Raw genomic sequence first — 144,179 nt, 5'->3', positions numbered from 1 at the left:
CCAAGGATCTCCGTCCAGCTGCTGGGAACCCCATAACCCCCCTATAGTAATGATGATACTCAAAAGCCCTGAGTGTATAGCCCAGACTGTGGACCAGACCATGGTCTGTAACTGTCTGACGCGCATGGAAGTCTTGAGAGGTTTCCTGATAATGCACCTCTTCCCTTCCCCATAAGATGAATTGTTATGCCGGCAATGCTGCAGTCAAGAGACCCTCCTGATTTTGGTTCATTCCTTTTCACTTTCAAAGCTTTGTTTCTCTGTGCTCTACTGTTGTCTAGCCATTCTTGGCATTTTGGCAAAAATTGTGCTTGTTCTTTGGCCCTTATTTCCTTTCCTTCCTCCATATCAATCTCTCCTTATTTCCTTTTCCTTTTTCCCTCCACTCTCTTTCTTTTATCCTCTCATCCAACTTAAGGCAGCATCTAGATAATCACAACTGTTGATGACAAAGGTTCGTTAATTATGAAGCTCATGTTGTAATCCCATAGTCCATTAAGAAAACAGTTTGCCACTCGCTCCAAAAAGGCCCAAGAAGTTCTGGAAAATCAAAAGAATAAATACTTGCTGATACATTTCCATTCATCTTGATTGCAGACCTCATGCTACTGCTTCTCATATTGCACGATTTCTTCAGGGCATTTTCTCTGGATTCCTTATTTCCTTTCCTTCCTCCATATCAATCTCTCCATATTTCCTTTTTCTTTTTCCCTCCTCTCTCTTTCTTTTATCCTCCCACTCAACTTAAGGGAGCATCTAGATAATCAAAATTCTTGATGACAAGGGTTCATTGGTTATGAAGCTCATGTAACAGCCAAGGTGGCGCAGTGGTTAGGGTGCAGTACTGCAGGCCACTTCAGCTGACTGTTATCTGCAGTTCAGCGGTTCAAATCTCACCGGCTCAAGGTTGACTCAGCCTTCCATCCTTCCGAGGTGGGTGAAATGAGGACCTAGACTGTGGGGGTGATATGCTGACTCTGTAAACCGCTTAGAGAGGGCTTAAAGCCCTATGAAGCGGTATATAAGTCTAACTGCTGTTGCTATTGGTATTGCTATGTTGGAATACCGTAGTCCATTACTAAAACAGTATGTCACTCACTCCATAAAGGCCCAGTAAGTTCTGGAAAACCAAAAGAATAAATACTTGCTGATTCATTTCCAGTTTGTTCATTTAATCATCTTGATCGCAGTAACACTAGAAGCAGCAGAAATGAGAGACAAGTATATATCAAGATGGAATGGATGGGGAGTTTCAGGCCCTCCCTCATGGAAGTCATTTAAGGGTATCTCAAACTACTCATTCACCTATTGCTTGGATTCTTCAGGGCATTTTCTCTGGATTCCTAGAGCCATTCCTCCAGATTGTTTCTGGCTTCTTCTGGGGATTCGTGACTGAGTTTTTGCAGAGATGATTGTAGCTATACTTGCATATCTGTTATGGATGCAGTAGAACCAGGCTGTCTGGAACTTGCTAAAGATGTTTGAAGCCATCCATCCATCCTTCAATTTCTTTCAGAGCAAGCAGGTTCTACCCAAATGACTCTCTTCTTCGTCTTTCCCATGCTTGTTTTTGATTCCTTAGATTATTTGCGATCCTGGATGCCCTTAATAGATGCCTCAAGCCATTCCTGAGGATCTACATGGGATGCTTTGCGGTCCTCCCTCTTTGAAGCTGTTTACAGATACTTCAAGCCATTTTTGGCATCTTGTTTGTATGTTTCGGGACCTTTTCCAAGTTTTTCAAGGATTCCTAAAGCCATTGTTCAAAAAGTGGTATAGGTTCTTCAGAAAATGCCAAGCTTTCTAAGGATCCTTGAAGCCATTGTAATATATTTTCCACGGTTCCTTCAGAACATTGTTTCTTGAGGTTCTCTATTGATTTTTCAAAGCATCTCTTCCGTAGGCTTTCTCAAGACTCTGACTGGACTTTTGCCACCAGAAAACAAGTAGATAAAAAAGGGGAAACAAAAAGAAGGCCTTCCAGAAGTTGTTTTCCTTTCACTTTCTTTCTCTTCTTATCATTCCTGACTTTTCTTTTCTTTTTTTCATATCAACTCATTTCTTTTCAAGGTTCTTTCCAACCATATAATAATACAGTATCTTCTTTGGCCAGTAGACGGGGTCTCAACTGTTACTTTGGGTACCAAGATCAGGGAGATCTCTAACAGCTGATTATCAAAGTTCAACAAAAAGAAAAAAACATTCTTTTTACAATTTCTTCTAACACTCAAACAATATTGCAGGCAAATCAAAGTCACTTTTAAAAGGCAACAAAATTCCAATTCAGTCTTTCTATAGCGTAAAACTTCATATTCTTCCATCCAAATGTGATTTCTCTTTTGGGTCTTATAATTTATCTCCGTGTATTAAGTTGCCACTTTGGAGACTTTTAAAACTTCTTTTATTTAGGTGGGTCTGTAATTTGAAAAACTTCTCACCCAGTTCCAATCCTCTTTTCACACACCACTCCAGCTCGGTTGCTCCAGCTTTATTCCAGTCATAACGGCTGTCCTTCTTCTCCACCCGTCGGGAGGGCTCCTGGGATCAAGCAGGAGAGCTGCTTTTCTCCCGGAAACAACAAGTAATCCCTCGCTTCTTCGCTACCTCTCCAGGGTGACCATAAAGACCTCCTATCAGAGTAGAATCGGCCGGGATATGTGGAACACCCAAATGTAAGTCCACAATAGTTAAAATTGTTGATGACAAGGGTTCATCCTTCAGTTTCTTTCAGAGCAAGCAGGTTCTACCCAAATCACTCTCTCCTTCGTCTTTCCCATGCTTATTTTTGATTCCTTAGATTATTTGAGATCCTGGATGTCCTTAATAGATGCTTCAAGCCATTCCTGAGGACCTTGATGGGATGCTTCACGGTCCTTCCTCTTTGAAGCTGTTTAGAGATTCTTCAAGCCATTGTTGGCATCTATTTCTTATGTTGTAGGACCTTTTCCAAGTTTTTCAGGGATTGCTGAAGCCATTTTTGAAGAAGTGGTATAGGTTCTTCAGAAAATGCAAAGCTTTCTAAGGATCCTTGAAGCCATTGAAATATATTTTCCACGGTTCCTTCAGAACATTGTTTCTTGAGGTTCTCTATTGATTTTTCAAAGCATCTCTTCCGTAGGCTTTCTCAAGACTCTGACTGGACTTTTGCCACCAGAAAACAAGTAGATAAAAAAGGGGAAACAAAAAGAAGGCCTTCCAGAAGTTGTTTTCCTTTCACTTTCTTTCTCTTCTTATCATTCCTGACTTTTCTTTTCTTTTTTTCATATCAACTCATTTCTTTTCAAGGTTCTTTCCAACCATATAATAATACAGTATCTTCTTTGGCCAGTAGACGGGGTCTCAACTGTTACTTTGGGTACCAAGATCAGGGAGATCTCTAACAGCTGATTATCAAAGTTCAACAAAAAGAAAAAAACATTCTTTTTACAATTTCTTCTAACACTCAAACAATATTGCAGGCAAATCAAAGTCACTTTTAAAAGGCAACAAAATTCCAATTCAGTCTTTTTATAGCGTAAAACTTCATATTCTTCCATCCAAATGTGATTTCTCTTTTGGGTCTTATAATTTATCTCCGTGTATTAAGTTGCCACTTTGGAGACTTTTAAAACTTCTTTTATTTAGGTGGGTCTGTAATTTGAAAAACTTCTCACCCAGTTCCAATCCTCTTTTCACACACCACTCCAGCTCGGTTGCTCCAGCTTTATTCCAGTCATAACGGCTGTCCTTCTTCTCCACCCGTCGGGAGGGCTCCTGGGATCAAGCAGGAGAGCTGCTTTTCTCCCGGAAACAACAAGTAATCCCTCGCTTCTTCGCTACCTCTCCAGGGTGACCATAAAGACCTCCTATCAGAGTAGAATCGGCCGGGATATGTGGAACACCCAAATGTAAGTCCACAATAGTTAAAATTGTTGATGACAAGGGTTCATCCTTCAGTTTCTTTCAGAGCAAGCAGGTTCTACCCAAATCACTCTCTCCTTCGTCTTTCCCATGCTTATTTTTGATTCCTTAGATTATTTGAGATCCTGGATGTCCTTAATAGATGCTTCAAGCCATTCCTGAGGACCTTGATGGGATGCTTCACGGTCCTTCCTCTTTGAAGCTGTTTAGAGATTCTTCAAGCCATTGTTGGCATCTATTTCTTATGTTGTAGGACCTTTTCCAAGTTTTTCAGGGATTGCTGAAGCCATTTTTGAAGAAGTGGTATAGGTTCTTCAGAAAATGCAAAGCTTTCTAAGGATCCTTGAAGCCATTGAAATATATTTTCCACGGTTCCTTCAGAACATTGCTTCTTGAGGTTCTCTATTGATTTTTCAAAGCATCTCTTCCGTAGGCTTTCTCAAGACTCTGACTGGACTTTTGCCACCAAAAAACAAGTAGATAAAAAAGGGGAAACAAAAAGAAGGCCTTCCAGAAGTTGTTTTCCTTTCACTTTCTTTCTCTTCTTATCATTCCTGACTTTTCTTTTCTTTTTTCATATCAACTCATTTCTTTTCAAGGTTCTTTCCAACCATATAATAATACAGTATCTTCTTTGGCCAGTAGACGGGGTCTCAACTGTTACTTTGGGTACCAAGATCAGGGAGATCTCTAACAGCTGATTATCAAAGTTCAACAAAAAGAAAAAAACATTCTTTTTACAATTTCTTCTAACACTCAAACAATATTGCAGGCAAATCAAAGTCACTTTTAAAAGGCAACAAAATTCCAATTCAGTCTTTCTATAGCGTAAAACTTCATATTCTTCCATCCAAATGTGATTTCTCTTTTGGGTCTTATAATTTATCTCCGTGTATTAAGTTGCCACTTTGGAGACTTTTAAAACTTCTTTTATTTAGGTGGGTCTGTAATTTGAAAAACTTCTCACCCAGTTCCAATTCTCTTTTCACACACCACTCCAGCTCGGTTGCTCCAGCTTTATTCCAGTCATAACGGCTGTCCTTCTTCTCCACCCGTCGGGAGGGCTCCTGGGATCAAGCAGGAGAGCTGCTTTTCTCCCGGAAACAACAAGTAATCCCTCGCTTCTTCGCTACCTCTCCAGGGTGACCATAAAGACCTCCTATCAGAGTAGAATCAGCCGGGATATGTGGAACACCCAAATGTAAGTCCACAATAGTTAAAATTGTTGATGACAAGGGTTCATCCTTCAGTTTCTTTCAGAGCAAGCAGGTTCTACCCAAATCACTCTCTCCTTCGTCTTTCCCATGCTTATTTTTGATTCCTTAGATTATTTGAGATCCTGGATGTCCTTAATAGATGCTTCAAGCCATTCCTGAGGACCTTGATGGGATGCTTCACGGTCCTTCCTCTTTGAAGCTGTTTAGAGATTCTTCAAGCCATTGTTGGCATCTATTTCTTATGTTGTAGGACCTTTTCCAAGTTTTTCAGGGATTGCTGAAGCCATTTTTGAAGAAGTGGTATAGGTTCTTCAGAAAATGCAAAGCTTTCTAAGGATCCTTGAAGCCATTGAAATATATTTTCCACGGTTCCTTCAGAACATTGCTTCTTGAGGTTCTCTACTGATTTTTCAAACCTTCTCATCTGGACTTCTGTAGATCCCGAATGCTTTTAATAGAGGCTTCAAGGCATTCCTGAGTATCTAGGAGTGGCGTTTTAGGTCCTTCTTCCTCAAGATTCTTTATAGCTCTTTCAAGCCATTTGTTGGCACCTTGTTTAGATACTTCAGGACCTTCCTCTTCCAGGTTTTTCAAGGATTGTGGAAGACATTTTTCAAGAACTGGTCTAGGTTCTCTAGAAAGGGACAGCCTTTCTAAGGATCCTCGAAGTCATTTTAACATATTCTTCAGATCCTTCAGGACATTACTTCTTCAGGTTTTCTATTGATTCTTCAAGCCATCCCTTTTTTTCCTGGCTTCCACGAGACTCTGACTTGAACTTTTGTAGGATATCTCCTTGTCTGTTTAGGGGGTTTCTCCTATCCGTGGGGGGATTTGCCTTATCACCCCAGCATCTACAGAGTATCCCCTTTAATCTGTTGACCCCTTCAGGATCAACAGTGCTCAAAAAAGAGCCCAAACAAAGGAGTTAGAGTTAGGAGAACTTCCTTCCCTCCACTCTAAGCATGGTGATGTCACCACAGGAAGTCCCCTTCTTCGGGTTTTCTATTGGTTCTGCAAGCCATCCCTTTTTTTTCCGGCTTCCACGAGACTCTGACCTGAACTTTTGAAGATGTTGAAGGCCTATAATAGATGCTTGAAGCCATCCCTCCACATCTAACTCGCACGTTTCTGGCCCTTTTTCCTGGAGATGATTAATTGATTCATCTAGCCAATCATTCACATCCTCCCTGGCTGCCTTAGCACATTCCTCCGGGAGGTTGGTGGCAGATGCTTTAAGCCATTCTGGCAGGGTGTGTTTTGACCGTTCAGAGGAATCCTCTTTTAAAAGTTTGAGAGATTTCTGCAGCCACCTCAGAAGATTTGACCCGGGTTCCTTAGATTTTTTAATTCTGTCTACCGAAGCTTTAAGCCATTGATGGTTCAATTGATGTTCCACCATCTGAGGCTTCATTTTCTCTTGAGCTTCTGTCTCGTCTTCCTTCTGGTCTCCGTGTGTCAATAAGGTGCAGCGGCTTATCCTCTGTAGTTCCTCTCTGGAAAAAAAATCAGAATGTTAGCTGTGAATCTGTGCCAACAACAAAGTATTCTTAGTTAAAATAACGGGAACTTCTTTGATGTCAGGAAACTCTCACTCTGAAAGTTTATGAATATTGTTGGGCACCGGGGGATGGAGATTGAAAAGTCTCCTCTATACCTATCTTCCCATTCCATGAGACTAACTCCTAGATTTGTATATGTGAAAGTATAAGAGCCACAGTTTGTTAATTTCTTTCTAAAGTAAGAAGAATGTCAGATTTTTCCAAGCTTTCTAAGATAAGGAGACCCTAATATGAAATTCTGGAAGAAATAGTTTGTGGTGTCTATCGAAACATTTCTCACCTGCACAGTATTTCTTCGTACGCCTCTTTCTCATCGTTAAGTTCGATATTTTTAAACGTCAGAATCTCTGTTTTGTTTCGCAGCTCTTCACATTCTACAGTCAGTTTTGACATCACTGCTCTCTTTCTGTAAATTATGAGGACCAGAGAGATATTAGCCCTCTTAATTTATTACTTGAATTACTAATTATTATTGTATTCTATTATAACTATTGCTCTTCTCTTACTCAGTCATACATACATACATACATACATACATACATACATACATACATACATACATGAATGGAATACTTCTTTTATCCAGTATATCTGGCCTAAGGGATCTAATAAATAAATCTGAATTTGAAAGAAAAAGTCAAATCGCTATCTAAATATTTCTCACCTATTAAGTTCTTCTTTGAGATCCTTATTTTCACGTAGGAGCTCTGCTTTCTCTGCAGCTTCTTTCTGAGCCTCGCAGCGGAGTCTCTGGTTCTCTTGCCTCAGTTTCTCCAGCTGCCCAAGTTCCTCTGAACTGAGTTTTCTGTAAAATATCAAGAGCAAAGTGTACCTCCCTTAGGTTTTTTTATTTGAATTATAAAACTTGTTTAAAATTAAAACTAATTGAAATAGCTGAGAAAGGAAGAGAAAGTCAGGGTGGCTATCTAAATCTTTTAACCTGCTCAAGTTTTCTCTATAATCCTTGTACTCTTCGGCCAGCTGGTGGTTTTTCTGGATTAGGTCCTGAATTTGGACTCGGAGCTCCTTTTTTTCTGACAGAAGTTTGAATATTTCCATTGTCTTTCTGCAAATTATGAAGACCAGAGAGAAATTAGGCCCTTGGGGTTTTGTTTTTTTTACTTGAATTATCAACCTTTTGATACAATTACAACACATTCCACCCTTTTTTCCCAAGCTTTACTAGAATATAATTTTCCATCACTTGTTTCATAAAATGGCCCGTCCCATTGCCAATGGACAAATGATGAATGTTGTATAAAAAAGTGTGAACTGAATAGGGTTATAAAATGATGTGATGAACTATGCAAAGACTTACGTATAACTCTGGTCCATTACTGTCTTCAAATCTTCTTCCAATTTCTCACTTTTTGTCTGAACAATCTAGAGAAGCCAAAATACATCACAAGTCAGGAATATATTTCCATGCTAGGTTGCTTACCCGATGGGAACGCATCTTTCAACTGATGTTCTGGTCCATGTGCTTTTCTGGACTCCGGGAAACCTGGCAGTTCCGTGAAGGATGAAGAACAAAATGAATTTTAAACGCTTGCTTCATAATTTCCTTCATTTCATGGTCATGAGAAGAATTACATGAATTTGTTTTCCATAAATTCTCTCATGTCAGTGTAAAGAAGATATTTGTTGAAACATCCTCTTTAGGAAAAAAAAGTCTAGGCTGTAGACAAGCATATTTGTGCATATTAAAATCATGCATGTCAAGATGAGCACAAATGTGCAACTCCCGATTTATTGCTGTAGATGTTTAATGCAGGCAATAAAGGCTATTCACACTGGGATAGAAAAAGAAAGATTTAGTGTTAGTTCATTTGTTTAGGAAATGCAAAACACGGTGGTTGAAACAAAATCTGAATCATCTACATTTTATTTCACCGCCATTGGTGTTGTATGTGGCCAAAGAAACTAGCTAATGTGGCAAAGAAGGAACCAACCAAGAATGAGCATGAACTCTGACAATTGCCATTCTTGAATAGAAATTACAAATAAACTAGTTTGTATTGAATAGATGTGTGTGTGTATGGATTTCATCCATATAGTAGAAATATAAAGCGAACATATATACTCTATAAAATATGCTGCACATGCATTATTCACAATTACCAATTGTGAAGAAATCATTTCTTTTCATTTTTCTCATAAATATATTCCAAGGTGAGCTACAAGTATACATTATATACCTCAGCACGTCTCCGTTCTTCGGTGGTAGATGACAGAAGAGGAAGTCTCGATCGTTCTCCCTGCAATGACCAAAGACCCAATTTTTAATGATTTTTGGGAATGGCTGGACGAGTCCCTGCAGTTTTCTTAGCAAGGTTTTTCAGAAGTGATTCGGTGTTGTTTTCTTCCTAGGGCTAAGAGAAGCTAACTGGCTCAGGGTGACCCACTTGTCTTTGCTTCTACAGTGGGGCAAGAAATGTCGGTCTCTGAGTTTGCAGGTTGATGCCTTAACCGTGGCGTAACAGAAACCATAATTAATATTCTGTCTGTCTGTCTCTAACTACCTAATCTGCCTGTCTGTCTTTCTTACATTTCTATACATTCCATCCAGTGGTGGGATTCAAACAATTGAACAACCGGTTCTCTGTCCTCATGACCAGCTGGGTGGGCAGGGCTTGGTGGTCAAGTGTCTAGGTGGGCGTGGCCAACTCAATGTCACTCATGTCGATGGGGGCTTCGCCTTAGCTGTTACAGTGTCATAAGGGTTTACCGGAGAGGCAGTTTCTGTAAGCAGGGCAATAAAGATTAGGCTAGAAACAACACTAGAAAGTTTCCTTCCTGCCTTCCTTACAGGATTAGCCCTGTAAAGCGGAAAAAACCAAAGTAAGATTTCTTCCAACCACCGGTTCTCCGAACTGCTTAGAAAGTTAACCACCGGTTCTCCCGAATACATGTGGACAGGCTGAATCCCACCACTGATTCCATCACACGTTTACTGTGACAGCCTATGAACAAATATTTTCTCTTACCTCTTTTTGGAGACACCTCAGTTTTTTTCTTAATTTCCTCAACCGATCGTTTTCCATGGCAAAATCAGTGATGGAAACTAGAAGGTAAAGAAATAGGTGACAAGGCAGAATAGCTTTGGCATTTTTATTTCAAAAATTGGAATGTAAACTTGAGAGACAATGTCTAGAATAGGACATGATTGGTTAATTACATTTGCTCTCAAATTCCTCTACTCTGATCCTTTAGGACAAGCGTTGGCCATCCCTCCCCAGCAGTTTCCCCTTTCCTTTTTTTCTTTCAACTAAACATTGGGCATTTCTATTCCAATTGATAAGGTCCCATAACCTTAAGCTACTTTTCAATCTCCTATGACTTACAGGGGAAGTTTATGATCTTTTTCATGAAAGCAGATGGATAGACGATTCAACATGTAGGAGACATTCCTGTTCCCCCGGCTATTTCAACCCCTTCAAGTGTTTCTAGAAGCTACAACCTACCTATCTAAACCCCACATAATTCAATTTTCCTATTTATATGTGGCCTATCTGACCTAAAGGCAACACTAGGCAGCTAAATGAAATAAAACATTAACAGATTATAACAGGTAACATCAAAACTAACATTGTTTTAAAAATGTAAATCCTACAATGTAGGGGATGCAGCAGTGATAGGATTCAAAAAATTTAACAACCGGTTTCTGCCCTAATGACCAGCTGGGTAGGTGAGGCTCGGTGGTCATGTGACTGTTTGGGTGTGACCAACTCAATATCACTCAGGTCGATGGGGGCTTCACCTTAGCTGTTACAATGTAATTAGGGTTAACCAGAGAGGCAGTTTCTGTAAGGAGGGCAATAAATATTAGGCTAGAAACAACACCAGAATGTTTCCTTCCTTCCTGCCTTCCTTACAGGATTAGCCCTGTAAAGTGGGGGGAAAAAGGGGAGATTTCTTCCAACAACTGGTTCTCCGAACTGCTCATAAAGTTAACAACCGATTCTCCCGGATAGGGGCGGACTGGCTGAATCCCACCACTGGGATGCAGCCATGGATCTGTGAACTATCTCAAATGATATATATAACTGGCTGTCAATATTCCCCATGAAGAGCCTTTTAATTCAAAGAACGTTTTTCTTTTTCATACCACAACAGACCCAAACAATTCAAAACAATTTCTAGAGGTACATTTTTTTTATTTAGTATGTGGGAAAAGTTCTCACTTTGTTCCCAAATGCCAATCTGCAAAGGTATCCCAACAAGTTACTGCCTCACAGTACATTTTTTGGGAGGTCGCATGACATCACAATTGCATCAACAAAATTTGCAATAGTGATGAGAGCTTCATATGCAAAACAAGCTCAGCTATTGATGTTTGCAGATTTTTTTCTTCAAAGTTTGATCAGAACAGAGGCCGACAAATAGCATAGGTCTTCTTGATACTCTATATTGATTCTATGATTTATCTGCCTTTAAAATGGGGATGGGCAACAGGATTTTACAGACATCCACCAAGGTGTCTGCCCCCTCCCCCCAAATTTCACTAAATACTGAAAGCAAACATGTCATCAAGGCTTGGTGCAAGGTTGGCAATGACATCTCAGCTCTAGAAGTGTAACCTGTGACCCACTGGACCATAATTCCAGAAGTGTGTCCTTACCCGGATCCGCTGGTCCTCCACACGTTAGCACCTCAGCAGCACCTTAGCACTTCACCTCCTCAGCACTTCAGCTCCTCAGCACTTCAGCACCTCCGCACCTCAGCTCCTCAGCACTTCCGTACCTCAGAACCTCAGCACTTCAGCACTTCCGCACTTCAGAACGTCAGCACCTCAGAAGTCAGCACTTCAGCACCTCCGCACTTCAGCACCTCCGCACTTCAGATCTGTAGCACTTCAGCACCTCAGCACATCCGAACCTCCGCACCTCAGCTCCTCAGCACTTCAGTGCCTGAGCACTTCAGCACCTCAGAACCTCAGCACTTCAGCACCTCAGAACCTCCGCACTTCAGAACCTCCGCACTTCAGCACCTTAACTCCTCAACACCTCCGCACTTCAGCACTTCAGCTCCTCAGCACGTCAGCACCTCAGCACTTCAGTACCTCCGCACCTCAGCTCCTCAGCACTTCAGCGCCTAAGCACTTCAGCACCTCAGAACCTCAGCACTTCAGCACTTCCGCAGTTCAGCACTTCAGCACCTCAGAACCTCCGCACTTCAGAACCTCCGCACTTCAGCACCTTAACTCCTCAACACCTCCGCACTTCAGCACCTCAGCACTTCAGCACCTCCGCACTTCGGTTCCTCAGAACTTCAGCACCTCAGCACTTCAGTACCTCCGCACCTCAGTTCCTCAGCACTTCAGTGCCTGAGCACTTCAGTACCTCAGAACCTCAGCACTTCAGCACTTCCGCACTTCAGTACTTCAGTACCTCAGAACCTCCGCACTTCAGAACCTCTGCACTTCAGCACCTTAGCTTCTCAACACTTCCGCAATTCAGCACCTCAGCTCCTCCGCTACTCAGCACCTCAACTACTCAACGCCTCAGCACAAGGATTGGGATCCTGGATATATATATGTGTAGCAGTCAAAGTCATCACAATCAGTGTTTCATGACATGGCCCTTAATATTTTATCTAGCTGTGGATGGGTGCTAGGGGTGAGCCTTATATGGCACACAGGAAATGGGCACCTTTGAATATGAAGGGGGACAAGAGGTGCCCTCATGTCACCAAAATAAGGATATCATAGTTCTAATACCAAAGGCAAATGGCAAACCTTTACTCTAAAATCCACACGGTTCCTCATATATGTGGTGGTCTCATCTGCTTTTTTTGCATTTTTATAAACTTGAAACAGCAGAAACAAGAAAAAAATCCTACATGAAGGTTTTCCTGGGAAAATTGTATCCACCTTTGTATCCCCTTTAGCCGAAGAATTCAATTTAATTCAATATTTTATCATCCCAGTTGTTGAAAAAAAATGAAAGAACATCACCAACTTGCCACAGAGGAAACACTGTAGAAAATACATTTCCCCCCATGTTTAAATTTGCAAGATGAGATCTAATGGAAGAGAATAATCTTTGTAGCTCAGGGTTGAAATGTAGAGTCCTTGGTGCTCTCTGAGCTTGCAGACATTTCATTACCCAACATCATCATCACAGGGACGTACAGTCAGGGGAGGCGGGGCCTCACCAGCATCATGAGGAAAAGAAAAGAATAATTAAAAGGAAAAAGTCTGAGGTAGTTGCTGCCAGAGTCACAGTGGATGACTCTGCTTAGTGCTTAACTGCAGTGGGAGGCGAGAGAACTACGGGCCCCCTTTACTCTAGCTTTATGATCACTTGAGCAGAGTTAAGCAAGGGTTAAAAGACGAAAAATTTCTTATGCAAAGGAGGCACGTGTTCTCTCGCCTCCTGTAGATGGCATTTTTAGAGGCTTTTTTTTTCTTTTCATGAGGGCAGAGTTGAAATCGTCTCTGAAACAGCTGGAAAAGGTGCGTGTGTGGGGAGGGGGGAGGAATTCAAAACGTTTGATTGCATACAAAACAAGTTGCCTTTTCAAACACACACACACACACACACACACACACAGAGCTGGATAAAAGTATATAAGCCCAGCTTCACTGATTACAAGTTTGAAAAGGCAACACGATTCACCTGCAATCAAAGGCTCCGATTGGAAGGCAGCAGGGGAATGAGGGGGCGGGGTATGGCAGAGGAGCTGCTTTCAAGCCTTTGGAAAATATATCCAATCATCATCATCACAGGGACATGCAGTCAGGGGAGGTGGGGCCTCACCAGCATCATGCGGAAAAGGAAAGAAAAATTAAAAGGAAAAAGGCTGAGGTAGTTGCTGCCAGAGTCACAGTGGATGACTCTGCTTAGTGCTTAACTGCAGTGGGAGGTGAGAGAACTACGGGCCTCCTTTACTCTAGCTTTATGATCACTTGAGCAGAGTTAAGCAAGGGTTAAAAGATGAAAAATTTCTTATGCAAAGGAGGCACGTGTTCTCTCGCCTCCTGTAGAGGGCATTTTTAGAGGCTTTTTTTTCTTTTCATGAGGGCAGGCAAAAGCAGAGTTGAAATCCTCTCTGAAACAGCTGGAAAAGCTGCGTGTATGGGGAGGGGGGAGGAATTCAAAAAGTTTGATTGCATGCAGAACCATGTTGCCTTTTCAAACACACACACACACACACACACACACACACACACACACACACACACACAGAGCTGGATAAAAGTATATAAGCCCAGCTTCACTGAAAAGGCAACGTGATTCACCTGCAATCAAAGGCTCCGATCGGAAGGCAGCAGGGGAATGGGGGGGGGGCGGTATGGCAGAGGAACTGCTTTCAAGCCTTTGGAAAATATATCCAATCCAACTTCTGTGTTTGTGTTTGTTTGAGAGTGAGTGAGTGAGAGAGGGATCCAACTTCCATGTGTTTGTGTGTCTGTTTGAGAGAGGGGGGAGGGAGGGAGAGAGGGAGGGAGGAGGGGGAGGGAGAAGAAAAAGAATGGGAAAACTTATTTTGCAAGGGGGGAAAATGCTGTCACTTTAAATCAGAACTGAGCATGCCTGGCTGGCTGTGGAATTCTGGGAGTTGAAGTCCACAAGTCTAAAAAAATTGCTGCCTCACCAGCCATAAAGCTCACCGCACGTCACTGCATCATCACCATCAGTATGAGGGTTTGATCCCTATTCATATACAGTACAGCTAGTTCTTGATTTATAACCATTTGTTTAATGACCATTCAAAGTTACAACAGCAGTGGTAAAAGTGATTTATAATCAATACACTGACAACCATTGCATGATTCCCATGGTCGTGTGATCAAAATTTGGGTGCTGGGCAATTGGCATGTATTTATAGCGGTTGCAGTTCCCCAGGTCATATGATCTCTATTTGCAACTTATTCTTCCAGCTTCTAACAAGCAAAGTCAATGGGGGAAGGCATATTCGCTTGTTAACAACATTGTTACCACTTAAGAACCATGGCAAAAAAGTCATAAAATTGGGTTTGAATCATCTAACAACTGTCTTTCTTAACAATAGAAATTCTAGTCTGAATTATGGTAATAAATTGAGGGCTACTTGTAATTTGCCATGTCAGGGTGGAGGATATAATTTTCTCCTTCCTTAGGATAATCTTTTCTCTTTGGTTGTTTGGTGTTAATCCTTATAAGGGTGTAGGCTACTGGATTGGATTTATTCTAGTCTTTTTGTTTCCTTCTTAGCCTTTTTTATTGTCTCTTTTAGCAGTCAAAGTCATCACAATCTGTGTTTCATGACACAGACTTAATGTTTTGTCTAGCTATGGATAGGTTCTAGGGGTGAACCTCACATGGCTCACAAGAACTGGGCACCTTTGAATATGAAGGGGGACAAGGGGTGCCCCCATGCCACCAAAATAAGGATATCATAGTTCTAATACCCATGGGGAATTTAGGGCAAAGGTTTGCCATTCATAGTTCTGAAAGAATTAGCAGAAACCGAGGATCCGGGCCCAATTCAACAATTCAGCTGTGCTTACGGGTACTTATAACAGCAAAATGTCAGTCTGAAGTCACAAACCTGTTGTCATGGAGATACGTTCTGGCAAACCAAGCCCAAATATCATGTCCTTCATCAAAACACCTCGAGATTTCAGTGTCATGGCAGATACAGTAGAACCTCTGGTCATGAACGCTTCTGACCATGACCAAATCAGGTTCTGATGAAGAAATTCACAAAAGTTTTGAATCTGGTCACGAACACATACTTGGGTGGTGATCAACCATGCCCACTGCCAATTTCCCCTTCCGGGCCATCTTTTTGTAAGCACCAAGCAACAACGTCCTCATGTGGCCGTTGCATTAATTTTGCTTTAATTTTGGTTAGGTTTGGGTCATGACCTAATCAGGTTGCAACCAAAATTATGGAACGAATTATGGTCATGACCAGAGGTTCTTCTGTACCATACACACCCTCCAATCCCCTCTAGTGCACAAATCAACCAATGGCTGTCCACTATGATGTGATACTGGAGTTTGGGCTAGAACACCATTGAAACATTATTTTATTTTATTATTTATTTTAACTGCAGCTAATCTTCCTGTAAGTGAAAGTTGCAGTTTTTTCCAATTTTCCAAATCTTTTTTTATTCATTGCAGTCTTATTATAATTGTCTTCTTTGATTGTTGGACATTTTTCTGTTAACCAAATTCCTAAATATTTCACTTTTTTTGCTATCTGCCCATTATTTCTTCTGATTCTCTTCCTTGTTTTTAGTAAGATTTTCTGGGTATGATCTTTGTTTTGCTCCTGCTGATTTTAAGTCCTGCCCCTTTGCCGAATTCCTCTATTTTTTCCAATTAATTTGGACCCCATTTCTAATGCTTCTTCTAAAATGATACTCCAAAAACGCCTGGACTTTATATTCTTCTTTTTTAATTTTTAGTCCTTTTATTTCTTGTCCCCGTCTAATTTCCGTTAGTTGCCCTTCTAAGGTTAAAATAAATAATAAGGGTAATAGTGGGCATCCTTGTCTTAAGCCTTTCAAAATATTATATTTCTCTGTAACATCTCCATTTATTAGTACTTTTGCCATTTGAATTGAATATATTGATTCTACCATCTTCATAAATTTCCCTCCGAATTGCCGGTTTTTTAATTGTGTAGTAATGAATGGCCAATTCAAGTTGTCAAAGGTCATTTGGACGTCCCAAAAAATCAGTGCAACTTGTTTCCTGGCCTCTGCTTCGTAATATTCTATTGTGTTTATAATTATTCTCATATTATTTTTCAATTGTCGTTTTGGTAGAAATCCATTTTGATCTGCGTGAATAGTTAGTATTTTTTAAAATCATTCCACAATTATAGATGAAATGGGTCTGTAATTTTTTATTTCTTGACAGTCCGAATATTCTTTGGGTATAAGTGCTATGTATGATTCCCTCCATGTTTTTGGTAATTTAGCCTCTGTAAGTGCTTCATTATACAAATCCAGGATTATTGTTTCTATTGTTTCCTGTAAGTTCTTATAGAATTCAACAGGTATTCCATCTGGGCTCGGTGTCTTGTTATTTTTTTTGTATCTTCACTGCCTCTGATAATTCCATCATTGTAATTTTTTCCATTTAACATTTCTCTTTTGGTCTCCTCAATTTTTTTAAAAAAATTCATGTTATTTAAGTATTGTTCAATATTATTTTATGGGTATGTTTTCATGGCTGTATAATATTAAAAGAAAGTTTGTATTATACTGTTTTTTCTTCCCTCCAGTGTTGTATGTTTCCCTTTTCATCTTGTAATTAATGCATTATTCTCTTTTCTTTTTCTTTTTTTTAGTTTGTGGGCTAACCACGCTTGTTTGCGTTGTCAAAAAAAAGTTGTTTAGCTGTTTTAATTTTCTGAATCATTTCTTCTGGTGTCATCAAATTAAGTTTATATTTTCTTGAATCCCTCTTTTCCTTTATTTTGGTTTTTTGTAGATCTTTTTGCAGATCCGCTTCCAATTTTTAAAGTTCTTCCTCTAATAGTTCTTGTTTTTCTTTCTTTTTTTTTCCTTGCCAAATATGCTATTGTCAGTCCTCGAACATATTCCATTGGCTTGAGATTTCTTGATAGGCTATCATTGAGGACTCTTTAACTTTGATGGTTATCTTCCTGAATCATCCAGCTCTCACTGGCATAATTCCTAGTTCCCAAGGATCTCTTTGATTCAGTGAGCTGCTCTCTAGGTTAGGTGTATGTCATATACAATCTTAGTCATCCCTTTTTGTCTTTGGTCTACCATTGTCACTTAAGAACCATGGCAAAAAAAGTCATAAAATTGGGCTTGAATCACCTAACAACTGCCTTCCTTAACAGTAGAAATTCTAGTCTGAGTGTATAGCCCAGACTCTGGACAAGACCATGGTCTGCAACTGTCTGACGGGCATGGAAGTCTCGAGAGGTTTCGTGATAATGCACCTCTTCCCTTCCCCATAGGATGAATTGTTATGTCGGCAATGCTGCAGTCAAGGGACCCTCCTGATTTTGGTTGATTCCTTTTCACTTCCAAAGCTTTGTTTCTCTGTGCTCTACCATTGTCTATCCATTCTTGGCATTTTGGCATAAATTGTGCTTGTTCTTTGGCCCTTATTTCCTTTCCTTCCTCCATATCAATCTCTCCTTATTTCCTTTTCCTTTTTCTCTCCTCTGTCTTTCTTTTATCCTCCCACCCAATTTAAGGCAGCATCTAGATAATCACAACTGTTGATGACAAAGGTTCGTTAATTATGAAGCTCATGTGGTAATACCATAGTCCATTAAGAAAACAGTATGTCACTCAGTCCAAAAAAGCCCATTAAGTTCTTAAAAACCAAAACAATAAATACTTGCTGAGAGGTTTCCAGTTTGTTCATTTTGTCAACTTGATCCCAGATCTCATGCTACTGCTTCTCATATTGCACGATTTCTTCAGGGCATTTTCTCACCAAGATGAAATGGATGGGGAGTTTCAGGCCCTCCCCCATGGAAGTCATTTAAGGCTTTCTCAAGCTACTCATTCACCTTTTGCTTGGATTCTTCAGGGCATTTTCTCTGGATTCCTAGAGCCATTCTTCCACAATTGTTTTTGGCTTCTTCTGGGGATTCTTGACTGAGTTTTTGCAGAGATGATTGTAGCTATACTTGCATATCTGTTTTGGATGCAGTAGAACCAGGCTGTCTGGAACTTGCTAAAGATGTTTGAAGCCATCCATCCATACTTCAGTTTCTTTCCGAGCAAGGAAGTTCTACCCAAATCACTATCTCCTTCGTCTTCCCCATTCTTGTTTTTGATTCCTTAGATTATTTGAGATCCTGGATTCCCTTAATAGATGCTTCAAGCCATTCCTGAGGACCTAGATGGGATGCTTCACGGTCCTTCCTCTTTGAAGCTGTTTACAGATACTTCAAGCCATTTTTGGCATCTTGTTTGTATGTTTCGGGACCTTTTCCAAGTTTTTCAAGGATTCCTGAAGCCATTTTTCAAGAAGTGGTATAGGTTTTTCAGAAAATGCAGAGCTTTCTAAGGATCCTTGAAGCCATCGTAATATATTTTCCATGGTTCCTTCAGAACATTGCTTCGTGATGTTGTCTATTGATTTTTCAAACCATCTCTTCCTTAGGCTTTCTCAAGACTCTGACTGGACTTTTGCCACCAAAAAACAAGTAGATAAAAAAGGGGAAAGAAAAAGACAGCCTTCCCGAAGTTGTTTTCCTTTCACTTTCTTTCTCTTCTTATCACTCTTGACATCTTTTCTTCATATCAACTCATTTTTTTCAAGGTTCTTTCCAACCATATAATATTATAGTATCTTCTTTGGCCAGTAGATGGTGTCTCAACTGTAATTTTCAGTGCCAAGATGAGGGAGAGCTCTAACAGCTGATTATCAATGTTCAACAAAAAGGAGAAAAAAAAATTCTTTTTACAATTTCTTCCAACAATTAAACAATATTGCAGGCAAATCAAAGCCACTTTTAAAAGCAACAAAATTCCAGTTCAGTCTTTCTATATTGTAAAACTTCATATTCTTCCTTTAAAATGTGATTTCTCTTTTGGGTCTATAATTTTTCTCCGTGTATTAACTTGCCACTTTCTGCACTTTGGAGACTTTTAAACCTTCTTTTATTTAGGTGGGTCTCTAATAAAGAAGTTGAAAATCATCTCACCCAGTTCCAATCCTCTCTTCACACACCACTTCAGCTCGGTTGCTCCAGCTTGATTCCAGTCATAATGGCTGTCTCTCTTCTCCACTGGTCGGGAGGGCTCCTGGGATCAAGCAGGAGAGCTGCCTATCCCCCGGAATCAAGTAATCCCTCACTTCTTCGCCACCTCTCCAGGGTGACCCTAAAGACCTCCTATCAGAGTAGAATCAGCCGTGATATGTGGAACACCCAAATGGAAGTCCACAATAATAAAAATTGTTGATGACAAGGGTTCATTGGTTATGAAGCTCACGTTGGAATACCGTAGTCCATTAGTAAAGACTATGCCTGCCCCGAAAATCAGGTGGCAGAGGATTATTACAAGTGAAGCAAACAGTAGAAGAAGAAAAACATGCAGTGGCTGATTATTTAAAAGAAAGTCAAGAACATCTATTAATCGAAGTAAAGAACAAAAATCTACTGAAGGCCCAACAGACGAAACAAGATACAGAAAAGATGTGATAAAATCAAGAATGGAGAGTTGGCAGAACAAAGCACTGCATGGCCAATTTCTGGAAAAAATAAAAGATAAAGTAGACAGTGAACAAACTTGGTTATGGTTAACAACAGGTACATTAAAGAAAGAAACAGAGTCACTAATCCTGGCTGCGCAAGAACAAGCTATCTGCACAAATGCCATTAAGGCCAAAATCGAAAAATCCTCTGATGATGCCAAATGCAGACTTTGCAAAGAAGCTGATGAAACTGTTGATCACATACTCAGCTGCTGTAAAAAAAATCACGCAGACTGATTATAAATTGCGGCATAATTCAGTAGCACAAATGATCCATTGGAATTTGTGCAAAAATTATAATATTAAAACAGCAACAAACTGGTGGGAACATCAGCCTGAAAAAGTCACCAAAAATCAGATAGTCAAGATCTTGTGGGATTTCCGTATACAAACGGACAAAATACTGGCGCATAATACACCAGACATCACACTGGTTGAGAAAAATAAGGTCACAATCATAGACATCGCAATACCAGGTGATAGCAGGGTCGCCGAGAAGGAACAGGAAAAAATCGCAAAATACCAGGACTTAAAAATCGAAATTCAACGACTATGGCACAAACCAGCAGTGGTAATTCCAGTGGTAATTGGGACACTGGGTGCTATTCCAAAAGCACTGGAATTACATTTAAAACAGTTAAAAATTGACAAAATCACCATCAGTCAAATGCAAAAAGCCGCACTGCTTGGATCTGCACGCATATTATGAAAATACATTACGACATCCTAAGCCCCTGAGTGGGGCCCGACTAGTAACCAATGCCAAATCTGGCGAAACAACTCGCCGCTGTGATACAATTGTATCATCATCATCATCGTCATCATCATCATCATCATCATCATCATCATCATCATCATCATCATCATCATCCTTTATGTATAATCCAAAGGGATTGCTAATCTTCCTTACATGGGTACCATTCAATATTCATATCCAATTATATTCATCATAACACTACACATTACATACATTAGTAACATTATCAGTTACTTATTTAAGCTATATCTATTGTCAATAAATTTCACTACGTTTAACTAGTTTTAAATTATATTCTTCCATCTATCAACCTGTATCTTTCCAATAGCAAAACAGTCTTGTTGCAGAAATGAGATCAGACCAACTCTTTGTCAGAGGGAAAGGTTTATTGCGCAAGGTTCAGCAGTGATAGGTCAAGCAAAATCTGAACCCTGAAGGGCAGTTGTTTACAGCCTTTTATACTCTTTAGCCAGCATATCGATCAACCCAAAATACATTGCCTTCCTGTGTCACATACACCTCTTTCCTGTGTCATGTAGGCCTCGTACACAGTCTCCCCTACTGTGGCAGGACATTCATTCAACTTACTCAATTGCCCCCCAAAAGGGAGTATTTGTACCAATATCCTGGTTCCTTTGTTTTAGCTTGGTGAGGCAGACAGAACAATTAATCCTTGTTCTGTTCCACATGGTCAAGTATCCAGCTTTATTTATCTAGTTGTTAATTTCTCTTTTAGTCTCATATCTTCTGCCATTTGTGGTGCCAGTCCTACAATCATCTTCTTGGTCAGCTTTGTATAGACTTCTCTTAGCAACACTTTGCTTATAAAATCTCTCATATAATCTTGATGTCCTCTTTCTGTTTCCTTATTCAGCTTACCTTTGATTATCAGCAGTGTTATCAATGCTTTTACTAATAGAATTTCTCTCTTTAAATCCATAGATTCTTTAGTTTTTTCTTCTTCTGTATCTTGCCCTCTGGAATAGATTTCCTCTCCATTTAATTCCTCTTTCAGTATTCCATTCTTTCCATTTTCATAGACAAACCAATCACCATAAATATCCTCAGGTTTAATCTCTTTATATTCATTTTTCACTTTGATTTTTGGAGTTTCAACCACCCCATTTTGCATTTGATAGACATCCTCAATTTCTTCATCATATTTTATTATATGCTCTAAATATTCCATTTTTTCTCTATTCTTTCATATGTATTTGATAATTTCTGTATTTCTGAAAGTATCTTTTGCAAATTTGAGACGTCTATTTTCTTTTGAGATTGTGCAATTCTAACAAACACAGCTACTCTAGTTTGGAAGGTTAATAAAATTAAAGCATAGATTCACAAAGAATGTTGTCTTCACTTTTCTCTGATTAGAAATATATTTCAAAGGGACATCTGTGTGCTTCCCTTCTTATCACTCTCTGTAGCCAAGCAGTGAAACCTTGAAGTGCCAAGTCAAAACAATCAGTAGAGAAAAGAAAGTGTTCCATTTTCAATACACAAACTCCAATCAAGAAATCCTTCCAGCCTCCGAGCAGCGGTAATACTGTTAAAAATCTAATTTCCTTTTGTATCTTTTTTGTATTTCAAGTTAGAAAAAAGAGCCCCATCTTTAAATGAATTAGAAAAATACCCACAGCAATGAAAGAGGAAAACTTTAGTCCATAGGTTACAGAGAATAAAAGAAAAAATAGAAGAAAACTTAATCCATCCATTTCAAAAGGCTTGCATAAATTCCATCCATGAAGATAGCATTTAAAAAGTAAGATAACCACTGTCCAAAACCATTCCAAATTTAATTCCGCCGCTTGGTTCTTCTATTCTCCAACTTAGATTAATTTTAAGTTTTTATAGGCAGTCTCTTTTTAAAACAGTAAAAGTTCCTCACCAGCTGGAAACACTTTCTCTTTACGTATCATTCCGTTTTGGAGCCGCCCCTACTTCTTCAGCCTTGGCTGGATTTTTTGTTGCCAACTTGAAGAACTTCTCTTGCTTCTTTCAGGGATTTTGCGATATCCCTGAGGTCAGCAAGACGTATTCTTCCTGTTCACCGTCTCTTCGAGACGGTTTAGGTCCGATTGGACCACCCAGCGGCAAAAGTATTGGCTACGGTCTCAGAGCATCAAGACCGCACGTCCATATCGTCACGACGTTGGCTCCTCCCCCCAATGGAAGAATCTTGATGGTGGAAATTATGGACAATAATAAGAAAATACTTTTAATAGCAATTTATGCTCCTAATGACAAGATGAATTCTATAAGAAATTACAGATGAAAATAATTGAATGGGACTATGCTAATATTTGTATCATGGGAGATTTTAATGGAATTATACATCAAAACATGGACTATAAAACATAAAAAACAACAAAAGTAAATAGAAACACTCTTCCAAAATCCTTTTTTAAAATGACTGATGAAATAGACTTAAAAGATGTATGGAGAGAAAGAAATCCCACAAGTAGACAATATACCTTTTACTCAAATAGACATTTATCATGGTCCAGATTAGATATGATATGGATTTCAACAGATTTGATCTGTAACATACAGGAAATTGACATAAGAACAAGTACTTGTGCAGACCACAACCCAATGACAATTAAATGGAAAGGACAAAGGAGAAGATCTAGATGGACGCTAAATAACACTATATTAAAAGAAAAGGACTTTGTACAGAAAATTGAGAAAGAACTGGAACTCTTCTTCAAAGAAAACAGAAAAGAAGACACATCAATGCAGAATAATTGGGATACAATGAAGGCCTACACTGGAAGCTTGATAATAGACTATACAAGGAAAATATAAAGAAAAGATAAGCCTTTAAAATACTAGACAATGATTACAAGAGACTTGAAAAAGAGTTACAGAAAACTCCACAAAAATGACATTAAAATAAAAATGGACACAATTAAACATAAAATGGGGTTAATGGAAAAGGAGGAATTAGCACAAAAAATTAGAGGTGCTAAACAGAATTACTTTGAAAATGCAAACAAACCAGGCAGATGGTTAGCATACAAATTGAAAAAAGAGAGAGAATCAAGAAAAATAATGCAATTAATAGATGATCAAGGGCAAATTTGTTATTGAAATGAAGAGAAGAAAAAATTATACAAGATTACTATGGAAAATTGTATGAACAAGACAATATAGAAGAGGGAGGAGTTAAACGGTACTTGCAGAAAGTGAATTTGCCCCAGGTACCTAAAGAAACTGAAATGATGCCTGAAGGCAATATAACGATGATGGAGTTAACTGAAGCACTTCAAAAGCAAAACAATGGAAAGGCTCCAGGCCCGGATGGACTGCCAGTGGAATTTTATAAGACATTGCAGGAATCGTTGTGTCTTCCATTACTAGAAGTTATGAATGAGATTATGTCAAAGATGAGGATACTCAAATCTTGGTCAGAAGCATGTATTACACTTGTACCAAAAGAAGAGGCCGACCCACTTCAAATTAAGAACTATAGACCTATTTCTCTGCTAAACTCAGACTATAAGATATTTGCTTCAATATTGGCAGAACGACACAAAAAAACTTAAACAACTTTATTCACCCTAATCAAAATGGATTTCTACCAAAGAGACAAATTAAAGATAATATGAGAATAATTCTGGACATTTGGAATACTATGAGGCACATCTTGAAAAACAAATGACTTTGGTGTTTTTAGATGCATAGAAAGCCTTTGACAATGTGAATTGGTAATTTATGTTGTTACAGCTGGAACAGATGGGCTTTGGTAAGAAATTCACCCAAGCCATACAAACTATATACCATAAACAAACCGAAAAGATAATGATAAATGGCGAATTGACAGACTCTATTGAAATAAAGCAAGGGATGAGACACGGTTGTCCACTATCACCTCTGTTGTTCGTCTTAACATTAGAAGTCCTAAATTGAAACGTTGGAGAAGAAAAAGACATATAGGCAGGGGTGGGTTCCTGCCAGTTCTAACCTCTTCTATAGAAGAGGTTCCACAAATCTACCATGCCGTTTAGAACCGGTTCCAGCTCCCTCCCATCCACACATTATCAAGATGAAGAGCGAGAGGAGGAATTCTGGAAGTTGAAGTCCACAAGTCTTAAAGCTGTCAAGTTTGAACACCCTTAGGTTTTTTTCCTAAAGGGTTAGGGGTGCAAGGGTCTTGTAACATGACAGCTTGAAGACTTGCACACTTCAATGCCAGAGTTTCTGAGCCAACATGACTGGAGGAAGAATTCTGGGAGTTGAAGTCCACAAGTCTTAAAGCTGTCAAGTTTGAACAGCCCGGGTTGTTTTTTTTCTAAAGGATTGGGGGTGCAAGGGTCTTGTAACTTGACAGCTTTAAGACGTGCATGTTTCAAATGCCAGTTTCTGAGCCAACATTTTGGTTGCTAAGCAAGAGCGTTGTTAGGTGAGTTTCACCACATTTTTCAAGTTGGCCACTCCCACCCGGTCACATGGCTGGCAAGCCACTCCCACAAAGCAGGCCACACCTACCGAGGAGGTTCTAAAATATTTGAAACCCACCACTGCGTAAAAGGAATGAATATTAAAAAGGAAGAGTATAAATTGCAGGCATTTGCAGATGACCTGGTCTTCATCTTAGAGGACCCGCTAGAAACTGCACCTAAAGGGAGTTATATAACTCTTTCTTGATTATAGTTAATATTTTATTCTGGTCCTTTCATTCTTAACGCTGTTGAAACTACATATAAATTATTTTTCTAAACTGTCCCGTCTCATTGGAATGGGGGATAAATATACTTCTAGTATCTTCATTTTCAGAAGTTCCCAACTCTGCTGTGCTCCCTTTGACCTGAAAGTCAAGTAGTCCTGCATATACTCCTCTACCACTTTTGAAATTGGCTGTCCTGATACTGGTATTTAGTATACATATATGACTATGCTTCAAGTTGTTTTTCTTGAAGCCCTAGATTACATGGTCACTTCCTGCAAACATTCCCATTGTTTATATCTCTTCAACCATCTCTTCTTCATTAGAATTACATCTTAAAAACATTTTGAAATTGCAAAATTATTATATTTGTTTCAGGTACCTCATTCCCTAAATCCAGCTTCTTTCTTACCTTTTCCCTTGCCTTTCCACCTGCTGTCCAAAAGATCATTTACAAAAATAAAGGGGATTTATAGAATACGATGGAATCATAAAATTATAGGGACCTCACATCACTATCTTACTACCACGCCCCACTGTTTTAAAAGGTGAGGGTGGATCTGCTTAGACATTTGCATCACACTGCCTGGAAGTCATAGAACATAGGATATAGAATCAGAAGTCTTTTAGCCCACACCACTGTTCAAGGCAGGAGATTTTATATCATGGGTGTCAAACTCGCCACGTCACATCGCCATCACGTGATGTTTCACGATGCTTCATGGAGCTGGGATGGGTGTGGCCTGCATGAGACACATTCAGCCAATGGGCCGCCAGTTTGACATCCCTGCTATACCATCCCAGTCAAATGGTTGTCCAGCATATTCTTGAAAACCTCCAATGGAGCACCCACAACTTTGAAAGGCAAGATATTTCATTAATTGTTCTGTGAGGAAATTTCTCCTTAGTTCTAGGCTGAATCACTCTTTAACAAGCTTCTACCCATTATTTATCTTGCCTTTTGGTGCTTATCCCCCTTCTTCTGTGACAGCCCCTCAAGTACTGGAAGAGCTATCATGACACTTCCTAATCCTTCTCTTTGATAGGTTAGACACAACTATCTCTCTTAACCGTTCATCATAACGTTTAGCTTCTAGACCCTTTCTGCACTTTCTAGGAACATCTTTTTCGTATCATAGTAACAGGAGTGGACACAGTATTCCAAGTGTAACTTCACTAGTGCAGTATAACGTGCGCCTTGCAACCTCCAAGACCCATATATAATAGGCTCCTCAACCTTGCTCGTACTCTTGCTACCCTGATGCCAAGCCTCCACACTTGTACACATCTCCCCTCCCCCCACTTTTATGGACAGTTCTCTGCCTCTCTGGTTATTTCCTGGACCAGCCGAGGTCGAATATCCTGCGAATTCAAATAGGCAGGCACGCGCCGGAAAAGAGCACTGCTCCTGCAGGGAGTTCCGGTCAACTCGGAAGTTACGCACTCTCTAGGATGTAAATATCGATATTCTGTAGTTTCCGTTTTGGCCTAGTTTCCGGAACGGAGCTGTTGCCGCTAGATCTGCGAGATGACTACTATGTTCGCTGATACTATCCTTATTGTTTTCATTTCGGTCTGCACCGCTTTATTAGCGGAGGGTGAGTGGGGAAAAGGAGGATAGAATCAGTCTCTCTCCAAGTGAGAAGGACGGAGAGCAGGATGGTGGCTACAGTTAGGGTCATCTTCCTTTAACCAATTTTAATTGTATTTGTTGCAACTTCGTACACATTCAATTGGTATTGGTATTCCATGATCATGCTAGACTGGATTTTGCACTTCTGTCCAGAAGCTGGCAGGATAGTTATAGGGGCTCCGAGGTTTTTTTACGTCGAGAGAGAGGAGGTGGATGCTTGCATTGCAGTCGAAAGGGCAGCGGAACGGGGAAGGGAATCAGGAAGTTGCTGGCAACTTCTCAGGTGATTCAGAAAGTGGTGCCCACCTGAATTCCACCTCAGAAACTTGGCTGGCTTACATTGCCAGGGATGATTAAAATGGTCATATTTGAATTCCTTGATCCATTGCTTGAAGCTAAAAAAGTTAGAAATATTATAATAATTCTGTCCAGTCAAAATTGTTACTATTGAAATATCCACATTAATATGCACATGACAAAAGTGCAGAATTAAATGTATTTTTCTAACCTCCATGATACTCTTGTCTAATTTTGTGCTCAGTATTCAAAATCATTGAATCACATCCAGCCCATAACTTTACACCAGAAGACTATTAAATGTAGCATGCCAATTACACCAACAGCTGATATAATGAATAAGAAATCAGCATTGTGCATTTTACAGAAAATAAGCCTCAGAAGCGTCTTCCCAGATTTGTCTAAAACACATGGCCTCACACCATCTGTAAAAGTGTTTCTTTCCCTAAGGGGACAATGTGTCACAATGCATTTTGTTTACAGTACCCTTTGTCAATCAGCCAATCTGTTCAAGATCAAAATATTATCACTGATAAATGTCAATGGAAGCTGGAACAAGACCACTAGGAGGAAGCAGTGAGTTTTGTCTTGGGAGCCATGGGATTTGTGTTTGTAGAGGCCTAATGACCAGATTCAGTAATTCTTATTAGTTCTGTTCTGTAAAATCTCCACAAACACCAAAATAGCAAATCTGTGCATTGGGCAACTCAATCCCCACCCCCACCCCTGCATGCCTGTGAATGACTAAAGTGCCATGGGTATTGATTTTGTAGTTATAAATTGTAGCTATTAGGCAAATCCATGAATAATGAGATTCAACTGTATTATGTAGCCATTATTTGATAGCAACAATAACCCAGTATGAATTCCCCAACACATCTCCAACCTGGAAGTCTGTCAAGATGAATGAGAGATAGAATAGAATAGAATATTTTGGAAGAGACTTTATTAATTTATGCTTAAATATTAATTTGTAGGGGAAAGCTAAATCAAGATTGCAAAAAATAATTCACTTCATATTTATGAAGTGGACTGGACCTTTTCCTCTCCAGCAATTCTGCTTAGCCAGAGAGGAGGGGATGCAGTAGGCTTTTACTTAAAACTAGTTAGGCACCAGAGAAAAATGCTTGGTTATTTCTTATAGTTTTGAGAAAAGTGTTTGGTTGTTTCTCATAGTTTTACAGCAAAAATAACTAGATAATCTCAACCTGAGTGTTGGCATTATTTTATTGATGGTCTCACTTTATTAGCTAGTGGAGCATCTTGGAAAGCCCTTTCTGGCTACTGTATGAAATAATGGTCTGATCTATCACTGCTTCCTTTATTTTGTTATAATCTCAAAAAGTATGCACTAGAAAAGTTGTTTATCTTATTCTGGTTCAAAATAGCACCAAAATAGTAGCTTTATTTTTAAAAGTTGGGGCAGAGAATCTATAAATCATTCCAAATGCTATCTTGAATTTTCAAGATCTGCTTTACAACCCAATTTTGAAATAGTGAGATGGACTAAAAATATTCCAATACAAGTAAAAACTACATACTGAACATATTAATATCAACAAATAACTGGGACCTCTCACCTGAGAAACTGCATCTGTTTCTTCCTCATTTTATTGTATTGTAAATTTAAAATTATTGTGTCATCATAATATAGGTAGGAAAATTAATTGCATGGAACCATAAAATGTTAAGCAGTTGTGAGACTTTCTTCCTACTAAATAATCAAGGTTCTTGCTATGTCAGATATGAATAACTAAAGTTGGTTCAAGGGCCACATCAGGCTTTGGATTGCAGAATGCTAGCTGCAATCCAAAAGTAAGAGACACAGAGTTGAGTTTTAAATTTATGAGAGTCGACTTAGAATGTTTTAAGTGGCTAGGGTTAACCCCAATTAATGCAAAATGCAAAAGAAATGCCTTAGATGTTCTGTCCCACTGATAGAAGCAACTAGTCTGAAGATTTTTGTGTGTTTCTGCCCAGTTGTTATACATCTTTTTCTGTCTTTTGTTTATTTTAGGCATAACATGGGTTCTGGTGTATAGAACAGATAAGTATAAAAGACTGAAAGCAGAAGTGGAGAAACAGAGTAAAAAATGTGAGTATGTTCGCAAATACAGTGGCACTGTGGTTAAAATGCAGTATTGCAGGTGCTTCTGCTGACTGCTGCCTACCAGCAGTTCGAATCTCACCGTATCAAGGATGAGTCAAGCTTCCATCCTTCCGAGGTTGGTAAAATGAGGAGCCAGATTGTTTGGGACAATATGCTGACTCTGTAAATCACTTAGAGACGGCTGTAAAGCACTGTGAAGCAGTATATAAGTCTAAATGCTATTGCTATAGCTTCATTTTTATGTAAGGCTGAGTTACATTCTTTGCTAGGCTGAGTTGTATTTATAAATCTTTGTGGTTGGTTTGTGATCTATATGCAATAACCCTAGCAACCAATGCTCCCCAAGTGAGATATATGTTGCAAAGGAATGTTAAATAAAACAATAGCTAGCAAAGGAGAAAGACTGGCATATAAATTCTGCACTTTTTGAGTTTAACATTTTTATTGAGTTATAAAGTATTGTAAAATACAAAAGTACCGTATTTTTCAGAGTATAAGACGCACTGGAGTATAATGTTTTTTTTTTCTCTCATGCCAATAAAGCTCTGAAAGGACATCTGTGTAAACACTCTGTGTCCTTGGCTATAGCGCTTTGAGGTACAGAATCAGTAAGATCAAAAGGGAAACAGGAGCCAGTGCATAATTTAAAAAACCTCTAGCCTCCGAGCGGCAGTTTTGCTTCCTTTCACTTTCTGATATTATCTTTGGCTTAAGGGAAACAAAGTTCTTAAATAAAATTTAATAACAAGTAGTTGACTTAGAAGAGCCAACGTTGTGACGGTATGGAGGTACTTTGAGACTGACGCCGATACTTTTGCTACTGGGTGGTCCAATCGGAACTAAACCATCCTGAAAAGACGGTGAACAGGAAGACTATGTCTTGCTCATCTCAGGGACCCCGCAAAGTCCCTGAATGATCCAAGAGAAGGTCTTCAAGCTGCTGACAAAAGGCAGCCTAGGCTGATTAAGTCGGGATGGCTCTGGAACGGAAGGAAAACAGAAAGAGAAAGTGTCTATCTGGTGAGAACTTTTTCTGTTTTGAGAAAGATTGCCCCTAAAATTTTTTAAGATAATTAAATCCTTAAGGAGAAGAAATAAGCAGCGAAATTAACCTGCAGTGGATTGTCTTTTAGAGAAGAAGATACCATATTTTTGGAGTATAAGATGCACCAAGGTTTTGAAGAGGCAATTTTTTAAAAAAGTTTTTGCACTCTTTAGACCTCCCAAAAACTGCCCATTTTGCGTTAAAATGGGCCCGTTTTGTTTTTTTTCCAAAAAAAAGGGCTTGAATAGCCTTTAGGAGGCTTGTAGAGTGTTTCTGGGGGCTGGAAAGGCAAAATTGAGCAAAAAACAGCCCGTTTTTTGCTCATTTCTGCCCTCCTCAGCCCCTAGGAGCACTCTGCAAGCCTTCTAGAGGCTATGCACGGCTATTTAGGTGAAGGGTTGTGTGTCGGGAGGCAAAAAAATGCTGTATTCAGCGTATAAGACGCGCACAGATTTTCAGCCTCTTTTTTGAGGGAATAAGGTGCGACTTATACTCTGAAAAATATAGTATATTCTCTGGCATCTCCACATTTATATCTCCATCAATCTATAAAAACTAGATTATCCATCATCTCAAAGAAAGTAGATGAGGCACACATTTATTCACATATTTCCACTTATATCTGTCCATAAACTACTTATAATATCTTTAGATTTTTGGTTTGGGTGCAAAGCAATGAGAAGAAAGATGGTTTCCTAGGGAAGAATTGTTCATGAAAATAACTGGCTGTATTGTCTAATTCCTACAGTGGAAAAAAAGAAGGAAACAATAACAGAATCAGCAGGCCGACAGCAGAAAAAGAAAATAGGTAATGCCAAATGCTGAGGTTTGTGTGTTCTGCAGAGTAGAGAAGAGAAGAGAATTCTTTATTGACCAAGTGTAATCGGACACAAGGAACTTGTCTCTGGTGCATAATAAGTTCACAGTATACACATAAACAGCAAGTAATAGGTCAAAGGTTATAATCATTAATCGTAAGTTACAAACAACAATCATAATATTGATAAATCATAAGAAACCAATAGAAGATAGTAGGAAAAATGAGAAGATGAAAAAAAGACAGTGCTGTGAGAATTAAATGTTCAGCAGAGTGATAGCATGGGGGAGGGGGAAAACTATCTTTATGTCTGGCTGTTTTGGCATGTAATGCTCTGTAGCAACGTCCTGAAAACAGAAGTTGAAACAGTTCATGTCCAGGATGTGAGGAATGTGTAGATAATTTCTCAGTCCTGTTTCTGGTTCATGCAGTATACAGATCCTCAGTGGAAGGCACAAGAGGTGCAATTGTTTGCCAAACAGCTTAACAAACTACCAATTGGCAGAATATCAGGAGTGAGCAGTAAGTGGTATCTAAACAGGATAATAGCAACGGCTACCAAGAGTTGCATGCAGCCCATGAGCTGCCTGTCCATGTTTTTGGTTTATGTTTTTCCCTGTATTAAAACTGAATAAGCAGTGATACTGATTCTGGAATGTAATCATGGAGTTCAATTTATACGTGAAAAATAGTAATGATCTTCCATTTCTAGTTGGAAGTTTTCCTATAACACAGTGTTTATCAGTGCCTACAAAGTTTTGAAGAAAAGGGGACTCCATTGCATTGAGTGTACATAATACAAAGTGTACATTGTATTATATACACTTTTAGGACATGGGTAATTGATCTGAATCTTCAGACTTCCCAATATGCCTCTTTGTTTTATCATAAAGTGCTTTAGATGATACTTGGCTCATTGGAAGTAAGTTTCTGATTTTGTAAATTGATTGTAAAACATTTTAATGCTTTGCAGAGAGGCAAGAAGAGAAACTGAAGAACAACAACAGAGATCTGTCAATGGTGAGTGTTACAAAAAAGTCTGGTCCTGTTTAATAGAATTATGAATGTGGTCGTAAATTGAGGACTATCTGTAAAAGATATGGGTTTAGACTTCTTCCCTCTTGTATAAGTAATCCCAGATTACTTCATCTTTATGGGTAATATGGGATTATTTATACAAGATTGAAGAGTTTCTGGGATACCTTAGTTTAGTTAGCTTGTTTGCTGGGTTATATTATAGGTCATATAATCATTCAGTAAAATCTGGCCCATTTGGTCAAGTTGTTCTTTGTAATCATTCTGGTACCATAGAAAGTACCAGAAACTTAATGACAAGAGTTATATCTCTTCATAACTTCCGTAGGAACACCTCATATCTTGATAGTTTTTATTATATAGAGAGAGTATTGAGTACTTTCAGGTTTTTTCAATGCACCTTTTTAACAACCTATAACTATAACTTTACAAAATTGAAATCAAATTCTAAAAAACTAATATTCTTAATACATTTTCTCTTAATTTTAATCCAACACATAATAAATTGTCAAATGTAAATAACCTTATATTTATAAAGCTACAGTATTTCTTTAGTCAAATTCAATCTAATCCTCAAATCCCAAAATGAAAAGCTGATTTTCAAATTGAGCAGTTTTGGAATAAAAATAATAGCAGCATTTATCACAAGAGGTGAGAAGTAACCAGATTAAGCAATTTCTTTGTGTTTCAATCTTATCTGTTTGGTCTTAAAATACTCAATAGGATTTAGTAATGATGAATATTAATTTACATACTAAGACCAAGAAGCAGATAGTAGATATGCATAATCTACAATAAAAATATAAAGACTGGATATAGTTTTTTGGAATGGAAGAGAAATAATCCATGAATGACTAAGGGAATTTGTCAGAATCCACTGTAGAAATTGGGCATCATTTTAGAATCAAGAGTTAGAAAGGGCCAATGAGATCATGGAATAGTCTGATCTGTTGAGCAGAGGAAGCCAAGGTTCTGAATTAAAGCATCCCGAGACATCTGTGCTGTCTGTGCTTATCCAGTGACGAGAACCTGCGCCTCCTTGAGTACTTGGTCCGTTGGTCAAACTGTTAAAAGGAGGTCAGGACTTATTCTCTCACATTCCAAAAGGGCAAAACAGATTTAAGTTACAAAAATTCAAATTTGGAATGTTAAAAAAGTTAGAAAACAGACCTTAACAGAAGTGTTGGGCAGTTAGTTAGAGTGCTGGTGGGCTCCCCTTCACTAGATAACCTCAAGTAGAGGCTACTCTTCCTGGAATGTTTTACTTTGGATCCTACACTGAACAAAGAATTGCAGTTGATATGCTAAATACAGTCCAAATCTGTGATACTGGGCTTTCTGCCTTTGTGGTTCAGTTTAACTCAAATGTTCAAATTTCTCCAAATGGAATCATCAGATTTTATTTGGGGAAACATTCCTAATGAGATTTAACTATTCTGACTTTTCTGACTTTTAATCTATTCTTTTTAAAAACTTGGAGCAAATAAACATTTGAGGTTCACAAATGCTCAGTTCCCAGGCCAGGACTGGAAACAACCCTGTGCTCAGTTCCGAATTTTTAAAGTATCCTGGATAGATCATTATTACAATATTAGCTGAAAAACAACCAACCCTCAGTACTGTACTATCTAGCCAGTATAATCCTTCTTTAGATTATTACTTTTTAAATAGAAGAGAAACTTTAATTAGACAAAATAGCAAGACTGTTGTCTGGGATTGGATTATATGATCATATGGCAGATTGTTTCATAGCCTGATTTAATGCAGTGGAATTGACTTTTAAAGCCATAAATGACTTGAAAGTAAATTACCTGAATGAGCATGGTACATGGTTGCTGTGGTTTATTTGGTGCCAGGCAATTTTAACATTAACTGTTGCATTTATGTTTCTTTTAAAAGATTTGTATGGCTGCCCATCTTAAAACAACTCTGGGAGGCTCACAACAATAAAACTATAAAAACCATAAACCCACCCCCCTTAAAAAACCAATTTCTCAATCAACTTCCCAGGGTGCCCTAACATTTATCTGCAGACTCTGCCCCTTTTATACCACTGCCTAGTGAAAATCCAGGTTTTAATGACCTTCCAGAAGGCTAAGAGATTGCTTTGTAAATCCATTTCTTCCCTCAGCCTCTCTTTTGCACTTTGGATTCTTATTTATCCAATAGTAATGTTTTCACTTTTTTATTGCAGGTTCGCATGAAGTCCATGTTTGCCATTGGTTTTTGTTTCACTGCTCTGATGGGAATGTTTAATTCCATGTAGGTGATTATTGGTACTGTTTTTATTTTAAAAATGCGGGGTTCTTGGTGCTTTCTGAATTTAGCTGCTTTTTTGCAGACATTTCATTAGGTAACATCAGTGGTAATAGGAAATTGGATTTGCTTTCAGTTTATAGTCTACTGGCTTGCCCTGTCAGTGCTGATGGGGGTGGTCTTGAAGGTTTTTTGGTTGTGCTGTTTACTGTTAGTACAGGTGGGCAGTCTGGAAAAAGGACGCCTATGCAGTGCAGTTCCTTGATTCGGATATAGTTTACTTTTGATAGTTAGTCTTATGATAATCTTGCTTTTAATCTGTGTTCATCTAGGTGTTGATTCCTGGTGGGGAGATGTTTTGGTCTTTTTGTTCCCCTTTTGGCTTCTTTATTATCTCTTTTGCACAGTATATACATATTGTTAATGTCTATATGTCTATTGATGGCCAACAGCAAGAATCCTTGCTATTGTTGACTGAGGTTTTAATCCATTCGGATAAAGACAGGTTTTGTGGTTTCTCCTTGGGGCAATTGCGGGATAGTTACAAAATCCTGGAGAAACACTACTTTGAAAGGGGTCAATCCTATATTGCTCTGTATGGAATTATTATACATGACCTCTGCAATAAGGCAAGAGGTCGGGCCAATTATCCTGCTGATAATTGACATAGCACCTAAGATGCTGTTCTAGAACCGAATTAGCTCGTTCACAAGCTCCATTTGTCTGCAGATGGCGGAGCTTACACCTGGGGCGGAGCCTATTAACTTTAGGAACTCCTTCCAAAAGTGGGAGGTGAATTTGACCCCCCTCCATCTGAGATAATGCATTCAGGGCTCAGTGTAACCTATATACATGTAGGATAAACAATTTAGCCAGCATTTTTGCAAATGGAAGAGCACAAAATGCACTTGCTTGGAGAACAAATCCGTGATCATCCAAATGATAGTATTTCCAATACTCTGGCAGCTCAACAATAAAGTTCATGGATATTTCCTTCTAAGGGGCAGTAGGTCTGGCAACATTTTGGAGTAGTACTTGAGGTTTACCTGGTGCCAGGACAACTAGCAATGTAGGATTCTATGTCTTTTTTCAGAGAGAGCCACCAAAACTCTCTTTTAACCAAATGTAAGGTCTTTATGAAACCAAAATGTCCAGCAGCTTTTGAATCATGGGCCTGTTGGAGGACAACACTTTTTAGACTAGCAGGTACATACAACTTGGCTCCCACCAATGCAATGCCATCCTGCATGGTGCACTCATTGGAGTGGGACTTGAACCATTCATCAGATGCAAGTGCCTCCCTCAGTCAGTTTGTTAGGTCTGTGGGCACATCTAGGTCTGCTTTCCCTTAGCTCCTGGTGACCACTGGGGCTGCTAGTTGTTTGGCAGGAATGACAGGATGAATCACCACTGACCTGGCGCTGTTATACTGGGGCAGCCTGGACAAGGCATTGGCCATAAAATTCTTCCCTCCAGAGAGGTATTTCAGCGTAAAGTTGAACCAATTAAAATGTGCCCAGCAAACTTGTTTGGGTGACAGTTTCTGTGGGGTTTTTAATGCCTCAAGGTTTTTATGATCAGTCCACACCTCAAATAATTGCTTGGTCCCCTCAAGGAAATGCCGCCAGGTTTGTAGGGCCCACCGGACTGCATAAGCTTCTTTCTCCCAAATTGCCCATCTTCTTTCTGTCTCAGTCAATTTCCGGGATGTGTAGGCGCAAGGTTGCAGGTTTCCATCAGCATTCATTTGAAGTAATATTGCCCCTACCACCACGTCACTTGCATCCACTTGGACCACAAACAGTGCATCCATGTCGGGGTATTTTAAAACAGGTTCAGTTGCAAAAAGTCGTTTCAATTTCTCAAAGGCTGCTTGGCATTCCATCATCCACTTCAAGGACTGACTAGGTCTTGGCTTTGCTTTTCCCTTTGATTTTAGGAGATTTTTGTAATTTACACCTAGACAAAGAGAGCTATCTTTCTTCTCTCAAAATAACACTGGCGCAGCCACTCATGGCCTAGCTGGCTGCATGAACCCCATCTTTAGGTTTTTATCAATGAAGTTACGTAGCTCTTCCAATTTGCATGGGGTCATCGAGTAAATCTGTGGCTTTGGAAATTTCATCCCCCGGGAGGATTGCTATGCTGCAATCAATGGAGTGGTGGGGTGGGAGCTTATCGGAAGCCCTTTCACTGAATGCGCTTCTCTCTTTTTTGCCATTTTTTAATTTTTTTAACATACATACATACATACATTCCAAAGTATATCATTACATCTTAACAAACTTTTGAATATTCAATACTATATCAATTCCTCTTACCATCAAGCCTCTTCAATATTTATTTACTCTTCTGCTTTCCATACACCATATTATAGTCTATTTCATCTTCAACTCTTCTCCTCTCCCCGTCTTGTCCTCCCTACCTTTCTTCCCTCTGCCATCTCTCTCTTCTCTACTTCCCCTTGCTCTCTCCTCTCCCGCTTCCCTCTCTCCTACTCTTTCCCTCCCTTCTACTTCTCTCTCCTGTCTCTTCTCTCTATTTATCTCCCTTCCATTTTCTATTTTACATTGTGTATTTCCGCCTTTTAGCAAACCCCATTTAACATCAGTGGCATTAATAATTATATTCCAAAATAAAAGAGAAAAAAACTATTTTCCATATTACTAGTTTTTCTTTTAAAGATATACCTTTATACAAATTCCATTTGTTTCTTCTCCCCCACTCCCCGTAAAAACTTTTTTAGACGAAGTGCAAGATGGATTCAGGTTTCCAGCTTCCTCATAATACTGTTACATATTTATACATCATTAAGTGCCATATTATAGTCTCATATTGTGTGTATGTGTGTGTGCGTATGCGTATTTCCAAGTTCTCCCTCCATTTTTTTTCCTCTCCTCTAGTAACTTTCCCAACTAATATTTTTCCTATTTGTAACCCTACATAATCATTTCACATTCCATAATACATATCAACTGGCCTACTATCTTTATTCACCTTAATTAATCTATCTTTAATTCATTTTTACTTCCAATTCTTTTCTATACCATACACACATATTACATTTCAGTGTTACAGTTAATTGAAGTTCACAATAACCTATTCTTTAGAAACGTTCTCCAACTTCCCCCCTCCCAAATTATTATCTATGTGCGTATTTCTATTCTTCCTCTCATCTACCAATTTTTATTTTCCCTTCCATTTGTTTTTAAAGAATCTTAAATCCCAATCTCTGAACTTCTCCTTTGTCCCAGTCTTTTTTGTGACTTTTTGCTGTACCATTCTTCGCAACCTCTTCAGGATTTCCTTTTGTCTCCTAGGTCTACTTTCCCTTTTTCTTTTCTTATTATATTTCCCCCCTGTAATGAACTCTTATTTCTTTCATCATGCTGCCTGTCTGCTCAATTCTCTTCCTTTCTTTTGTGTTTTTTTTTATTGGGACACGCTCTTCCCTTTTCATTGTGCCGCTATTAAATCCAGTGAGATTCTTATTATTTCCCTCACTCTCTTGCTTTTTCTATACTTTGGCTTTCATTTCTGCTTTTTTCCCAAATATCCAATCGATCATCCTTTCTCAACACAAATGATCCATGCATATTTTTCAACATTTCACATATTTCTTTAAGATCCCACCCCTCCATAATTCCTGGTTTTTAATTTGCTATTTTCCTTCTTCAAATCGTATCCCAATTCTTTACACTTCAAAATTCCCACTTTTTTCTTATCCACCAACTCCAGTCCAGTTCAAATGTTCCTCTTCAAACAAAAAAGGGGAAATATTTCATTGTAAAAGAATGTTGTCAAACAGCCTGTGCCCGATTCAAAGTTCCAAAGTGCTGTTGAAAGAAATGTCCTTCTGGGTTCAGCTCCAAGTGGGGAAAAAGACACTGGAGACATGGAGGCTGCTTGGAAAGATGGTTTATTGTTGGACAGGGCCACGTGTCTTGAGCCCTGAACAGAAAAGGTGTTCACGTGCTTCATTGTTGGTGGAGAAGAAGAGAAGGGCTGAAGGAGGGGCTTGCTAGGCTTTTTATAACCTGTTTAGTCCCACCTCTCTGTTTCCTGTTCCTGTGTAAGAAATGTATTCTGATTGGTTGTCAGAGTCCCATGGGGCCATGCAGGGGCTACTCTCTAGGCTGTGTTTTGAATGCAAGTATGGATGAGTTCTCAGATGCCTTGTGGTCAGTTGAGTAAAGTTCCAACATTATCATGCCTTTACTCCCATCCCCCCTGGGGCTGCAGTGGAGAAGTCTTTATTATGTAAAGTGGACTAGCCTGGCCGTGTCAATGGCCCATTAACAAAGAGAGGATGGGCAGGAAGCTACAGGCAACTATTCTGTCTTTTAAAACATGCTACTTTTCACATCCAGAGAAACATTCTGCCTTTTCAATATTTCCTAGGATATTTCATTTTTCTGGGAGAGGGCTGGATGACAACTTCCCACAATCCTCACCATCAAAATCATCTCTTTCGTTTTCTTTGTTTCTTCCAGATAAGCGTTCTTTCTGGTAAAGATGTAAATGTTAACTCCACAGAGGCACAAAATGCAAATTGTAGCAAGGGGGCAGGGGAGGGGGCTTCTTAAATTGTGTTGAAAGCAAACTTCCTGGTCTTTGGTGTTCTACTCTGGCTACTCTGATTTCATTTCCTTTGTTACTGCCTAGTGATGGTTCTTCTTCTGGTAGGTGCCTCCACTTCTTTGTTTGTTTTTTCCAGTCAGATATCTTAAATCTTAAATGCAGTCTTTAATTTTTAACTCCACAGGAGCACCGAATACAAATTGTAGCAGAGAAGTGGGGTGGGTATTTTTCTTCAATTTTAAGTCATAGGGGTTTTTTCCCTCCCCTCCCCCTTCAGCTCCTTCGTAAGGTTTCCATGGAGTTTGGAGTTCTATCAATTACCTGCTATTAAAGCAAACAATTTTCAGGTTTCAAATTCAACTAGAGAAAAGATCCCCCCCCCCCAGTATTACTGAAATATCCAGTCCTCCTTTTAATTCGGCCTCCTAAGCTAGATAAAAAGTCTGTTCTCTTTGGGTTTTAATGTTTTTAAGCCATCTTTTTCCTTTTCTCTTTGTTTTACCACGCAGTTCCCAATTTCTCCGTTTATGCTATTTATGTTTGAATTCTCTCACAATAACACTCTTATTCTATCAGTGGGTTTTAAATCTTCTCACCCGGTCCTGTCACTTCGACCAGCCATCACTCCTGCACTCGTGTTTAGCCCAGTTGCCTCCAACTTTGTGGCAAACATTTTGCAATGCCTGTCTCCCCCACTGCCAGGTCAGAAAGCTAGTCTCTGGCTTTCGAGGAACCAGTTTCTTCCCTTTTGGCCGTTCGAGACACAGCTCTTTTTTCACCTTCTCTTCAAGAAGGCTCTGGTCTGAAAGACACCCCCCCCCCCCCCGAAAGGTTTGTCAGCCCTGGATTTCACAGGCTCCTCGGGAGCCCACTTTTCCAGTCTGTCTCATTGCAGCGCTACCCAGAGGTCCTCCGAATGCTTCTCTGAGGTCCCTGTATTCCTTTGGGATTTTCTCCCCCTAATTCTTTCATGCGTGAACGCCACCAGTTCTGTTGTGGCTCTGGCTTTGTGGGAAGTCTTCCCCTCCCCCTTATCTGGCTGGGCAGAATGGATGTGTAGCAGGCCCTTCCTCCAGTTCACCTGCGGGCTCCATTTCCGTACCCAAGGTAATCCCAGTATGAGGGGCTATTCCATCCCTACGGTGACGATGAAGCTTAAAGATTCTTGGTAGTCCCCCATCCACATCTCTACCAGTTCAGTTACAAAATGCCCCCCCCCCTTGCAACTGACCCATCCAACTGGCAAAAGGTGATGGGTACTTTCATTGTTCTTAGACCCATTTTCTCCACCACCTGTAGGCTAATAACACACTTGGTGCATCCAGAATCTAAAAGGGCCAGCATCTTCCCCTGGGCGCCGGTTGAGGGTACCCTTAGTGTTGCAGCAGATTGTGGTTAGTAATCTACTTACGAAAGAGCAGGACTTGAGACCACAAAAGTGAAACAGGTTTATTGGATGCATCGAGTTCAGCGTGTTCACACACCAAAATCTGAACTGCCTGGGCTCTGCCCAGGATCCTACTTTTATGCCGTGTTCCACACGGTGCATTCGCAAGGCGTTTCCATACACGAGACAAGCATGACATTTCAAAAAGCAGAAGTTCATTTGGACTGTTACAGCAAAGTACATAGGAGAAATATAAAAAAGAGAAGTTCCTATTTCGTCTTAAGCTGTCAGCAGCTTTCACCTCTGTTCTATCTCTCACCCACATCTGGCTTCCTGTGGCTCCACTTTACAGGGTCTTGCCACACAGTTCAGCCCTATTTGTAATACTTATGAGGAAGTTGGGGAGAAGGTTCACTGCAGCTAAAAGTCAACTTTGGGACTCCAGGGCACTGGAATAAAAGCCAAACTAAAATGAATTTATAAGGTCCATTCTATTAAGACCACCTAACCTGGCCAGCCACTGGTGGGTTTACCTGTGCAACCCATGCTGTATCATTAGTTCTACTGAGATAGTCATGGGGCCCGCATGAGGACTTACCAAGGGGTCATCATTGGAGTTGGTTTCGCTTTCCCATGAAGTGGCCAGGGGTTTCCCTCTCCTCCTGGCATGGTGGAGGACCCTTTCAGGGCTGTTTTGTGGTGTTTCACTGGCTGCTTGTTGGCTTTTTTCCCTCCAGCCAAAGGTGGTTTTGGGCCAGGCTTAGAGTAGCAATCGGCAGCCCCTCCTTCTCATATCTGAAACATGCCATTGATTTGGGCTTGGTTGCTAGCCCTTCTTTTGCTGCTCTAGGGGCCTCTCTTGAAGCAGGAGATGGGTTTTTGCTCCAACAGCTGCCCCCACTGTATTGATTTCTGGCTAGGTCAATTTCCACATCAACAGCCAGCACATAGCAGCTCTGAAGGTCTTGGGGAGCCTCCCTGTTCACACAGCTCTGGTACATGTCATCATTAAGGACATCTCTGTAGCTGTCCATCCGTGTTTCCTGGGACTACCCCTGCATGTGTACAACCAGCTCGCTAAACTCCTGAGTGTATTCTGTCACAGATCTCTATCCTGGGTTAAAGTTTTCGTCCTGGCTCTTGCCTTCCGATTTGCAAGGGGCTCTTCAAAGCATGCCCTCAGGGACGCCATAAACCCATTGTAATCCCTCAGCTGTGGGGAATCATCATTGTGAAGAGTCACCATCCAGTCAGCCATGGTACCTTCCAGTGCTTGCGGCAACACTAGTTCAAGCACGCACATGCACACCAGCCGGCCACTCACAGCCTGGTGGTGATTAGGCCATGGTAGTGGGCCATGGCCCACAGGTTGGAGACCCCTATTCTGGAGTGTTGAGTATTCCTGCTAGCGTTGTCTGCAAATTTGTTGTCTTCATCTAAATTATTGATGAAGATATTGAAGAGTACTGGCCCAAAGACAGCCTTGGAGAATACCCTGCATACTTCCCTCCATGTAGATGCAGTTCCATTAAGTACTACCCAGTGAATGTGATGGGTTAGCCAATTACCAATCCATATGGTAGTGATGCTGTCTAACCCACATTTTTCTGTGTATTTTCTAAAATTATAATTATAACATATTTGTAAATTCCTTGTTCATCCACCTGATTCTGTTCCTTCACATTTCTGTATATTTTCTTTTTGTTTATTTATTTATTTTGCCCAGAATTGTTAAAAAATGCATTTCAAAAAGATGATTAAGCAGAGGTCAGAACCACAAGAAGGAAGTTTTGCTAGACCTCATATCTCACAAGGCACTCAGCGTATTGCAAAGTTGGATCTAACTAATTAACCTTATCCACAATACTGTTCAGAAATGGCACCATGTGATCATGAAAGGATGTCATTATGGGAAACGTGACTCAAAGAATAGAAAGGATTGTCAGGATCTTGTTGAAAAGATGGAATTGTAGAATTATTTCACAACAGCTTTAAAAATCTTGCCCCTTGTGGGAAAAGGTTTGTAGTAAGTGGTGGTGATTTATGTGAAGGAGTAAAAAAACAGCTACCAAAGCTCATTTCAAGGATTATTTTCCTGTTAATCTATTAAAATATCCATTTATAAACTAAGGCTATGGACATGGGAATGTTACTCCTTATTCTGTCCTTGTAATTTTATCGTTTGCCCTAAATGTGATGTTATTTGGTTATTGTGGAACAAAATGTTGCTTATAAACAAAATATTTATCTCTGTATTGAAATTATTCTGCAAATAATATAAATTGCCTTATAACTAAATTCTTTTCGCAGATTTGATGGAAGAGTGGTTGCAAAGCTCCCATTCATACCACTTTCTTACATTCAGGGGTTGTCTCATCGTAATCTTCTGGGTGAAGATTGCACAGATTGTTCCTTCATCTTTCTCTATATTCTCTGCACCATGTCTATTCGGCAGGTAAGGTCTGCTTTGGGTTTTATTTCTGTGGCTGAATAACCATAACAAAACTTCTAGAGAATTAGAAGCAATGATTGGTGTAGTTTGCTACTGATGGGTATGTTATACTTTTTCTAGTAAACATTTTAAAATTTCAACAAAATGGAACACTTGTCTATTATTCTCATTTCTTAGTGTGTATCTAAAGAAACCTAGGTTCTAGCTCTGTTAAGCACTGGGTGACTTTGCACCAATCACTGCTTCTGGATTCTAGACTCTTTATCCTATGTGTCTGTCTGTGAGTGGTAGATTATAGTCTATTACCTTCAAGTTATCATCTCAAACTATCATCATCCAGTGGATCGATTTGGGACAAGAATGGTTGTCATGATGATGATAATCATCATTCTAATCCTGGAATGTTTGTGCCTTTGCTACTGTATGTTATAGCAATAGCAATAGCAGTTAGACATATACCGCTTCATAGAGCTTTCAGCCCTCTAAGCGGTTTACAGAGTCAGCATATCGCCCCCACAATCCGGGTCCTCATTTTACCCACCTCGGAAGGATGGAAGGCTGAGTCAACCCTGAGTCGGTGAGATTTGAACTGCTGAACTAGCAGTCAGCTGAAGTGGCCTGCAATACTGCGCTCTACCCACTGCGCCACCTCAGCTTTTAGTAACTGCCTTTCTTGTTTGTTATTGTAAGGAAACTGTTATAATACATTAGGATTCCACCACCATGTCCGAAAAGCTAGGGATACCATATTTTCACGCTATAAGACACACTCCCCACCCCCAAAAAAGTGGGTGGAAATGTCTGTGTCTTATAAAGTGAATATTACAGTGGGGGGGTGTGTGTCGTGTGGCAGCCAACAGCCTGCCTCCTCTGTTTCTGCTGCCTCCACCAGGGAATGCTGTAGCCTTTGCTGCCAAGCTGCTGATTGGCAGTTGGATCGGCCTCACGGAATACCGCCGATCAGTTGTTCTAGGTGGCAGGAATTGCTGCCGCCTATCGTCACCACTGCCTGTTTGCCACTGCCTATCGCCATTGATTGGCGGCAGTGACCCCCACCGCCTAGAATAGCTGATCGGTGGTATTCTGGGAGGCCAATCCAACCACCAATCAGCAGCTCAGCAGCAAAGGCTCCACCGTTCCCCAGTGGAAGCAGCAGACACGAAGGAAGCAGGCTGTTGGCTGCAAGGATGCTACCAGATGGATGCAGAGGCAGATTTTTTTCTTGTTTTCCTTGTCTAAAGTTAATGTGTGTCTTATCGTCCGGAGCATCTTATAGTGCGAAAATGGTAATTAGATTTATTCTCAGTTCAGAAATGTGTTTTGTTACATTGCTTTGTTAAATGAGGACCCAGATTATTGGGGGCAATATGCTGACTCTTAAACTGCTTAAATAGGGCTGTAAAGCACTGTAAAACGGCATGTAAATCCAAGTGCTATTGCTTTCAAAGCCTACTAATTGTATTGGCACAACTTCAATTCCATACATATATCTTGAAATACTGAAGATACTATATTTTATGCTAATGTAGGGTACGTTACTTGAAAAGACTAACTTGGATAGCAGCAGTTGACAAAATTCAAGTTCTAATTCGATTTGTTTGTTTTTCAAGAAAAATTGAATAGTCAAGATAGTTGACAGTATTAAATGAATCAGAGCAAACAAAAATTCTAAAATATAAAAATAAATACTGTATGATATACACCACACTACACAATACAGATTTGATAATTGAGTGGTGACTTAGAAGGTGGTAACACTTAGCCAGTCTTGGCTGATTTCATGCAAAACAAAGTTAGCTATGATTATATGGAGGATCATTAGGCATTCCTAAATTGAAGTGGTTTCTAAATTGAAATGCTTGGCGGGGGGGCAGGAGAAGGCAATAGCAAATCATTTCTCTAACACTACAAAGAAAATTGAATAGTGCAATAATTGAATAGAAATTATTACATCAGTTGGCTTATTTGTATACTGGAATCTAAATCTTCATTTTATATCCTTTATTTCTTACAGGAGAATATAAGTTCTGAAAATCCCTTAACTGTACTTAACAATTAAATTTTTATTTCTTTATAATCAGAATGGTACAGATTAAGCACACCTACTTTTTCAGTTCGTAAATATGTAAGTGTAAATGAAACTAGCAATTATTTGAGGTTGATTACAATGTTTGCTTATGGTTTTGATATTTGGTAAGGGAAAATGCACTACTCAGTTCTTCTGTCTTTTTTGCTCCTTTATCAGAATATTCAGAAGCTGTTGGGTCTGGCTCCTTCCCGAGCTGCCACCAAGCAGGCTGGAGGATTCCTTGGCCCCCCACCTCAAGCTGGGAAGTTCTCCTGAAATAAGAAAAATAATTTTATCTCTCTTGCCAACAAAAATATTTTAGAAATATTCAGATTTTTCAGAAAAGTTTCTAAAAATATTTGGATACCCAAGATATCCAGTAACATATGTGTTTTATGAATTGAACCAAGTTGAACAAATATCTTAGATTGACTCTCAGTTTCCAGGATGGAGAGAAGGTACTTTCATAAAGATCTTAAAGTCTGGAAAAACTTGTAAGAATACATATTGAAATTAAAGATGGTGCAGGGATTCATATAAAGTTGGGTCTTTTTTAAAGACATGATTCCACACGTATTGATAAACAAAGAAGAATTTCCATTATCCTTCACTATTTAATTTGTCTTCCCTCTTGCTGCAATTTTTCAAATGTTAATTTAGTCCAACATTAACTGGATTTCTCTAAGAATTTATAAAAAAGATTATACATTGTCATTCAGTATTTGATATTAATGGATAATGGAGACGCCATTAAATTATGACAGAAAATTTGCCATGAGACACTTAATCTACATTAATTATTTTTATTTTTATTTATAGAAATAATTACAATTTTTCGTCACAGCATATTTTTGTTGATTTGTTTTTTGTTCCATTGTATTTGTTCTTATCTGGCAATTCACTAGAAAGGTGAATCTGCTACAGATTGGTGAACGTCATTTGCAAATGTGGATATCCCATGCTATTCTAGGTTCATTTATAAAGATACTGAAGAATATTGACTCCTGGAAATTGCATTCATTATTTCCCTCTAGGGTAGTACAGAGTTATTGATGAGTACCTTTTGGGTATAATTGTTCATCCAGATGAAAATCCATTAGATTGCAGTTCCCCCTAGCCCATATTTAATTAACTTGTGACAAAAATATCAAACTATCAAACTACAATCAAGATACACTGCATCCACATTTGGTCTATCAAAATATTCATTTCAGTTTTTAAATGATATGATTAATGTTGCTACTCTAGAAATAGTAGCATTCTTCTCTGGTTGCTTGCAGACTGGCTACTTGACAATATTTCCTAATAGCTTTCCTATTACAGATGTTTAGGAGAAGCATGGAGGTTACAGATTGCCTATTTTTTGCCTTAGAAGTTGCCCTTAAATCACTCACTCTAGTGACATGTTCATATTAGCTGCAGCTCCCAGGTTGCCAAAAAATTATTGAGTTGTTTATTCTGTTCTGTGTCATTGCTTACATAATATACCTGTTATCTAAGCATATAATCACACTTCTTCCCTAATGTAAGTATAACTCTACTAATCACACTTCTTCCCTCTGGTAATATTTTCTTTTATCCTTATTGTATTTCTATTTAATTTATTTAGCAGCCCATCACACTTTGGCTTACCTAATTAAAACAACTCCAGAAAAGTAACCACAGGGCCAACAAGGAAGCCATAGAGCCCACTTATCACCACCCATTACTCAGTTGCCTGGGGGAACAGCTAGGTTTCCAATGCCTTGTGCAAGGCTAACAGGATTGGGACAATCCAGAGGATGCTGTTCCATAGGGCAAATGCCACTGAGAAGGCACATTTTTTTTTTGCTCAAACAATTACATTGCTTAATAGAGGGGTCCTGGAACATACCTTTTCAAGTAGCTTTAGTGTTGCACAAGCTTTGTTCCTGTATTTTTTCTACTCGACTTTGCTAATGCTAGACAGTCCATAGAGCAAATGATTAGCCTCTTACATATTTGCCAAGAGCCCATCTCTTGATTGTAAAACTATTTCAGCTGCTTACCAAGAAGAAAATGTAAAAAGAGGAGGGGAAAGGATGCCTTGATAAGTTATTTTTATGCTGCATATGCAGGCAAGCCTACAGAAATAGAAGAAATACATTTTTAAAAAATGTATCCCTACAGTGTTCCCCCACACACATACAATATTGTCTTAGACGTTTTATTACCACATACCAAACTGCTTTGTCTGCAGTTTGTAGAGTCTGAAGTCTAACACAGGAAGGATTTTATTGGTCTATTTTTGATATATTGCATACATTTAAAAAACGTATCCCTACAGTGTTCCCCCACACACATACAATATTGTCTTAGACGTTTTATTACCACATACCAAACTGCTTTGTCTGCAGTTTGTAGAGTCTGAAGTCTAACACAGAAAGGATTTTATTGATTTATTTTTGATATATTGCAGATAGTGATAGTGATTCAGTAAAAATGTTGACCTTAGGCTAGTTGCAAATGTCAGAAGTTTCTTCTAAATTAATATTCTAGACAAAGACAATTTGGGAATATAAACTGCCTCATTATAATGGGAATTGGATGAATTCCACTACTAAATGCCACTACTACTAGTTGTTCAAAACAAATTTGAGACATCTGTGATTCCACGGTACTAGCTCCATTTAATAGCTGTGCTGATATTTCTGGATTGGTTATACTTTAAGCATTTTGTTAGAGGAAACACTGGAGTTTGGAGGGGAAATGTCCTGCTTTCCTGTTTAGATTTAGATTTAGATTTAAAGTTTATTTATATGCCGCCCTTTTCCCTGGGGGGACTCAGGGCGGCTTACAACTTAAAAGGGGGGAGGGGGAGACAAACTTTTAACATATAAGACAAATACATAATTAAGAACACAACATTCATACTATTCGGGCGAGTTGTAGTCTTAACCCCAGGCCTGACGGGATAGCCAAGTTCTGAGGGCTGTGCGGAAGGTCTGGAGGGTGGTGAGGGTACGAATTTCCACGGGGAGATCGTTCCACAGGGTCGGAGCTGCCACCGAGAAGGCTCTCCTCCGCGTAGTTGCCAGTCGACATTGACCGGCAGATGGAACTCGGAGGAGGCCTAACCGGTGAGATCTAATAGGTCGTGTGGAGGTAATTGGCAGTAGGCAGTCTCTCAAGTATCCAGATCCACTACCATGGAGGGCTTTATGGGTGGCAAGTAGCACCTTGAAGCGTACCCGGAGATCGACAGGTAGCCAGTGCAACTCGCGGAGGATAGGTGTTATGTGGGTGAAGCGAGGTGCACCCACAATCGCTCGTGCGGCCGCATTCTGGACTAGCTGTTCTTGCAAGAGCAAGTGTAATCATAGTTAAGGCTCAGAAAAATAATGTATGCCAAAATATAAATACAGAATAAAGTACGTGGAAAGAATATCTGGGACATTTTTCCTCAAAAACACATTTGGACACTTTTCCTTTTACCTTGCTATCCTATCCCCTGGTGATTACAGTATTTATAATATAATATATAAAATAATGAAAGAAATAGTGATTTTGCAGAGCTAGAGAAGCCATAGAGAATTCTGAGGCCAAATTGACAAGGCAGGGCAAAATTTATGACTGACTAAATATTTAACCCGAATTCCTCTCCCTGTTCTCTCTCTTCACGGAGGGGGCGACAACTCTGTCCTCGGTGCAGGCACTCTTAAAAGTCAAACGCATACTTGTTGCTTCAGCAAATATGCACCGGGACGACGAGACTCCTAGCTGTAGGCTGTTCCACCGAGGGTTTCATATAACCAGCCAATAGAGTGGGAGGTGGAGTCAATGTGCAATCCCAAATGTGAGGCAATATCTGAACTCCGGACGCCCTTTGCTTTTTGCCCCCTTTATAAGGTGGGGCTTTCCTACAAGAGGGGGTGGAGTTGTAGAAAGGAGTGAGAAGGCTCTTTCCGCATCAAAGGGCGATTGTCGGCGCGCAAATACAGTAACTGAAATGTGAGTATGAGCGATACTAAAGAGGCGAGGGTGTCTTAGGGATAATTCCACTCAGTTTGCAGGAGGCCCCTGACAGAGGGCTCCTGCTTTCCTGTTCATCGCAGACAGGGCGGTCTCCAAGTCGAAGTGAAGAGACAGTCGGGAGTGGGTTGCATTGTTTTTTTTGCAATAGGGAGATTATTCCTACTGATTATGGTTGCATCTGCACATACGCTGGTACAGAGCAATCCAGCATTTCCCTGTCCATATGTGGGTTTTTTCTTCTTCATTTGAACTGCTCCGCGCGCAGGAAGGCGGTTCTGCTCTACGATTAGAAAAAAGGGAAACTTCCCTCCCCCTCCCTTGCTGGGAAAAGTAGATAAGAAAGGGACGCGCTTTGTTTTCAGGTTGCTAGTTTTGGAGCGAGTTTTTTTTTTTGACGGTAGATCCGAGCGGGTGCTGTGCAAAACAACACACTTTATTCCAGTTGTCAGAGTTATTCCCATTTCCCGAGATGTGGTTTTAGGCCTGAGGTTTATAAGGCGGGGCCTGTTTCATCTCCTCCTCCTGATTTTTAAAGCTGCTTTCTAAACCGCGATAATGTTATATTGCCGTCGTGGCCTCCGTATCCTAGCAGTATGTGCAATTTACTGCAATTTACTGGTTCTTAAATTGTTGATCCATTAGCTGCGGGGGAGGGGGGAGAAGGGAGGGAGGGAGAGAGAACAGGTAGCCCTCAATTTAGGACCACAATAGACCCCCAAATTGATGTTGGTAAATGAGAATGTTAAGTGAGTTTTGCCCCATTTTACAACTTTCCTTGCCAGGTTTGTTAAGTGAATCACTGCAGTAGTTGTTGGTCACATGGTTTTTTAGTGACGCTGGCTTCCCCATGGAATTTGCTTGACAGAAGGTCGCAAAAGGGGATCTAGTGACTCTGGGACACTTGCAACCGTCATAAATGTGAGTCAGTTGCCTAGCATCTACCATGGGGATGTTGTAAGAGTTGTAAGTGTGAAAAACTGTCCTTTTTTCAGTGATGTAACTTTCAACAGTCACTAAATTGACCGTTGTAAATTGAGGACTATCTGTAATCTAAGAATAATTCAAGAAATTATTACACCAAGCTTTGCATGTTTCTATCACAAAATTTATTTTTGTGTATCAAGTGAGTGCGTAAATTGGATGCATAAATCAGCTATAAGTACACTAGTGGTATTAAATAATGTAATTAATTATGCCCCAGAATGGATTATACAACCTATAATGCTTTATACAATGTCTCTGGTATAGAAATGAGTGCCCACAATTATTGAATTTGATAATAAAAATATTTGCCTTGTTTTGTAAACTATTTTGAAAGCTTTTCTGAAACATAATATCAATTTATAGAATTAGAAGGGAGCCTGGAAGTCATCTAGGCAATTCCCAGTGCCCAATTTAATAATTGAATTAAATAAAACACAAATGGCTGATCTTGAAAAACTTAGGGAAAGCTATCCTTGTACGGGAGACAACCTCAGGGAATCCAGAGTAATAGCCTACACTGGGAATCCGTGAGGGCCACTTAGGCATACTAGTTAAGGTGCTGAACTAGAAACTGGGAGCTGACAAGTTAGGCAGGAAACTAGCTGGATGTCTTTGGGCTAGTTCCCCTCTCAGCCCAACTTGGCTCATACAGTTGTGGTGAGGAAAAGGAGGTGGGAACATTATGTATGCCAACTTGAGTTTTAGAAAATAAAGATGGGACATAAAACTAATAATAATATTGAAATCCAGTGGTAAACTACTCTATTTTTGTAAGAAACCTAATATCCATATGGGTTTGATTCTAAAGAATTTGTACTTTACATAAGATACCTTGTCACAGAGCCTCCATATATTACATCTTCTGCAGCTTTGCCTCAGACCTCAGATGCTTCTTAGTTCCAGTTTATTGTTTCTTCCACGCGGCTTTTCTCGTTTACTCCATTCCACTGCAATGAGCACCATTACTACTGGTACATTTATACTGCAGCAACCTCTCAACTACCGAGACGGTACCCGTCACCAGCCTGTGGATGGGGATCACAGTGAGGAGATCTATGAACCGGCAACTGGTAAGCATCTGTTATAATGGTGATATTGAAGTCTTGGGGAGTTAATGTTATACAGCTATGTAATGTTCACCTCTTATCACACTCATAGGAATAGCTGACTTGGAAGTTATATAAATGACATTTAAATCCTCTTAGAAAATTAGATAATAATCAATACAAGAAAAAATATATTGTTTTTTTGAATATTTTTATGGATGCTTTTTTATGGCAGGATTTATTCACCTGCTGATAGAAGAAAATTTTTGAGGATTCTTATTCAATATGTATAAGTAAAGTAATTGATACAAAATGTATGTTTATATAGGAATACACTTTTAGATCATTGTGATTGTTTTTAGAAAATAATTTTTTTCAAAGAATTTTTTATTTGTTTATTCTCTTACATACCATTTTAAGTATACATTCACATAATTGTTATTCTTCTTTACATTTATCATTCTTATACGTTTATTATTCCATTTAATAGGTTATAATGTACAGTTTGGGTTGCTTTATTTGCCATCCCTTCCTCCTTTTGTAACACCAACTTATTTTCCCTTTCTTTTCTCCCTCCCTCCCTGCTCTAGTTTCTTCCTTCCTCCTCTCCTCCTTTCTTCTTCCCTTCCCTTTCTCCTACTGCTTCCTCTCCCCCCCATCCTCTCTCTTTCTCTTCCTTCCATCCTCCTCTCCTTACCTCTTTCTTTGCCCCCCCCCGTCTTCCTTCCTTTCTCGCCTCCTCTCTCCCTTTCTTTTTCTATTGTTGGTGTATATTTCAAATCTCAGATTATGTTTCCTTGGGATGGTATTTTCACCAACCCAAATATAATTTAGTATCATTTCTTATTCCCTTACTTTCGCTAGTCTACCCTAGTTATGTTCCCCACCCCTTTATATCTCGCTCTTGAATATATACTTATATATTATTTCTTTTCTGTTTTCCCCTCCCTTTTCCATTTAATAGTTTGTCATCTGGGTACTTGATCTTCTCCCTATTTTCTTTTCTAGCTTGCTTTCTCTAGCCAATCATAAAATCTTCCCCATGTCTTGAAGTACTCCGATTTCTCTTTATCCTTTATTTTCATTGTCAACCTATTCATCTCTGCACAATCTAGTATCTTTTTTATTATCTCTTCGACAGTTGGTAGTTTATTTAATTTCCAATTTAGGGCAAATACTTGCTGCTGTAATTGCATGTATAATCAAATAATTATCATCTTTCTTGAATTTCTCTGGGATAATACCTAGTAGAAATATCTCTAGTCTAAATTCAATTTCTTCTTGTAACATTTTCTTTAACCATATTCTTATTTTAGTCCAATATTTCCTGGCTTCTGCACATGTCCACCACATATGATAGTATGAACCTATTGCTTGTTGACACTTCCAACATTTTGCTGACTTCTCTTTAAACATCTTTGCTAGTTGCTAGTGCCATCTGTAAAACATTTTGTTTAAGTTTTCTTTGTAAGCTGTTGACATGGTTAATTTATAATTCCTTTCTCATAGTTGTTGCCACTTTTCTAGCTCAATCATGTGACCAAATTTTTTTGCCCAAGTTAACATTGTGTCTTTAACCACTTCTTCTAGCATAGTTCTTAATAGGTCGCTATATAGTTCCTTGATTATTCTTTCTTCCATTTCCATAAGTATCTTGTCCAACTCCGAACTTCCTAAGTTAAAACCATACTCTCTTTTATCTTTTTCATATCTTGATTGCATTTGCAATTGTGAAAACCATCCTATATGTTTTTCTAATTCTTGTTTTTATTTTAGTTCCCCCCTTTTGGTTAAGATATCTTTGTATCTAATAATATTTTTCATACTGGTAATATTTGGATGTGTCAATGCTTCCATTGTTGAAAACCATATTGGTATTTCTAAATAATGTTTCCCTTTCACTCTTTCCCATATTGTTAATAATCCATTCCTTACATAATGTCTTTGAGAATAGCCATGTGCCCTACTTTTATCATACCACAAAAAGCATGCCAACTCCAATGTCAATAATCTTGTATTTCTCAATAAAATCCATTCTTTCATGCAAGCTAGTCCTGCTGCTTGATAGTACAATTCCCAGTTTTGTAAAAACATTACATTTACTAAAATGGCAATTCTGGTGACTCTCATTTAAAAAAGACATAGAAAGTTATGTAGCAAGCTGTCCCATTTGTGCTGCCACAAAGCACAGGCAGAGGAAAAAACCCAGTCTACTGAAGCCAGTGGCTGACCCTTCAGCACCATTGAGACAGATCTCCATGGATTTCATTGTAGAATTATCTGAGAGTTCTGGAAACACAGTGATCTTGGTTGTCACAGAGTTTTTTTCAAAGCAGATTTACTTCATCCCATGCCAAAGGATCCCTATGGCCAAGATTTTTTGGTCCACATATACTGCTTGCGTGGGGCCCCATGATGTATTATTTCAGAAAGAGGGGTCCAATTCACATCCAAGTTCTGGAAAGCCTTTTTGGACCTACTCAGAACCAGACAAGGACTTCGTTCTAGTAATCATCTGTAAAAAAAACCCAACAACAACAGGGCCATGGAACGAAAAAACTCAGTTCTGGAACAGTACCTGCATTGCTTTATTTAATATCAGCAAGACAACTGGACCAAGCTATTGCCTTTTCCAGAAGTGACCTGTAATAATGCAGTTCACACTAGTACAGGTTTTACCCCATTCAGAGTGGCCACAGGGCAAGAATTTAATGCCATGCCTGAGTTACCCTCACGTGAATCAGAAATCGCCTCCTTGAAACATTTGCAAACCATTTGGCCAGTGGTCCGCAGAGCCTTGGATGAAGCCAAGGCTGCCTATAAAGCACAAGAGGACAAGAAACAAGTAGAATCTGAAGCTTATAAAGTGGGAGACAAATTTTACCTTTCCACAAAGTTTCTAAAATTTTTGCAGCAGGCTAAAAAGCTGGGCCCTAAATACATTGGGCCTTTCCCCATCGTTCATATTATTAACCCTGTCACGGTGGAATTGCAACTCCTTAAGTCATTATGGCAAGTCCACCCCATTTTCCATTGTAGCTTGCTGAAGCCTGAAGTCACTTCTGACCTTCGTTCATCTACTACCCCTGTTCCACTGTGCTGTGAGTTTCAGTTTCCTGCATTGCTGTACTGTGGGAGGGATTTTGTTTGCACTGCTTTAAATTGCTGTTTTTTAAGTGGGAAAATTTAGTTCCTGCCTATCTCAAGCCTTTTAATAAAAGCTCCTTTTGAAACAACTTCAGTTTCAAGAGTCTTGTTTTCTTGGGAAGATTGGAGAGGCAAGACCTTACAAAATATATAATTACCAAATTTGTTGATAACATAACTCTAGAAGAGGCAGCAAACACAAAGGCAATATCAAGATTCAGGAGAATCTTGACAAATTGGAATGATGGTAGCTAAATCTATTTCAACAGGAATGAGTTCTATATTTGGGTACAAAAAAATCGAAGACATGAAAATAGGATGAGAGAGGTTATTTGGGACACATTACAGTGACATGCAAAAAGATGCAGATATCCTGATGGATTATAAGAAGAATGTGAATCAATAGTGTGGCAATTCTACAAAATAGAATTATTCAGGCATGTGATATAAAAGCAATCCATGTTACACTGCATCTGGAATACTGTATCTTCTGGGCATGGCAGGCCTGCAGACAGGCATACAGAAATGGGCTGTCCTGAATAATCTGTTTAAAAACCTAAAAAAAAGAAATGTAAACATGGACAGAATTGCACAGGAACAAAAAGTGAATGGAGAAAAAGACTGGACTTGGAGAGAAGAGGAAACTGGAATTCAAGCATTTATTTGGATGCAAAGTTTATCTGCTGGGATTTTGTTTTCCTTTTCAAATTTTATACATTTGTCATTTTTTTAATATATCTGTGGATTACAAATTATATCAAGAGGCCAAAATCAACATTGCCACAGAAGGGACCAAAAAGAGAACTCAGAACTCCCCAAACCTCTGATAGTGTTAACAATTAACCAGTGGAATGGCTTGACATTAGAGGTATGGGTGCCATATCACTCGAGGTTTTTGTGAGATTGGATAGCTATTTGTCCTAAATAAAATAGGTTCCTTCACCTCTCTTATTCTATTACTCTAGAAGATTAACATCTAAAGATCGAAATTTCAGTTTAAATTTTATTTTTTAAAAAAATCTAAATTTTGGGATTTATGAAAATAAACTTCTAGAATTTTTTTTTAAAAAACCCTTTAATGAGGTGGCCCACTATTCCAACTTAGAGACAGCACAGCTGAGAAGTGACCTTGCTGTCAGGCAGTGTTCCAGCTGAAAGACAACCTGCAGCCCAACTGAGAGCCTGACAGCTGAGCAGAGGTGCAAATGGAGGCCACTTAGCAGAGGTGAGATGGAGCTAGGTGGCAGCAGACCAGTGGTTGAGAGCAACATGATGGCCTCTGAGCAGCAGCTGTGCAAAGCTAAGTGGCAGAGGAGTGGAGTACCCAGAACAGTGACTGAGAGCAGCGCAGTGGATCAGCAGTGGCTGAGAGCAGCATGGCATACCAATTGAGCAGTGGTGGAGCAGATCTGATGGCAGACTGGGGTGCCCACAGCAGCAGTTTAGAGCAGTGCGGCTGACCAACAACAGCTCAGAGCAGCATGGCATTGCAGCTGAGAAGCAGCTAAGCACCCAGAGAAGCACATCATACCTGAAAACCCCAGCAGTGGTCAGGCAACTGACAGGAAAAAGATAAATACATAACACTAGTGGACAGAGAAGAAAGGGATAAACTTTCAAGGTAGGATGTGTAAGAACACCCCTGTTAGGACATGTTAAGCTCTTACATACCTACCTTGAAAGTTTATCCCTTCTCTGTCAAACTTGTATCATCATGGCAGTGTCACATGACGTATTGGGACTTTTTCCCTCTTCGCTAAACCGGATTGGGGTGTAGCCAGCGTGTGACGCATCAGGCCCATGGGCTGGGAGTTTGACAGCCCTTTCCTAGAAAAAAGCCTGAGATTACCAACATAAAAGAAGTGCATAACATTTCATAAAGGGCCAAGAGCTATTGTAAATTCTTAACAATACTGAAGTTTTCTTAAAATGAGCAGCCAACCTCGTCTTCCAGCTCCACTGCACATGTGGGATGAGCCCACCCATGATGAACAGTGAACAGAAAGGGTGGGGAGCCCCTATCCCCAAGAGGCAGCCAGACTCTGCAGCCCATGCAGCACAGGTTCATCCAAGTGCTGTGACCACCAGGCCGACCATCCAAGCAACAGATGGAAGCAGTGAGGGAGACACGTCCCAGCTGTAGCAGGCCTGGGCAAGCAAAGACAGATGGGATCACAGTGAGGCAGCCCATCTGGTTGCCGTCACTGCCACGCCATGGCCCCTGCCATCTCTGCCTACATGATAGGCTCAAGATCCAGTTGGATCTTGACAGACTTGAAGAATGGGCAGTATCCAACAACATGAAATTTAATCTGGAGAAAAGCAAGGTTTGACACTTAGGCAGGAGAAAACCAAAGTTGCAAGTACTGAGTAGTTCAGTGTTGGTGAATCTTTTCGACAGTGCCAAAGTGACAGCGCGTGCACACGGGGGGGAGCGTCGGAAACCGGAAGAGCAGCTCCATGGTGCGCGTGCATGCACATGCCAGGAAGCTGAGGTTCTGGTTGCTGGCGCACATGAAGACCAGCTGGCCAGCATGTATGTGTGCAAAGGAAATGAGAAGCTCAGCTTCCCAGTGTGCACATGGACGCCGGGGAGCTGCTCTTCTGGTTTCCGGCACTTCCGCGCACACGTAGACCAGCTGACCAGCATGCATGGGCATACTGGAACTGGAAGAGCAACGGGCGACAGCTGTTGTGTCTGGGAAGATGGCTCTGTGTGCCACTTCCAGCACATGTGCCATAGGTTCGCTATCATGGGATTAGGTGAAACCTGGCTCAAAAACAGTAACTGAGAGGAAGCCTGGAGTCCTTGTGGACAATCATTTAAATATGAGCCAGCATTATGCGGCAGGAACCAAATAAGATAATACAATCCTTGGTTGTATAAACAAAGCGATAGAATTAAAATCACATAAGGTATTAGTACTGATTTATAAAGTCATAGTAAGGCCACACCTGGAATACTGCATCCAGTTTTGGTCACCATATTACAAAAAAGATTTTGAGACTTTGGAAAAAGTGCAGAGAAAAGCAACTAAGATGATTAAAGGTCTGGAGACTAAAACATATAAAGAGCAGATAGAGTTGCAGGATTTGGGTTTGGCTAGCTAGTCTATTGAAAAGAAAGATTAGGGGTGACATGATAGTATTCCAATATTTGAAGGGCTGCCACTAAGGGTCAACTTCTTTTCCAAAACACAAGATAAGAAACAATGGATGGAAACTTTTGGGACCTTTTGTCCACATATTGTTCAGGCATCACATTATATCCAAAATTCTTTGCCCACTGAATCTACGTTTTACATGTTCATTTTCTAAGTTCATTTTCAATAACATTCTATAAATCTTAGCAATAATATGTTCATCGTTATCTCATAATGAACGTTCCAATTAATTTTTAACAAAATCAAAACCATAGCACTTTTTATCGAATGTAAACCTTTCTTTCAGTTGCTGGTAAGTAAACCAATGGCAAGTATAACCTCCTGATTCAAGTTCTTCCCTTGGCTTTAATATGGGTCATCAGAATTGAAAGATAAAATTTTATCATACATCAGCCAAACTGGCTTCACCACCATTTCTTTTCTAAAAAAGGCTTCCTGTGGCGACACCTAGAGAGGCAACTTTATAGAGTGTCTTGTTTTATATTTATTCCAAACTCTTAGTGTGGCACCTGTAACAAAATGGTTATTACAATCAACATTAGCTTTACTTTTGTCATACCATAAGTAGCTGTGCCATCCAAACCTTAGTGCATGTCCCTCTAATTCAAATAACCTTTTGTTTTGTAAACTCATCCATTCTTTTGCTCAGGTCAAGCAACACGCATCAAAATACAATTTCATATCTGGTAGGCCCAGCCACCCTCTTTCCTTGGCATTTTGCAATAGCTTATATCTAATTCTTGTTTTTTTTCCCTTGCCACATAAACTTAGAAATATCCTTCCGCCATCGTTTAAAGCGATAAAGCAAAAAAAATTGGAGTATGATTCACACTCTAATACAGATAGAAAATCCTGAAAATGCAGATAGAAATGAAACCAGAATTTTTCCTTTTGGGACTAATGGAAAAAGAACTGTGGAAAAAAATTGGCACTTTGTTAATATACATATTGACAGCAGCAAGATTATTATATGTACAAAAATGGGAAAACACCTTCATACCAACCATGAGAATGGTTGTGGAAGTTGATGGATTTGGCTGAAATGGCAAAACTGACTAAAAGACAAGAATATAAATACTTTTGTTTCCACATGGAAACCACTTCTGAATTTCGTGCTTGATGTGGAAAAGAATGTAACGTTGACTTTGGGTTTTTACAGATTAAACAGATAGATCTTTATAGAAATTACTTGTTAATATGGAAAAACAAAAAGTTGTGACTTGAAGTTTTATTTTACTGCATCAGAGAGTCGGAAGTCAATTCTTTTTCTTTTCTTTTTCCTATTCTTTCCCACTTCCCTTTACTCTTCCCCTCCTTCCTTAAATATTATTTTATAATACTTAATAATTTAATTAAAATGTGGATTTGTTAAAATTGTGGCAAAAGGTGCTGTAATATTGAATTGCTATTTATTATCAAGTCATTTTCACTTCTTAATAAGTAGCTTAATAGATAGTATTAATAAGCATTGCCAAGTAAGCATTGTTGATAGATTTTGGCAAACTGAACCGCCTTTTTTCTTCTTCAGGCAGAGTAATTGGGAACTTACCCTTCTCTGGTGAGAAGGAGGTAGATCTGGCTGTAAAGAGTGGACATGCTGCTTTCAAAATATGGAGTCAGAAATCAGGCATGGAACGGAGCAGCATTCTGCTGGAGGCAGCCCGAATTATCCGGGTATGTGATATAAAAGCAATAATGTAAGGTTGTGTTGGCAAGTTTATTAGTATTGGGGGTACCCCGACTTTATGGAACCTGGAAAATATCAAGTGGATAGGATAAATGTTGATTCCCAGGAATCTGGGTGATTTTAGTCAAGATTGATGTTTTGTCACTTTTGACATGGAAGAAAAATATGTAAGCCTCAGGCTGCATACAGATCATAGATTGATTTAAAGAAACAGGTCAAATCCTATCTCCACATTATCTGTTAATTTCAGTACTCTAGTTTTTCCTTAAGCAACTGTACATTATAAGAAATGAAGAGTTCAGATAGAAAATCTGCTGTTTTGTAAAGTTCAGAAACCTACAATTTAAAGAACAATGTTTGCATGTCTGAGAATCCATAAACAATTCATTAAAAGTCTCTTGTTGTAAGGTTCTGCCTCTCCCTCCTGCTCAAGAAAGCAGGGACTCTCAAAACTTTAGCATTTCAAAAGGAAATGTATTGAAAGGAAGTGAATGGAAGACAATGCACTGAGTTCTCCTCAGGCAATTCCGTTAGGATAAAGTGGTTAACTCCTTTCAGTTTGATTTTTAACAGATTAAGAGTTGGAAGGATGGGAAATGACTTTGTAGACCATTTTAGTCCAACAACACACACACACATCCCTCAAGCAGGAGGTCCTACACCAGTGATGGGCAACCTTTTTGGCGTGGTGTGTCAAAAATCGGCAAAAAATCGAGCATAACTCGCATTGTGTGTCACTTCGACAAAAACATAATTTTGCGCAATTTATAGTTTAAACTACAAAAATGTATAATGGCGCTCACAGTTCCCATTGGCACTCCGCTGTTCCCTGCTGTGGTGCGGTCGTAACCGACAGTCCCAGGAGTAGACTCTCTGTGCCGGCCTGACTGGAGAGAGGCGCGCACTGTTCCCGCGTTCCTCTCCTGCGGGTCCTCCATCGCCGCGCTGATGACGTGTGTGCGCACGGCACGCACGCCTTACCAGCAGCCCCTGCGCTCAGAAAGGGGCGGCGGTGATACAGTAAGTGAGTATGGGCGGGGGAGATCACACGTTCCCCCCCGTTCCTCCAGCACAGATTCTTTCATCCTCGGCGGCCATGCAGGAGCCGAGGATGAATTGCATCCTGTGCGTGTCACCCCAAATGGCTACGCGTGTCAGCACTGACACTCGTGTCATAGGTTCGCCATCACTGTCCTACACTGTTTCTGACAAATAGCAGTCCAATCTCTTCTTGAAAGTCTCAAGTGATAAAGCTCCCACAACTTCCAAAGGCAAGCTGTTCCATTGGTTGATTGTTCTCACTGTTAGAAAGTTCCTTCTTATTTCTAGGTCAAATCTCTCCTTGGTCAGTTTCTATCCATTATTCCTTGTCTGGCCTTTAGGTGCTTTAGAAAATAGCTTGACCCCTTACTCTCTCTGGCAGCCCTTCAGATATTGGAACACTGATATCATGTCTCTCCTGGTCCTTCTCTTTATTAGACTAGCCATGCTCAATTTCTGTAACCGTTCTTCATATGTTTTAGTTTCCAGGCCCCTAATCAACTTGGTTGCTCTCCTCTGCACTTTTTCTAGAGTGGTAACCAAAAATTGATGCAGTACTCTGGGTGTGGTCTTACTAGGGCTTTATAGAGTGGTATTAGTAACTCACTTGATCTTGATTGTATCCCTCTATTAATGTAATTTAGGATTGCATTGGTTTTTTTGGCTGCTGCTGCACACTGCTGGCTCGTATTTAGCTGGTTGTTCACTAAGACTCCAAGATCCCTCTCACAGTCACTGCTATTAAGCCTGGTTTCACCCAGTTTATATGTTTACTTTTGGTTTTTCTTACCTAAGTGTAGGACTTTACTTTTCTCTACATTGAATTTCATTTTGTTAGATAGGGCCGAGTGTTTAAGTCTCAAGATTCTTCTAGATCTTGAGCCTATCTTCTAGGGTGTTAGCTATTCCTGCCAGCTTAGTATCATCTGCAAATTTGGTAAGTTCCCCTTCTATTCACTTATCTAAGTCATATATGAAGATATTGAAGAGTACTGGGCCTAAGACGGAACCTCATGGTATCCCACTGCTCACTTCTCTTCCTGCAGACTTAGACCCATTAAGGACTACTTGTTGAATACAATTTGTCAGCCAGTTGCAAATCCATCTGGTGATGAAGCGGTCTATCCCACTTTTTTCTAACTTATGAAGAAATAGGTTGTGGTCTACTTTGTTGAATGCCTTGTGGAAGTCTAAGTATATTATGTCTACAGTATTTTGCTGGTGGTCTAATTTAGTCACTATGTTGAAGAATGAAGTAAGATTGGTTTGGGATGATCTGTTTTTAACAAACCCATGCTGGCTGGTAGTTATTACTTTACTCATTTCTAGGTGGTGGCAGATCTATTTTTTATTATCTTTTCTAGTATCTTCCTGGATATTGATATTAGACTGGTTGTTCTGTAGTTCTGTAGTTTTGTTTTTCCCTCTTTTTGAAGATGTTGAATGAGTCAATCCACAGGTGCGAAGATGTTGTGGAAACTGGTCATCCTGAGAAAGAGATAAGGAGTGTGTTTCTTCTGTGAGGCTTCCAAACTGAGAAAAAAACAGATGGTCCTTCCCCCTTGCACATCCCTCAAGGTAAACCAAAACACAGGACAGAATAGGTGACAGAGTAAAAGTTATAAACTAGGGAATTACAGGATACATAGGAAAACAGGATGAGAGCAATAAGTGAGTAAAAGAATCCGGGTCTCCCCGCTTGAATGGCAGTATCAGGATAGCGATCTGACATCTGGTGTCTCTGATCCTGGAGATAGCATGTACTCATGCTCTATTAACCATTGGTACATTGCCTTATCTTCTGGTAATGAATCCTGAAGTATCATTTCATTTTTCCCACACTTTCATTATTTCATTATTAAAGGTAAATGGATACTCTAAGTTCATTTATTGTGAGAAAGAAAAATGGCTTATTTCTGTACTCTTTTCACAACATTCATAATTCTATAAATTTTTATAATGACTTCCCTTTCTTGCCTTTTTTCTAAATTAAATAGCTCCTAATACAGAAACTCCCACTCACTAAATTTGTTTGTCCTTTTCTGCATCTCTTCCAGAAATATCTTGGATATAGAATAGAATAGAACTGGAAGGGACCTTGGAGGTCTTCTAGTCCAGCCCCCTGTTCAAGCAGGAAACCTTGTACCATTTCGGACAAATGGCTTTCCAGTCTTTTTTTAAAAACCTCCAGTGATGAAACACTTACCACTTCTGAAGACAAGCTGTTCCACTTGTTAATTGTCCTCATTGTTAGGAAGTTTCTCCTTAATTCCAGATTGCTTCTCTCCTTGATTAGTTTCCATCCATTATTTCTTATCCTGCCTTCTAGCTATGATCTATATATGACTAGAATTTTCACATAATTTTTCTTGCTAAACTATAAATTTATAATTATAAATTGCTAAAGAATAGACAAAGTATTCCCTAATATAATGCACTGGCTACCAATTTGCTTCTGGGTTCAATTCAAGGTGTTGGTCATCACCTATAAAGCTCTACATGGCCTAGGATCAGATATCTGCAGAACCAGCTTCACTCAATCTCATTGGTCTGTTTCATTTCATCAGGCAAGGAAGGTATGCTACAAACCTGTCAGTCAAAGAATTTTGACTGCTGAAGGTCTAGGAATTGAGCCTTCTCTACCATGGCTCCTCTTAGTGGAACATCCTGCTCCCAGAGTAAGGAAATCTTGGGGAAAGATGGGGTCAAAGCTGCAGCCTGGTTGGGGGGTGGGGTGGCATACAACTCTGTGACTGGCTAGTCCCTGTAATAAACCAAACATTAAATGACCATTTTAGGGATTCCCTCCCGCCCCCTTGATGGTTAATTGTCATTATTCTACAATTTAAAAAATGCTATTTTAATTTTTTTATTTTCATGTTAATTTTCTACATTGTTTGACTTATCAGTTATATTATATTATATACTATCCAGATCCCCTTTTTGAGGGGGATGGGCAGTTTAGAAATACAAAACATAAACAAACAAACAAATAAAATACTGATTAGTAAGATATTTATGTCTGGTCTGGTTGGCATGACAGTTAAGTGGATTGAAATTATAACCACAGAGTACTCATCAATGGTTGCCCATCAAATTCTATTGTTACTCAACTGGGATCACATAAAAATAAGAGTCACTCTGAATCCTCTGTTCTTAAACATTTTGATTTATGATTTGGAAGAAGAGGTAGAGGTAATTCTCCAGTTTTGCAGTTTATATCAAATTGGGTGGGATAACCCTAGAAGACTGAAATCAGATTTAAAATAGGTTGATAGGTTGGAGACATGAACTAACAGCAACAGAATGAAATGTAACGGAAGAAAGTATACAATTCTTTACTATGAAATGTGAATGTATATGTATAGGATGAGCAATACCTGGCTTTGTAATTGCATTTATAAGAAAGCAGACTGGAGTTGGTTGCAAACAGAATAATAGCGACCAATAGGATGTGGCTGCAAAAAAAGCAAATGCAAACTTAAGCTTTATGAACAGAAGTATAATTTCTAAATCATTATAATATTATTCCATTCTGCTTTGCTTAGTCAAACATACAATAAGCTCAAGTAATATGTCAGGTTCAGGTCACCACATATTAAAATGAATTCAGAGATACTGAAACAGGTTCTGGGAAGGCCAATAAAGATGATCAACACTAGAAACTAAGCCAAATTAAAAGAGATTGAAGAAAAAAAATATTTAGCCTTCAGAAAACATGATTGAGGCAGGAAGAGAGAAGTCTACCAATTCCTGAATGAATGTCACAAAAAGAATGCCAAGATTTGTGTAGTAGTTTGCCATTGCAAACTGTGGTACAAGAACTTTAAATTAAAGGAAGATTGATTCTAAATGAAAGTTTTAAAACACTTCCTAAAAGCAAAAGTAACTTGAAATTGAAGCTAATTACCAGGACAAAGTGAATATGTTCAGGATGTGTGGACCATATATCTGGCATTTTTAACTTGATTTCCTGCATAGAGCAAGGAGTTTTTGACCCCTCTTTCAAACCAGCAGTCCTCTCTGTCCAGAATATGGGTTTGTCCATTTGCAGATGGACTGCATTTGAAAATGGAATAGTGAAGAGGTGCACAAATACAAATTAGGAGATATAGGAAGCGAACCCAGGATAACCAATGCTCATAGTATGGAGAACAAAAAGGAAGAGCTTGAAATTCAAATACATGATGGCAAATATAATATAATATTATAATATTATAACTATTATTGAAACTTTGTGGGATAGAACCCATGATTAGAACACATAAGTAAAAGGGTATCAACTGTTGAAAAGAAACAGACCTAACAAAAGGGAGGTGGTTGAATTTTATGCCAGGAAGTACTACACTTCCACAGAAATACACAATACTAGGGAGGAAAGTCTTGAATGTATTGGGGTAATTACTAGAGGAAAAAGAAATAATGCAAAATTGAATTTGTGTCTGTCACTGGGACCAAACCTTTCTTCCAAGCTTTAACAGTCATGCTGGAGCTTCAGATAATTTCTTCAGATAATTTCTCTACTGGAATACGTGCTTTGGGCCGTTCTGAGACATGTATATGTTGTGCCTTCCTATTGGCTGATTGGGCAACCGAACCCATTGGTAGTCTCACATTGCAATGAACAAAGATACACATTTAATTTCACAGCAGCTAAGATCATTGGCCATGCAGGAAGGCACAAAGACAGCCAGGGAAGTGATTGAAGCCTGGGAAATGGGCCCCTTGTCAGTTAACAGGAGTGCTGAATGAACCAGCTTATCAAATACTTAGGCACCAAGGACTTAGCAGCACAAAGAAATGACAGCCAATTGCCAGCCATCAACACACCAATCAGCCAATAGGAAGGCACCACATAAACACGACTCACAGAACCATCCAAGCACATATTCCAGTTAGAATAGGGGTATCAAACTCAATTTCATGGAAGGCCAGATCAGCATTATGGTCACTCTCAAAGGGCCAGGTGGGTGTGGCTGGTTGGCCGTGTGACTTGGTGGGCATAGCAACTCGACCTGGCTTGCTCAATGTTGCTCATGTTGAGGGGGACCTGTGATGGGCCAGACAAGGCTGAAAGGGATGATCCAGCGCCACAAACAGGAGACAGAGCATTGGTGCTTGCATACAGTTGGGTAGAGTGTTGTATACAAAATTATGTACTATTTATATCACATCTCTCTTCAGACCCAAAGGCATTATACCTTTATAACAAGATCTAAACAAAAATTTATTAATAAAATTTATGGGACTTTTCGCCAAGTCACAATTTACAATTTATAACCAAGTTACTTTTACTAATTGGTGTTGTCATTTCATTATTGTCGTAGTTAATTATATGTTAATAAATAAACATTGAATGATAATCTAAAACAATCTACAAAATACTAAAATCCCTACTTATTAATTACCAAAAATTAACTAACTTGTTATCATCAACTTTCATTATCAACCTGTATCTTTCCAATGGCAAAACAGTCTTGTCTCTCTTGCCAGTTGTTGTGTCAATTCTCTTTTCAGCTCCTTTATAAAGTTTTTATAAACTTCTCTCTGCACTTTATTGCTTAAAAGATCTCTCAAATAGTCTCGTTGCCCTTGAATTGTTATTAGCATTAGCTTGTCTTTGGTTGTTAAACTTATTTCTGAAAAGGTTTCTCTTCTTAACTCCATCATTATCACCTTTTTTTTTCTCCTGTATCTTGAAATCTGGGATAAAGCTCAAAATTGTCAAATTCACTTTTCCATCTTCCCTTCTTCCCACTTTCACCCATATTTGCTCCATTAATAAGTTCATCTATTGTCTTGTCTTTATCTTCTATATTTTCATTCTCTTCTTTAATTTTTGGGGCTCCAACCCCATCGTCTTTTGCTGTGAGAAACTATAGTCTATCCAACTTCTTCTCAAATCTCCCAAATCCTTCCAAAATATTTTGAATTCCAGCCAGGATGTTTTGAAATTTTAAGGTTTCCTCATCTGGATATTGATCCATCCCCCCCAAAAAAAATGAAGGAGAAAAAAAGAAAAAGCCTGATAGCCACTGCCACTCTAGCCTTCCAAGCGTCTTTTGTGTACATATATATAATTATTTTAAGTTAATTTAAGCACAAGTTCTTTTATACTCTTCAAAGGAGAAGGGTTCTATCTTTTTCTTTCCTTTCCTTCTCTTGCCAAAATATTTTCCAAGAGCACCTGCAAAAAATTCATGCTCTTGACAAATTATATAAGCAAGTTGCAAACCCTTCAGTTACAAAGTCATTAAGATCAAAAAGGAATGAACAAAGGATACATTGTTTCAAAGAGAGAACTCCAGACTCTGGCTTCCTAATGGCAGATTCAAATTTTTCATACTTTTCTCAATCTTATAGAAAACAAAACTTTAGTTGTCTTTGGTGGAATTTAATAATAAATAGTAAGAAGAATTTGTTAAAATAAAAAAGAGAGTTTTAATTTAAGCCAAAAAATAAGGTGATAAAAAATAGAGGGGGAAAAATCAATCCGTTCACTTCAAGTGGAGAAACAAGAAACACTTCAATCCACAAAATATCATTACAAGAAAAAACAAAAACAAAAACTTTCCAAGGCAGTCCAATAAGGATTAAATTTGCCGCTTTATTCTTTTACTTAAATTTATCTTTTAAAAAAAGTTTCTTTGGGCAATCTTTCTCAGAATAAAAAAAAACCTCATCCGATGGACTCTCTTTCACTTCCTTCCTTCCGGAGCTGTCTCCGACTTCATCAGCCTGGGGGCTGCCTGTTTGCTGCCGGCTTGAAGCGCTTCCCTTGGGTCAATCAGGGAATTTGCAATGTCCCTGAGACCGGCAAGGCTTTGTCTTCCTGTTCACTGTCTCTACGGGACTGTTTAGGTCCTGCTGGACCGTCCAGTGGCAATAGTGTCAACGGCAGTATCGGACTGTCGAGACTGCATGATGTATTGTCGCGACGTTGGCTCCTCCTCCGTAATCCCCTCATTTTTTTTAAGGTGGGCAGCATATCATGTCATTCTATTGTGAAACTGTCATTCAAGCGGGGAGGGGGCCCTGGATTCTTTTACTCACTTATTGCTCTCATCCTGTTTTCCTATGTATCTTGTAATTCCCTAGTTTATAACTTTTATCCTGTCACCTATTCTGCCCTGTGTTTTGATTTACCTTGAGGGATGTACAAGGGGGGAGGACCATCTGTTTTCTCTCATTTGGAAGCCTCACAGAAGAAGCTCACAGGAATGACTCTATTTCTCAGGATGACCCATTTCCACAACTTCTTCGCACCTGTGGATTGGCTCATTCAACATCAAACTGAGAGGAGGGGTTTCTAATCACTTTATCCTAACAGAATTACCTGAGGGGAACTCAGACCCTGCTTTGCATTGTCATGCATTTATTTCCTTTCAATAAAAGTTTCCTTTTGAAATGCTAAAGTTTTGAGAGACCATGCTTTCTTGAATAGGGGGAAAAGGCAGGACCATACACCAGATCTCTAAATATCAGGCATACTAAAATATTTAATTAGCTACAAAGAGAAAAAGTCATTTGAAAAGTATTTTGGTCATCTGAGAAAGATTTCCTTTCCGTTCTTAAATAAATTGCAAAATTAAAATCCCAAATAAATACAATAACTATTAATTCCTGGTTCCATAATCAGTGTGTCTTTATTTGGACTAGATGCTAGAAACCTGGTCTATTTGGAATGCACAGGACATGCTCGGTCATGGCATATTGCAAGAATGGGCAAATTGTGAGTCAGGAATTGTAACTGTCTCCTGATCAGTTTCCAAGCTGTAAGAAGCTTTCCAATGTCTGGGGGGATATTAATGAAAATTTTGTTGGATTTGAGAAGTTTGTACAGAGAAAGGATCTCCAGAGGTTTCCTTTCCCTATCCCTATTTTGCCATGTTGACTGAAAACTGTTCCATTAAATTTCAGCAGACTTAAAGCAGTGCTAGGGAAATGTCTCATGAAGCGTGCAGCTTGTCTACTCCTGATATTTGGTTATAGCACACTAACATTTAATTGCATATGCTTTTCTGTAATTTTGCCAGAGCTTTGAATACAAGCTATTTTCATGTTTCAAGATTCATTGAAAAAGAATTATTCACCTTGATCCAGCAGATCATAGTTTCCAAATGTAACAAAATGTATTTCATTTATATTCTGTTTCATTTGTAAAATGCATGCACTTGTAAATCAAATATCCTATTGCTCAGCTTTTTTTAGAATTTTCTTTTGAAGCTTTGTACATATTGTATAAAGGCTATTCAGGATTTATTCTTTTTATTTTTAATTTTATTGTATATGTTTTGATTCAAATTATACTTTTTTAGTATGCTTTATTGTAAATTGTCCAGAGAGCTTCAGTTATTATATGTTTTAAACATTTTAATAGATGCATAAAAATAGAAAACTTATTGCTACTGCTTAGCATGTTCTATGCCATGTATTGGATTCCAGGAAAGAAGAGAAGAAATTGCCACCCTAGAAACAATCAACAATGGGAAATCCATCTTTGAAGCGCTCATAGACATTGATATATCTTGGCAAAGCCTGCAGTTTTATGCTGGTCTAGCTTGTTCTTTAACAGGTAGCTGTTACATGTTCTGTTTGTTCATTCTGTCTCTTTTTTCATTTATTATTCCTTAGTCTAAAATCTCCTTAAATAAAACCAATTAATACAATTTTATAGCAATAGCAGTTAGACTTATATACCGCTTCATAGGGCTTTCAGCCCTCTCTAAGCGGTTTACAGAATCAGCATATTGCCCCCACAGTCTGGGTCCTCATTTCACCCACCTCAGAAGGATGGAAGGCTGAGTCAACCTTGAGCCGGTGAGATTAGAACCGCTGAACTGCAGATAACAGCCAGCTGAAGTGGCCTGCAGTACTGCACCCTAACCACCTCGGCTCAGTTTATAAGTACTTAATATTTAAGAATTAATATGAGATACTTCCAAGGGCAAAATCTTAGAGCAAAGGTTACCTTATTTGAGCTGTAGTTGATGTAGACTAGCAGAATTTTTCTTGAATGTTTTGGTACTTATTTCCAGATTAGTGGGGTATGGGAGACTAGCTATTTAGATTATTCATCTTAATTTGCATAGAATAATTTGAAATTGCTCAAAATGAATCTTGTGTTATTTTTGCCATTCCACAATCATTGAGAAAGGTAATATGTAGCACATGTCTACTACAAGAAATGACTTGTTGAAAGAAGTAAAAATAGCTATGCTTCTGCCCTCTTCGATGATTTGATTTGATGATTTGCTGGAATTCCATGCAGGTTAGTGAATTAGAAAGACCGGTTGCCCAATCTACATTTTCTGGAGCATTCAGTTTCTGTATTTATTATAGGAAGGAAAAGTCTTTTCTTCAATAATTAGAATATAAGTTCATCCTTCCTCTACTACTTTTCTGGATATAAAGCCTTTTTAATTACTCTGCTTCTCATTCTTGAGAATTGGTTTATATTTCTTATACCCAGATCTCTTCATCTCTTCTGTTTAGGTCAACATGTCCAGCTCCCTGAGGGATCCTTTGCTTATATCAGAAGAGAACCTCTTGGAGTTTGTGCTGGGATAGGGGCTTGGAACTACCCTTTTCAGATTGCCTGCTGGAAATCAGCCCCTGCTTTGGCTTGTGGTAAAATAAATTATTTTTTGATAAATGAATGAGTTTCATTCACACCAGAAAAGACGCCTAGAGCGTGGTTGGAGGGCCAGCCGGTCTGAATCTGATCGAACACTAGTAAGAATTCATATTAAATCCTACTTAGTGGCAATAAAAGTGGCAAAACGGCAAAATTTTTCCACTCTTAGCGCGTCCGCAGATAACTGCCCAGCCGCCCTGTTTAGGGTGACCCACTCCTTACTTAACCAAGGAACTGAGAAAGACCCCTTGCAGGATAGGGCTGAAGAATTTGTTCAGTATCTGCAGGATAAAATCACTCAGATCCGGACAGGCTTGGACTCTGACTGGGTAGGTTCAGGTGAGTCGATGGGGATGAATCTGGTGGAGACCATCTGGGGTGAATTTGACCCTGTGACCCCCGAGGGCATGGACAGGATTATGGGGAGATTCAGTGCTGCCACTTGTGTGCTGGACCCGTGTCCCTCTTGGTTAGTCTCGGCTTCACGGGAGATGACACAAGGCTGGCTCCAGGCAATTACCAACGCTTCATTGAGAGAGGGGTTCTTTCCCCCTGCCTTGAAGGAGGCGGTGGTGAGGCCCCTCCTTAAGAAGCCTTCCCTGGACCCAACTTCTTTAGCCATCTATCATCCGGTCTCCAACCTTCGCGTTGTAGCAAAGGTTGTTGAGAGTGCGGTATCACGTCAGCTTCCCCAGTTCCTGGATAAAGCTGCCTACCTGGATCTGTTTCAGTCGGGTTTCAGGCCCGGGTACAGCACGGAAACGGCATTGGTCGCGTTGGTCGATGATCTCTGGCGGGCCTGGGACCGGGGTTGCTCCTCTGTCCTGGTCCTATTAGACCTCTCAGCGGCTTTCGATACCATCAACCATGGTATCCTACTGTGACAACTCAGGGGGTTGGGAGTGGGGGGCACTGTTTTACGGTGGTTCTCCTACCTGTCGGATCGGTTGCAGTTTGTGTTGACTGGAGGGCAGGGATCAACCACGAGGCGCGTCACTTGTGGGTGCCCCAGGGGTTGGTTCTCTCACCCCTCCTGTTCAACATATATATGAAACCACTGGGTGAGATCATCCGTGGTTTTGGAGTACCGTATCATCAATATGCTGATGATACCCAGCTTTTCATCTCTACCCCAAACCACCCAAACGATGACCTCGACGTGATGTCCTGATGCCTGGAGGCTGTGTGGATCTGGATGGGGAGGAACAGGCTCAAGCTCAATCCCTCCAAGACTGAGTGGCTGTGGTTTCCATCATCCCGATTTGTGCATCTTGTTCCATCTTTGACAATAGGGGGAGAAATTCTAGCCCCCTCAGAGAGGGCCCGCAATCTGGGTGTCCTCCTGAATACGCGGCTTAGTTTAGAAGAACACCTGACAGCCGTAACCGGGGGTGCTTTTATCAGGTTTGCCTGGTACGTCAGTTGCGCCCCTTCCTGGATCGGGATGCTCTGTGCACAGTCACTCATGCCCTCGTCCTTTCTCGCCTGGACTACTGTAACGCTCTCTACATGGGGCTGCTCTTGAAAAGCACCCAGAGGCTTCAACTGGTACAGAATGCGGCTGCACAGGTTATCATGGGGGCACCTAGGTGCTCCTATGTTACACACCTTTTAGGCAGCCTGCACTGGTTGCCGGTTGTCTTCCGGGTGCGATTCAAGGTGCTAATTATGATCTTTAAAGCGCTCCATGGCTTAGGCCCAGGATACCTGCGAGACCACCTACTGCCACCAGTAGCCTCCCACCATCCAGTGCAATCCCACAGAGTTGGCCTCCTCAGGGTGCCGTTGGCCAGACAGTGTCAGCTAATGACCCCCAGGGGGAGAGCCTTCTCTGTAGAAGCGCCTTCCCTCTGGAATGAGCTGCCCCCGGAGCTTTGTATAATCCCCGACCTCCGGTTCTTCCGACGCATCCTAAAATGTTGGCTTTTCCAGAAAGCCAGCCTGGCCTGAACAAACTAAAATAAATTATTGACCATTGTTAATTTGAATTTGAATTTTTTTTAAAAAATGTTATTGTCAATTCTAATTGGGTTTGTTTGGGATATTCTATTTAAGTTTTTTTAACTTTTGTATTATGTGTTTCTTTTAATGTTGTACGCCGCCCTGAGTCCTTGGGAGAAGGGCAGCATATAAATCTAATAAACCAAACCAAACAGAAACTAGTAGTCAGGGATTGCCTTTCTAGGAGTTCATTGTTACCATTTGAGATGTGATAATGGGGAATAAAGTTCCAATGGACTGTTATTAGAACTTAATAACACTTAAATGATAGTAGAAGAGACCACTTTATAGATATTGGCATTGATTTAGCTTAAAACCATACGTGGGATGGATATAATGATCCAGATGCCTGTGTGACATTGTCTTAGTTGGGCTGAAATATTTTTTCTTCAGTATTGCTCTTTCATTTGATTGCAGATGAAACTATTTTTAGACAGAAAATGATTCTTTTTATTCTTGTGAATTTGGCTATCTAGGTAATGCCATGGTCTTCAAGCCTTCTCCTTTCACCCCCATCTCTATTGTGCTGCTGGCAGAGATCTACACTGAGGCTGGTGTCCCTAAGGGACTTTTCAATGTGGTGCAGGGTGGAGCTGCCACAGGACAATTCCTGTGCCAACACCCAGATGTGGCCAAAGTCTCATTCACCGGGAGTGTGCCCACAGGTGTTAAGGTATACATACATACATACATACATACATACATACATACATACATACATACATACATTAATTATATGAATGAACATATACCTGTTCATTGTGTAATTTATATATTTGCCAGTTGCCAAATCTACAGGTATTCCATTGAAATCACAAAGTCTTCTTTGGAAATGTGAAGATCACTTCTTAGTCCAGATTCTACTTCTGAATTGCATGTTGGTGAAAAATTATCCAGTAATTCTTACTCAATGTATTTATACATTATTTTTTTCTGTGCTGAAGCATCTGGCAGTATTTTATAGTCAAAATAGCAATAAAATACATAATTAACAACAGTTCAAATAAAACATATTCATTATAGTTAGAAGAAGAAAAAACATTCTTATTATTCATATCAAAAAAGCTTCAATAATGGCCCATTGCTACTCTAATAGTATAGCTTCAACAAATTCTAGCTGAGGCTCTTTGCACCTACTAAGAAAGATATATTTTATATTTATATTATATTTATATTATAATTGCCTGTGTTAGCTGCTATATCTTGTTCTGTTTTTCCCCCCAATAGATTATGGAAATGGCAGCCAAAGGGATCAAACCTGTTACTTTAGAGTTAGGAGGAAAGTCTCCCCTCATTATCTTCTCTGACTGTGCATTGGATAATGCTGTGAAAGGAGCCCTCATGGCTAATTTCCTTACCCAGGGTGAGGTAAGGAAAGGCAAATTTTATCTAACAGGGAAGAAGCTGTGGATCTGACTAAATCATTTTTAAAAGTCCAGTTAAGTTCCATTGTTTGATTTGACTTATTGATATTTGTTACGGATTGCTGTTCCAAAGAGATATTAAATCAATGCAGAAATGTCAGGTACCGTATTTTTCGGAGTATAAGACACACCAAGATTTTGAAGAGGTAAATTTTTTAAAAAAAGTTTTTGCCTTCCCCAGCCCCCAGAGCACTCTGCAGGTTTCCCAAACCCTCTGAAAAATGAGGCATGCGGGGAGTTTGGGAGGCCTGCAAAATGTTTCTGGGAGCCAGGGAGGGCAAAAATGCAATGTGTGGGGGCTTGATCTTCCTAAAGGGTAAGGCTTTTATCAATCTCAAATCCGCTTTTCTCTACCTCTCCCCACAGCAGGGCAGAACTAAACATATCTCTGCACTTTATTTTTTTTCCCCTCTGACCGGCAACCGCGCAGAGCCGCTTGGCCCAAGGAGTGGCAGTCGGCTCGCTTCTTCTCTACAGCGAGGAAAGAAAGACACGTGGGGGCTGCTGAACAGCTGCCGCTGCACTGGACTGGGAACGTCCCATTGGGCAAGGAAGGGTGGGGATCCCTTCCATTTGGATTAACAGTTCCTCATGGTGGTGCCTGAGCAGCAAAAGGGAAGCCCAAAGAAGATGACTCGGCAAGTCTGCCTCCTTCAAAAACCGGACTTGTTCACAGCCCTCTTCACAATCCTGCTTTCTTAGTCTCGGGGCAAAAGCAGGTGCCAGACTCCCAGCTACCATATCTTTACTGCATGACAGATCCAAGCAGATTGGTGGTGGTGGTGGAGGAAGAGAAGAGGAACAGTCTTCTCCCACAAAGCCTTTTCTCAGGACGCTAGAAGTTAAAAACCTGGAATGGGATACAATCAAGCTCCTGAGATCGCTTCACTACCACCCAAAAACGCTGTTACCACAATCTCTGCCAGCTGGAATTGCCAAGAAGGAGCAGGTGAAGTGGGCTCTGCAGAGATCGCTATAACAGCATTTTTGGGTGGCAACGCAGCGATCCAAAGCTAAAGCCTTTGAATCAAGCTTGATTGTACCCCATTCCAGATTTTTAACTTCCCAGTCTAGCATCCTGAGAAATCTAGCGTCTCTGAGGCACCTCTCATTTGCAGGAGGAGGAGGTGGGTGGCATATACAAAAGTGTCTGAGTAACCGGGAAAGAAAGCCATGTTTTTTGGGCGGCAGTTTTCGGGGGGTTGCAAGTGCGGCCTTCTTTCCCAGTTACTCAGAGGCTTTAGTATATGCCGTCCTCCTTATTTTCCAATCTAGTGTCCTGAGAAAAGCCATTTTTGCAATCAGGGAAGAAAAAAAGCATTTTATGTGACAGGCGATTTCAAACTGCAGGGATCACCAGGCAGCCTGGAACCGCCCGCACCTGAAACACTCTTTTTCTTCCCCGATTGCAAAAACAGGATGTGCATTCCTCCTGGCTAGATCCATCTCCCAGGCCAGGAGCCAAGCTGGCAAGCCAGCAATCACCTGGCTGCCTCTGATCTGCCTGCCCTGTGTCCATGCCCAACTCCTGCGCCCTCACCTGACCACGCTGCCCTCTCGCTTTTCTCCCTGCCTTCCCCAGTTGAGAGTGCTGGCCAGGAAAAAAGAGAGGGCGAGTCTGCAGAGGAGGAGGGCGCGCGGCTCTGCAATGTGCACTGGGGAACTGGGAAGGAAAGCATTTTGAGGTGGCAGTGCGTAGTGGAATCGCCTGCCACCTGAAACGTGATGTATTTTTTTTGCTTCCGCATGCGCCCTTTTTGGAATTGGGGAGGGAATTGTGGTGCTGCCGCCCAAAAGTGCTTTCGTTGAAAAGGCTTTGAGTCAATTCCCCGGGCTGCTTCGGGAATCAGGATCCATGTGGAAGTGAGGAATTCCCCCCCCCCCGGCCTGGAACCACCTGAAAATGTGATGTGCGGAGCGGATGGGTGGAGCTACATTCAGAGTATAAGACGCACCCAGATTTTCACCCTCTTTTTGGGGGGGGAAAGGTGCGTCTTATACTCTGAAAAATATGGTAATTCTCAACTTATGATCAGTTATTTAATGACTGTTTGCAGGCATGACAGACTTTGAATGGGTGCTTAGCTGACCATAAAGCACTTTTGACCATTGTAAAATGTTGCATCACAACTGCTGTCATCATATGACCGTATTTCAAGTGCTTGGCAATTTGTCCACATGTATGACCAGTTACAAAATGTCCTGTAATCACTATTTGAAATCTTCTCTGTCAGCTTCCCTAGAAAAACATTGGAGAAGCTGTCAGGAAAGATTGTGAGGGAATGTTGGATTTGAGGCCTGTTCCTCCAGCACGCTGAGGGATTTCTCCTCCTCTGTGCAGTTAAAAGAAATCCACCAGATCTCAAATCTGATGAAAATGCTAACAAATGTCAGCATTCTCCCCCCTCCAATCTTCAGAGGAAAAACATTAGTGAACACCAGCATTCTGAGCCATTCAGAACAATGGTATTTGCTAGCATTTTCACCAGATTTTAGGTCTATTCTTCCAGAATGCTGAAGGCTTTCCCCTCTAAGAAGTGAAATATATCAGCCCACTGGAGAAACGGGCCTCAGCTCTAGTGGAACAATAGCAAACAGCATAGTTTTTGTGGGTATTCTCCCTGGTGGGACGGGAGAGGGCCTGGGTGCGGTGGACGACCTGTGCCCTCTTCCTGCCCCACCACACCTGCAGGCCTTCTCCCTGGCATTCCACTTAACAACCTATGTGGGTCACTTAACAACTTTATTCAGTGACTTAACCCAATGGTGGTCTGTAAGTTGGTAGTTACAGATTAATTCTGAGCCTGTCAATTCTGAAAGTGGGCTCTTTCTTAAACCTTTCTCTATGCCTCAGGTTTGCTGCAATGGTACTCGGGTGTATGTACAACGATCAGCCCTGGAGGCCTTCACCAAAGAAGTTGTGAAACAGACTCAGAACATCAAAATTGGTAACCCCCTGCTGCAAGATACAAGGATGGGAGCACTTATTAACAAGGCACACCTGGAGAAGGTCTTGAGTTTTGTTAAACAAGCAAAGGAGCAGGTGAGCATTATGTTTACTGAGCTTTATCCTGAGGGATTGGGCTACTGAAAATGCTTCACTCATTTGCCACATGAGGTGCTAGAACATCATACAGCCATCATATGTGCAAAATTGAGTATTCAAGGTAGAACAAAGGTGCTTTTATGTGTCTGAAACGTTTATGGCTATTCATTGAAAAATCTGATCTGGATGCATATGTTTAACAAACTATAATTGGGTGGCTAAAAATAATGAGCACAGTATTTTATTCTACTTGGAACGACACTGGAGACAGTAGAGGGAGAATTGTTTTGGAACAATTAGAGGGCTTCTTTACCCACCCTTTGTTTTGCCTTTGCCACTGGACTTGTTGTACTAACTGACCGCAAGAAAATCAATGGTGACATAAGCTGGAGAAAGGCGGAACGATGGTAGGAACAACGGGACCAGCACCAACAATGCAGAGTATGCAATTGATGCTCCAGATGATACAAGAGACATTGACAAAAAACCAAGAAGTGACGACTACAAATGATGAAGAAATGAAAAATGAAATAGGGGAATTGAAAGGAAATATCAAAAACATGGATGACAAAATTGAAAGGATACAGAATGCCTTAGCAATCAACGAACAGAAAATCCAGAACATTGAAACAAAAATAGAACAAACAGATCAGAAGATGGAAAAAATGGAGCTGAAATATAGATAAGTCAATAAAGAATTAGAGTTATCAATAATCGGCCTTGAAAACAAAAAAGCTTCATTTTATCTAAGATTCCAAAACATACCGGAAGAGAAGGAGGAAGACCTAAAAGGAAAAATGATCAAAATCTCACCGAAATTCTACAGAGAAAAGAACAAGAGTTGAGAGGGGACATCGATGAAGCTTACCATGTGCATACTAATTATGCCAGAAGACATAGGCTCCCAAGTGAAAAAAAACAACTAGAGACGAAGTGTACAAAAAAACCAGAGAACGGACGATTACATTACAGGGAAAAGAGTTGATCACGCTTAAACAGATTCCACAGAGAATTCGTGAACAACATGGACAATACCAATTTTTAACAAATCAGTTAAATAAAAGCAGAATAATGTACAGATGGTTGGCACCAGAAGGGGTACTGGTATCTTGGCAAGGAAAAAGATATAAGATAGAGAATATAGAAGAAGCGCAGGAATTCTATGAAAAATACTGCACATGGGAAGAAGAAAAAGGAAGTAAAGGGGACTTAGAAAGTAGAAGTCAAGAGGAAGAAACATCAGAAGACAAGGAAAGAAACAGGAAAGAAGAACAGGCAAGAAAGAGAGAGCAGAAAGGGACAGTGCGAGAGGGAAAAGTCAGATACAAACCAGAAGCAACAAAAAACACCCCATCTAAAGATGGACCAGGAAATAACAATTATCTCGATAAACTTGAATGGACTGAACGCACCAAAAAAAAAAAGTGCAGATGTTTTAAACTTAAGAAACTGAAGGCGGATATAATTTGTATACAGGAAGTGCATATTAAAAGGGAACATAAGAATTTACTGGAAAACAAAAAATTAGGGAAATTATATACAGCACTGACAGATAAAAAAAAAGAGAGATAGCAACCTATATAAAGGAAAAAGTAAACTCCAAAGCAGTCTACTCTGATGAAGAAGGCAGGATGCTAATGATTGAATTAAAGACAACAGAAAAACCAATATTATTATTAGTCATATATGCAACAAATAAGAAACGAGGAATTCTATAGGAAACTACACAACAAAATAAACAAATTAGAATATGAAAATATTTGCTTAATTGGGGATTATAATGCAGTAGTGGATAAAAAAAATGGACTATGAAAGCAAAAATAAAAATAAAACAAAAAAAATACATTACCCAAACCCTTTTTTGGGATGGCAATGGAATATAAACTACATGATATTTGGAGAGAAAGGCACAAAACAAGAAAGCAATATACTTTTTATTCGAATCCCCACCAGTCCCTATCAAGAATTGACATGGCCTGGATTTCATCTGGTCTATGTAATCAATTAGACGAAATAGATATAGAAGCAAATGAGTGGGCAGATCATAATCCAATAAAATTAAGATGGAAAGGTCAAAGAAGAAAAAGATGATGATGAACTCAAATATTGTAAATGAAATAGAATACACTCAAATGCTGGAGAAAGAATTAAAACTTTTTAAAAAAATAAATAAAAAGGAAGACACCTCAATTCAAAATCTCTGGGACACTATGAAAGCAGACACAAGGCCTCACGATTGCCTACATGGCGAGAAGAACTAGAAAACAAAAAGAGCAACAAGAATGTATGCAAAAAGAACTTATGGAAGCCAAACCTGAACTACAGAAAGACCCAAAGAATAAAATTAAAAAAGAAAAAAGAGAGATGATAAAACATAAGATCAACTTAATAACTCAAAAGGAATTAGCACAGAAAATTAAAGCAGCTAGACAAAATTACTTTGAACAAGCCAACAAACTTGGAAAATGGCTGGCATACAGATTGAAGAATGAAAGAGAAAAAAGGATGATATACCAATTAAAAGATGATGAGGGAAGAATTCAATACAAAGCGGAAGAAAAGAAGCATATTATTCATAAATACTTTGCAAAACTATACACGCAAGATAGTATGGAGGAAATCAAGATAAAAATTATTTAAACACAGAAAAGATAACACCAATTTCAAAAGAACAAAGGGAGGCGATATACAGGCCAATAACGTTAGCCGAAGTGGAATTAGTCCTGAAAACCCAGAAAAATAATAAAACCCCAGGACCAGATGGAATATCGGTTGAGCTATACAAATATAATCAAATAATATTGGAAGAACTAGGAGTGAGAATGTTTAACAAAGTTTTAGGAAAAGCCAAGATGCCTGAATCATGGATGGAAGCAATAACATTGCTAATCCCGAAAGAAGAAACCAATCTACAAGGAATCCAAAACTACAGACCAATTTCATTACTAAATTCCGATTATAAAATATTTGCAGCAATTATGGCAGGAAGAATTAAACAGGTTTTAAATGAACGAATACACCCGGACCAAAATAGTTTTTTACCTCACAAACACTTTAAAAATAATATGAGAGTCATCCTAGACATAATAGAATATTACGAGGTGCATCCAGAAAAACAAATGGTACTGATTTTCCTTGATGCACAAAAAGCATTCGACAGCGTAATTTGGAAATTTATAATAACAGACAGGATGAAATTCAGAGGAAAATTTACAAAAATGATAGAAAAACTTTACAACAGTCAGACAGCCAAAGTTCTGATGAACGGAGAACTAATAGAGAAAATTGAAATAAAAAAGGGAGTCAGACAGGGATGCCCCCTCTCTCCTTAGCTGTTTATATTAACCCTGGAAATTTTATTAAATGAAATTAGGAAGGACCAGGGAATAAAAAGTTTGAGACTCAAAAACGAAGAATATAAGGCCCAACCCTATGCCGATGACTTAGTATTTGTTCTAGAGGATCCATTAGAATCCAGTCTGAAATTAATTTAAAAATTAGAATATGGCCAAGTGGCAGGATTAAAAATCAATAAAGGCAAAACAAAAATGATAATCAAGAATATGACAAAAAAGCAAGAAGAACTGGAATTAGCAACTAGAATGCAAATAACTAAGAAAGTGAAATACTTGGGGATCTGGGTGTCGGCAAAATGTTCCACAATTAAGGACGATAATTATAATAAACTAGTGACACAAATAAAGAAAGATTTAGAAAGTTGGAAAAATATTCAGCTATCACTAATGAGATGTATAGCCACAGTCAAAATGAATATTTTACCAAAAATCTTATTCTTGTTGCAAGCCGCACCTATTAACCCGGATAAAACTTTCTTTCAAGAATTAAACAAAATAACCGCTAGGTTCATTTGGCAAGGATGAAAAGCGAGGATTAAATTAAAGTCAATGCAAGATAGCAAGGAGAGGGGAGGTTTAGCATTATCAAATTGGGAATTATACACATTAGCAATAAAAATAACATGGGTGAAAGATTGGATAGAGCTAAAGAATAAAAGAATTTTGACCTTAAAAGGCCATGATTTGCAAGCAGATTGGCATACATTTCTATGGGATGATAAAAATAAAATTCACAAATACTTTCAAAAACATTTAATCAGAAGAGCGTTATTGCAAAAATGGCTTAAAATCAAAAAAATCCACTATGTGAAAATCCCGAATTGGCTATCACCGACAGAAAGGACGATTCATTCAAATTTTATAGATATGAATAAAATGCTAAGATACAAACACATAATTGATGGACAGGGAAATTTAAAAACAATTGAAAAATTGGCAGAACAAAACATGAAAATTGAATGGCTAATCTACTTGCAAATCAAAACTAAACACAATAATAATACTAAAATATATGACATCAAAACGGAACCACACAAATTGGATAAAATAATTCACAGCTCAGATAAAAAGATGATAGGGGGAATATATAAATTTCTCCTGAAGCATAAAATGGAAGAGGAAATTGTGAAATAATAAATGACAAAATGGGCACAGAACTTTGGCTATAATATTGAATTGGATAAATGGGAAAAATTTTGGGGAACAAACTTAAAAATGACACTATCAGTTGCATACAAGGAAAACCAGTACAAAATATTTTACAGATGGCACTTGGCACCAACAAGGTTAGCTAAAATCTCAACAAATACCTCCCCAAAATGCTGGAAATATGAATCAATATATGGAACATACTACCACATATGGTGGACCTGTGAGGAGGCTAAAATTTTTTGGAAAAGGATCAAAAAGTGGCTAGAGGTAATAACAGGTGTTAAAATAGAATGGAAACCTGAAGTTTTTTTATTAAGAATAATGACTGCAAAATATAAAAAAGAAATTCAGTATTTAATATTACACATAATTATGGCGGCGAGGATTGCCTTTGCCCAGAAATGGAAAAAGAAATTAATTCCAAGCAAAGATGAAATAATAAGAAAGGTTATGGACTGTGCTGAAATGGACAAATTAACAAAAGAAATCCAGGGAAAAGAAGAAACAGAATATTACCAGATAAGGGATAAATAGTATAGATGGATGGAGGAAAGAAACAAGGATCAATGAAGGAAGACAACAAAGTCCAAAAATAGTAGTTAAGGAGAATTAACACATATGTATATATGTATCCAAGTGGTTTAAATTTACTTGAGGTAATCAGCCAATATAGCAGACAGATGAGTAAGATAAGAGGGTTAAGAATGGTGAAATGCAAATGAAATATAATAGAAGGGGAAACAATATAAGGTGGGTGATATCAATTAGGAATTGCTATTAGAAAGAACAGGAAGCTCCTGTTCGTATTGTATTGTGTAAATGTGGTATATACCTAAGTTTTGTTTGTGTGTATTTTACATGTTTGTAAATAAAATTTAGAATTTTTTTTTAAAATAATAATGAGCACAAACCACATCTGGAATAAAATTTGGCATGCTTAATGGTAGATCTTATATTAGTGTTTTTATCTCTTATTGCGGAAGAACTCAGATTTGAGCAGCATTTACCATAGAGAAAACATTTTATAGTCAGGTGGTGTGCCTCATCAACCTATATTCAACAAATTTAAGACAGTAATGTTAAATAAGCATTAAATAAGCAGATTAACTTACACTGTAGGGCTGCAACTCATGTGGCTGATAAAGTCATGGTATTACCTGAATGAGCAGTGGAACCTTTTTTGGCTTTAGGTGATTTTAAGGGACAAAATAAGTCTCAACTCTTTATTCCCATTCAATACTGCAAAATAAATAAATAAATGCCCCCTCTATATCCCCTGTAGTCCAAAATAGCAGCCTGGGTACCCTTCAAAGAAAAAAATGATTGGGGGGGGGGAGACTTTGCCTTGATTTCCGTGGAATTAATGCAGTGTGCGTGAAGAATGCCTATCCCCTCCCATCATGAAGGACATGCTGAATCACTTGTCCAAGGGCAAGTTGTTCACCAAATTGGACTTAAGAGAAGCCTATTACCACGTAAGAATCCAAGAAGATGATGAATGGAAAACTGCAGTCAACTGCCTGTTTGGAAGCTTCCAATTTAAGGTCATGCCGTTCAGCTTGCAGGGAGCCCCCACAGCATCATGCAACTAATCAGTGAAGTGCCGCATGAGCACCTCTACAAAGGGGTCCTTGTTTACCTAGATGACATTCTCATATTTAGTGAGACCCTTGAAGAACACATAAAGCTGGTACGGCAAGTACTGAAGAAACTCCTTGCCACCAAACTTTATGTGAAACTGTCAAAATGTGAATTGCACAAAACCTCCCTCGATTATCTAGGCTATTGGATATCCAGTGGAGGGGTGGAAATGGACCAGGGGAAAGTAAGAGCTGTGCTCAACTGGCAACCCCCACACACCCACAGACAACTTCAGAGCTTCCTGGGGTTTGCCAACTTCTACAGGCAATTTATCCCAGCTTTTGTGGGTCACTCTGCCCCTAACAGAACTGTTGAAAATGGGGTTCTTGCTGGTGAAGCAAAAGCCAAGCCAACCACTCGCTTGGACAGTGGACTGTCAAAAAGCCTTTGAGAAGTTAAAAAAGCTCTTTGTCCAAGAGCCAATGTTGCAACACCCGGATCCAAAGCAACAATTCATAATACAGGCAAACGGAAGCAATGTAACTGTGGCAGCAGTGCTTTTTCAAAAGGATCCAAAAGGACAACTTCTGCCTTGTATCCCCAAAACTCACGGACTCTGAGAGGTGATGGGCAATTTGGGAGAAAGAAGCCTACTCAGCCTGCTGGGCCCTGCTCTCATGGAGACATTTTCTAGAAGGGGGGCTAATGCCTTTCAAGATCTGGACTGATCATAAAAACCTTGAAGTTCTGAAAAAAACCTGAAAATTGTCTCCCAAGCAGGTCCGCTGGACACAGTACTTCAGACAATTCAAATTTGAACTGAAGTACATACTGCCAGGAAAAAACCTGTTAGCTGATACCTTGTCAAGAAAGCCGCAATTTGACAACTGGCAGGAGGAAGTAGTCCATGCCATCATCCTCATGCACAACTAGCAGTGCAAGTCACCACCAGAGGCCAAGGCAGGTGGCCTCCAGACCTCAGCCAGGACAAGCTTACAGCCACACTGTGCTGCCATGAAAACGAGACCAGGAAAAACCCCTGGGCTCCTTCAGCAAGTAGCAAGCCTCAGTAGACCTTGGGAAGAAATCGCAATGGACTTTATAGTTGAGATCCCAGAAAGTGGGGGGAACACTATAATCTGGACAGTAATTGATTTATTTTACAAACAAGCACATTTCACTGCTTGCTCTGGACTGCCTTCAGCAAAGAAGTTAGCTGAGCTATTCATCAACCACATCTACTGCCTGCACGGAGTATCCCAGGGAATCATCTCTGACCAGTTTACGGCAAAATTCTGGAAGGAGTTCCTGAGATCCATTAGGTCCACACAAGGACTTAGCTCGGCTTTTCATCCGAGTTGAAACGGAGCTGCAGAATGAGCAAACACAGTAGTGGAACAATATAGCCATTGCTATGTGGATTACCAACAAGAAAATTGGTCCGACCTGTTGCCGTTTGCAGAAGTGGCTTACAATAATGCAGTGCATAGCAGCACTGGATTGACTCCTTTCCAAGTTACCAGTGGCATGGAATTTGTCCCCATGCCCAAACTACCCAGAGAACTCTTAAATGTCTTTAACAGAGTGGATGGATTCTCTGAAAAAGGGGTGGGAGAATACCAAGAAAGTGCTAGCAGAAGCTGCAGAAGAATATAAGAAGCAGGCAAACACCACTCGCTTCAACCCCCTTCCATGTGGGAGATAACGTTTTCCTGTCAACCAAATACATATGGTTGAGGCTGCCTAGCAAAAAACCTATGTTTTGGGGGCCATTCCCAATAGTGAAAGTAATTAACCCAGTGACAGTTCAGCTTAGCTTTCCCCACATCTTAGGGAAAATACATCCCATTTTTCATTGCAGCCTGCTAAAACCAGCCCTTGGCTCTAGGTTAAGACCTCAGACCCAGCCACCTCCTCCTCCTATAGCGGTGCAAGGAGAGACCCATTACAAAGTGAAGAAAATTTTAGATTATAGGCTGTATAGGGGCTGTTTGCAATATTTAGTTCGTTAGAAAGGGTACCCTTTGTCTGAAGCTACCTAGGTTAAGAGTTGGGATGTTAAAGCAGACAGGTTAGTTAAGCAGTTCCATGACAAATTTCCTGACAAGCCAAAGGGTCTCCCTGGGGGGCGGGTTAGTTGGATAATCTTAACCCCCTGCATTACTCTTGTTACAGGATACATCATTTTTCAGCTAAGGGGGGGGGGGGGTGTCAGCCTGTCAGACCTGGAAGCCATCTTTTATCTTTGGGACTGCCACATTTTCTACTGGGGATTATATAGAGAGTGGGTGATGTATAGCCATAATAACATTCTTTCTCAGAATCATCTGTCCCTGCATCTCCGATAAGGTGATTGGGAGGTATCTCCTGTTTTGGATGGTGCCTGATTGGATCATGTGATGGGCATGTGGGCAGGAACTTGAACTTTCTTTTGGGTGGGGAAAACCTGGAAATGTTCAGGTTCTGATTTTCCCAGATGTGCCAATATGACATCTCTAATAAAATAGAACTTTGAAGAAACTCAAGCCTAAGAGTCTTCTTTCGTTAGGGATGTTACTTGGAACCCTGACATAAGAAATGCAACTTAACTATCAGCCATTGCTTCCCTATAACCACCCCTTGCAGACACTTTATGAAATCAATGTATAATGCAGTGATGGCGAACCTTTTCGGCACTGAGTGCCCAAACTGGAATGCACGCCTGAGCATCGGAAACCCAAAGACTAGCTGGCCAGCTCACGCATGCCTGTTTTTTGACCATTTTTCAGGCCGTTTTCCAGGCCATTTTTGAGACTCACATGGTCCCTAAGAGTAATGTGCAAAAAGACAGAGCTCATTTAATCACAAAACTGAAAATACACTTTGTTCCTTGTCTATTTTTACCTCTCTAGCATATATGCTGCTTTTTAAAATAAATTTGTAGGGAAGAGCTGACAATACTTAAGTAAGTGCTTCTCAACTTTAGCAAGTTTAAGATGGATAAACTCCCAGAACTCCCCAACTAGCAAGCTCTGGGCACTGTACAAAATGGCTAAGGAATTCCAGGTTATTTTAAAGTTGTTAAGGTTGAAAAGCACTGACTTAGAATAATATAGAAGGCAATCTGCTGAGTATCCTGATCATACATATTTTGAAGTAGCTTTATTCTATTGTAGTAAAAATGAGAAAATGAAACATGTCAGTCACATGCTTCTTCCATTGGTGAAATGTCAAACCAATCTATTTGGATTTCAAACATTTATACGACATTATGTGATAGGAGAAGATTCATTTCTATTATTGCCAAGAGTGATATTGCACCAAGAGAAAGAATCTTCTGTCCAATATAGTGTTTTATTACATACACTCAAGTTTTGGTACCTTCCTGCATAGGTTGGCAAAGTTTTGCTAATTATATGTAAAATGCATTGTGGTTTTCTGCCATTATCTTCTGTTACGCTTTTTAGGGTGCAGAAGTCCTGTGTGGAGGGAATGCCTTTGTGCCAGATGATCCCAGTCTGAAAAATGGCTTTTATATGTCTCCTTGTGTCTTAGGTATGGATACTATATTATTAATGCCATTGGCACTACTTTTTAACCATAGTCAAAACTTTGATCTTACTAGACTAAACTAAAGGGGTAAGGTGAAAACAAGATAATAACATGGTGCTAAACAGTGATTAAATTAAAATGAGAAAGTGACTAAATTAGTGGATCAGAGAAATGCTGTTGGTATAGTTTACTTGGATTTCAGTAAAGCATTTGACAAATTCCACAGCCTACTTTACTTACTTACCTTGCTTATTAAATTTATTGGCCACCCATCTTACCACAGGGTAACTCTTAGCATTTCTTTTATCTATATATAATTTTTAATGATTTTTTTCTTTAACATTCATAAGTGATTGGTGAACAGTGTATTATCTGGGTCAACATACTTTACATACAATTCTGATAATATTACCATTTAAATATACATAATCATATTTTTCCAACTTCTAACATTTGTGTATATAATTATAATATGTTCTATTATATTTCAGTATGCATAATACTATTTTCCCAATTTCTATGTTCTACTTGTTTTTCCAACACTTAATAGAATAACCACCATGTTAAAAATATTCTATATCTATCCATCATCTCTTGCCCTTTTTAGAATTTCAACTCATTAACTTTTTGGTGAATCTGTCCTGCTTCTCCTCTGGTATCTTGTAACATCTTTTATCATGTTTATTTAAATATTTCCTCTGCCATAGCATCTGACTCTTGCTGTTGAATCTCTAGATTCACCCATCTAGCACCCATCTGCAGTTCCCCTATTTTTAGATCTTTCTCTTTATTCTCTTTTATCTTTTGAATTTTCAAAAAATATTTTATTTTTTCGTGTTAGAGATTATTGATGTCTCTTCCATCTCTTTGTCTGCTTGTATCATTTTTGGAATTATCACCTCTATTCTTTCCTCAGCTCTTTCTGGTATCTCCTGTATTTTCTGAGTTTTTTGTTTATTTGCTATTGCTATTTGCTAGGGTTTTCCTAATCTCACAGTATCTTGCATCAATTCCATCATCTCCCTATGATTCTTTGTTATATTTTCCTTAATACATTGAAACATCAATAATATTTACTTATAGATTACATTTGTTTTCCCCTGCTGAGACATTTTGTGCTGATATACTACACTAATCACTGCTCAATATTCCACCAAAATTTTAATATCCCAGTTGTCCAGAAACACCAAAAACACCAGTATTAATAAAATGTACACAGACCTGGAGCTGTTGCTCAAAATCCCTTAAATTTATAGTCCTTAAAATTTTCCAATTTGCACCCTCCTATGTTTTCCAAGTTTTTAAGCCTTATTTCATTTTTCTTCTTTCTTCTTTCACCTCGTAGAATGTTCTGTCAAATGATCTTAATAATCCAGATTGTCCCACCAAATTTCCACAAATGTCTTTAGTCCACAAAGTTAGATATTCAGTTTCATGGATGTTTCTTGTTAATTGTAATCCACCTTGCCTTAAAAATCTTCAAACAGCACACTAATACTTTTAAGCAGCCAAAACTCCAGTAGATATGAAACCAAAATAAAAAGGCCTTCTAGGTGTTTACCTTTCACTATTGCAAATAGTGTTATTGCAAAGTGCAAATCACCAGGGCCAGATGGTTCTGAAGGAGCTGGCAGACATGATCTTGAAAACACTGAACAAAATTTTTCAAACTCCTAGAACACCAGGAAACTACTGCTGCAATCTTAAAGAGCTGGTGTGGTTCCAATCTTCCAAAAACAAAACGTGTGAGTGGGGGAATGGATCTGGAAGCTACAGACCAATCAGCTTGACGTCAGTACCTGGGAAAATCCTGGAAAGTTAACCGAGCACCTAGGAATGAACACAGATATTACTGGAAACCAACATGGCTTTGTTAAAAACAGATCATACCAGACAAACCTTATTGCCACCTTTTAAAAAGTGACTAAATTAGAGGATTGTGGAAATGCTGTGGATATAGTTTATTTAGATTTCAGGAAGGCATTTGACAAAGAAGCCACAATTTATATCCACCAGATAGATTCACAACTGGCTGACCAACCACACTCATTAGACACTTGCTGAAACTACATCTATCTACATGGACACTTGCTGAAACTACATCTACATGGAGTGAAATATGCAGTGGCATACCTCAAGGTTCTGTCTTGGGCCCAGTGCTGTTCAATATCTTCATAAATGACCTAGTTGAAGGGGCACTCATCCAATTTGCAGGCAATAAGCTGGGGGGAATTGCTAACATTTCAGAAGTTACTCATGATTCAGTTGATAGAACTGAGCATAGGGCCTTAGCCAACAGGATGCAGTTCAGTTCCGTATGAGTATGCTGCAACTGCCCAAAAAAAGCCTATGAGGTCCTGGGCTGTATCAACAGAGGGATAACATCAAGATCATGATAAGTGATAGTACTGTTCTGTACTGCATTAGTGAGTCCACACTTGAAATGCTGCATCCAATTCTATTCACCACATTACAAAAAAAGATGCTGAGTCCCTAGAAAGATTTCAGAGAAGAGCAATGAAGATATAAAGGAGTCTGGAAGCTAAACTGCATTAGGAATGGTTAAGGTAACTAGGTAGGTCTAGCCCAACGAAGAGAAAGATTAGGAGTGACATGATAATTGTCTTGGTACTTCAGAAGCAGTCACAGGAAGAAGGGGGTCAAATTATTCTCCAAAGCACCTGAGGGCAGGATAAGAAGGAAAGGGTGAAGCTTGTTAAAGAGAGATCCAGTTTTCCAATTGCATTGAGGAGCATACTACCCAATATGTTTTAGACATTAAAAACAGACTTCATGATCAGATGCTTAAAACTGAAACTGAAACTCTAAAGTGGGACTTGGAATTAACTATTTACAGATGTGCTCTGGCCCTTTATTTAATTTAAAAGTTTATCTCAGATCTTACAAATGGAACTTTAAAAAGTAATCTAAAATTCTACTTAGTTCTTAGTAGCTGAAGTAGTGCTTCTCATTTCATGTAGATTCAGATTGACTGATTTCTTAATATTGTATGATCATACCTGTGTTGCTTTCAGGAAACTGTAAGGACACCATGACATGTGTAAAAGAGGAGATTTTTGGGCCAGTCATGTCTATTCTACCCTTTGACACAGAAGAAGAGGTCTTAGAGAGAGCCAACAATACCCGTTTTGGCCTGGCAGGAGGTGTCTTCACCAGGTACCATCAAGAAAGGGAATATATTTCAGAAGTGGGAGATGGCTATGGCAAGTTGAGCTGCCTATGCATAAGGCAATTATGACAGCTGTGAGGCTGGAAGCAGACAATCAGCTTGGAGCATGGCAAAAAGCTGTTTGCTGCATAGTTCTTCCATTTGATATAAACTGAGTGTTATCCTTACTTTCTGATGCCTCACTAAAATAGCAGACATCCTTAGCCATGTCCCAGAGTTAATAAATGATGGACAAAGTACTAGGGAAATAAGAGTGAATTTAAATTATTCTGCTTTACAGAGATATCCAGCGTGCCCACAGAGTAGCAGCTGGTCTCCAGGCTGGTATGTGCTTCATCAACAACTATAATGTCAGTCCTGTGGAGCTTCCCTTTGGAGGATACAAGATGTCAGGTATTTCACTCAGCAACTTTGCTGTAATATTTTGGCTGTTGACAGCTGCTTATATGATACTTGGCAAAAGTTGAAGAATTACCCTAAATTGGATTGTAAACTAAATTTCACAATTTCATTGTACACAATTAAAGCAGCAGAACTTTATTACCCAGTTTACAGTAGCAGTGATAGCTAGATTTGCCATTGACTTGTTGCTTTCTCATGATAATTTCACCTTCTTTCTGAAAACTTTTTATTTCAAAAAGAAGTTGAATTTACTTAAAACAAGATACGGGACCTACCTACTTATGTAAACCTATTTTAGGAAGAAGGATGCAAATCCATTTAGTAAGGATAACTTCTACATACAGGCTGTAAAGAAACTTCTCTTAAGTAGAAAAATGTATACATGGCATTTTTAATTAAAACAGATAAGAAAAACTGGTATTAAATTAATGTGTGATTTGTAAACTATAGACTCTTAGCTGCTGAGTGGGTGAGGTAAAATGCTTGATTTATATTTGAAGTATTTGTCATTTATAATTAGGAATCTAATGAATCAGTTTTGCTCACTTCTAGAATGAGACTATTAAGTTTGTTTCAACAGATTCCTCATTCTCTGATGCATTGTTTGCAAATTTTTAGAGCAGATGGTTACAGTTTTATAAATTTATCTGTCTTTTCAGGGTTTGGACGAGAGAATGGCAAAGCAGCAATTGAATACTATTCCCAGCTGAAGACAATCTTTGTGGAAATGGGAAATGTAGAATCAGTGTTCTAATGCCTCTGGTATAGTTGCTTCTGGTTAGCATACTATTGAGATGCTATGTACAACAGAAGCTGGAAATGATCTTTGCAGCATTTGATTACATCATTGTTTCCCTACAACTACTTTGAATTCCATTGTTTTTTTTCCTTTCTTCTCTTGAAAGTACATAATGGAGAAAAAGAAGAATCACTGGCTATAAGATTTTTTGCAACCAGTCCCAAATAATTGCTTGACACCTCTTGCCAAGTTTTCTGACCTAAGCACAGTAGAGCAGAGTCTCAGCATCATATGACAAGTGTCCTTATGATAACTTATATTTCCCAATCTATTGATCTCAGTTGTCACTACCCAGAAACAGTAACTAAACATCGCTGCACAAAGGAGGTTGATTGTATTCCTACTGTCTACTCTAGGTAGGCAGTTTTATATAATGCAGTTTGAGCAAATAAAGGTTCCGATACTGAGCACTGAATGCATAAAATTACATGAGATACACAAATATTCTAGCCGTTCTCAATGTGTGGGATGGGTTATGCCTTAAGGGATAGGAGGATTTGATAGGAAATTAATTAAGCCCCTTTAACACAGAAGCATTTTGTTAAAATAGAATTACAAAGAGGTGATTCTACCTTTCAGAAATGACTGGAAAATCAATCCTTCAAAGCTAGGTTTCTCTTTACTGGGACAAAATCTGTACTGTCTCAATAAAAACAAGATTTTGTGTTATATATTCTTTTCTCTCTGGTTATGCAAAAATAGGACTATTGATTCCAGGAGAATGCAAATGACATTTTTTTCCAGATTTATAAAAATAAAAAACGGTTGAAGGAGATGGTCAGAAGTCAGAATTTTTTTCCTAAGTGAGAGACAGTTTCATAATTCCCTTAAAATGTTTAATATATGGATTGATTTAAGCATTGCCATTAGAAGCAAAACCTGCTAATTTCTGAATAATTAACTACTATTTTGATATTAGTAGAACTGTAGTAAAGGAGATTGTATACCTTCAAAGCACCATGTCAGCCTCTGCTTTGCTTCCTTACTATTGGCTGCATAAGAAACAGGGAAGGTGGGGGCATGGTGTTTGGGATGGGAATAAATGATATAGGAGTGAATGGAAAAGGGAGTTTTATTCTTACCATCTTCTGCGCATGCTGGTAGTCGGTGTTTGGACTTGGCCAAGGCCAACTGTCCTGCATACCAACCTGATGATGCCTTTTGGAGATGCACCCTACATGATACCTAAGGGAGTTGCAGATTGGACACTGGGGTGGGGTCGTTGGAGGGAGGAGCTGGGTTGTCATTTGATATGTATTTGTTCACGCCTTCCTGGCTCAGATCTTGCTTTACTTTCACTGCTATCTTTTCATAACCAGTAAAAGTATTTTAATTCTATGAACAATGGAGTTGAGATTCTCCTTTCTTGGATATTGAAGGAGGCATGCTTGACATTAAGCAAGATCACACCTCACACCCATCTCGGAGTTAAAAGCTTCCGTGGGGGGAGCACCCAAATGCCTAACCCTTGCAACAAGCAGGAGAAGACGATGGCAAAGGTCACAACCAGCCGAAAACCAGAGGATGACTGGCAGGCAGCTGAAAGAGAGAATCTCATGATGACCTATGCTTTACACCTCCTTCAGGAGGCTTGGGAACGATGATGCATCCATGTAAGTCTTGCTGAAAGAGAGAGTGGATTAGCCGAGCAGGCGGAGGGCAGAGCAGAAGACCTGGTTAGCCCTGAAACAGAACAGCTACCGGAGCTGAGCAAGAGGGAGGGGCCACAGCAGCAGCAACAGTTCAAGCTCCCCAAGAAGGAGGGAAATCCCCCAAAGGCACCAAATGCCTCAGATACCTGCACTTGGAGTGAAGTACAGAGAAGATCCCAAAGAACTTGATTTTTTTTTTTACTGCAAGTTTGGGATTACATGCAAGAGTATGTGGAGGATTTCTTATCGCAAGTTGCCAAAGAGAGAAGTGTTACATGGCTTTGGGAGGCAAAGTGGCCGCCTGGATGGTAGCCTTGCTTAATGATAATTCTCCCCTGCTGAGGGATTACAAGGGGTTTATGACTGCCCTGAGGAAACGTTTTGATGACCCTCTCCTAAATCTAAAGGTGAAAAGCAGGATGAAACCCTTAACCCAGGAAGTGAGGCCTGAGGCTGAGTACACACAGGAGTTTCGTGAGCTGTTTGTGCATACATGGGGGCCGTCTGGGGAGGCACCAAAAGCAGGACAGGAGGTGCATTGGGAGCCCAACTGCTATGCTAGACATAGCCCATAACTGACCCCGGCTGGTAGGGAGGAACCTAGCTGGCAACTAGAGAGATGCTGTGAAATTGCCCTGGAAGGCGTGGAACGTGCTGATGTCCTTCCTCCAAGCCAGGAGGAGAAGGAACCCTCCTCTTCTGCGGGAGAAAGTGAAACTGATTCAGATGATGACCACTCAGTGAGCCCCTGATCGGGCCCCATGACTATCCCAGTAGAATTAAAAGTGCCATCAACTGGAGCCCAGGGGAAGATGCTGGCCCTTTTAGACTCTGGATGCGCCCGATGTGTAATGAGCCTGGAGGTGATGGAGAAAATGGGTTTAAGACTGAGGACATTGAAAGTGCCCATTGCCTTTTGCCAGCTGGATGGGTCAATCGCTGGAGGTGCCCCTGCCCATTTTATAACAACCAATAGAAATGTGGATGGGGGATCACCAAGAAACCTTGAGTTTCATTGTGGCACCTGGGATGAATCGGCCCCTCATACTGGGATTACCGTGGCTACAGAAATGGAACCCTTACATGAACTGGAGGAAAGGGTGGTTGTGCATTCGTTCTGCTAAACCCACTGAGGGGAAGGGGAGGATGTCCCACATAGCCAATGCTGAAATGAACCTAGCTGCCGCAGTGCAGGAAAAGATTGAAGGAGAAGAGAAAATCCCCAAAGAATATTGGGACCTCAGGGAGATTTTCAGTGAAAGGGCCTCCAACAAACTACCCCCCCCACTGCACCACTGATTGCAGTATTGAAATCCTCCCAGAGGAAAAACTTCCTAAGCCCCAGATTTATTTGATGACCCCATATAAGATGGCGGAATTATGAAAGTTCATTGACAAAAATTTAAAAAGGGGGTTCATACAACAGGCTAGGCCATGGGTGGCTGCACCCATGTTGTTCAGGGAAAAGAGAGATGATTCCTTTCGTTTATGCATGAACTATAAAAATCTAAATGCGATTTGCATGGAAAACATTTACCACTTGCCACTCATGAAGGACATGTTGGCCCAGTTGGGTAAAGGGAAATTTTTCACGAAGTTGGACCTAAGGGAAGCATACTACAGAGTCAGAATAAAGGAGGGAGATGAGTGGAAAACTGCTTTCAACTGCCCTTTGGCATGCTTCCAGTTTAGAGTACTCCTGTTTGGACTGCAGGGGGCGCCAGCAGTCTTCATGCAATTAATAAATGAAGTCTTCCATTAGCACCTGTGCGAAGGGGTGTTGGTTTACCTGGACGATATCCTTATCTACACGGAAACACATGATGAACACATGACTTTGGTATGCTTGGTTCTCAAAAAACTCTGGGCCACTGAACTTTATGCCAAATTGTCTTTATGTGTGAATTTCACCAGGAGAGGATCGATTATTTGGGGTACCATATCTCCCACGAAGGTATCGAGATGGACCCAGCAAAAGTCCAGGCTGTCACTGAGTGAGCACCTCCTCAGACCCGAAGCAACTTCAAAGTTTTTTGGGATTTGCAAATTTCTATCGTCAATTTATCCTCTCGTTCGCAAGCATTGCACTGCCAATTACAAATCTCCTAAAATCAAAGGAAGAGGTTAAACTTAGGCCAGGTAAGCCTCTGAATTGGACTATGCAATGTCAAGCAGCTTTCAAGAAATTGCTATTATATGCGCAAGCTGTGGTGGTAGTTACCCCAAAGAAAACCCTCCTCCTCACAGGACCCCTTGGCTGGCTGTGGCGGGGCTGGAAGGGTGGGCACGAGTGGGGAGACCCTCAAGCAAGCAGATGAACTTTGCCAAAGCACAGCAAAAGTGTGTGGAGCAGGCAAGTTGACTGGCTGATGGGTGCTGGGCATGCCTCAGTTGCTGAAGTAAAGCTCAGGGCAGCGGGAAAGGGGGGCTGGCCCCACTGAAGTTCGCACGCGAGGGTGCTCTGGCTTTCTCCAAGCCCAGCACCAAAAAGGGCCAAAAGAAGTGCCCACAAGATCCAGCAAGAGATGAGATCCAGCCACTTCTCCATCCCCCGTCATCGCCCTTAACTTCTCAGGCCGGGCAAGGAATGACTTGAAAGGGAGGAGAGAGGGGCGGGCCCAGCTAGTGGTGGGATCAGACAGTTTGCCAAACTGCAGAAATTTACTGGTTCTACAGGGACCCACAGCAGAGGGGTCAAAGAGCCACACAAGGCGCCAGAACCGCAGGTTGCCGACCCCTGGCCTAAGGAAACTACATGTTTAGTCTAATGAAGAGAAAGGTCAGAACATAGAATAACAGGAATGGGAGAGATATTGGAGGTCTTCTAGTCCAATCCCCTGCTTGAGCAGAAGACACTATCATGTCAGACAAATAGTCACCCAATTTCTTCTTAAAAACCTCCAATGGTGGAGCACTATCTAGAAGCAAGCCATTCCTCTGTTTAATAGTTCTTCTGTCAAAAACGTCTCCTTAATTTTAGATTGGATTTCTCTCTAATAATCTTCCAGCCATTACTCCTTGTCCTGCCTCATGTGCTTTGGAGAATAAGTTGACCCCCCCCCCTTCTCCATGACAGCCCCTCAAGTACTGAAAGACTGCTATCATGTCACCCCTGGACTTAGACATACCTATTTCTTGCAATTGATCATTGTACAGTTTTGCCTCCAAACCCTTATCATGTTTGTTTATCTTCTCTGCATGCTTCCAGGATTCCAGCATTTTTTTTAATATTGTGGTGATTAGAACTGGACATAATATTTCAAATGTGATCTTATCAGTGGTATTATCATTTCACATGATCTTGAAACTATTGCTCTATTGATGCAACATAGAATGGCATTGGCTTTTTTGGCAGTTGCAGCAAGATACTTAAGTGGATTTCCACTAGAACACTTAGATTTTCCTCACAGTCACTAATGTTGAGCCAGGTACCACTTATTCTCTACCTGTACACTTTGTTTTTCTTGCCCAAGACTTTACTTTTCTCACCATTGAATTGCATTTTGTTGGATAGGACCCAATGGTCAAGTCTGTCAAGATCATTCTAAATCATGAATCTATTTTCCAAGGTTTTAGCAATTTAAAGAGATCCCTTTCTATCCCCTCAACGCGCTCTACATGGGGCAGACCTTGAAGAATGTTCGGAGACTTCAGCTTGTCCAGAATGCAGCCGCACGAGCAATTGTGGGTGCGCCTCAATACACCCATGTTACACCTATCCTCCGCGAGCTGCACTGGCTGCCTATTGGTCTCCGGATACACTTCAAGGTGCTAGTCGTCACTTATAAAGCCCTACATGGTATTGGACCTGGGTACTTGAGAGACCGCCTCCTGCCGATTACCTCCCTAATACCCATTAGATCCCACAGACTAGGCCTCCGAATTCCATCTGCCAGCCAATGCCGACTGTCAACCACTCGGAGGAGGGCCTTCTCTGTGGTTGCTCCGGCCCTCTGGAACGATCTCCCCATGGAGATTCGGACCCTCACCACCCTTCAGGCTTTCCGTATAGCCGTTAAGACCTGGCTGTTCCAGCAGGCCTGGGGCTGCTGAGTTCCATCCCCTCTTGAATTGGAGTGTTTGTTGAGACCTTTTAAACCGTTTTTGTATTGTTGTTTGTTTTTGTTCTTTCCTTTTGTATGGTTGCCCCTTCCCTCCAGGTTTGTTAGCCGCCCTGAGTCCCCCGGGAATAGGGCGGCATACAAGTTGAATAAACCTCAAACCTCTTCCAGATCATTTATCAAGATATTGAAGACCATTGGGCCTAAGATAGAACCTTGAGGTATGCCACTGCATACCTCCCTCTATTTAGATGTTCTGTTGAGGACTACATGTTCATTGTAGTTGCGAATCCATCTGGTGGTGATGCTGTCTATCCCATATTTTTCTATCTTATCAAGAAATAGGTTGTGGTCTTCTTTGTCAAATGCCTTACTGAAATCTAAGTAAACTATGTCCACAGCATTTCCATGAGCCTCTAATTTAGTCACTTTGTCATGTTTTATCTGGCATGAGCAGTTTTTAACAAAGCCATGCTTATTTCTAGGTGCAATTATCTTTCCCGGAATTTTTCCAGGTATTGATGTCAGGCTGATTGGTCTATAGTTTCCTGAATCCGAGATCATGTCTTTCAGCTCCTTCAGAACTCTGGAATATCCTAATGATTTGCACTTATCTAGACTGGATAGGTGTTCTCTTATTTTCTTGCTCGTTTTGACTTGTATTCCTATTCTCTTTTCTACAGTACTGCTTCTGATAGGTTGGATTATTATTTTTTCATTTGTATAAAGATAGATGCAAAGAATGAATTAAGCAGTTCCACTGTTCCAATATTTGAGAGGCTGCCACAAAGAGAAGGGGGTCAATTTATTTTCCAAAGCACCAGAGGGCAGGACAAAAACAATGGATGGAAACTGATCAAGAAGAGAAGCAATCTGGAATTTAGGAAAAATTTCCTAACAGTGAGGACAATTAACCAGTGGAACAGCTTGCCATCAGAAATTGTGGGTGCTTCATCACTGGAGGTGATGAAGATTTTAAGAAGAGACTAGACAGTCACTTGTCTGAAATGACATAGGTTCTCCTGCTGGAGCAGGGGACTGGACTAGAAGGCCTCCAAGATTCTTTCCAGCTCTATTCTGATTGACCTCCTTGCCATTTTCTCCTATTAGTTGATCAAATGTTTTCTTGACTTTTTCTTGTTTTTTATTTGTTAAAGAAACTTCCTTATGCTTAAGGGTGGCATAATAGCTGTTTTCTAATACAGGAAGAGCTGTCACAGGGAAGAGGGTATCAATTTATTATCTATAGCACCTGAGGGCAGGACAAGAAGTAATGTGGAAGCTCATTAAAGAGAGATTAACCTGGAACTAAGGAGAATTTTTCTGAAGATGAGAACAATTAATCAGTGGAATGGCTTACTTCCTAGAGGTGTAAGTGCTGGAGGTTTTCAAGAAAAAAATGGACAATTATTTGTCTGAGATGGCATAATGTCTCCTGCCTTGGCAAGGGGTTGGACTAGAAGATCTCCAAGGTCCCTTCCACCCCTATGATTCTGTGAATCTGAGACAAAATATTGAAGCTGAACCATGAGAGTGTCACTGAATAGAAGAGATTTCCATATATATGCCACTCAAGAAATCTGTTAAAAGTACCTTTTTTGGGGGAGGAACCAACGTCGCGACAATACGGACTTGCAGTCTCGATACTCCGAGACCGCAGCCGATACTTTTGCCACTGGGTGGTCCAATCGTACCTAAACTGTCCCGAAGAGACGGTGAACAGGAAGAATATGTCATGCTGACCTCAGGGACGTCGCAAAGTCCCTGATCGATGCAAGAGAAGTTCTTCAAGCCGGCGACAAAAAATCCAGCCAAGGCTGACAAAGTCAGGGCGGCTCTAAAACGGAAGCATGCGGAAAGAGAAAGTGTTTCCAGCTGGTGAGGAACTTTTACTGTCTCAAAAAGACAGCCTATAAAAAACTTAAAATTTATTTTAATTGGAGAACAGAAGAATCAAGCGGCGGAATTAAATTTGGAATGGTTTTGGACAGTGGTTATCTTACTTTTTAAATGCTATCTTCATGGATGGAAATTATGCAAGCCTTTTAAAACAAATGGATTAAGTTTTCTTCTTCTATTTTTTCTTTTATTATTCTCTGTAACCTATGGCCTAAAATTTTCCTCTTTCATTAATGTGGGTGTTCTTCTAACCCATTTAAAAATTGGACTCTTTTTTCTAACTTGAAATACAAAAAAGATACAAAGATACAAAAGAAATAAGGAAATAAGGAAATTTACAACAATAACACAGCTACTCGAAGGCTGGGAGGTTTGTCTATTGGAGTTAGTATATTAGAAATGAAACACTTTTTTTTCTTCACTGATTGCTTTGGCTTGACATTGCAAGGTCTCACTGCTTGGCTACAGAGAGTGATAAGAAGGGAAGCACACAGATGTCCCTTTGAAGTATATCTTTAACCAGAGTAACAGGCCTTAGCTGAGAGCTTATGGCTGGCTTTAGCAGGCTGTTATGGAATACTGGATGCACTTTCCCTAGTAAGCATGGGAGTCTAAGCTGAACAGTTATCACGTTCACTATTGGGAATGGCCCTATGAACTTTGGACCCAGTTTCTTACTTAGTAAGAAGATTTTAGATACTTTGTTGACAACTATACTTTTTCTCCAATGTGGAAAGGAGGCTGAGGGGAGCGTTTGTCAACTTGCTTTTTATACCGCTTCTACTAAAGCTAGCTTTGTATTTCCCCACCCTTGTCTCAACAAATCCACTCGTTCAAGAATATGGAGGAGGGTGGTTCCCTAGGTAACTCAGGCATGGGGACAAACTCCATGCCACTGGTGATCTGGAAAGGGGTCAGCCCAGTGCTACTTGATATTGCATGTAACACCTCAGGTACTGTGTTCCCTTGTTCCACCACCCCATTTGTGCTCGGATGAAATGCCGAGCTGAGCCCCTAGTGTGGACCCTATTGCCTGGAGGAATTCCCTCCAGACATTTGTGGTAAATTGGACCCCACTGTCAGAGATAATTCTGTGGGGCACCCCATGTAATCTCTATGTTTGTTTTATGAACATTCTAGCTAATTTCTTGGCTAAGGGTAGCCCCGAGCAGACTGTAAAGTGGGCTTGCTTTGAAAATAAGTCAATCACAATCCAAATGACTGTGTTCCCCCCACTTTCTGGGAGCGCAAGTATAAAATCCATAGCAATTTCTTGCCAGGGTCAGCTGGGGTCTGCCACTTGCTGGAGGAGGTTGGGGGGGCTTCCTTGGCTGCTTTTAATGGAACGCAAGTGGCACAGCTCTTTACATAGTCCTTCACGACTGCTTTCATCTTTGGCCACCAGAACTGCTTCCTGGTTAAGTGTAGAGTTTTTAAGTATCCAAAATGTCCACCAAACTTGGAGTCATGGCTGCGCTGCATGATCTGGAGTCTCAGGCTGCTGGGGATGTACAACTTTGTCCCTCTCCAGGCTAGTCTATCTTTGAGGGTGAAAGCGTCTTTGTTGTCATTGAGCCACTGGACTGCTGGAAGTGCTTCCCTCAAGGTCATTGGATCCCCTCCAGGGTTATTTCAGTGCCTGGCTTGGCCTTCGGTGGTGGCTTGAGCCACTGGCTGGGAGGGAGGGTGGACACTCTGGAGACCTGGCAGCTTAGGAGGATAGAGATGGGTGAAATATTCAGACTGAATGGTGAAGACACAGATGCTGATAGAGACATAGATCCAAGAGAGGAGTATGGAAGGCAAGCTAAAAAATGAATAAGAATTGAAGTATTAAAACAGGCAAGAGATGATGAATAGAAAGGAATTTGTTTCTTTTTTTTCTAATATGATAGCCTGATTAAAAACCAGAAGAGTGCTAGAAATAAGAATACACACCTTTATATAAAGCAATAGTTAGATGGAAAAAATGGAGGTTGAAAGGTGGTACTATTGGGTGCCATAAGAGGTTGATTGGTACTAGAATGGCATACTGAGACTTTGAATAACCAAATAATGAAGGACTATGTCTTGATATAAACGTGTATTAACACTAGGATTAATAATGGTGGTCTGATTAGAAGCTAGAATAGAAATAGAAATGAAAAATAGGCGGAATATTAGCAGATATAATTTTTATATAATAGAATATAAGTAACAACTAGATGGAAAGATTAGAGGTTGAAAGATGGTATTACTATGTATATCATTGGAATTAAAAAGGAACATTGAAATATTGAACATAAATGAAGGGGTCAGAGTTGGCTTTACTTGAAACGTACTGACATGAAGCTCCTAATAAATAACTGGATTTCTTTTGAAGCTTGGCTCAAAGCTCATGATTTAATTAAGGCATCAGTCAGAACCGTGACTGTTGAGGCTTTCAGATTTGGGTTTTCCCAGATGTGCCAATATGACATCTCTAATAAATTCATGCCTTGAGGAAGATGCCTGTCTCAGAGTTTTGATTTTGTTGGGAGTGATACTTGGAACCCTGACACCCTACACTTGGTTAAGAGGCAATTTTGGTGGACTTCCTTGAAGAAAGACATTGAAAGCTATGTGGCCAGCTGTCCAGTTTGTGCTGTGGCAGAGAGACCTCTGGGGAAACCCACTTTTACAGATGGTGGCTAACCCCCAAGCACCATGGAAATAAATATATATGGACTTTATTGTGGAATTGCCTGGAAGTTGGGAGAACATTGTTATTTGGGTTGTTACTTTTTTTTTTCAGACCAGGTGCACTTTGTTCCATGCCCCAAAATTTCCTTTGCAAAGATGTTAGCTAAACTCTTCATACAACATGTATATAGGTTGCACAGTGAACCTGAGCCAACCAATAGAAGAGTGCAATTTACATCACAGTTTTTGTGGGAATTTTTGAAGCTGTAGGGAACTGCCCAGGTTTTAATCTCCTCCCATCACCCCCAAACTAATGGGGCTTGTGAGAGAACTAATGCAGTACTGGAACAGTACCTCAGGTACTACATTAATTACCAACAGGACAATTGGGTTACCTTTTTGCCTTTTGCAGAGGTAGCATATAACAATTCTGTGCATAATATTTATTCTGGAAGAACCACAAGAAACTGGACCCAAATTAATAAAAAAATAGAATAATATGATGAAGTTGCAGGATTGAAAATAAATAAAGAGAAAACCAAGATACTAGTCAAAAATCTTACAGATAAACAGAAAAAAGAATTGATGAAGAAGACAGATATTCAGATAGTTTAGAAAGTAAAATACTTAGGAATCCAATTAACAGCAAGATGTGCAACTATTAAAGAAGATAATAATACTAAGCTAATGCAACATTCAAACTAAATCTAGAGAGGTGGAAAACCTCGCAATTATCAATGGTAGGAAAAATAGCTACAATAAAATTGAATATTTTCCCAAGATTATTGTTTTTGTTCCAAACAATTCCGATAAAGTTAAAAAAAAATACTGTGAGAAGCTAAACAAAATGATGTTAAAATATATTTGGCAAGGGAAAAGAGCAAGAATAAGATTGAAAATATTACAAGACTCTAAAAACAAAGGGAGACTGGGAGCTATATTACAAGGTCGCTGTACTTACATGGATGAAAGAATGGATAAATTTGAGGCATAAAAGATTATTAATCGTGGAGAGACATGATCTTAAATGGGGGTGACGTGTCCAGATATGTTAGAAATGCTTTGTTGTTAGTAGGGGGGGGGGTCAAAGAAAAACATATGAAAATACCAGTCTGGCTCTCTACGATGGAGGCACTGTTACATCTGAATGTTGTTGACTTGGAAAAAATTACAAGATCTAAAGACATTTTGAATGAAAAAGGGGAACTTAAAACTAAGCAAGAATTGAAAAATCAAAGGATTGATTTAAGCACGGTGGCCACACGTGCAAATACTATCAAGGTATGAGAGAGATGTAAACATGTTTGGTTTTTTAAAAGAACCAACAGAATTAGATCAGATACTATTAGGGACAAGTGAAAAGTTAATTTAAAAAAATTATAACTATCTATTGAGTATTGAAATGGAAGAAGAACAAGTGAAAGAAACAATGATAGTGTGGGCCAAAAACTTCAAATATACTATAGAGCTAAATAAATGGTAGAAACTATGGGATAGAAATTACAAATTAACAATGTCAACTACCTATAAGGAAAATTTATATAAAAAGTTTTATAGGTGGCATTTACCACCAACAAGAATGGCAAAGATGTTTAAAACATGTTCACCAAATGTTGGAAATGCAATCAGATACCGAGTTTGTACTGTCGTATGTGAGGCAAACAAATATTGGACAAAAGTACATACGTGGTTAGAAAAAACGGTAAATCAACATATAGATTTTAAACCAGAAATATTCTTGTTGGGTATTTTACCAGAAAAGTACAATAAAGTGAATGCATATTTAATTTTACATGTGTTTACATGTGTGAGACTTGTTTTTGCACAACAGTGTAAACTTTCAATTCTCTTATTCTGTTACTTCCTTTATATGCCAAAGACTAAATGTTTATATGTTTAGTTGGCAGGGGGTTTTCAGGTGATAGTATGACAACCCACTAGAGTTATATTTGACTAAGAGGTTAGCCTTATCAAACTAGCCACCCCAATTCATTTCCAATATGGGCAGGTTTTAGTAATAACACAAAAGCCTAAAATGTGACATCATTAAGTAAAAGCTCAATGGAATTTATGTAAAGTTATTTAGTGTGAAATATTATCTTAAGAAACCCTTTGTTCTTCCCAATTCAAGTTAGAAATATATGCACACGTGTTAGATGAAAGGGGTTATATGTTGACTTATAAGGGTCAGATCTCCAGTATTTGATAGATTTCAGTTGATAGACTCATTTTTTTAAGCATAAGTCATACCCATTACAGTTACATTGAATAATATAAAGCCAATAGCAAGATTTTATGGTATATGTCTAGGGAAGTCTGCTAGGATGCCACTGTTCAGATTTCAAATAAGAAAGAGGAGGCTTGTTAATAGCAGTAGACTTATATACCGCTTCATAGGCCTTTCAGGCCTCTCTAAGCGGTTTACAGAGAGTCAGCATATTGCCCCCAACAATCTGGGTCCTCATTTTACCCACCTCGGAAGGATGGAAGGCTGAGTCAACCCTGAGCCGGTGAGATTTGAACCGCTGACCTGCTGATCTAGCAGTAGCCTGCAGTGCTGCATTTAACCACTGCGCCACCTTGGCTCTAGAATGCTATTAACAATGAGAGTTATATTTCAGGCAGACTTTCTTGATTGTGTTATGTGGAAAAAATGTTGGTTGACCCCTTGCTAGGACAAGTTGGTGAGTTAGTTAAAAAAGATGCAGTTTAGTGATAAGAAATGTAATCTAACTTAGCAGGGAAAATTAAATGTATAGATATAGAACAGATACCTGACTCAACAGTAGTAACTTTGAGAAGGTAGATCAGTGGTTCCCAACCTTTTTTTGGCCATGCCCCACCTAAGCATCTCTAAAATCCTGATTACACACACACACACACACACACACAGAGACGGTGACATATAATTCTTACTTTACTCAAAAAGTGAACTCTATTCACGCAGAGGAAGCCTAAAAGGGCATTAATTTGTTTTAAACAAAGTTCAAATTTCCCCCATTAAAAATCAAATTGCCCCCCCCCCCCCTGTGGGGCATGGGCCCCATGTTGGGAACCACTGATCTAGATGTCCTAGTACACACCACTTAAGCATGAGTCACCAATGTACTGCAGCTGCCCAAAAAGCCAATGCTGTCCTAGGCTACATCAACAGATGGACAGCATTAAGATCACGAGAAGTTATAGTACTGCTTTATACCACACTAGAGAGGCCACACTTGGAATACTGTGTTCAGTTCTGATCACCATGATACGAAAAATATGTTGTAACCCTAGAAAGTGTGCAGAGAAGAGCAACAAAAATGATACAGTGTTTGAAAGCTAAATCATACGATGAATAGTTGAGATAGGTAGCTATGACTAGTGTATCAGAGGATTAGGAGTGATATGATACCTGTTTTCTGGTACTTGAGGGACTATCACAGAGGAGAGGGGACTGACATTCTCCAAGGATCTGAGGGTAGGCAAGACGTAATGAGTGGAAGCTTGTCAGAGATCCAATTTGGAACTAAGAAGAAATTTCTTGACAGAACAATTAATCAATGAAATAGCTTTCCTCCTGGAGTTTTGGGTGCTCCATTAGTGGAGGTTTTCAAGAATAGACTGGAGTGAAGATGGACAACTAGCAGTCCAGGAGAAGGCTCCTTGAAAGAGAGTTTTCTCCAGATGGAAGCTTTTTCAATTTACTAACAAAGGAACTGTAATATGATTCACCTTGGTAAGGAAGAGTCCTAGAATCATCCCACAATATCCTCCATACAGGAGCAATCTCCTGGAAGACTCAGGGTGCTGTGCTTCAGAATAGTTGGTAAGCCATTAAGCTGGGAAATTGGATTGCAATCACTTTGTTGAAAAAGTAGCTGTCTGGAACTGGTTTTTCAAATGGACATTAAGTTGTACCTTTCACTTCTTCAACACTTCATTGAATGATTATCTTTTTTGAGTTAAAAGGGGCTCTTTTTAATCACAGCTGTTACTCCTTTTGAAGATTTGTGCCATTTTGGAGATATTGTTATTGCTGAATGACAAGGAAGAGAGCTGCTGTGAAAAGCTAAAGGTAATGCTCTCCCTGTCAGTCATGTCTGACTCTAGGGCACAATGCTCATCTCCGTTTCTTGTCTGAAGGAGCCAGCATTATCCGAAGACTACTTTCATGGTCATGTGGCCAGCATGGTTATATGACAAAGGCACATAGAATGCTGTTACCTTCCCAACGAAGTGTTACCTATTAATCTATTTGCATTTGCATGTTTTTGAACTGCTAGGCAGGCAGGAACTCACCCTGTTGCATGGAGCTCAAGTCTCAAACCCAGTGTTGTGTTCCATTGGTTGCCAGCAGAGATAGCTGCAGAGTCAGATGTGGAGGAGGTAGAGGGAGACCCTGGGCCAGCTTTGGAGCCTTTGGAAGGCTTTGATAAGGAAACAGCATCCCCCAGGTGGAGAGGCAGCTGTCTTCAGGGCCTGAGCTGAGTGAGGGGGAGGAACAGATGTGGCCCATCCCAGATGCATGTATGGACAGAGAGGGGAGGGGTTTCTAACTGCTTTATCCTAACTGAATTGCACCGGAATCTTCAGATCCTGCTTCCTTTGTCCTGCAATCCCTTTCTTTCAATAAAAGGTTCCTTTTGAAAGGCTAATTGCTTCAAGAGTTGTACTTTCTTGAATGGAGAGGATGGGCAGGCCCTTACAAGGGATTTAGGAGTGGCCAGTTGTTGCAGACAAACATTAATTTCTAACCAATTTGGATTTCTTTGATAAACCCAGGTTTGTTAGGACTAATTACATTTGATATTTTGTTCATCCCTATGAATAAAGACTGTTACTGCCCTGTTTTAAAAAGGGGTTGTAAGTAAACATCTTATCACTACTTGCGAATGCTGGGTCAGAACATCCAGGCTGTCAGCTCTCCAGCTGACAAACTCAGCATCTTTAACCACTAAGCCATCATTGCTGCAGATGAGTTAAAATAAGTAAGCTTGGAGTATTTTTTAAAAAAAAAACTTTGATGGAGAAACATAAGGATCTAGAAAGTTGTGATTTTATTTTGTCATTTTTATGAATGTATCACTTTTACTTGGTGTTGGAAGGTGTATCACTCTTATTTGGTTTAGACCAGGGGTGTCAAACTGGATTTGAGGGCCTGATCAGCATTGGGAGGAAGAGACAGGATGGATGCCTTCTGCAGCATCCTGCCAGCCAAAATGAGGCACGGGGGATGAATGTGGGCCATCCTGCGCCCTGTTTTGGCTGCCAGAGGCTCTGCGGACTAGTCCTTTGCTATTTCCAGGCTGCCCCTATGGGCCAGATTTAAGCACCACGCAGGCCGCATCCAGCCTTGAGTTTGACACCCCTGCTTTAGACTTGTTGATGTCTGAAATCTTTCAACTTTAATGAATTTTGATTGGCCAGGAAATACCAGTTGATTTATAAAAGCCTGTTCTTTGACCACAAGAGGAAGCTAAAGAATAGAAGATGAAAATGAAGAACTATAGAAATCTTTAGAAAACCAAGCTATATTTGAAAAGTGATTAAATAAAACAATTCACTTTACAAATTATGATCTAAAGGTGTTACAAAAGAGGAATAAATTACTCAAGTAATTGGAAGAAAGATGAGTATCCCAGAGATGCAATTATGTATAGAAAGCTACCAAACTACTGTTGCTATTCCGCAAGTATTTGACAATGAAAAGGATTTAACTGAAATTTTGGAATATAAATCTGAAACTAATAATGCGTAGTATAATAACAATTTAAATACAAATCTTCCAGTTCAATGGAAAGAAAAGTTCTAAGTAAATCTACAATCCTCAGAACAAGTTTGGGACTACATGGATGCTAACAAGATTGAAATCTTCTGAGAAAAAGAAAAGTTTATATTTATTTGACAGATATTCCAAAGAAGAAGATGGTTTTATTCTATCAGGCAAAATTCGAGGTAGGGATTTAAACTTAATGAGTTAAATGGAGTTAGGATAGATTTTTACCAGTTTGATATATGTAATTGAAAGAAAGCTCCAGTGTATGATTTTTTGTTTATAAAGTGGGATTTAAAATGTTTTTTCTTATATATCATGCTTGAGAAATTCCTAATGTATGTAAAATATTATTGAAAGTGAATTTAAAAGTATGTACTGTAGATTAACAGGAAGTTTCAAAAAATATGTATTAGAATTGTTGACTTTAGAATTTGTTTTAAATAAAATTTTAGTTTCAAAAGAGAGATAAAAAGTTTTGTCTTTAAAGGCGAAAAACTTTGTGATACATCATGTGATATCACATCGAGGCTTTAAGGCTAAAGAATTTGAAATAGTATCGTGAATTTTGTTAATATAATCTATTGTAAGTTTATAGTCTATAAACATTAATAAATGTAAATAGAAATATATATTTTCTCACAACAAAGATAAAAGTAGAAATGCCAAAATTGACTCAAAGAAAAGAACACATCTAATTTTGTTTCCACTTGGAAACCACTTCTGGATTTTGTGCTTGAGATGGTAAAAATGAAACTTTAATTTGGGTTTTGCTGATTAGATATGTTTATTGTTATGGAAATGGCTAATATGTATTACAGTGTATAATAAAAAAAATAAGGCTGTAATGTTATTATTTTCTATTGTGATAAAAAGAGTTGGAATTCTTCCATTCCTCACCATTCAATCAGACCTGAGAAAGCTTCTTGGATCAGAAGTGAAACATTTTCAAGGAAAACAACAACGAAAAGTCCAGTTGCCTTTTGAAAAAGCACCTTTGGGACAACCATGACTTTGATGATTGAGAATCTCCTTAGAATCTAGACATACCTCCACATACCTGGTGTGTTTAATGGCCACAGGGACCACTGGTAGGTTTTATAGATAGAGAGGTATGCAAAAGATTTTGGGAGCAAAAATCAAATATGTGACTGAGAGGCTTTCTAAAATAATTAAGACCATAGATTATTATTCCTTTCTCCTCTTTCATGTGGTGAAAAATGATACAACAAAGAGCCTGCAAACAATGTCAAAGAACTTTGCATGAAAACCAAACAGATAAAAGCACAGTTGATGTTTTCATCTGTATCCAATGGAAGATCAACATCCAATGTGGGAGTGAAGGACTCTGAAAGGAAAGTTTGTTCAGTTATTTGTGCTTTGAAATTAATTGGCTCAAGGGATGGTGCCATCGAGAGAATTTTGGATTACGTACATGAAGAGCTTCAGCAGGGGATAAGCTACATTTTATAAGAATCAGGAAGAATGTGTTTGGAAAACAACTGGCAAAGTTCAGAGTGAGGAGAAGATCATTTGAGTCTATAGACTTTGTGGTCTTCAGTCTATTTTTCCATATCTAGCAATAGAAAAGAATAAATTATCTTTGGCAATCCATTGCTAATCTGATTCATTTTAAAGTAATTTTCCCAAATTTACTCAGTTCTCATTCTCCTTAATGTGCATTGCAGGATTACAAATTACACTTATGTTTCACATTTCCCAAATTCCTTAAAGATCAAGTGCGAGAGGTGTTTGAAATAGTTGCGTCCTAATTTTTATTTTTAATATTACGTTTATCCTAGAAGCAAAAAAGATATATCATTTTATATACTATGATAGCAGTATATAGTGAACAATGGCTAATATTGTGAGGCTGTGAGGAGTTAATAAAATTGGGAAGACATCACTTTTATTCCTTGCTCAGTCACAGAATCTACATTGTCCCATTGTGAGAAAGAAAACAGTTCTTTAGGATTAAAGACCACGCCTACCCAGGTTTCATGGCTCTCCGTGTTTTCTGTGGGAAATAGGCCTCTCTCTCTTCCTCTCATTTCTGTTTTTCTCTTTTTCCTCTCCCTTTCTCTTCTTTCTTTTCTTTTCTTTCTTCCTTTCTTTCCTTCCCTTTCCCTCTTTCTTTCTCATTAAACATGATAGCAAATCCAAAATAAAGTTATTAATTGTGGGACATTGCTTTGCTCCAATCTTTTCATAGTGAACTCTAAGTTGATAGAAGCTGGTAAGATTGCACTAACAGCAATAGCACATATATTTTGATTTCTTTTGAATTTGACAATATACTACATTATCCAAAATTATAAATAATCTTATTTTCAGATGCATTTTTCCCATCTTTGTGATTTTTTCATAAAAAATCAGACCTGCTTCCAATTTGTGCCTTCTGGCAAACTGGTTTTCTTGGCAAGAGATCTAGTTTGCCATTGCTTTCATCACAGGTCTGAGAAAGTTTCTTTCTTTCTTTCTCTTCCTTTCTTTCTCTTCCTTTCTCTCCCCATTCTCTCTAATGTTTCCCTCTTTTCCTCCTCTCATTCTCTCCCTCCAGCTCTTTCATTTCTATCCCCTTCTCTCTCTGATTTGTTTCCCTCTTTTCCTTCTTTCTCTCCCTCCAGTTCGCTTTCATTTCTCTCTCCCTCTACCCCTTCTCTCTCTCTGATGTGTTTTCCTCTTTTCCCTCTCTCATTGTCTCCCTCCAGCTCTTTCATTTCTCTTTTTTTCCCTTCCTCTTTTCTCACTCTCATCTTTTTCTTGCACGCACACTCGCATGCAAGCAAAACACTCTCCTGCGCTGGGATCATAGCGGCCGGAACAGCGACTCCTCTTCCCGCTGGGGAGCAGCAGCAACCAGCACTGGATGCAGGGAGGGAAGAGCTCCAGTTCTCCTGTGTAACGCAGGAGAGCCCTGCTGCCCCCTCATTCCCCTCCTTCCTGAGCCAACACGAAGGGGACCGCGCTGCACAGCCAGCTACTCACCTCATTGTGCACCGGTCGGTAGCCGGAGGACGAGTCGCTGTCCCACCGCCGTGAGGGCCCAGGAGGGTATTTTGTTTGCATGCGTGCATAAGGAAAGGATGAAAGCAAGAAAATGACTGGAGCTCTTCCTGGCGCTGAGTTGTCTGTGAAGGACGTGGAATCGTAAATAGCAGCCGAGAGGCTCGTGCCTTCTCGGGGCGGAGAGGAGATCGTGCAACTGGGTCAGCAGGGAGCCGCAGGTCAAAGAGCTGCATTGCATACAGCTCTCAGGCCGCAGGTTGCCGACACCTGCTTTAGGGGGGGACTGAGATGGGTTGGACAAACCTTTCTAGGCTCTGCCTTTATAACTCAATAGCCGATAACCCGGAGTTGCCCGGGTGCTTGTTTGTCTGACAGGGAGCCATTGGGAGGGCCCTTTCTTTCCCTACTCCCATGCCCACCATCCCTGCCCTCTCCCTTCCCCTCTCCCATGCGTTCCTCTCCTCCCCTCCTTCTATGATCCTGGCACTTTGCCCCAAATCCACAAGGGGGCGCCTTCTGCCAAGAGAAGGGAACATCAGGCGGTTCCCCATTATCACTCACTCTTCTTAACAGCTCAGGGATTCCAGAGTTATACTGGAACACACAGACATTGAGGGAGGGAGGGAGACTTACCCTCACAGTATTGGAAGGGGCTTTTCTTCCCTCTACTCCCTTGACCATTATCCATGCCCTCTCCCTTCCCCCACTCATGCGCTCCTCTTTCCTGCCGTCTACGAAACTGTCACAAAGTCATCTGTGTAGCACGTTTGGTTAAAATTGTTTGAGTCATACCAGAGTTATGCTGGAACACACACATACACACCCCAAGGGTGTGTTTTTTTCCCCAGAAAGTCATCTGTGTACCAAGTTTTTTTAAATTGCTTAAGACGTTCCCGAGTTATGCTGGAACTCACACACGCACACCCCGATGGGTGTTAGAGGTGTCTTACCGCCACAATATTTTTTTCCAGAGGGTAAGTCGTTTGTCTACCAAGCTTGGTTGAAATTGCTTGAGGCATTCCAGAGTTATGGTTGAACGCACACACACTCATACACACACACACACAGATGAGTGTTAAGGGTGTCTTACCCCCACAGTATTTTTTTCCAGAGTAAGTCATCTGTGTAGCAAGTTTGGTTAAAATTGATGGAGGTGTTCCAGAATTGTGTTGGAACACAGACACACCCCAGGTGTTTCTTACTCCCACAGTATTTATTTCCAGAGGGCAAGTCATCTGTGTACCAAGTTTGGTTGAAATTGCTCAAGGCGTTCCAGAATTGTGTTGGAACACAGACACACCCCAGGTGTATCTTACTCCCACAGTATTTATTTCCAGAGGGCAAGTCATCTGTGTACCAAGTTTGGTTGAAATTGCTCAAGGCGTTCCAGAGTTATACTGGAACACACACCCACACCCTGAGAGATGTCTTACCCACACAGTATTTTTTTTCCAGAGGGTAAGTAATTTGTGTACCAAATTTGGTTGAAATTGCTTGAGTCGTTCCAGAGTTGAACATGATAGATAGATAGATAGATAGATAGATAGATAGATAGATAGATAGATAGATAGATAGATAGATAGATAGATAGATGATAGATAGATAGATAGATGATAGATAGATATATACATACATACTCTTTTTTATTATATATACGTGTGTGTGTGTCTCTGTATAAAGACAGACTACCAAGAAGATAGATAAAAGATAAAGAAAAACTAGAGAAATAACAGTATTCTATACAGTAAGCATAAAGTATTTACTGTTTAAATTATGTAAACAACTGCCTAATTTATTTGTGTTATTTGCTTTTTTGATCGTCTCAAAAAGATTTTCCCACACTGAGGTGATTTCAGTCTGTACATTTTAAAATGTACAAGGAGATGCCTGGCAGGTTGTGGTGCTTGAAAAAAACCCAGGCTGTAGTCAGTAGTTGAGGACAGAAAGCAGATGTAGGAATGCTCAGTAAAACAAGAGATATATTTCATACTTCTGTCATATTTGGTTAGCACTTATTTTTAATTTTCAGTTTAATACACAATATGAAGAGTTATAGTATTTTCTGTTGGGACTCCAGAAAGCAGTACTTGTGTGTTCTGGGTAAAATAAACTGAATCAGAGTCTTGGTTCATTTCTCCTTGTTTTTGATCTCAGGCTGTTTACAGCTACACATCTGTTCCGAAGGCAATCAGTTTTTTGCATGTTCTTTCCGTTCATTATCTATTTCTATCCACACCCAGTAGAGCAGATTGCCTTTGTTTTGATGACTAAATGTTTTTAGCAACTAGAACTTCCGCAAAATCTCTGAAAAACCAACAGCCAACATGCTTTTTTTTTGTTTAATGGTGTGTGTGGTTTTTGCTTGGCAACAGGTCTTGCTATTGTGTGAATTTATTTCATTTGATCTATTTCTTGTCCTTAAACAGGAATTTGACTTTTCTTTCAGTGAACAGACTAGCCGATACCCTGTACACAGAGCTTCCTTTTTTCATTCACTCTGGAGTAAATAATGTGAAAGGCTTTGTAGCTTTGTAGGGACACATAACTAAGGCGGAATACCAACAAATAGCCCGAAATGGTAAAGATGAGGTCAGGAAAACTAAGGCTCAGAATGAACTAAACTTGCAACAAATGTCAAATGTATATTTAAACAGTTTCTTTCAACATATAAAAAAAAAAGTCAAGGAAACAATCAGTCCACTAATGAGGGAAGGAGGCAAGGAAGTAAAGGGCAGTAGAAAGAGCATGGATCTTCTTAATTCATTCTTTGCATGTGTCTTCACGCAAAAAGATAATACAGGCCAATTTACAAAAAACATAACCCTAAAATACAGACTAGGAATACAAATTAAAGTAAGAAAATGGTAAGAGAACACCTGCCTACTCTAGAGGAGTTCAACCACTGATGAATTACATCCCAGAGTTCTGTATAATTTTGTATTAATTTTGTTTTGCCTCTATTTTTAAAACATTTGATGAATTTATTAAGCAATTAATATTAGAGATGAAATTTAGATGCACGTTTATTTCAGTGAGCAAGTAAATGTGTTAAGCCGTTTATAAATGACATACTTATCTTTCTTAAGAACACAAATGAAGATTGTAGCAAATGGAGGTAAATCCAATTCCAAGATATTCAGTCAATAAAAGAATTAAAGAAAATACTTTTATTCAAACCAGGGCAGAGATATCTGAAAGCCAAAGACTCAGGAAAACCAAATGCTAAAATTCCAATCAGAAATGGCTTCACTTTGTTTTGTCTTTTGCATTTATTTTACAAGAATGGGAGCATCTCTTCACTGAATACTCTTGGTTGTTTAAATTAGAAAAACTGTACTGAATAGGAAAGAATTGTTTCTTTAATTCAGCACAATAGTTCTCATCTTAACTGGAGCCAACTACTTTCATATAATCTGGTTAACTTAAGTAAAATGAAAATGTCAGTAAATCTCATAATTGACGAATTGACATTTGGGCCATTTTGGATCCCATTGCTATTGCCACACACTTTTCAGTTTCAATAAAGTCAAACCCATATTAGCCTTACCAGAGGCCTAGACTTGCTAATTTGCAGATATAGGCATGGAAAAATATATTGACAAAAAGGAGCTAAAGATGCTAAGGGAGAGTCAGGTAAACTTGTTTTCTACTGCAAATTGTACCCACTGTAAAATATATAATATATATTGTACAGTAAATTAAACACCTTACTAATTCTGAGTAAAAATGAACAACCAGCCTCTCTCAGAATCTTTTAACACAAATATATAGCAATGTTCTGCAGATTTATGTATTTGGTTTCTGATTGTACAATCAGCCAATTGCTCCCCAATGGATTTCAGTTGGAATTGCAAATTTATAAATTCAAAATGCAAGTTTCACTGGATGCAATAAATATTCATTTCACATTTATATGTTAGTTCACTAAAAATAATTCTGAAGACACTTTTGGATATCCTTTCTTAAAGAACATTAGTAAATACGACATTTCCCAGGTGTTTATGTTCATTTTCTGATTCATTGGTATCTGCAAGCCTCTTTTGATTTAAGATTTTATTTGTAAGTTAGAAAAATAAGAATAAAAGGAAAGATCTAAAACAGGCTTTGATTTTTTTAAAAAACTTCCACACTTTCCTATGATGCCCCCCCAATGCTATTATTTCCTAGTTTCCACATGATTATATTTCTCAACTTATGTTAAACAGGAAACCCTCCATTCAATTATCATCCCCCTCTCCCCTTTTGAAGTCTTCATTATATTCACTTCTAGTGAAAAAACACAGTGTGGTTATTCTTATGAACTCCGCCTGGAATCAGCAAAATTCATCATTCCACTCCTAAGAAGGAAAAGATAACATATAAGCAAAACCAAAAAGAGCAAGACTTAGTCTACAACGCTACATGTAGCTCTCTAATCATGAAGCCTATTAATAGAAAAAGTGGGACTCACCTAAGTTTTATTTGAAAGTGTAGCTTTCAGCACCTCCACGGCCAAATCCTTAAAAAAAAACACTAATGTAAGCATTAAAGATTTTAATGGCACTTCTCCATTTTTCAGTCCAAGACAAGTGCTTGTCCTTCATTTTGAGATAAGGTATTTGGAGACCTAAGGTTTCTGTGTTACCTGATGAACCAGAAAAAAAAATCAGAAAAAAAATGCTAAATGCTAGCTAAGATCTTTTAGCTTCTGTTTCTTTCTTCTATACCAGGTCTGCCAAACCCGCGGCCTGCAGGCCAGATGTGTCACGCACTGGCTATGCCCATGCCCAGATTAGCGAAGGGGGGGAAAGTTGTGATACATCATGTGATGATACCGTGACAACGCAAGTTTGACACCCCTGTTCTATACCGTTCAGATATAGAGAAAAATATTTTTTTGTTTTGGGTAGGGTTATCTATAACCTGCTCTCTTCTGTAGTGATGACTTAAGAATGTATTTAAATAGACTGACGCTTCCGGTTAAATAAGACTATAACATTTATAGTTGGCAGCAAAAATGTAACAATATCCTTAACAAATGGAAGACTTCTATGACATTGTCTTAGTGAACATGCACTGAAGATAATCTGACACCTCACATTGGAAAAATCCTACTCTGCAGAAATTTGCCATACCTTTGGTGAAATTTCCTATTAGAAACATATAGAAACATGTTGGGGAATATTATTCCCCCAATCTGTTGTAAAACATGGATTGTTATCAAAACAAGCTTTCTGTTTGGCAAGCTTAATCCTAATCTAAGATGAATAGAATACATCAGTGTTGTTAATATTTGTCTGTTTTTCAAGAACTTCAGCCAAGTAGTTGAGAAAAATATGTTTAGTATAGCAAGATTTCCAGCGTCATACCAAACCACAATTCACATTTTAACTGAACAGGGAAATAAGGGGGAAAATTACTGGGCCTTATAGGATTTGGTAGCGTTCCCTTTCCAAGGTCATTAAGTTGATTCCAATTCTTAAGAAGAAAAACAGACATACTAGAATTTTGTCCCTTCCAGCTAATCTCTCTGATTTTTCATCTCTTTAAATCTCTTAAAAAGCCTTAAAATATCAGAGGTAATTGGGCAAAGGGCGGGAATGCAAAAGATTTACAGATCTTTCCCAGACTTCAGTTATGCTACTGACCCAGGGGGAATTTAGAACAGCTGCTGGCCTAGTTTAATATTTTTTTTCCCATGGTTTAGAAAAGAAAAATTAAGAAGTTAAAAAATAGTGACCATGAAAACTGCCAGACAGGGCTTTTGAACTGCTAGAAAGCTGGAGCATTTTACAATACAACATAGGATTGCCCAGTATATAATTTAATAGCTAGTTTTTACATAAAATCCCTTATATTTTATTTATGCTATTTTTATTTGGATTTATTTATGCTATTTTTTAAATCGCAAAAGTATTCCATCTAACCAAGATTTTTTATATTTCAATCCTAATGCCGTACACAGAATTTCGGAATGAATCATCTCTCAGATATGTTACAGTGACAATGCTTCAAATGTTATGGTTGAGTTCTCAATTCAAAATTTGTTTAGAAAAACATTATGTAAGGAAACATTTGTTACAAAATATATGTAGAAATGCACATGAAATAATATACGTATTGTTAAGCAGACTTTAACAAAACATTGAAAGTAAATGAGTCAATGGCAAAGAACAAATGTACTGTTATAAACTCATTTGTGGAAATTCTACTTGACTGGCCTTCTGATCCTTACAGGGCGGGGCATAACCTTTTCCTAGGGGGTCACAGCAACACTTGTAATAACAACACAAATAATTCATACACCATTCGAAAGCCCATCAAAAACTGAGTTTATTGACACGATTTAATAGTCAGTATGACCACCATTAGCCCTTCGAACAGCATTCAAACGAGGTGGATAAGAACACAACAAATCTTCAAACAGTTCCGTTCGATTTTCCAGATTTTTCAACACAGTTTCCAAATTCATTCTCAAAGTTTCAACCGAAACAAATTTAACATTTAATAGCTCATTCAATTCAGTTTTTTATGGGCTTTAAAATGAGGTGTCGCGGAAGTTGTAAACTGCTGTCGATCTTGCTGTGACCCCCTAGGAAAAGGTTATGCCCCGCCCTCTGGAAAATCGAACGGAACTGTTTGAAGATTTGTTGTGTTCTTATCCACCTCGTTTGAATGCTGTTCGAAGGGCTAATGGTGGTCATACTGACTATTAAATCGTGTCAATAAACTCAGTTTTTGATGGGCTTTCGAATGGTGTATGAATTATTTGTGTTGTTATTACAAGTGTTGCTGTGACCCCCTAGGAAAAGGTTATGCCCCGCCCTGTACTTCAGATGAGGCACACCAACAGTGAGACATTAGAATGATGCCAGATATAAATACTATGCATTTATTAATTTTTATGTATTTATTAATTTTTATGGTGTCCATCTCATTATCATACAACTTTGGGTGGCTATCTATAATAGGTGTGTGTGTGTGTGTGTGTGTGTGTGTGTGTGTGTAGATAGATAGGTAGGTTAGGTAGGTCGGTAGGTAGTTTATAGAATAAACTTGCTCTTACCTTTGGGTCCAAACAATGCAGCATAGCAGGGGTAGTTGCAATAAGGTTTCCCCTCATGCTGAAGAAATAAGAGAAATATCTCAAAGGCAACATAAACAAAATTATATATGATGGAGTCTATTTACATTTTTGTTCCATTACTTTCTCCTTCTGAGAACGGAGGCAGACACAAAGTCTTGTAGCTGCCAGTTTATTTCTCCCCAAAGTTAAGTAAGCAGGTACTAGGTACTTTGCAGTGGAAACAGATTAACATTAAGAGCTATAGGCCTGCTTTTGTCCCCATAGTTCCCTCTCACTTGGACAGACATCTCAAGTATGATATCTGTTGTCCAGCTTTTCTGCACAGATTTCCCCCCCCCCAAGCATCATTGGAGAACATGTCCATTTACAGAAGAACATATTCCCAAAAGTGGTATAGGAAAAGCCTATGCAGCATTCTTTTTGTCCTTTATATGGTTTGATAGCTAAAGATAAAAACAGGTAAACATTGAAAAGAACAGGAAAACAGTTACTAAAAGAACTAAGCTATGAGACAGTACAAAACTGTTCTTCAAGCCAAGAACATGCGTGTCTTCATGTAGTCCACTTACCTCTGCATGGCCACCTGCACTTAAGGTCTTCTTGCATTTTTCACACTTCAAACATGGCCGGTGCCAATCTTTCCCAAGGGAGGTGACTTTTTCAGCTATGATAATATTGGGGGGGGGGGAGAGGAAAGGAGAGATATTACTGTGGCGCAGAGGTGGGTTCCTACCAGTTCGCACCTATTCGGTAGAACCGGTTCATCAAATCTACCGAACCGGTTAGAAGAGGTTCCACCAGTGGACCAGAAAGCAGGCCACACCTACAGAAGAGTTTCCAAATTTTTTTAAAACCCACCACTGGTCCTTGGATATGATTATTCTACACTATCATGCTCATATTTATAAAACTCAGTTGCCTCTATGAAAGGTAAGGATGACTACTGCATTTGTGGTGCAATCAGAACATTGCATGTGTTGAAGTTGTTTTAACGCAAACCAAAGATTCCTTTTAAAAAACAAGTTTACATCATATTCTTATGCATGCCAGTGCTGTGTGTGAGGTAATTTAAGGTGGTTCTGACAAGTGTCGTCGGCATCTTCATATCCGGTCACATAGGTGGCAAGCCACTCCCACAAAGGAGGCCACACCCACAGAGTAGGTTCGAACAATTTTTGAAACCCACCACTGCTGTGGCTACTTTATCAAACACACAATATGCTTGCTTTTGAGCTGTTGCCTTCTATCATTGCTTTATTATCAGTCAGTGAATGCAGTCACCACCCCTTCTGCAGAAAGAACATTTTTAAAAATCCTTTTCTCATAGCCTCAATCCATCTTCTATTTCTGTAAATAACAAAACAAGTTATTTAGTTGCTAGCAAGATGATTGAGTATGTCCTGAAAGATGGAGCATACTGAGTGGGAGTTGTCTGGAAAGAATGAGTTAATAATAATCAAAACTCAGCTGGATGTTACATAGTGAGTAGGTAAAGAAAAAAAATATAGTTGGTGCTAGTTGGGAAATAATTCTGACTACTATAGAGAAGATGAATCTGAAGTAAGGCCTAGTGGTGAAACTCAAAAATTAGAATATCGTGCAAAAGTTCATTTATTTCAGTAATGCAACTTAAAAGGTGAAACTAATATATGAGATAAGACTCATTACATGCAAAGCAAGATAGTTCAAGCTGTGATTTGTCATAATTGTGATGATTATGGCATACAGCTCATGAAAACCCCAAATCCACCATCTCAGAAAATTAGAGTATTACATACAATCAATAAAACAAGGATTGGATATAGAACAATATATGACCTCTGAAAAATATAAGCATGCATATGTACTCAGTACTTGGTTTGGGCCCCTTTTGCAGCAATTACTGCCTCAATGCTGCGTGGCATGGAAGCTATCAGCCTGTGGCACTGCTGAGGTGTTATGGAAGACCAGGATGCTTCAATAGCGGCCTTCAGCTCTTCTGCATTGTTCGGTCTCATGTCTCTCATCTTTTTCTTGGCAATGTCCCATAGATTCTCTATGGGGTTCAGGTCAGACGAGTTTGCTGGCCAATCAAGCACAATAATCCAACTGTCATTGAACCAGGTTTTGGTGCTTTTGGCAGGGGGGGGGGGCAGCTGGAAAATGAAGTCAGCATCCCCATAAATCTTGTCTGCAAAAGGAAGCATGAAGTGCTCCAAAATCTCCTGGTAGACGGCTGCATTGACCCTGGTCTTAATGAAGCACAGTGGTCCAAAGTCCTCTTTTCTGATGAGAGCAACTTTTGCCAAAAGCACCAAAAACTGGTTCAATGACCGTGGGATTACTGTGCTTGATTGGCCTCTCCATTCTTTCTCCATACTCTGGGTCCTTGGTTTCCAAATGAAATGCAAAAGTTGCTCTCCTCAGAAAAGAGGACTTTGGACCACTTCATACTTTATACTTTTCAGAGGTCCTATATTGCTCTATGTACAATCGTTTTATTGATTGCATGTAATATTCTAATTTTCTGAGATGGTGGATTTGGGGTTTTCATGAGCTGTACGCCATAATCACCACAATTATGACAAATCATGGCTTGAACTATCTTGCTTTGCATGTAATGAGTCTTATCTCATATATTAGTTTCACCCTTTAAGTTGCATTACTGAAATAAATGAACTTTTGCACGATATTCTAATTTTTCGAGTTTCACCTATATAATCATAGAAGGACCATGCTCCAGAAAGAAAAAGACATTCTGAGATGTCTTGACCTTTAGAAGTGTTTGGAGAAGAAAAAAAATTATATGACATGAAAAAAGGGAGCAAGGTCAGAGAACAGATCACTTAACAGGTTATTTTCTGGAAGGTGCAACATCAATTGGATGACCAATTTATATATTTTGTGTGAAAGGAAATTCTGGAAGTGCTTAAACCATCCATGTAGAAAAACACTTTGGTTAGATTCTTTGAACAGTGTCTTTTAAAAATCTTGTTTATAATTCAGTTCTTCTTTTATTGCAGTAACATGACAACAGTTGCCATAGAGAAAATTGCTGGGTAAGACAAGGAAATGACTAAGTTGTTTATCTCAATTTTATCCAAGACTCTCCCAGTAATAAAAACAAAACAAAGGTAAAGCAAAACCTAGATTTTTAAAAATAATAAATACCCCAAAATTACTGCAGGAGAATCCCTGCTGGAATCTTGTATTTTAAAAAGAGATTTAAAAAAGGGTGGGGGTGAGAAAGGGAAAGGGAATGATACTGGTTTTTGAATTTTGAATGATTTAAGGATCATTTGAACGGTGGGAAAATGTCTCCTTTGGTTTTTCTGCAAATGCCTCAGGATTACAACCACTTTCTAGGATTCAAATATTCTCATTGCTTGAATATTAAGATAATTTTATTTCTAAACTATACGTACTATTGTGTGGACTAGACTGTTAATCTACTTCCATACTGCGGATGGAAGATTCTGAAAGCTGCCAAAGCATTGTTTATCTATTCCAAGCTAGTTTAAGACATGAACAACAACTTTGCTCTGAACAATGAAAAACATTTATATGTACTTTCACAGATTTCTAAAATATGCTTTCATAGGTGTCTGAACAGTTGTTTGACAGGCATTCATTTTCCTACGTATATTGAGAACTGATCATAGAATCATAGCACTGGAAGAAACCTTGGAAGTCTTCTACTCCAACTTCCTGCCCAAAGCAAGAGACCTTATTTCATCCTGGACAAATGACTGCCCAATATTTTCTTGAACAGAGGTCCCAAATCCTCGGACAGTGGACAGGGCCGTGGCCTGTTAGGAACTGGACTGCTGAAACAGCAGGCGAGCACACAAAGCTTCATTTGCGTATGCACAGGATTTAGGTTGCACGTGTGAAACCATTCTCTCCTTCTACCACTGAAGCTGCTGCCACCACAGGTCCGTGGAATCAAAAAGGTTGGGGGGGGGGCCTCTGTTCTTGAAGACTTCAAGCAATGGCACACCCACAGCTCTGGAAGGTAAACTCTTTCATAGATTATTTGTTCTTACTGTCAGGACATTTCTCCTTAGTTCCATATATATATACTATGTATGCTTTCAATTGAATCTGCACTGTACAGCAGACAGCTTAACACGGTAACATGAGCCCAGTTCAGCAAAATACTTTTGGATCATAATGGTACACTAGCACAACCATTTGATGATCCAAATAACAGTAATATTTATATAGCCTTGAATGTCTGGAAAAAGAATTAGATTATTTTTGTAGATTATTAATAATTAGATTATTTCTTTTCTTTACATATGGGTACTTCTGCATTTTACCATACTGCAGATCTGTTTAAATTTTCTTACAAAGATTAAACAAAATACTTAACAATAAAAATGTCCAGCTTTTTCCATTGTGACAAGGGTGGTCTTTAAAACTTTCTATGCCTAGTATTTTAAAAGAAAACAATTAGGTAGTATGGACTGAACTAAATCAGTTCAGGAAGGCACTGCAGCCATTAGTCATGGCCTACAGTGTCCAGGGAGAATTGCCCATTCTATGTTTGCTATTAACTTCATTTGGGAACCCTTTGGGTTCATTTTAAGCATTTTATTTACTTTTATTTTATCTTCTTCAGTTGCATGTATTCCTCCCACTTAATTATGTTTACATATTTTTATAACAAGAATTGTATTGCTGAATGTTTACTTAAGATAAACATAACATATAACTAAGAGGTTGAAATCAAAAGCTATTGTGGACAAAAGGTAGCATTAGTTTACTGTTCTATGACAGCAAATAAGTTTGAACAGCTATTACTCATTTCTGTTCAAAAGGCCCCATTATGTGCAAAGGAAAACAAACAGCAACTTTTCTAAGAAGTGCTGTGGCAGAAGATAGACAGACAGACAGACAATATTTTATGGGCTTTGACATATTCAAAGCTAACTCTCTTACGTTCTAAAACTGTACTTGGCACTAAAGAAATACACCAGGATAAAATCTCAAGGTTCCTCATATCATATTAAATTGTATCACCAATTTGATATTGCAATGTCTTCCAAGATGCATGCTGTAGCTCTGAATAATGTACAGTAAAAACAGGTTGCAACAAACTCATTGGATTCCCTCACATAACACCCATGAAATATTGCCATGGACCTGTACAAACTTGATGCGTTGCTTGGCTTGGACAGCATGCTAAGGCTAAGTAAGATTTGTAAATAATTTACTATCTAGTGTGTACAGATTGCATTTAACTCTGAAGAATAATCTACAAACAATAAAAATCTAGATTAATACAGTGTCAAGCCATATATCATAAATATCACAGATTTGCCTAAGGCATGAACTGAGCCACACACATATACACTTTTCAATTTGAAAAGCTGGATAAATTATTTACCTTGATCTTTTTATATTTCTGGTTGCCTACTTTACAGTATTGCATTGTGTATGTAAACTAATTAAGTAATTAATTCTTGGTGTTTAGAACAGTGTTTCTCAACCTTGGCTGTGCTGGCTGGGGGATTCTGGGAGTTGAAGTCCCCAGGACTTAAAGTCGCCAAGGTTGAGAAACACTGGTTTAGAATCTAGGATATTCCATCTATTATGAAATCTACAAGATTCACTTCCTTATTCTAAATTGTTGGCATGAAAAGTCTCTGAACTTTAATATTATATCCCCGTTAAAATACTTGTTTCTCCCTTCTCCTACTGGTAAAAATTAAAGACACTAGGAATTTATAATTCATGTGATAGCAATTGGCAACTAGCATTTCTTATTTCTTGTCTTTTTGTCTTTCTCAGGCCTAACTTTCCTGCACATAGGTTCCACAAGTATATGTTCTCCAAGAGATGTCTCCGAGAACAGTTGATTGTGCTATTTTAATATTGTTTCTTATTGGCTTCAAGCAAATTTTATATCATTTAGCCACTCTATCAGAAATACTGGAAAATATATTTATAAAGTGGTAGTCAAGCATTAACCACGATATACTTCATTTTTTTATAACAGGTATATAGCTCCAACTGGACTTTAGATCCAATCAAAGGCACTTTCCAACCCTCAAATATGGCTTTTTAGATAGCCTGAAATTTATTTTTATAACCCTCTACGATATCCCAAAGTCTGGCACTTTTCACATTAATTGAGACAACAACTCTCATGATGCTCAGCCAGCAAGACAACACTGAGACTTCTTTTAGGTCTTTTAGGAGAATCTAGAAACACACAAAGCAGTTTAAAATAAATTGAGTACCATTCTCTTACTCCACACTTCCTCTCTCCTCCTGCAACAGGCTATAATCTCCACCCCTCCCATTTTTTCATTTGACACTCTCGTTTCCGCTTTAAGGTATGAGAAGCTTTATATTAAAATATATTTTATTCTTTATACTGTTTCCATTTTCTATTAAAATATTAAGAGATTCCACAATGGTCTGAGAATCAGTGTCTCCACTAAATACCGTAACTGAGAGTCAAGCTGAAACTAAATTAATCAAGTAAAAATAGCAAACGGAAAATATTTTACCCAAATTTCCTCAAGCCTCCAAATTACCCAGACCGAATCCACATATCAAAGGATAAGGTCTACAAACACAATTAGAGTTAATTAAATTAGGTCTCCCAACAGAACTGCATATTCCCAAGAATAAACATCATAGATATACCTACACACACACACACACTCAAGTGTCACCCTAGAATCAGCACTTCCACACCCAGGACAAGCTCCCTATTAGACTGGGTTGCTGTGCCCCATTTCTCTGGACTTCCCCTAAAGGCAAACGGTTTGCTTTTAGGAATAAATATTTCTTCTTTCCTCACAACTGTCTGGATCTCATTTTTATTTATTCTTGTGCAACCTCCGCTGGAGTTGGAACATCAAATTATTATTCTAAGAAAGGAAAGACATTTTTTAAAGTTCTAGAAGTGCAAAGTATGGAATCTAGGACTGGTATACTAAAATCGTTTAGTGGCGCGTGCAAATGTGTGAGACAATAATTCTCAATGCACTGAGATGCACCAAAAAGTTAGGATCAGATTACAACAACAACAAAAAAACTATAGAGAAATCGAGAAAAACATAGTAAAAGTTAAAGCCGGTGCCCTTTTCCTAATCGAAATTGCGTCTCCCAAATTCTCTATGCTGTACAGAAGACCTCGAGCTCAGATACTACAGCGAGCTCCCAGGATCTGGGGCGCTCTTCTAGCGCGCCAAATTCTCTCTACTTCGAGATTAGCCATTACCAGCCCCGGGAATCTCTGTTCTGAATCAGCCTTGATTCAGACGCAACGCCTGCTGCGGGGAAGACCTTATATTTTAGTCTCTCAGATGCTTTTCGGAATTGGTTCCGATAGTTGGTCCCTTCTTTGCTTTCTCCATCCCGGCTGCATCTGTCCTGAAGTGAGGAAGGGGCAGTAGTTCTCCCTTACCGAAATAGACCTCCTTCTGACAACTAGGACACTTGGGCATGGCGTCGGCGAAGGCGCAATCGATCCGCAGTGCAACAAGGCAGCAAGTGAGGCTTCCGGCAGAAAATATCTCGCTTTATCGCCTCCGGCCACGCCCGCGAGGGCAGTAGAACTGGAAGGGAGGACCGCGCTTTCGGAGCAGCAGCAATCTGCAGTTTTAGACGCGACCGTCAAAATTAAGGCCCGGGAGGGTAGATGGCATGGTGGAGATGCTTTAGGAAAGGAAGGCCTCCTAAAGCGGAGGGAAGGAAAGTTCTTGGAAAACAGCAGAAGCTTTCAAAGGATCGTAGCTTCAATTCAGTTGCAGTTAGGAACTTTTAAAAAAGAATACATTTGAAAGAGAATTAAATGGATCAAACTATTGCTTAGTTATATCATAATTGTTAGGTTTATTATTATAATTGTTTTCCCAATTACTGTATTTTGCACCGTTACCAAGAAAATTCTTTTTAAATCAAAGAATACAAAAATTGCAAGGGATCTTGAACATCTAGTCAAACCTGCTCAGTAAAGAAATCTACTACAACAGCATAGTAAGCAAAATGTGTATCCTCTAGGAAATATTTGCAGTGAAGGAGATTCCACCACTTTCTGAAGTACTGAACTGCGCTTATTGTTTTTTCTAATATGAAATCAAAACTCTGTTTTCTTGTATTTTATCTAACACTTCCTGATTGATTGATTGATTGATTGATTGATTGGCTGTTTCAACCTGCCAACTCTGGCATACAATTGTCCAATATCCAACTAGGATTTAAAGCAATACAAATCAAATTTAAATACAAAAGCTAATATTTGAATAGCATAAAATCAATAGCAATAGCAGTTAGACTTATATACCGCTTCATAGGGCTTTCAGCCCTCTCTAAGCGGTTTACAGAGTCAGCATATCGCCCCCAACAACAATCCGGGTCCTCATTTTACCCACCTCAGAAGGATGGAAGGCTGAGTCAACCCTGAGCCGGTGAGATTTGAACAGCCGAACTGCAGAACTGCAGTCAGCTGAAGTAGCCTGCAGTGCTGCATTTAACCACTGCGCCACCTCGGCCTATGCGCCTATGTCAAACAACATATTCAACAGAATTCACTAATTTTCTGAAGATTAGAAGGAGGAGGCTATTCAAATATTGTGAGAAATACTATTTCATATCAGGTGAGCAGCAGCTGAGTAACCAGACTTCCATGGTCCCTGAAGATGGCAGGGACTGACTGAGGTGGAGCCTGTCCTACTAGAACTTTTTTAAATGGTAGATGTTACTGAGATACTGCAGATACCCAAACACTGAACTATAGGATTTTAAAGGTGACAATTGGCATATTGAACTGCACTGAAAAACTAATATAGCTCTTGGAACAAAGTTTTTACATGAATGTACTTAAGCTGTTGCATTCTGGATGCTCTTATTTGTTTTTTGAAAAAGATTTATCGTATTTTTCAGACTATAAGACGCACCTAAATTTACAGGAGGAAACCAAGAAGAAAATAGTTTTGGGCCTCCGTGTGTCGCGTTTTCGCCATCGCCGGTCCCCAGAAGCCCTCTGCAGTGCTCCGCACATCCCATTTGGGGGTTCTCAAGACCTCTGCACATCGTGTTTTTGCCCTCCCAGGCCCCCAGAAGCACTCTGCAGTGCTTCACCTGGTCCGTTTTCTCCAAAAACAAGAGTATTTTTTGCCAAAAATGGGCCTGTTTTTGTGCTCCCAAGCCCTCAGTGTGTCGTGTTTTCACCTTCCCAGGCTCCCAGAAGCACTCAGCAATGTTTCCACATGGCCCGTTTTTGGCTTGCAGAGTGCTTCTGGGGGCTGGAGAGGGCAGAAATGTGACATGCAGAGAGCTTGGGAGCCCCAAAATGGGCCCATTTTTGGCGAAAATTGGATGTGCAAAGCACTGCAGAGTGCTTCTGGGGGCCTGAGAGAGTGAAAACGCGACGTGGAGGGTTTGGGAGGCCAAAAATGATTGTATTTAGTCTATAAGACTCACCTATATTTTCACCCACTTTTGGGGGCTGGGGGAAGGTGCATCTTATTTGATTTGATTTTTGATTTTTACTTTATTTGTATGCCGCCCTTTTCCCTGAAAGGGACTCAGGGCGGCTCACAATTCAAGGGAGGGGAAAACAACAAAATTACAAAATATAAAGACATACACAGTTAAGAAACACAACAATCATACCATTCGGAGTGGGGCTGCAAGTCTTTAGTCCCAGGCCTGTCGGAACAGCCAGGTTTTAAGGGCTATGCGGAAGGCCTGGAGGGTGGTGAGGGTACGAATCTCCACAGGGAGTTCGTTCCACAGAGTCGGAGCAGCCACAGAGAAGGCCCTCCTCCGGGTAGTCGCCAATCGACATTGGGCGGCTGATGGAATTCGGAGGAGGCCTAGTCTGTGGGATCTTATTGGTCTAGTGGAGGTAATTGGCAGTAGGCAGTCTCTCAAGTACCCAGATCCAATACCATGAAGGGCTTTGTAGGTGACAACTAGCACCTTGAAGCGGATCCGGAGACCAACAGGCAGCCACTGCAGCTCGCAGAGGATAGGTGTAACGTGGGTGAATCGAGGCGCACCCACGATCGCTCGCGCGGCTGCATTCTGGACAAGCTGAAGTCGCCGAATACTCTTCAAGGGCAGCCCCATGTAGAGCACATTGCAGTACTCCAGCTTAGAGGTCACAAGGGCACGACTGACTGTTGTGAGAGCCTCCTGGTTCAGGTAGGGACGCAACTGGTGCACCAGGCGAACCTGGGCAAATGCCCCCCTGGTCACAGCTGACAAATGGTGTTCAAGAGTCAGCTGTGGGTCCAGGAGGACTCCCAAGTTGCGAACCCTATCTGAGGGGCGTACTATTTGACCCCCCAGCCTGAGAGATGGAACACTTGGCCAATTAGTAGGAGGGAAGCACAACAGCCACTCGGTCTTATCTGGATTGAGTACAAGCTTATTAACCCCCATCCAGTCCCTAACAGCCTCGAGGCCCTGGCTCATCACGTCCATCGCTTCATTGAGTTGGCACGGGGCGGACAGATACAGCTGTGTATCGTCCGCATATTGGTGGTATTTTATCCCGTGCCGTTGAATGATCTCACCCAGCGGTTTCATGTAGATATTAAAAAGGAGGGGGGACAGGACCGAACCCTGTGGCACCCCATACAATAGGGGCCTAGGGGTCGATCTCTGCCCTCCAACTAACACCGACTGCGACCTGTCCGAGAGGTAAGAGAAGAACCACCGTAAGACAGTGCCTCCCACCCCCACCTCCCGCAGTCGTCGCAGAAGGATACCATGGTCGATGGTATCGAAAGCCGCAGAGAGATCAAGGAGTACCAGGATGGAGGCATGACCTCCATCCCTGGCTCTCCAAAGATCATCGAACAATGCGACCAAAGCGGTTTCCGTGCTATAGCCAGGCCTGAACCGGAAGGGATCCAGATAACTAGTTTCCTCCAAGGACCGCTGGAGCTGAAAGGCCACCACCTTCTCGACAACCTTCCCCACAAAGGGGAGGTTGGAGACTGGACGATAGTTGTTTAGGACGGCTGGATCCAAAGATGGTTTCTTCAGGAGGGGTCTCACCACCGCCGCCTTTAATGCGGGGGGAAATACCCCCTCTCGAAGGGAGGCGGCAACAACCGCCTGGATCCAGCCCCGTGTCACCTCCCTGCTGTTAACAACCAGCCAGGAGGGGCACGGGTCCAGTACACATGTGGAGGCACTTACAGCTCTCATGGCCTTGTCCACGTCCTCAGGGGTAACAGCTTGAAACTCAATCCAGTGATGTCCTACTAGATTATCCCTTGGTGCCTCAGCTGGTTCTGCGGGATTGGAGTCCAGGTCCGTCCGAAACCGAGCAACTTTGTCCACGAGGAATTGGACGTAGTCCTCAGCTCTGCTCTGCAAAGGATCGCTCGTATCCCTCCTATTTAGGAGGGAACGGGTTATCCTGAACAAGGCGGCTGGGCGCGACTCAGCGGAAGCAATCAGAGAGGCAATGTATGATTTTTTTGATGTCCTAATTGCCCGGATGTAAACTCTGATGCTGGATGTTAAAAGTGCTCGGTCCGACTCGGATTTTCTGGATCTCCATCGGTGCTCTAGGCGTCTCCTTCGGTGCTTCATCTCCCGGAGTTCCTCAGTAAACCAAGGAGCCCTCCTGGATCCACTGCCTCGGAGCGGCCGTAAAGGCGCAATCCGGTTAAGAGCTTCTGTCGCTGCTGAATTCCAAGCAGCAGCCAGAGTTTCCGCCGGACTGCGGGTGAGAGTATCAGGAATGACCCCAAGCTCCGTCTGAAAACCCGACGGGTCCATAAGTCGCCTGGGGTGGAACCACCTGGTCGGTTCCTCCTCCCTACAGTGGGGGTTTGGTCTCCAAAAGTCAAGCCTCAGTAGGTAGTGGTCTGACCATGACAGGGGTAAGATCTCACTACCCCTCAGACCAAGATCACAAGTCCACTGCTCCGAGAGAAATACGAGGTCGAGCATGTGACCCGCTGAGTGAGTTGGGCCCCGAATTACTTGGGTCAAGCCCATGGCTGTCATGGAAGCCATGAACTCCTGCGCTCCATCAGAGTGTTCACTGAGCAAATTGAAATCCCCCAGAACCATAAGCCTGGGGAACTCAATTGCCAGCTCGGCTACCGACTCGAGGAGCGAGGGGAGGGCTGCTGCAACGCTGTTGGGAGGCAGGTACGTTAACAGCAAGCCCACTTGACCCTTGGGGTCCAACTTCACCAGCAGGGACTCACACCCAACAAGCTCCGGAGCAGGGATCCTACGAGGTACTAGAGACTCTCGGATAACAATGGCCACACCCCCACCCCTTTTCTGAGCTCGTGGCTGATGGAGCACCTGAAAACCCTCTGGGCACATCTCTACGAGGGGGACTCCTCCCTCCGGGCCCAGCCAGGTTTCAGTAATACATGCCAGGTCTGCCCTCTCGTCTAAAATTAAGTCCCGAACGAGAGGAGCCTTATGAACTACAGACCTGGCATTTAGCAACAACAGCCTGAGACCAGGGTCCTGATTACTCGTGCCATCTGGCCTTGGAGTGGGACTCATAGGGCCGGAAGGAGGGATCTCTGTAACGTAGCGAGCCCTCCTTCCCCGGTAATGGCCAGCCCTAAAGTCCCCGCCATATCTGCCCCTCCCTGTTAAGACCGTAATGCTCCGGCCCACTCCCGTGTCCGTAGTTCCACCAACCACCCCTATGGCTCCCGCGTTCCTCGACAGGCCCTCCGAATCAAACACACTCATTCGTTCACCCAAGCAGTCCCCACGTAGTAATTAAAAACACAGAATACAATAATAATAGGTTAATAAAAAGTGGGATCATTCACTCAATCACATGCATATCCCATACACTCACCATACCAGTTAAAAATTGCGCAACTGTGTAAAGTTCGTACAAGGCTTGTACTAAGATAAGAGAGGAGGTCTTAATGTTCTTAGCCTTCTCCTCCGCAAAGTCCAGTAAAGAGGGCAAGGTCCAAAGGTATGAAGTAATTGAAAGATTACTCTTATACTCTGAAACATATGGTACATGTTTCTCCAACTTCGGAGACATAACTCTCAGTGGCCAAAAACCAATAATAAAAATTAGAATGCAACTGTTGTCCCCAATTCAGGTCTGAGCCTGGTGCCGAAGCCAATGATGGACGCCAGACACGAGGTGCAGGTTTTCTGATTGCTTTTTATTGGAGTACTCCAAGGAAAAAGAGCTCCTGGCCAAAAGGCCAAGAACCCAGAACAAAGGATTAAGAAGCTTTATACATTTTCACTAAAGGAGAAGACGGGACAAGGTGAAATAATAAGAAATATCCTCTAATAAAGATTTTAGCAATAATTCTATAATTTGTTCTATTGGTCTATAGCTGTTCCATTTCTAAGCCTTGGCTAATTAATGCTCCAGGAGTTATCTAATAGACATTTCATTTGCTGCAGACCATCTCCATTGCTAACTTTTGGCTAAGGTGTGCAAGTTGTCTAATCCTTGTTATTTTTATCAACTTTCTAACTACCCATAATTGCAACAGGCTTTACGCATGCATACTTCCTGTTGATAAGCATTCTTTGTTCTTGCCACACACACACCCTCCCCCACTTACAGTCTTCCTGATTTACTTTCAAGTGTGTGCCATGACCTTGCTTTAGCAGCCAGCCCATCACAACAATACCACAAATAAGAAGCCAGGCACCCAATCCAATTGCAGCACATTCATCGAGCTATATAGTCTTGTAATATAGTCTTGCTATATTACAATATGGGGGGGGGGGGCGCAGCTCTTAATGAAGGTCAAGTTGGTGGGGCCTGCTGGATCTCAAGGGGAAGGGTATTCCATAGAGCTGGAATGCTATAGAAAAGACCTTCCTAGGTCTCAAAAGTGGCAACATTTAATGGAAGGGGCCTGGAACATGCTCCTTTTATCCAATCGTGAGATGAACAGATAACTATAATGTGTTTTAATAGTTCGAAGTCTTTTACATGAGCTAAGGTATGAGCAACAGCGAGTAATGCACGAGTAATTGTTACATTTGTGTTGTAACAAAAAAGGCAACAGTAAAAATATTGGGCTTTCTGTCTGGATGGTCTCTTGTGACGAGCCGATGGACAGAGAATGGGAGCAGTTAGCTTTCTCCCATAATTGGGGCATACCAGGGGTTGTGACACTAAATATATACCTACCTCCCTGGCTCAAGCTGATATAGGAGGAGGACCTGTGGCTCAATGGTTAAGACATCTGCCTAAGATGTAATACAGCACAGGTTCGAATCCCAGTAAGGGTATGGCTAGCTGACGAGAGCTAAATAGCTTGAAATAGATCTATGCTAGTCTCCCTTTATTTATTTACCAGCACAAATACAACACAAAATGTAACAAAGGCAACAGTAAAAATATTGGGTTTCTGTCTGGATGGTCCCTTGTGACGAGCCGATGGACAGAGAATGGAAGTAGTGAACTTCCTCCCATATTTGGGCATACCGGGGGTTGTAACTCTATCTCTATCTCTATCTCTATCTCTATCTATATCTATATCTATATCTATCTATATATACATAAATATATACATATACACACACACACACATACATACATACATGTCTCCATGGATGCAATTGTGCAAGCATTTTTTTTCCTCTTTAAAAGAATTTTTGGATTTCTCCTCATCAAATCTTTAAGACTGAAAGAGTTAGAGTTGAAATATATTGTCAATCGCCATACTGTTAGATTGATAGGCAATTATGGACTATTTTGATTATATCCTCCTTAGAAAGAATATGCTACTGTATGGTTAAGAAAAAGATCAAACTTCATTCCATGGAAACCCAACAAAGTTCATAGGGAGGGTTTCTTTCTACGATGGGCTTCTTGGGTCAACAGTGAATATCAGTTATCAAAAATGTAGGTAGAAAATTAAGCAGGCAGTAGGCAATTACAAAAAGGGAAGCCAACTTTCTGAATTCTGTTGTTTGCACTTAGTGACTTATAGACTAATGTTCTGAAAACCTGACCTAAATTACTATATATTTTAAATAGCTGTAAAGCTACGCTGAAAAAGTTGTTCTCAAGGTATTGTGATAAATTCAATAAAAAGAAGGGAATTCTTGATGAACTTAAGGAGAAATGAGAGTATTAAATAGTAAATGGACAAATAAAATTATCTATCAAAGAGAATATTTGCACCTCAGGGTTGAAATGAGATGTTCTCTCTTACTCTTTCTTCTTCCTCTCTTCTCTCTTTGTCTCTCCCATCCTCTTTCTTTTTGTCTCTCTTCTCTTTCTCCCCTTTCCCATTCTTCCATCACTTTCTCTCTCCTTCTCTCTCCTCTTTGTCTCTTTCTGTCTCTCTCACTCTCTTTCTCTTTGTCTCTCTTCCTCTATCCTTCTTTCCCACTCTTCTGTCACTTTCTCTCTCCTTCTCTGTCTCTTTCTGTTTCTCTTCCCTCTTTTTTCTTCCTCTCTTCCACTCTTTTATCACTTTCTCTCTACCACCCAACCTGTCCCCATACTTATCTTCGACTGATCACGTTTGCAATAATTTACCTTTTCTAAATAGGCGCAGTTCCCTTACCGGATCCCTCACTCACTCAAACACACACACACACACACACACACACACACACACACACACACACACACACACAACCATTTTTCTCCATTCCAATTCGGATCCTATAAATCAATTGCTCTGTGAAACATCTGTGAAAAAAATTCAGGTGCTCAGGTATGAAAATGTGCCGCTCAAACACTATACTTTTCAGCACACACTGAAAAAAAATTAGAGGGAACATTGGTCGTCATTGGTTAACCCCTGGTCTCTTTCCAACAGAGTCAGAGTTTCCTCCTCTCATTTAGGTGAGGAGGTGAATTCCACAACCTCTGAGCTCTTCAGGGCTGTCTCCTTCATGCGGGGCTACTGTCTCGTGGCTTTTCTTCCTAGTGCTTGGTCCCCTTTCCTGGCAGGGCAGTTAGCTTGGCATTCTGCTGCTCTTTTCTGCATTTGAAGCAGGTGGTGTAACGCATCGGTTGGACTTCGATTTTCGCTGCCTCTCTCTTCATCTCCAGATACTCTTCCACACTTTGCTGGTGTGGTATTTGTTTTGGGTTTGATTGATCTCTACTTATTCAACTAGCACGCACCAGTTCTGGCAACGGGCTGGGGCTCCTCTTGAGTAGCTCTGAGCATTTGGAGGTAAAGGTAATTCACTGTTATAAATCTATAAAAGACTCTAATGCTAACAATTTCAATTGCGAGAAGGTACTGTGAAGAAATGGAAGCTATATGAAATGAAGGCAAAACCTGGAAGAAAAGCAGGCCCATGGGCTGCATGTGGTCCACCAAAACCAAGCCGAGGTGGCGCAGTGGTTAGAGTGCAGCACTGCAGGCTACTTCAGCTGACTGCAGTTCTGCAGTTCGGCTGTTCAAATCTCACCGGCTCAAGATTGACTCAGCCTTCCATCCTTCCGAGGTGGGTAAAATGAGGACCCGGATTGTTGGGGGCAATAGGCTGACTCTAACCGCTTAGAGAGGGCTGAAAGCCCTATGAAGCAGTATATAAGTCTAACTGCTATTGCTATTGCTATTGCTAAAAAGCCTTTAAAAACTTGCCACTGCCAAACCTTGTTACCACCCTGAAAATCACACTGCCAAGTACCCTCCAGGCCTCGCTGCTGCTACCAGTTTCAGCACTGCTGTTGCTCCACTAGCTGCCAAATGATCAGTGTACCAGATATTCCTTTGTGGTCTGTGAATATTTTTAATTTATCAGTGTAAGACCTTTCCCTTCTAAAATTGTGCAGGCCAGATGTACAGGGAAAAGAAAAAAAATGAAATTCAGTTCAATTCAATTTTTTTTAAAATAACACCATATATTTCTTTCCAGTACTTTTGAGGCTTTTTCACATAAGCAAAAATGTTTCATCGGTATCATTTATCTTAACCCCTTTCTTCAGATTATTCTTCTGATTGTCTATAAATATATCAACCATGGTAGATTTGCCTTCCCCAAAGGATCAAGTAGGATAAACTTAGCCAATCCACAGGTGTGAAGATGTTTATTGTAATGGCCTTCTTGAGAAAGAGATAAGGAGACTTCCCAGGATCTTCCGCTTTCAGCAAACTTAAACAATCCACATGGGTCTCCCTCCTTATTACATTTCAAAGAAGGTGAGAATGCTGCAGGGTGCTTAGACGCCAGGGAAAAAGTTATAAAATTGCAGCCAAAAAAGCTAATAGAATCCTATCTTTATTTTCTTTTGCCAGTTTTTCTACTTCAATTAGCAAATCTTTATATTTTGTGATTTTCTAAAGTTCTTTATCTTCTTTTTTTGCTGTCTACACTACCTACACTTTTTTGTCGTTCTTAGCAACAATTGCTAAGTCTACTGTTGTGTGTAAAATGTTTGTCTGTTTGAATTGTAAACAATTCTAAAGTTTCCAGAGCACTTTAACTTCTTCATTTTCTATAACTTTGCCTATTTTGTGCTCTTACCAGTTCTTGCTTGCAGGCAAATGTTATTTCTTGCAGATCTTCCAACGTATCATTGTTGCTACTTGGTCATGCTGTTGTTTATGCAGTCTTTTTGCAAGGTGGTCTATTGTTTCTTCAGCTTCTTTGCAAAGATGGTAGTTGCTGTCTGTTACTGTCTTTTCAATTCTGGCTTTGTATATATTTGTTCTTAAAGCTTGGTCTTGTGCAGCCAGAATTAGCCCCTCTTTCTTCAATTTCCCTGCTCTTAGCCATTGCCAGGTTTTGTTATCTGCCTTGCCTGCTAGTTTTTTTTAATGTACAGCTGTGTGAAAAACTCCTGTATGCTTGCAGTTTTAAACTGTATTTACACGTTTAATCAAATTTTCACTCATAGAAACCACACAAAATTAGTAATTTGATGAAAATTTCTGTAGTTGGATTGAGATGCATAATTTTTATTCATATAACCAAAGTCTTTTTAAGGTTTTGAGTGAGTTTATGTACTAAAATAAATACAACTTGAATTTTCAAGAATGTTAAGATCAAAAGTAGCCAATCAGCAGTGAGCTTTGGCTGACCAATCAAAATGCACAGAGGCTAAATCTATGAGCCAATCAATGTTGTCATACTCTCTTGACTATAAATAGGCATAAAAAGCATCGAGAAATTTAATTTAGCTCTGGCTGCGGGCTAGGATGCTTTCACCAGTACTGAGCAGTGGCATCACATCATTGTGCTTCATGAAGAGGATTACTCCTGTACAGAAATAGCTAAGAAAGTGAAATGCCATCACATCACAGTGAGCAAAGTGGTTGAAAAATACCAAATAACTGGTTCAGTTGATGACAGGCTCTGCTGTGGAAGAACAAGAAAGTCAACAAAATGGCAAGATCGGGCTCTGCAACGCATTTTGATGGCTGACAGGAAGCTCACCACAACTCAGATTACAAGAATTTCGGGTAAAACATGTGATATAAAAGTGTGCACAAGCACAGTGCGTCACAGACAGCTTGCCAGAAGGCTCAAAAGCTGTAGGGTTTGAAGTAAACCTTTACTCACAGACACTCACCACTCTCGTTGATGTACGTGGGCCAAGCATTATGCCAAGTGGACCAATGAACAGTGGGCCAAGGTCATCTTCAGTGAAGAGAGCAATTTCTTTTTTTGAATATATTTTTATTATTTTTACAGTTAAAATAATGCAGTACTGCCAAGTGACCATACATTCACATTATATACAGCTAGTCTCAACCATTAACAATTAGCCTACTTAGTGCATTATCTATCCTTCTGTCCAATCACAATACATACAGTTTGTTCCAGTCTTGTCACCTTGTCTTATACCAATCATAAAATCTGTTCCAGACTTCAAAATATTCTGATTCCCCTTTATTTTTAAGTTCAAGAGTGAGCCTTCCTGCTTCCACACAGGCCAACACTTTTCTGATTATATCTAGCTCTGATGGTATTTTCTTTTTTCCAATATTGTGTATACGTTACGTGTGCCGCAGTTAGTACATGTATAATTAGATAAAGTGTATCTTTCTTAAACCCCTCTGGTATTATACCTAGGAGAAAAATTTCTGGTTTAAAGAAAGATTTGTTCTCCCACCATTTGTTCTAACAATGATTGAATCATTTTCCAATATTTTTTGTCTCATTGCACGTCTACCACATATGATAAAAAGTGCAGGTGTTTTTTTACACTTCCAACAATTTGGGGCCAGATTTTTAAACATTTTGGAGAGCCGTGCTTGGGGGGGGGGGGGAGATGTCATCTGTAGAACCATCTTATAAAGATTTTCTTTATACGACGTAGCCATTGTTAGTTTCCGATTAAGTATCCAAAGTTTTTCCCACTTAGCCAATTCCACATTATAACCGAAATTTTTCGCCCAGGCGACCATAGTTTCTTTGACATGTTCCTCCTCTAGCTTATATTCCAACAAAAATCTATATAAGTTTAGTTTAGTTGGGACTCTGGGCGGCTTACAGGCAAATAAAAGAAACATATAAAAATTTAAAATAAAAGATACAATTATTAAAATTCCACAGCATCCATTCCATCTAAGTGGGGCTGGATATTGATCAACAGCCCCAGGCCTGCCAGAACAGCCAGGTCTTGGTGGCTTTACGGAAGGCCGGGAGAGTGGTGAGGGTCCGGATCTCTACGGGTAGATCATTCCACAGGGCCAGCGCAGCTACAGAGAAGGCCCTCCCCCGGGGGGCCGCCAGCCGGCATTGTCCAGTTGACGGTACCCGGAGGAGGCCCAACCTGTGCGATCTTGTTGGTCGTTGGGAGGTAAGTGGCAGGAGGTGGTCTCTCAGGTAGCCAGGTTCTAAACCATGTAGGGCTTTAAAAGTAACGACTAGCACCTTGAAGCGCGTCCAGAGACTAATGGAGAGCCAGTGCAGCTCGTGGAGGATGAGTGTAACATGGGTGTATCTAGGTACACCCAATATCGCTCGCGCGGCTGCATTCTGGACCAACTGTAGTCTTCGAACACTCTTCAGGGGCAGCCCCATGTAGAGTGCGTTACAGTAATCCAGTCTTGAGGTGACGAGGGCATGAGTGACCATTCGAAGTGCCTCCCGGTCCAGGTAGGGCCGCAACTGGTGCACCAGGCGAACCTGGGCAAAAGCCCCCCTGGTCACAGCCGACAGATGGTGTTCTAACGTCAGCTGTGGGTCCAGGAGGACACCCAAATTGCGGGCCCTCTCTGAGGGGTGTATAATTTCACCCCCCAGGCTAAGAGGTGGAATGTCTGGACTATCCTTGGGAGGCAGCATCAATAGCCACTCGGTCTTGTCTGGATTGAGTGCAAGCTTGTTTGCTCCCATCCAGACCCTAACAGCCTCCAGGCACTGGCACATCACTTCCACTGCTTCGCTGAGTTGGCACGGGGCGGACAGATACAATTGAGTATATAACACTTTGATCAGCCTGTTTTCTGTCTGTATCAAAAGTTTATCTAATATTGTATAATCTTTGGCAATACCGTCCTTCCTATCCTGTGCAAACCTTGATTGTATCAGTAAGTAGGACCACCATTCTACTTGTACCCCTTGTGATGCCAATTCTAATCTAGTTTTGATATCCCCCTGTCTGTTCAATAACTCTTTATATGTAATTATATTTTCCATATTAATTAAATTTGGGTGTATGTATGCTTCCATCATAGATAGCCAAATGGGTATTTTGGTATAGTGGTCATGTTTAATTTTGTTCCATATTAATAACAAGGACTGTCTGATGTAATATTTGTGTGCAGATCCTTTTTAATACCAAAGGAAGGCATGCCATCCTACTTGGAGGTCATGACCTTCCAATTTGAGTAATCTTTTATTTCTCAACATTATCCATTCTTTTAACCATGTTAGAGTGGCCGCAGTATAATAAAGTTCCCAATCTGGTACGCCAAATCCTCCTTTTTCCTTAGTGTCTTGCATAACCTTGAGTTTTATTCTTGGTTTTCTTCCCTGCCAAATAAATTTTGAAACCAGTTGATTCAAATCCTTAAAAAACCTTTTTCTAATTTAATGGGAAAAGAAATTTTGGTAATACATTCATTTTATGACTGCAATCCTACTCATCAGGGACAATTGTAGGTTTTTCCACCTTTCTAAGTCTTTCTTACTTTTATTGATCAAATTAGTATAATTATCTTCTTTAATGGTCACACACTTTGCAGATAAATGTACACCTAGATATTTGACTTTTTTGACAATTTGGGTACCCAATTTCTTCGTTAATTCCTCTTTCGATTTTGATGTCATATTTTTAACCAGCATTTTAGTCTTTGTCATATTTATCTTTAAATCCGCTACTTTCCCATACTCTGTAAATTCCTCAATAAGTTTCATACCGACTTTATAGGATCCTCTAACACAAACACTAGATCGTCCGCAAAAGCTGTAACTTAAATTGTTCCTTTTTAATTTCTAGTCCCTTTATCTGTTCCTCTTTACGTACATTCCTGGCTAAAACTTCTAAGGTTAATATAAACAGCAGCGGGGATAGGGGACAACCTTGTCTTGTACCTTTCTGGATTGCTATACTTTTCATTAATTCACCATTAATTATTACCTTGACTTTTTGATTTGTATATATTGCTCTAATCGTGTCTATAAATTTATCCCCAAATTCCATGTGTTCCAATTGTTGATGCAAAAATTCCCAGTTCACATTATCAAATGCCTTTTGGGCATTGAGAAAAAATAGTGCAACCTGTTTTTCATTATAAACTTCATAATATTCAAGAATGTTCAGCATAATTCTCATATTGTTTTTAATTTGTCTTCTGGGGAGGAATCCATTTTGATCTGTGTGGATGAATGATGTAAGGAATTTTTTCAACCGTTCTGCTATTATTAGAGCAAAAATTTTGTAGTCTGCATTTAGCAGTGAGATTGGTCTGTAATTTTGTATAAACATCTGATCTGTGTCCACCTCAGGTAATAATATAATTTTAGCCTCCATCCATGATAATGGTGTTTTCGTCTCTTTCAACACATTATAAACTTCCAACAGCGTTGGAACAAGCATATCCTGGAATTCTTTTTTTTTTTATTAATTTTTAAAATTTTTTTAATTTAAAACAAATACAACATCTTTCTTTACATGCTATAGAAAGTGTATCAGTTGGTTACAAATAAACTTTTGTGCATCTCTTCCACAGTCAACAAACATAATTCATGTTAACTCGAGCATTTTAACTCAAATATTCATACATATCACCATCATCATATATCCATTTTCATTTGACTATAATTATTATTAAAAAATAATAATAATAGTAATCTTAAACAATACACGCCCACACCAGTGGGAAAAGAAAAAATCAAAAAAAGAAAAAAAAAACACAAAAAACAAAAAAGACAAAAAGAACAAAAGACAAGGCAGGGAAGAAAAAAAAAGAACACAGGTATATATTATAAAAAAGTATATCAGCTGGTTACAACATGTTTTGGTGCATCTCTTCCATTAATTCATATTAATTCAAATATCTTAACTCAAATGTTTACCATATTGACATCATTATACCTCCACTTTTAGTTGACTACAGTTATTTAAACATCCTTCATCCTTAACTATGCCAAAGATTTAATCCATAACCACATGCTGACATTTCATTTACTTGTTTGTAAAATCCTCTATTAACATCAAACCCTCATATCCTGTATTAGCTGAACATCCATAATATTTAATACCAAAAATTCCATCTTCCATGCAATGTAGTTTATTATCATTCTCCCTTCTTTAAGTAATTGTATCGTATATCGTAACATTTTCCCCATATTAGTTAACATTTAACTGTATATATTTTATTTTATTTTTTAATAGTGACAATTATTGTGATTAATAACCTTTGTATATGGTCCAAAAATATTTCCAACTTTCCCTTCTCATATCCAATTATTATTTATCATATCAACTCCACATTATATACATTACTATCAATATCAATTATTATTCAGCTATATCTATTACAAATAAAAGTAATTAGATTTAGCTAATTTTAAATTGTATTCTTCCATCTATCAGCCTATGTCTCTCCAATAACAAAACCTTCTTAGTCCTATTGCCATTCGTGGAACAGATTTACCAAATGTTTTTATAAGCAAGTCCAAACAGGGATATCTTCTCACCTTTTTGCTCAGGATGTCTCTGATGAAATAATAATGTCATCCCAGGCTTGTTAAACTTTTCAGTTTGTCTTTAATTCTCAAGGGTGGAATTAAAAATTCTGCAAATGATGTTTCATAAAGTGTAGATTCTTTAATACTTCTCATTCCTCCTGCGCTCTGTCTTTTAAAATGAATCTTCTGTATAGCTGCCCCCCTTTCCAGCATTGTATCTCTTTCTCTTTCTCCCTCCGAGATAAACCAGACGCCCTGCGTGTCAGCAAGTTGAGAGACTTCATTTCTCACATTCTTCATTTGTATTTCAGGAACATTCAAACATTCAACGTTCTCACTTTTTTCTTCATATTTTAATGCCAAATAATCCAATTTTTTTTCCAAATCTTTCATATGAATCAAACAACTTTTGAAATGCAGAGAAAAATATTTGAAACGAACCTTTTGAAGTATGTATCGACGCCATGTTGTGACGCAGTTAGAGGCTCTAAAATATTTGCAAGTAAAAACACGCTGGGAGCTGTGCGATCTTATCTGATCTTAGACCAACACAGCCAAGCAATAAAAGTGTCAGATCGTAAAAAGCCAATTTGTAGTAGATTAGTTTACAACCCACTTAGGAAGAGTCAGGGGGAGTGTTGAAGTAGATCTTTAAAACATTTAAGAAATAGGGTAACCACCGGCCATAAATCCATTAAAGAAAAACCAATTCGCCGCTAGATTCTTCTGTTCTTTAATTTCAATTAGCTTAAATTTTAGTGCGGACCGTCTCTCTTTGAGTAATAAAATCAGCTTACCAGTTGAATTCACTTCCACCATTCTTAGGGGCAACCTGCAATTTCGGTTAGCATACAGCTAATCCAGAAGGAGCTGGCAAGAGGGGTTAATTCCAAGCCCCCCAGAGACCTGCGAACGTCTCTGAGGTCACTGGATCTCCCCTCACCTTTCACTGTCTCTTCGGGACAGCTAGGGTCCGAACGACCCGTCCAAATTCCTTCGGAATAGGGGAATTTCAGGAATAGCCTGAAACTCCGTCTTCTCACTGCTAAGCCCCGCCTTCTTCTCCCTGGAATTCTTTATATATTTCCACTGGCAGTCCATCCAGCCCTGCAGCTTTATTATTTTTTTGTCTTTGTATGGCCTCAATTATCTCTCATGTTTTAATTTCTTTATTGAACGTATCTTTTATTTCCTCTGGTATCTTTGCAGATCTGACTTTTTCAGATATTGTAGTAGTCCTTCCTTTGTATAGTCTTGGTTCTCTCTATATAATTGTTCATAGAACTCTTGGGTTTTTATTTTATTACTCTTTTATTTTCCTCTAGTTGATAGCAGATCTTGCCTTTTGCATCGTGTAATTTATTGATCCAATTCCCTTGCTTCTGCTTCCTCAGCCTATAATCTTATAAACTGAACCACTGCCCCGGTTTATTTGCATTCTCAAAGAAATTTTTCAAAGAAATTTTGTTTTGCTTTTTTTATAGACTGTGCCAATTTTGTTTTTTTTTCAAATATAGCCAATTCATGTTTAATCAATTCCATACTTCCTTTTATACTTCTATTTTGTGGTTTCTTTTGAAGTTCACTCTCTAAATTTCTATAACTTTCTTTCGATTCTCTTATTTTTTGATTCTCAATTTTTTTATTCCTAGCTGTAGCCGATATTGTGACCCCTCTTATAAATGCCTTAGTTGTATCCCATAGGTTTTGTATGGATGTGTCTCCTGGCCAGTTTTCTTTGAAGAAAAATCTTAATTCCTGATTATCTCTTTTAATATATTCCTGATCTTTTAGGATTGTTCTATTGAATAACCAACGATAACTGTCCTTTTGTTTTTTTCCATCTAATCCTCATGGGATTGTGATCGGCCCATAAATTGGGTTCTTTGTCTATCTCCTTCACTTCCAAAATTAACTCCATCGACATCCAGACCATATCTATCCTTGACCAGGATTCATGTTTATTCGAGTAGAAGATATATTGCTTTCCCTCTGGACATCTTTCTCGCCATACATCATAGATATTTAATTCTTCAGCCATTTGGAAGAAAGATCTGAGCAAAATTCTCCTAGCTCCTTTTCTCTTCTTTCCACTTTTATAGTCCCATTTCTGGTCAACTATATCATTGAAATCACCCATGAAACAGACATTTTCATTTCCCATCTCTCGAATAATGCTATGTAGTCTATAATAAAAATTTTCCTGACCTTCATTAGGTGCATATATTACAACCAGTGGCACCTTTTTTGGTTTAACATTATTTCTACAATTACACTTTCTACACTCTCCCTTCCTCATCATGATAAATTAGTTTAGTCTGGATCATGTCTTTAACATATAATGCTATTCCTCTTTTCTTTTGATCAGCTAATGCCGTGTAAAGTTTATCAAATCTAAGATATTCTAAGATCTGGATCTGTCATTTAGTTATATGGACCTCTTGCATTGCAATTATATCGTAATTCAAATGTTTTAGTTTATTAAAGGTTGTTTTCCTTTTCTGGGGTAAGTTTAGACCATTGATATTCAATGATAGAATCTTGATTTTTTCCCAACATGATTCTACGTGTATTTAGGTCGTGTGCTTCTTGTTGCCCTTATCTCTCTCACTTCTTTTGCTTCTTCCCCTTTTTTCTCTAAAACAACTTCTTTCTCCTTTCTTGTCTCCACTAGTTCCTTTTCTCTTCTTATCTATGCCCTGAGTCCTTGCATCCTGGCTCCCAACTGTTCTCCTTCATCTTCCTCATCCTCCTGCCCAACAAGATTGTTGTAGAAATCTTCCGTTTGTTCCACCATGTCTATTCTGAATCTTCTATCTCTCCAAGTTACCAGTATGCCCTCCGGCATAAGCCATCTGAAGTTAATTTCATATTTATTCAGCACAGATGTTAAAAATTGATAGGGCCTTCTTAGTTCTCTGATTCTCCTCGGTACCTGTTTTAGGACTGTTAGTTGTCGTTGATTGTGTATTATTGGATTGTCTCTTGTTCTATTCAGCACCTCATCGCATATTGATTTTTTAACTAACTTTACATGGACTTCCCTTGGGAGATTGTTCTTTTTTGCGTAGTTTGTCTGGATTCTATATGTCTCATTGATCTCACTTGCCACCTCATCCTTTCCTATTCCCAAAGCCTTTGACATAAGGTCTGCCATCATGTCTGGTAAATCCTCGGCTTTTCCTTCCTTTACATTCTGAAACCGTAGAAATTGGGCCGCTTTCTCTGATTCTAATGTGAGAACCATTAACTCAAGTTCTTTGTTTGCCTGGATCAGCCTAGTACTCAGCTCCTCCATTTTCCCCCTCATTCTCCAACCTTCCTTCTGTTACATTTATTCTTTGTTCGTGTTTATTGATCTATTCCTGGAACTTCTCAAATTTATTATCCATCTTCTGTATCCTCTCCTTTAGTTCTCCAGTATCATTTCTTATTTCTCTAATATCCTTTTTTAGTTCTTTGTGATTTTTAGCCATTACCTCTTGCATAGTCTGTAATATCATCTGAAGCTCCTTAGTTGAATTGAATCTTTCTCTCTGAAGCATATCCTCCGAAGATCTTTGGTTCGAAGGGCTGGCAGCTGCTAGAGTGGGCTGGGATGCTGGCTTTCTCCCCGTGCCAATTTTCATTAGATTTGTAGCACTTGTCATTTTTTGGAAGAATTGGATCCCTAATTTGGTTATTTTCCAGAACTCCCACTTTCTTCTCTCCCTCGTAACTTCCTTCAGTCTTTTCCTTCCTTCCTTCCTTCCTTCCTTCCTTCCTTTCCTTCAGTCTCTTCCTTCCTTCCTTCCTTCCTTCCTTCCTTCCTTCCTTCCTTTCTTTCTGCCTTCTTTTCTCTCCCTCTCCTCCCTTTCCCTCTCCTTTTCCCTCTTCCTCTACTCAGTAATCAATTTTAAGTAGTATTAAGAGGTGGTATACTCTATATATCAATAGATTCATATATTATATGAAAATAACTATCATAGGATAGAATGAGAGAGACTTATCAATTTGTGTGTGTGTGTGTGTGTGTGTGTATGTGTGTGTATGTATGTATGTATATATATATATATATATATATATATATATATATATATATATATATATATATATATATATATATATATATATATATATATATATATTCCTATCAATCTATTCTATTAACCTAAGAGTAAATTCTAAAAGTGAATTGCTTATAGTTATTGATTATATTGTAATCAAACCATCTCCTTAATTAATCAATACTAATGCCAATAATATAAAAAATGGTGGAATTAATAATCTTATGGCAATAACAATACCAATGACAATAACAATATATTCCTTTGATAGTAGTATTATAACATTAATTCCTATTCTTTAAGTTCAACCTTACATATGACCTTCCTGAATTAAGTAATTATATAAAAATATTCTGAGTCCCCTTGGTCCAGTAAATCTTCTTTCTCGCTCTCCAATTATTTCTTTTAGTAATGTCCAAAGATTAACATCAATGTTCTCCAATAGTCAGGTCTCTTGTTATCCAGGGGGTATAGTCACCAAAAGTTCTGTTTTCTCTTAAGGTATACCATAGGGGGGGGATTCCAGATTTCACCAGTAGATGTCACTCTTCCACAAGCTAACCAGATACAGACTAACAAGAAACAGGCTTGACAAAATGTACTGCCACAAGTCAGCTTTTTTTCTTCTTCTTCAAACCTTCGTTAACTCATCTCCCCCTGAAGGCATCCATGTAATCAGAGTTATTTACCGCCAGCCTTTGTTGTGTTAACTAATTAAGATTAGATTCAGCTCCTCAAACAGTTCAGAGAAGAAAAAAGTCTCCAGCTTTCACTCAGCGTATTCCTCTCGCCGCTATAAAGGGGGGGGTGGGGTTAAAAAAAAAACC

At 39.6% G+C, this 144,179-nt stretch overlaps 4 protein-coding genes and 1 long non-coding RNA gene across 6 annotated transcripts; 2 read left to right on the top strand and 3 right to left on the bottom strand.

The window, feature by feature from the left end:
- Window positions 1-5,355: 5,355 nt before the first annotated feature.
- LOC148043341 (uncharacterized) lies at window positions 5,356-7,739 on the bottom strand. Its single transcript, XM_087726305.1, has 4 exons — window positions 7,620-7,739; window positions 7,344-7,484; window positions 6,960-7,085; window positions 5,356-6,613 (listed from the first exon to the last, which is right to left on the bottom strand). Exons 1-4 carry the CDS (start codon window positions 7,736-7,738, stop codon window positions 6,052-6,054), a joined length of 948 nt encoding a protein of 315 aa, XP_087582431.1. The 5' UTR covers window position 7,739; the 3' UTR covers window positions 5,356-6,051.
- Window positions 7,740-8,016: 277 nt separating this feature from the next.
- Window positions 8,017-9,739, bottom strand: LOC148043340 (uncharacterized). The gene is made up of 3 exons (XR_015698188.1): window positions 9,667-9,739; window positions 8,878-8,937; window positions 8,017-8,062 (listed from the first exon to the last, which is right to left on the bottom strand). It is a non-coding gene; the product is annotated as an uncharacterized LOC148043340 (long non-coding RNA).
- A 16,998-nt stretch (window positions 9,740-26,737) lies between these two features.
- TMCO1 (transmembrane and coiled-coil domains 1) lies at window positions 26,738-45,980 on the top strand. Of its 2 annotated transcripts, none has more exons than XM_014071973.2 (7): window positions 26,738-26,896; window positions 29,246-29,323; window positions 31,132-31,191; window positions 32,174-32,220; window positions 34,430-34,497; window positions 42,825-42,914; window positions 45,157-45,980. In XM_014071973.2, exons 1-7 carry the CDS (start codon window positions 26,827-26,829, stop codon window positions 45,299-45,301), a joined length of 558 nt encoding a protein of 185 aa, XP_013927448.1. In that variant the 5' UTR covers window positions 26,738-26,826; the 3' UTR covers window positions 45,302-45,980. The 2 variants fall into 2 exon arrangements, with proteins under 2 accessions (XP_013927448.1, XP_013927447.1); XM_014071972.2 differs by having other exon boundaries at window positions 26,739-26,896; window positions 42,770-42,914.
- A 2,810-nt stretch (window positions 45,981-48,790) lies between these two features.
- ALDH9A1 (aldehyde dehydrogenase 9 family member A1) lies at window positions 48,791-90,935 on the top strand. The gene is made up of 12 exons (XM_087726551.1): window positions 48,791-48,948; window positions 50,825-51,026; window positions 58,842-58,987; window positions 68,487-68,616; window positions 69,537-69,671; window positions 72,156-72,352; window positions 72,907-73,047; window positions 75,958-76,146; window positions 85,685-85,772; window positions 88,805-88,946; window positions 89,240-89,352; window positions 90,021-90,935. Exons 2-12 carry the CDS (start codon window positions 50,843-50,845, stop codon window positions 90,113-90,115), a joined length of 1,560 nt encoding a protein of 519 aa, XP_087582677.1. The 5' UTR covers window positions 48,791-48,948; window positions 50,825-50,842; the 3' UTR covers window positions 90,116-90,935.
- Window positions 90,936-111,265: 20,330 nt separating this feature from the next.
- Window positions 111,266-123,819, bottom strand: CRIP1 (cysteine rich protein 1). Its single transcript, XM_014071974.2, has 5 exons — window positions 123,669-123,819; window positions 116,833-116,927; window positions 116,243-116,300; window positions 113,648-113,695; window positions 111,266-113,534 (listed from the first exon to the last, which is right to left on the bottom strand). The coding sequence occupies exons 1-4, from the start codon at window positions 123,706-123,708 to the stop codon at window positions 113,655-113,657; spliced, it is 234 nt and encodes a 77-aa protein (XP_013927449.1). The 5' UTR covers window positions 123,709-123,819; the 3' UTR covers window positions 111,266-113,534; window positions 113,648-113,654.
- Between the last annotated feature and the right edge of the window lie 20,360 nt (window positions 123,820-144,179).

The sequence above is a fragment of the Thamnophis sirtalis genome, unplaced genomic scaffold (genome assembly GCF_051295495.1).
Source record: "Thamnophis sirtalis isolate CommonGarterSnake01/CBP01778 unplaced genomic scaffold, rThaSir2_p1.2 scaffold_12, whole genome shotgun sequence".
Taxonomy (NCBI): Eukaryota; Metazoa; Chordata; class Lepidosauria; order Squamata; family Natricidae; genus Thamnophis; species Thamnophis sirtalis.
This window is presented reverse-complemented; position numbering and strand designations above follow the sequence as displayed.

What these genes read in the sequence shown, in the direction of transcription:
- LOC148043341 (XM_087726305.1), bottom strand. Translation starts at nt 7,738, where the DNA reads ATGGAAATATTCAAACTTCTGTCAGAAAAAAAGGAGCTCCGAGTCCAA. An exon ending in TATAGAGAAAACTTGAGCAG is followed by an intron (nt 7,485 to 7,619) that starts GTTAAAAGATTT and finishes GATATTTTACAG; the next exon opens with AAAACTCAGTTCAGAGGAAC. An exon ending in CTCAAAGAAGAACTTAATAG is followed by an intron (nt 7,086 to 7,343) that starts GTGAGAAATATT and finishes CATAATTTACAG; the next exon opens with AAAGAGAGCAGTGATGTCAA.
- TMCO1 (XM_014071972.2), top strand. Translation starts at nt 26,827, where the DNA reads ATGACTACTATGTTCGCTGATACTATCCTTATTGTTTTCATTTCGGTC. An exon ending in ATGGGAATGTTTAATTCCAT is followed by an intron (nt 34,498 to 42,769) that starts GTAGGTGATTAT and finishes TTCTTTTCGCAG; the next exon opens with ATTTGATGGAAGAGTGGTTG. An exon ending in GCACCATGTCTATTCGGCAG is followed by an intron (nt 42,915 to 45,156) that starts GTAAGGTCTGCT and finishes CTCCTTTATCAG; the next exon opens with AATATTCAGAAGCTGTTGGG.
- ALDH9A1 (XM_087726551.1), top strand. Translation starts at nt 50,843, where the DNA reads ATGCTTCTTAGTTCCAGTTTATTGTTTCTTCCACGCGGCTTTTCTCGT. An exon ending in ATTTCCTTACCCAGGGTGAG is followed by an intron (nt 73,048 to 75,957) that starts GTAAGGAAAGGC and finishes TCTATGCCTCAG; the next exon opens with GTTTGCTGCAATGGTACTCG. An exon ending in TTAAACAAGCAAAGGAGCAG is followed by an intron (nt 76,147 to 85,684) that starts GTGAGCATTATG and finishes TACGCTTTTTAG; the next exon opens with GGTGCAGAAGTCCTGTGTGG.
- CRIP1 (XM_014071974.2), bottom strand. Translation starts at nt 123,708, where the DNA reads ATGCCCAAGTGTCCTAGTTGTCAGAAGGAGGTCTATTTCG. An exon ending in GTGCAGGTGGCCATGCAGAG is followed by an intron (nt 116,301 to 116,832) that starts GTAAGTGGACTA and finishes TTATTTCTTCAG; the next exon opens with CATGAGGGGAAACCTTATTG. An exon ending in TGCATTGTTTGGACCCAAAG is followed by an intron (nt 113,696 to 116,242) that starts GTAAGAGCAAGT and finishes TTTTTTTTTAAG; the next exon opens with GATTTGGCCGTGGAGGTGCT.